At 47.0% G+C, this 143,803-nt stretch overlaps 2 protein-coding genes, 1 non-coding gene and 1 pseudogene across 3 annotated transcripts; 2 read left to right on the forward strand and 2 right to left on the reverse strand.

Moving 5' to 3' along the window:
- The first annotated feature begins 622 nt into the window (after nucleotides 1–622).
- On the forward strand, nucleotides 623–24,276 carry MED17 (mediator complex subunit 17). Its single transcript, XM_075546462.1, has 12 exons — nucleotides 623–1,006; nucleotides 5,770–5,936; nucleotides 7,597–7,807; nucleotides 9,983–10,119; nucleotides 10,226–10,310; nucleotides 10,675–10,827; nucleotides 12,759–12,889; nucleotides 15,823–16,007; nucleotides 16,382–16,519; nucleotides 20,682–20,799; nucleotides 21,025–21,184; nucleotides 22,011–24,276. Exons 1-12 carry the CDS (start codon nucleotides 757–759, stop codon nucleotides 22,220–22,222), a joined length of 1,947 nt encoding a protein of 648 aa, XP_075402577.1. The 5' UTR covers nucleotides 623–756; the 3' UTR covers nucleotides 22,223–24,276.
- Nucleotides 24,277–28,295: 4,019 nt separating this feature from the next.
- Nucleotides 28,296–47,995, reverse strand: VSTM5 (V-set and transmembrane domain containing 5). Its single transcript, XM_075546463.1, has 4 exons — nucleotides 47,435–47,995; nucleotides 30,788–31,114; nucleotides 30,555–30,695; nucleotides 28,296–30,430 (listed from the first exon to the last, which is right to left on the reverse strand). Exons 1-4 carry the CDS (start codon nucleotides 47,526–47,528, stop codon nucleotides 30,387–30,389), a joined length of 606 nt encoding a protein of 201 aa, XP_075402578.1. The 5' UTR covers nucleotides 47,529–47,995; the 3' UTR covers nucleotides 28,296–30,386.
- A 12,136-nt stretch (nucleotides 47,996–60,131) lies between these two features.
- Nucleotides 60,132–60,395, forward strand: LOC142445959 (gamma-secretase subunit PEN-2 pseudogene; annotated as a pseudogene).
- Nucleotides 60,396–98,811: 38,416 nt separating this feature from the next.
- On the reverse strand, nucleotides 98,812–98,934 carry LOC142447713 (small nucleolar RNA SNORA32). The gene has a single exon (XR_012784373.1). It is a non-coding gene; the product is annotated as a small nucleolar RNA SNORA32 (small nucleolar RNA).
- Nucleotides 98,935–143,803: the final 44,869 nt, after the last annotated feature.

Consider the following 143,803-nt stretch of genomic DNA (forward strand, 5'->3'; position numbering starts at 1 on the left):
GCTACATCCGTGGCTAATGATCAGGAAGAATTCAATGGAAGCATCATCTGTATGGGGGCTCTGCAAATGGATTTTGGGCTGTCAGTGAGCCATACCCTACTGCAAACTGGGGTGCTCGGACGGTAATCTCTGTAATGGAATGCCTCATCTTTCTTCCAGGGTGCAGCTGGTCGTTTCAGACCGCCAACCATGCGGTTAGCAGCCCCAAACTTATCCATTACGCTCCCAGGGCTCCTTCTCAAATCGTGGAGAGTTACACAAACGTGTGCAACTCCGGGGTCACAGGTATCTATTTGTCTTAAAGAAATGAAAACTTACACACGCAAACGAAAACGTGTCCAGGAGTGGTCATAGCCTCAGCCCCCCATTAACACTGCGTTGTTGTCAGATATTAAGCACCACTTAAAAAATTACAAAGTACTTAAAATCACAGAAGAACGCTGCGAGCACCCACGCCAGCTGCTGAAGACGCCCACACGTCCCACGCGGAAGTCCTCCCAGCCGAACAACAGCGCCCCCCTGCGGCGTGGGCGCGGCGCGTCCCGCGCATGCCCCGTCCGGCCGCTGAGCCGCGGGCCCCGCCCCGCAGTGCATGCTGGGAAGGCCCAGCCCGCCTCTTTGTTTCCGGCGGGAGGGTGGCGCCCGCTTCTACTCGCACGCCCGCGGCTTCCTGTTCGCGGGCTCGCGGCGGAGGCGTTTCTGCCCGCCCCTCCGTCTTCGCCCCGCGCGGGGGTCCTCGCGCCGCGCGCCGCCACCATGTCCGGGGTTCGCGCGGTGCGGATCAGCATCGAGTCGGCCTGCGAGAAGCAGGTCCAGGAGGTGGGCCTGGATGGCACCGAGACCTACCTGCAGCCGCTGTCCATGTCGCAGAACCTGGCGCGCCTCGCCCAGCGCATCGACTTCAGCCAGGGCTCGGGCTCCGAGGAGGAGGAGGCGGCGGGCGCCGAGGGCGACGCGCCGGACTGGGCGGGCGCCGGGGCGAGCGCCGACCAGGACGACGAGGAAGGTAGGACCCTGGGCGGGACGGCACTTCACCCACGGCGGCAGTACCGCGCCGGCCCGCCCGAAGCTGCTGTGGGCGGGGTGCTCGGACAGGACACCCGCGGGGAATCCGTGTGCGCCCCTCATCGGCGGCTTCGGCAGACAGTCTAGGACACTACGCGGGACTTCTTCCCTAAAAACAAAACACCAGTGTCACAAATGTGCAGTTGTTTTGGCTTCACAAAAAGCTTCTACTGCCGTAAAGTTTCACAGGCTTGAAAAGCCACAGGGGCAAGTTTTACTCTGTCCTTTAGGGTCGCTGAAAGTCAGAATTGACTCAATGACAGTGAGTTAATTTTAATTTAAAAATTTATTTTTATAATTCTAGAAGAAAAAGTACAGGAACCTATAGGTGAGGGGGAGGAATTCAGCACTCTACTGGGGTCAAGGTATTCAGTGAGATACTGATTATTGCAGTAAACATTGCAGTCAGTATACCACAGATTCATATTCTGCCAAACATTTAACAGAGAACTATAAACAGTCAAAAGCAGAACTAAGCTTTACCCTAGAGCTAATCATTGCATACCTTTGGACAGAGACCAGTGTGGAAGTTACTTAAACTCTGTAAACACCACAGATGCTAATTACTACTTGATCTTTAGTTCCAACAATCCAAAAAGCATGTTCTAAGATTAATTCTTTTCACATACATGACAACTTGTATATTTGTAAATACAGGCACCATATAAGAGGTTCAGGTTTAATGACGTCTATATTAAAAAATATTTTATTGTTTTTTTTAACTTAAAAAAATCATTTTATTGGGGGCTCATACAGCCCTTAGCACAATCCATTCTCATTTTTTAATTCCATCATATCAAGAAGAGTTGTACTGTTATCACTGCATTCTGTTCTAGAACATAGTCTTCCTTGTACTCATTGTTGTTCACGTAATTTTTTATTTGTGGCAAAAATAAAGCAAAACATTCAGTTATGTAACTTTTACATGTATAATTCAGTGCTATTAATTATAGTCCACATGTTGTACAGCCATTATTGATATCCATTTCCATATTATTCCACCACCTTAGACATAAACTCAATGCCCCCTAAACAACCACTTTTTCTCCTTCACCCATGGTAACCATTAGTCAAGCTTGGTTTTTTTTTAAAGTAGTTTTTACAATATAATATTCATATATCACACTTCCATGGTTAAATTGTTTTTAAAAAGAGTTGTATATACATCATCACAGGCAGTTCTAGTGCTCCCTTCTCCCTCCCCCATTCATTGTTGCTCCCTGAATCCCCTCCCATTCCCCCTCCCCAACCCCTCAATCCCCCCTCCACATCCCCAATAAACCATTGCATTAGTTTTTGCCTCGATGCTTTCACTCCTGTGCTTTACAAACTGGGAAACCCAACAGAAACAATAAGAAACCAAAACAACATGGCAAGAAGGAAATAATAATAATACATAGCATAATAAAGACAAGACTGCCATCAATATTTAAAAGGACAGAGAAGAATTTTCTGTCCTGGAACAGGACTGCAATCTAGAGCAAATTCAGTTTGGGCTACAGAGGGAGATCACCTGACCAAGTATCATATTGTACCATGGTTTGATCCGACATAATCAAGTTTCAATAATCTCTGCCTGTTAGCTGTTCAGTCCCTCGCCTGTGACTAGAGGTTAAATCTGACTAGATAGTCTACAGATAGATTTGGCTCCCACTCTCTTCTGTAGCCTTCTTATTGTCATCTTTGGACCACACAGGCTGCTGTGCTTCCCTCTGACTTAGTTGACACCTCTCTTAGCTGGATGCTTTGAACTCAAACTTTGAAGACCCCAGACACTATTCCAGTTGATAGCCGGGCACCATCTGCTTTCTTCACGACACTTTTAGGTAGCACTCTTACCTTCAGTGATCATGTCTTGTAGGCGAGTATTGAACAGGGCCTGTTGTAAGAACTAGTTGTTATTGGATTGGGGCCAGAGTTAAATGGGAGCCTAGAATTTTAATTGCTTGTCCATGGATTATGCATGAGTCTGGTTTACTTTGACAGTCACATTTTGACAAAAACAAAACCCCACTCAAAAACAAAAGGTAAAAAACTCCAAAGAAACAAAAAAGACAAACATTGTCAATCTTCGCCTGGGGTATAAAGTGATTGCAGTAATAACATCACTAATTTATGGCATACAATTCAAGATATTGTTGCTATGAGGATTTAAGCAAGTATAGTCCAACAGGACAGGGCAGTTTTGATCTGTTGTACATGGGGTCACTATGAGCGGGAACTGTACCTGGCAACAAAATACTGGTTCTTTTTGGTTTATTTGTTTTAAGACACTTTTTCATGCATAAAATGAGCAGAAGTTTAAAAGGTGTTGCTATCCAGCATTAAGAATGTGAATTGGCTGAGTTTTTCAGAGGCAGTCTGGCAGTTTAGTCCTATCATAAAGTTTAAAATGTCCATGTCAGTTGATCCACACATGTTACAGCTAAGAATTTAAGCTACATTTTATAAAAGTGTGCATGCACAGAGACATGTCAATATGTTTACTGTAGAATTGATGGAAGCAAGTTACACTGTCTTTGCACAGGACGGGTTAAACTTTACATGCCAGCTCCAGGATTCCATGTTATTGTTGGTTGCCTTGACCCCATTTCCTGGGCACTCTTGCAGGGCCTCCTGGCTGGGGCAGTCTGACACAGCATTACCCCAGAGTGAAGTGGACGGACCTGTACTCATGAGAATGTGTCTCTCTTCCCCTCCCAAAACCCTACTGTGCTGAGTCGTTGCTGATAGCAACCACTAGGCCCCCAGGGGTCCTGGAAGGGTCTCTGGGACATACTACTCGTGGGAGGGGGACGCATATTATGTGATTGGGGACCCTGGAGCCTTAGTGTTGGGGCTTTCACGTTCCCTGCCCTAGACCCAGGTTCATTTCTTGCTCCCTGCACCTCATGTGGAGCTGCCGCTCCATGAAGGTTTATGTCTTGAAGTTGATCAGGTTTCAGACGAGCTTCCAGACTAAGATGGACTAGAAGGTTTTCAGTCATGAAAACCTTGGGAATCACAGCCATCTGGTTCCCATGGGTGTGGCGCAGAACTGGGCAGTGTTTTGTTCTCATGTGAGGGGTCCACATGAGTTGGGGACCTCCCTCCATGGCAGCTGACACCATGTATATAAATGCAGAGGGGACTTTCTGGAAGGCTATCCCTGACTGTTCGCAGAGGTTACTTCTCAAGAGAGGAGAGGGACAATGCAAGAACACTTTGTTCTGTTAACCTGGCATTCCATGATGCTCACTTCCCTGACAAGATTGCTGAAGACAAATGAGTACATGAGCAAATGTGGTGAAGAAAGCTGACGGTGCCCGGCTATCAAAAGATATAGCGTCTGGGGTATTAAAGGCTTGAAGATAAACAAGTGGCCATCTAGCTCAGAAGCAACAAAGCCCACATGGAAGAAGCACACCAGCCTGTGTGATCATGAGGTGCCGAAGGATCAGTTATCAGGCATCAAAGAACAAAAAATCATATCATTGTGAATATGGGGGAGTGGAGAGTGGGGACCCAAAGCCCATCTGTAGGCCACTGAACATCCCCTTAAAGAAGGGTGACAAGGAAGAGATGAGCCAGTCAGGGTGCAGTGTAGTACAGATGAAACATACAACCTTTCTCTACTTCTTAAATGCTTCCAACCCCCCACCATCACCACACACACACACACACACACACACTATCATGATCCCAAGTCTACCGTACAAATCTGGCTAGCCCAGATGTACACTGGTACAGATAGGAACCGGAAACACAAGGACTCCAGGACAGATGTCCCCTTCAGGACCAGTGCTGAGAGTGGTGATACCAGGAGGGTGGAGGGAAGGTGGGGTAGAAAGGGGGAACCTATCTCAAGGATCTACATATAACTTCCTCCCTGGGGGATGGATAACAGAAAAGTGGGTGAAGGGGGAGACGTCGGACAGTGTAAGATATGACAAAATAATTTATAAATTACCAAGTGCTCATGAGTGAGGAGCTAGTGGGGAGGGAGGGAATACACTCTGTGGAAGACAAAATAGATGAGTGGGACATATTAAAAATAAAACACTTTTACAACAGCAACAAAAAAGAGGGCAAGAATGCTTGCCTTTTCTCTGTGATTGTGAATCGTTTGAACTCTCAGCGTGTTTTACTGTCTTCCATAAAAGAAACTAATGTTATGTATGAACTGTGATAAGAATTGTATGAGCCCCTAATAAATTGTTAAAATTAAAAAAAAAGATTAAAAAACAAAAAAAGAAAATGATTAGGGCAAAGAATGTACAGATGTGTTTTATACAATTGATGTATATATATGTATGGATTGTGATAAGAGTTATATGAGCCCCTAATAAAATGTTTTTAATAAAAGAAAAAAGAAAAAAAAAGAAACTAATGTTTGAAAGAATAAGGGCTGCAAGGCTGTAAAATAATCTTAATAGTGTGAATGGTGAAATTTATAGATAATTCTTTTATTTTTCTGTGTAATTTAGAAAGCAATTTCCTGTGTCTGCTTGTAATGTTGCAGTCCTAGCTTTAACCTGTGGAAATTGAATGTCGCATTTCTCTTGCTCCTGTGGGAATGCTAACTTATCCGCCAACAAGATACAAGGAAAGGGCGAAGAGAAGGGAACAAACTCGCCTGGCTTCTTACTGGGGGCATGTTAAGCGCGGAAGGAGCTTCGCGTCGTCTCGTCCATGTGGCTAACACGAGGGTGTTTGATGTTTCAGGGCTGGTGAAGTTCCAGCCTTCCCTTTGGCCTTGGGACTCCGTGAGGAACAATCTGCGAAGCGCCCTGACGGAGATGTGCGTCCTCTATGATGTGCTCAGCATCGTGAGGGACAAAAAGTTTATGACGCTTGATCCCGTTTCCCAAGATGCACTGCCTCCAAAACAGGTATGATAACATTTGTGGGCTTGTGTCTTTTAAGTCCCAAGGCCACATTTTTAGATAGCATGCTTATTGTTCATGCTTTGCTTCTTGCAAAGTTAAGCACGGATGAAGCGTTAACGGCTGGGAAAAGCAAACCTGCTGCCATCAGGTCGACTGACTCCAGCTTATCGCGAACCCTTACTGGGGCTTTGTGGAAGCAGGCAACTCCCTCTTTCTCCCGAGCGCGCCTTGCAGTGAGCAGCCCAAAGACCCAATCCACAGTGCCACCAGGGAGAATGTCAGTACAACAACAGCTACTAGTATTTAGAGTAGCCATGTGCAGACACAGGGCTAGCAGGTTGCTACGCAACGGTTACACGACCTCAGTTTTTGCTCCATATTGCCCTACTGAGCACCTGCTATGTATGTAGCAGGCCTAGTGCTCAGCATTAGGAACAGGCATGCTACTTGTCCTTTGGAGTTGACGTACAGTACTCTTAGAGGTGTTACACGGAGGAAAATTCCTTGCTCAGCATCACACAAGGGTTAGTGAGAGTCGGGCAGGATTTGAATTCCAGTCCACGTGACTCCAAGGCCCTCAACATCATCACCACCAGATGGTCATGGAGCCCTGGTGGGGTCGTGGTTACATACCGGGTGAGATCCACATGGCCAGCAGTTTAAGACCGCCAGCAGGTTTGCGGGAGAAGGACTGGGCTTTCTACTCCATATACCTTAGAGTCTCAGAAACCCACGGGGTCACGAGTCAGCATTGACTACGGTGAGGTTGGTGCTGCCACGAAAGGGTGAGCGCATCCGCTGTGGCCTAATCTAGACAGGCAAAGCAGACGGGCCACAGTCATAAGCTCTGGTTTCTAGAGGTTGACTGGTGGTTTGCCTTTTAACGTTAGTCTTTATGAAGTAGACTGCAGAATGAATTTAAGACTTTCTATTGTCAAAAATAACAACACTACACCTATTTCTCATATACCAACTATCGTGTTTTCTGACATTTCACATTCTCAACAAGTTTGAGAAAATTCTCAGGCAGCACCTCTGATGTGTGGACCTTGAGGAGGGGTGTCTGGGCCTGTGGAGTCCTTCAAGAGCCATCTCCAATGGCAGTGCTGGAGGCCTCGGGGATGTTTGGAACGCTGGAAGACTCGAGCCACCCGCCCTGGGGAGGTCCTTCCTATTTGTGCAGATGTCTCAGTTTGGCTCACACGCGTTCAAGGGGTGCCACTGTGATGGCCCAAGGTTGTGCGCGTGCGGGCGGACTGGATGAGATCTGAAAGGACAGGGAGGGGAGAGGTGGAAAGGGGGCTGCATTGGACGGGGAGCAGGCAACACAGGACTGGCATTGTCCCCAGCTGCTGTGGGGTGAAGGGGTCTGTCACAGCACGCAAATCCCAGGACAAACTGGGACCCCTGTTGGGGAAGGCCCCAACAACTTGACTCTCACTTCTCATGGATTTGGCATAACAATGTGGTCTTTGGAGCCTGCAAAGTCAATAAGCGAGGAGGAGTGGATGGATAGATACTGTTAGATGTACTCCCCCTTCCTTCCTTTTTCTATAATTTCTGATTTTCCTCATGCGTGTTTTTGTTTTTAGTGAAAAATAAAGTATAATTTAACGGTAATGCAGAGCTCTGCTTTTGGATTGTTTTTTTCTAAAATCCCCAGACATTGCAGTTGATATCTAAAAAGAAGTCACTTGCCGGAGCAGCACAAATCCTGTTGAAGGGGGCAGAAAGATTGACGAAATCTGTTACTGAAAATCAGGAAAACAAGCTACAGAGAGATTTCAACTCTGAGCTTCTGAGATTAAGGCAACACTGGAAACTCAGAAAAGTGGGAGATAAAATTCTTGGAGATCTGAGCTACAGAAGTGCAGGTATTGATAACTCAAAAACAAAACTCTGCTTTTTGTGTAAGTACACGCAAGACAGCCTGAAATGCTGCCTGTTCTGTCGTTTCTCAGACACTCCCTTTTGACACTTGGATTTCGAAACGCTAGCCTAAGGGAGCAAAACCATCTTAATACTGTTCAGTGCCCTCGTTGTCAGCGCGTGAGGCCGCGTGCGACAGGAACTGCCTGATGGGTTTCTTCTCTGTCATCTTTTGGGGCTTGGTCTGTTTCCCACGGAGCAGTCAAAGCTTCCAGTAAGCGGCATGTACCACCGGGGCTCCTGAAGGATCTAGAGTAGATCCAGTTTGTGAACCTTTTAGCGTTTTAACAAAAAAGTTCAAGATGGAGTGAAGGGCTAACACATGCTAAGCTGTAATCGCCATTTTTATCAGAAAGGAGGCAGGGCTGGGCTTGTCAGGGAGACTGGTAACACAAGCCGCATGGGAGACTGGTAACACAAGCCGCATGAAGAACATGCTCTGAAGGGACTGTGGTGCTGACCGGACAGCTCTCCTCCAGGTGGTTGAATTGTGTGATGGAGTGCTACGGACATTGTTCACACAAACAAACAACCTGAGTCCAGCAGGAGAAACGGAGTGTTTCCATTTCCCCTTATTTTTCTATTTAGCTTACTACGAAACTGTTTTCAGATCCCAGAGGAAGGTAGGAGGGGGCCTGCCTTCTACTGCCATTCAGCCAGGGCTGCAGCTCTGGCGGGCACAATAGAGGTTTTGTTGGATTACATCAACGTTTGATGTTCTCCAATTCACCTCTTTTGATAACAATCCTTTGTTGTTGAGATACAGTGTGAGGCTTCTTAAGATGCCCGATGGAATGGATGTCTTAGAAATTGCTGGAAGAACTCTTAGCTGGGATTCAGATCCCCTGAATTCATAGACCTCTGTGCCCTTTTGCTCATCTTCACTGTACACTGAGGATAGCAGTGCCTCCTCCCAGACAGGAAGGATTAAATGAGGTGGTGGACGTGGAAAGGGCTCGATTGCGATTGAGGTGCAAAAGAGCCCCTTGCCAGAACAAGCTGCCCTTTTCTTAAAGGAAGGTGGTTAGGCCACGTGATGGAAGACGCAAAATCCTATTTCAAAATTAAATTCAAATAGGATAAAATTCTATTGTTTTTTTTTGTTTGTTGTTGTTTTTGTTTTGGGAGTCTACACATTCAGTTTAGTACTTTCGGTTTTGATACTTTAGATTTTTATATTAAAATAGAAAGGAGGGTAGATGACTGTGACTGATTTAGCAATATTTCCAGAAATGCCTTGAGGTGATCAGATGATAGCATGTAGTTGCATTTACCATAGCTTTTCTCTAAGAACACTGTAGAACAATTACTAAGTACTTAGTAATCTGATTTCTTTTTAAAAATCATTTTAGTGGGGTCTCGTACAATTCTTATCACTATCCATACATCCACCCATTATGTCAAGCGCATATGTACATTTGTTGCCATCATCATTCTCAAAACATTTGCCTTCCACTTGAGCCCTTAATATCAGCTGCTCGTTTTGCCCCTCCCTCCCCAGTTCCCTCTACCTCATGAACCCTTCATAATTCATATCAATTCTGCTTTTAATTGCATATGATCTTCAAAATATTTTCTTTTGATAAAACAGCGATTATATTTAACCACTGATTGCTCCCAGAACCCAGTAGCCAGAACCACCTGCTAAGCTACACAAAACACAAATCTAGGCACTGATTTAGGAAGTGTGTGTGTATTTTCCTTTTGTGATCCTCTTGCTGAATTCAAAACGCTTTAGCTGCAGCCTCTCTGCGGAAGGTAAGCTAGCAGTCAGGGATCCTATCTCCACGTCTGAGGAGGCAGAGGCGTTTCACAGTGATCCGGGTTATTAGTCTCACGCTGGAGTGAGACGCTCGGAGGGGTTGAAGAATCGGTTTCAGGATGATGTCATTAGACCAAGGAGTGCTTTCTGTTTGTTTGATCTACAGTATTAACCTTCCCCATTTCCTTTTTTCCCTTCGCTATCACCCCACTCCATCTCTGCCAACTTCTTCACACACACACACACACACACACACACGATAGTTCAGAAATGTCATGAAATATTTGTATATACTTAAAATATGGGTTAAATAAATGTGTTCAGTGTTTTGTTTTGTTTTTCCGTTATTGGCCCATAGGATCTCTCTTCCCTCATCATGGTACATTTGAAGTTATAAAGAATACTGATATTGATATGGATAAGAAAATACCAGAAGATTACTGTCCCCTTGATGTCCAAATCCCGAGTGATTTAGAAGGGTCTGCGTATATTAAGGTATCTGTCAAAGTGGGTTTTTTTTTGTTTTTAAATAATCTCATTAACCGACCAGAAGCTAATTTACCTAAACTGTTTGTTCCTTCACGTTTGTGTTGTCACACAGGTTTCAATCCAAAAACAGGCTCCAGACATCGGTGACCTCGGCACAGTTAACCTCTTCAAGCGCGCTTTGCCCAAGTCCAAGCCAGGTGTAGTTATATCTGTCCTCTTATTTCTCCTCTTAGGGGAACCTATTTTTGGGATCAACTGAAGATAAACAGTGATAGGAAAATAGATGTTTTTTTTTAAAATAGATGTTTGAAGTAAGAGAAATGAGAAATTTACTTTTGTAGCCTTATATGTGTTCTAAAAACTATAATTTTAAATTACATTAACAAATAGCTTTGTAATCTTTTGAGGATTAAACTGAGTGAGTTTTGTGTAAAAGAGTATACATATGCTCAGTGAAGTCTTGCCTGACCGTTTGTTTCATCTGTTCTCATCACCATATGCGCTAGTGAATGAATAACAGCCTTAGGGCATGTAGCTCAGCATCGCTGTCCTGTTTTCCAGGTTCCCCACATTGGCAGACGAAACTAGAAGCGGCGCAAAACGTCCTCTTGTGCAAAGAGATTTTTGCACAGCTATCCCGGGAAGCTGTTCAAATTAAGTCCCAGATCCCTCACATTGTGGTGAAAAATCAGATCATCTCCCAGCCCTTCCCAAGTAAGGCCAACCCCGAGAGAGTTCAAAATGGGACTTTGTAGCCTAAGCAATCGGACTAAGTCGGGGAACAATAAGAGCACAGAGGTAGCCGGTAACAATGTGCAATTCAAACTGCACTGCTCGTGGAGGGAGGGTGGGGTGAGCAGGGGGAACCAGTAACAAGGATCTACATGTGACCTCCTCCCTGGGGGACGGACAGCAGAAAAGTGGGTGAAGGGGGACGTCAGACAGTGTAAGATATGACAAAATAATAATTTATAGATGATCAAGGGCTCATGAGGGAGGGGGAGCAGGGAGGGAGGGGGAAAATGAGCTGATACCAGGGCCTCAAGCAGAAAGCAAATATTTTGAGAATGATGATGGCAACAAATGGACTCACTCACTCTCTCACTCACTGACTCATTCTCTTACTGACTCACTAACTCACTCACTCACTGACTCACTCTCACTGACTCATTCTCTTACTGACACACTAACTCACTCTCTCTCACTGACTCACACTCACTCTCACTAACTCACTCTCACTAACTCTTACACTCTCACTCACTCTCACTCACTCTCACTAACTCACTCAGTAACTCACTCTCACTCACTCTAACTCAACTCTCTCACTAACTCTCACTAACTCACTCTCACTAACTCACTCACTCACTCTCACTGTCACTAACTCACTCTCTCACTAACTCACTCTCTCACTAACTCACTCTCTAACTCACTCTCTCACTAACTTACTCTCTCACTCACTCTCACACTAACTCACCCACTATCTGGTTCACTCTCTCACTAACTCACTCTCACTAACTTACCCACTATCTCACTCACTCTCCCACTCATTCTCACTCACTCATTAACTCACTCTCACTCTCTCACTAACTCACTCACACTCTCACTCACTCTCACTATCTCACTCTCACTCTCTCACTAACTCACGCTCACTGATTTACCAACTCACTCCCTCTCTCTCACTCACTAACTCACTAAAAAAAATGTACAAATGTGCATGATACAATGGATGTGTGTCTGGGTTGTGGTAAGAGTCGTACCAAGCCCCCAATAAAATGATTAAAAAGAAAAAAGAAGTATCAATGGTTAAAAAGTAAACTCGAATGGGAATTAAACAAACAACACCACCACCTGCGCTGCTCATTCTGTTCTGTGGCCCGTCGCGTGGCTCCTGGGTCTTGGAGCAGCACGTGCTAGACACTGACGTCCATGGGCTCGGGCTCTGCGCTCGCCTTGCTGTGTGGCTGCTGGTGCCTCTCGTGGGAGGTTTGCAGGGTGTTGACTTACTGTCTAAAGGAGATCTCAGAAACAAAAGGCTTCGTTGTTTAAATGCCATTCTTGGTATAAACAGCATTTTAAAATATTTTATAAAGTAGTTAGACTTATCTTGGAGCCCAGTTTGAAGTGAACATTTTTAATGTAAGTTCTGAGGGCTCTGTTTAGGTCTTCAATTGCCTGGGTTCCAGAAGTGAAAAGGTCCATCGTGAGTTTCAGGGGATTAGGAAAGGGATCTGTCAGAGTCAGTAAAACCAAGTACTGAGTCTGTGTTTTCATTTTAAAAGCTGGAAGAAACAAGGTAGTGTACAGGTTTTGTCCAGCTGCCTAGAGCCTCAGGTCAAGATAAATAGCCACATTGTAGGTCAACAGACTCTAAATGGTTAAAATATTTGGTAGTTTCTTTTCCTTGCATTTTTCATTACCTCCTTATTTTATAAAATAAGTATCATAATTCCTATTTTGGTAGTTTCTTATACTCATGAATAATCTCATTGTGGTGATATTAATCACAAGACCTCTTCAAACCAAGAATGTAACTTTTGATAATGGATTGTGTTTATACTTCATGAAGATAAATAATTTGGCCCTTTCCATAGTGCATCTTATTTTCATTTATCACCCCCTCCCTTTTTTTTTTTTTTTTTAAATAGGCTTGCAGTTGTCTATTTCTTTGTGCCATTCCTCAAATGACAAGAAATCTCAGAAATTTGCTCCTGAGAAGCAAAGTCAGGAGGACCACCTGTATGTTCTGGAACATAATCTGCATCTCCTGATGAGAGAGGTAATGCACTGAATGTGTGTCTTTGCGTGGTCGTGGTGTGCGTGTCCAGGGCAGGCTTTCTTACGCAGCACCAGTGCTCACTGACCCGCTGCAGTGAGAGGCGCTTGCTTTGTGCTGGGGCATGCAGAGGCCATCTGACTTTAGTCCCTGTGCCTAGTGCTGGACATCCGCAAGTAGTCTAAACATGTGAGAAGTACACGTTGACGGGTGCAAGCTCTGACTGGGGGAGTCAGGGAGAGTGTCTGGCCAGTGCCAGGGAACTAGACAGTGGAGCCGTGCAACTTCAGGACGCAATGTGCCTTTGGGCTATTAGAACTGTACTTCCCGAATGCTGGTGACTGCTTAAGTTCATGTCAAAAGAACTCCTGCGAAAGTTAATAGACATTTCCCAGCTTCCTTGTCCTCAGCCCAGCTTTTAGTTCAGTTGCTTGTGACGATGTTGGTATTGTTGAAAAGCTGCTCAGTTGCTCTGATTGTCAAAACAACTCATCTCTGGGGGATTATGCAGTGACTCCCTACTGAGGCAGGCATAGGCTCTGTTGATTAGACAGACTGGTGTTGATTCCGTTTTATATTTTGCAGCTCTTAAAAAGCAGAGCTTGCAAGGGACATTTCTCTACAAATTCATGGCTGAATAGATGAGCACTCATCCATTTGCCAGGACTACCCTTGGATGAGACTCAAACCCATTATCCTCGGATTTCAGAAACGTGAGCCCTATGTGGGTTGAAAAGGATGTAGTATTTCCAGAGGTGAATACTGGACATTAAAATTACTGTTCTTTCAGGCAGCTCTATCCTACCCTGTAGGACTGCTCCGAGTCGGCACTGACTTGATGGCAGTGCAAGTGATCTCTTGGGGCATGATTGACAATGGCCTCTAACATACAGTGACTGCGATGTCTCTAAGGTGCACCAGAGATAAGTGTAACTCATAGGTGTGTGAATGTATACTGGGCTTGCACTTAACGCTAGCCCTAATCTAGGAACAATTTTTTTTATGACATGGCCCTGACTGGTGCTCACCTGCATGAAGAGATTGCTGAAAATATGAGTGTTAGAGCAAAGTGTGATGAAGAAACTAGATGGTGTCTGGCTACAGGCTTATTTTCAAACAAGCAGCCTTCAAAGTGAGGTGGCAGTTAACTCCACACAGAAGTGCACCAGCCCCTGTGATCCATGGATTGTAAATAATACCATCTGAAGGAGGGAACGGCTTCAGAGCTTAAAATTTGAACACCTGGTTTTCAGAAGACTGGGTGACAGTGGAAGCCCAAAATCCATTGGCAGGGTCCACACATGGATTAAGCCTCTGTTGATTCTCCTCCAATCATGGTTGAGGGATGTAAGTGAATGGTCTTGTTTTCAGACAGAGCATTGTAAAGTAGATGATGATAGATGCAGTTAGGTCAAAGTGTAATATTTTATTGATCTTCCTTTTGGCCCATTATATAATTGTTCCAATTTAAAAAGGAAAGGGGCGATACATGTGGATGAACCCGCGTGGGCCAGGGATGTGGCTAGCTTCGCTATCGTGCAGAGTGCATGGGGGTTAGGGCGCAGCTCGGTTGCAATTTAGCACCCTGTCACGAGGCAGACAAGCAAAAGACACTCCATTTTTGTTAGCTGCTCAGTAACTTGCCCGTTCCTCCCTCCCATCTCAGAGAGTTGACTGCTAGTTGACCTGCCCGCTCTCCCTCCCCTGATGGGAAAGTCTGCTGGTGATTCATTTTAGAATGTACTCCCATGTGCCCAGGTGCTGGACACTACGATTAGTTCAGACTATTGTTCATTCTGTCATTTGTTCTGATTCAAGATTGCTCCCTTTGATGTAATCTGAATGTGTAGTTAATCTTGTCATGTTAGCCAGGATGTGACAATGTGATCTTGTTATGGTAACCAGGATGTTATCATCAATTTTGGTATTGTTTGTCTTATGATAAGGAATGTACCTTGTAATGCATGTTTACTCTTCTTTTTTTATTCTTTAATTTAATAAACTTTATTCTTGTCAGGGGAAGAAGGAAGGAGAGAAGCCACCAACTCCACTCCTCCTAATGAATTAAACAGCACATGGCCAGTTCCCGGGCTCCAGGCAAACCTTGGGCACTTGAGCCAGTCCCGCTGTTTCCGTGCAGCCCAGGCTGCTTCCCCTTCACAGAAGGGACTTTTCCGTACTGCTGCCTGCCGGGGTCATGGCCACGGGCCATGCTCAGTGGGATTAGCTGCAGGGAGAGGAGGGAGCCAGATGCTCTTCCCACAGCCCGGGGCAAACAACGGTCTGGAAAGGCTATGGCTGCCTCTCCTGCCCCAGTGCACTCTGGAGGAAAGCACCCCTCCCCCGGGAACCCGAGTGCCCAACAGAGCTCTAAACAGACCCCAAGCGTGTTTAGAGAGCTAAACAGACCCCAAGCGTGCTTGAAGCCTAAATAGGTGTTAAATGAGTTTTTCGGCCTTAAAGGTGGACTGAGAAGTTCACTCAGGGCTGCTCTGAAGGGAAACGTCTTTAGTTTCTCGGTAGCCCAGCTAGCTGAATAAAGACTCTTCTCAACTTGAAGACATTATGGTGGCTGTCATTTAGTTGAACCCGCAACATCATTTGATCTCCCTTACAATCCATGAACTTTTTAATTTCTTCTGCTTTTTCTACTTTTTAATTTCTTCTGCTTCCTTTTCAATTGAATTTTACTTTGTTTTAAATATCTTTATGAAATCAGGCTAGGTAATGTGTAGAGAAACGACAACTGAATGAACGGTTCCTTGAGGCCATGGCAGGAGAATTGGGGGCAACGGCGAGCAAAGAACAATGAGTACAAGAATGCAGAAGCTGTTCTAAAAGGGATTGAACTGTTGAATCGTATGCTATGTAAATTATCGTGATACTGTTGAAAACTAAAATTAAATTCTTAAGTGAGGGGGTATTTTTGGTTACAGTTTCATAAACAGACCCTGAGTTCCATCATGATGCCTCATCCCGCAAGTGCCCCTTTCGGCCACAAGAGAATGAGACTTTCCGGGCCTCAGGCTTTTGATAAGAATGAAATCAGCTCGTTACAGTCAAGCGAAGGGCTTCTGGAAAAGATCATTAAACAAGCAAAGCATATTTTTCTGAGGAGCAGGTATGAATGAATACAGTGACTATTTTGTCGTTGAAATTGCCTGCCTTACTATTTGACAGGCTTTATTTTCTGGATTTTCTGCCCTCTTTTTTTGTAAGACAGGAGTCTTGCAAATTTCTGAATGACCATAAACTTCATTACCCGTGTAATAAATGAGGGATTCGGAAATGACTACCTTTGGAACTAATATTAATCTCAAGAGTAACAGTTTATAGATTAGCAGAGAGCCAAACCTTTCCAACGGCTCCTTTCTCTTAGTTATAAATCTACTTACCTAACACCCTGCCTGTTCAAATGGTCGTATTTTTTTCAATCTTATGAAATTGATAAATGCTTTAAGTTATGATTTGATTTTGTTCTCGATTTCTGTAAAGAACTGCTGCAACCATTGACAGCTTAGCAAGCCGCATCGAGGACCCTCAGATACAGGCACATTGGTCGAATATCAACGACGTCTGTGAATCCAGCGTGAAAGTTCTGATCACGTCACAAGGCTATGAACAGATATGCAAGTAAGCCTCACAATAAACCGTGCGTGCTTAATGTGTAAACTCGCTTTGCTCCGTTTGGATGGTTGCTGAGTGTATGAAGCTTTTTGGCTTTAATTTACTAGGTGGCATCACATTCTAAAAAATGTGATCCACAGTAGAGCACTTGCTTCGGGAGTCTGTCTGCTCCCGCAAAGACTGGGAGTCTCAGAAAGCCAAAGGGGCATGTCTGCTCTGTCCAGTAGGGCCACTGGGAGTCAGAATCGGCTCAGGGCAGTCTTGTTGAGGCAGTTTTGAGGTGAGTAGTATTTGTAAGAATGTAAAAATCTTCTGTTGAGGTAATGTCACTTATTTGAGCTGCAGTGATGGACCCCAGGCTTGAGCAGGAAGTGTCTAACTTCAGGAGACGCGGGTGTTCCTTTGGATTTTTCTTGCCTGTGGGTGGTCTAGGGTGTTAACATAGAGCCTGACCTTTTGATGCTGTGTCAGAGCAGCTCCAAGTTTGTGCTGTTCCCTGGCCGGGGGTTGACCAAGCCACTTGCCGGGTTTGTGATTCTGCTCTAGATCTGCCTCAGACCTGTCTGTGAAGGGGGAGAGATCTCAGCTGGTAGCAACCCTGTGTACACCAGTGCCCGCTCCTGTCCCTCACTTGCAGTTGTGCTTGTTGAGCCCATTCATTCCATCTTGTCAAGAGCCTCCGTCTTTCTCGCTGCCCCCCTACTGTGTCAAACCTGATGTCCTTCTTTAGGGACTGGTCTCTCCTGACATGTCCGAAGTACATGAGCAAAGTCCAGCCATTCCTACCTCCAAGAGCTAGACTTTTGGTTGTACTTAAAAAAAATCATTTTATTGGAGGCTCGTACAACTCTTATTACAATCCATACATACATCCATTGTGTCACACACATTTGTACATTTGTCATCATCATTCTCAAAACACTTGCTTTCTACTTGACCCCTTGATATCAGCTCCTCATTTTCCCCCTCCCTCCCCGCTCTCCTCCCTCATGAACCCTTGATAATTTATAAATGATCGTTATTTTGTCATATCTTACACTGTCCGACGTCTCCCTTCACCCACTTTTCTGTTGTCCGTCCCCCAGGGAGGAGGTTATATGTAGATCCCTGTAATTGGTTCCCCCTTTCCATCCCACCCTCCCGGTATCTCCACTCTCACCACTGGTCCTGAAGGGATCATCTGCCCTGGAGTCCCCTGTGTTTCCAGTTCCTGTTTGTACCAGTGTACATCCTTTGGCATCTCATGTTCACGCAGGCTGGTGTGCTTCTCCTTCCATGTGGGCTTTGTTGCTTCTGAGCTAGATGGCCACTTGTTTACCTTCAAGTCTTTAAGACCCCAGACGCTTTATCTTTTGATAGCCGGGCACCATCAGCTTTCTTCACCACATTTGCTTATGCACACATTTGTCTTCAGCAATTGTGTTGGGAAGGTGAGCATCATGGAATGCCAGTTTAATAGAACAAAGTAATCTTGCATTGAGGGAGTACTTGAGTGGAGGCCCAAAGTCCATCAACTATTAGTTGTACTTCTTCCAAGACATTTATTTATTCCTTTGGCAGTCTGTGGTACTTTGTTTTCTTTGCCAGCGTCATAATTAAAATGTATCGATTTTTCTTTGGTCTTCATAAATTAGTATCTAGGAAGGGGTATTTATGGCCTCTGTTTGAGCCTCTTTGAAATTGAACAGCTGGTACAATGTACTTGGGTCCCATATCCAAGTCAGTGGGAGTGAGTCACAAGCCCAAGTTCACCAGGCCCGGTGAATACCTGGTGTATTTTTTTTTTTTCATATTAAACTTGTTTTATTCGGGTTTGATTTTGACAAATGCGTTGGGGAGAGGGCCCAAAGGAGAAGATGGAGCCCGTGGGAGCAGGGCCCTCCCAGATGCCTGAGGAGGGGCAGGTCCCCTCCTTTCTCCTCTTCTTCCCTCCCCCATCTAAAGGGGGCTTAGGGGAGAGATAGGCAGGGGAGGGGCTGGTCCCTAGTCTGAGGAATACCTGGTGTATTTTAAGCACCATTTGCCATCTTTATAGCAGACTCACCTAGCCAGGCACCGTCAGAGGCCTTTTCAGCAGGGTTTCGTTTGCCCCCTTTCAGGGAGGCTCGCAGAGTAAGCCGTCGTTACCACCACCCAGGTCTGCCTTAGTGTTCCATTGCGTTTGAGGGAGCATCAACAAATTGGCGGGGGAACGCCACTGTTTTCCATTGCACTTGTCCAGTAACATTGTAAAGCACCCTCATATAGCAAAACTTCCGTCAGTTTCCTTTTGGCTTGGGTACCAGGAAAGTAGTTGTGAACAGGCACAAATACAGTAGGAGTCCCAGGTCAAAGGATTAAAATAATTAAAATTGTGATAGACATGCCGAGTGCACTCTTCAAAGCCATTGCACCAGTACGCTCCGGTCCACGATGATGAATATCAGATCCCTCATACTGAATTATTGTTTAAACATTTTATTGGGGGCTCGTACAACTCTTATCACAATCCATACATGCATCCATCGTGTCCAGCACATTTGTACATTTGTTGCCATCATTCTCAAAACGCTTGCTTTCTACTTGAGCCCTTGATATCAACTCATTTTCCCCCTCCCTCCCTCATGAACCCTTGATAATTTATACATTATTATTATTTTGTCATATCTTACACTGTCTGACATCTCCCTTCACCCATTCTTTTCTTCACCCACTTTTGTCCGTCCCCAGGGGAAGAGCTTATATGTAGATTCTTGTGATCAGTTCCCCCTTTCTACTCCACTCTCCCTCCACCCTCCCAGTATTGCCATTCTCACCACTGGTCCTATTTCCAGTTCCTATCTGTACCAATGTATGTCCTCTGGGATAGCTGGATTTGTAAGGTAGAATTGGGATTATGATAGTACGGGGGAGGAAGCATTTAAGAAACAGAGGAAAGTTGTATGTTTCATTGTTGCTACACTGCACCCTGACTGGCTCATCTCCTCCCCGTGACCCTTCTGTAAGGAGGTGTCCAGTTGCCTACAGATGGGCTTTGGGTCTCCACTCCGCACTCCCGCTCATTCTCAATGATACGATTTTTTGTTCTTTGATACCTGATCCCATCACAACTCATGATCACACAAGCTGGTGTGCCTTTTCCATATGGGCTTTGTTGCTTCTGAGCAAAATGGACATACTTGATTTTTTAAAACGAATAATTTGAAAAAGTCTGGTAGACTGTTAACTATTTATGTAAATCATTTTATTGGAGGCTTGGACAATGCTTTTCACAGTCCATCCATCCAACCATCTATTATGTCAAGCATACTTAACTTATTTTAAGCCCTCAGAAATTGTGTTTTTAGGAATGAAATTTTTAATGAATCAATTTTATTTTTATGTAGACAGCTGAATGTTCTGTTACATAGTATGTTCTATAAAGCATGTTAGGATGAAATAACCATAACATGTAGAAAGACAAGGGATGGTACTTCCCACATTTTCCGGCTTATTTCATTTGGAAGATGCTTGGTTTCCTGTACAAGACCTGCGCGTGCTGCTTGTGAGGCATTCCTGAGCTATTTGATGAGTGCCTCTGCTTGGCCTAAGCCAGGTGACTGGTCAAGTACATCCTGCCTGAGAACCAGACACACCTGACGAGGCTCTCTCTGCTGCTGTGAGTGGGCAACTCCTAAAACTGACAGCCGTCTTGTGGGGTCCCTGGGAATCAGGTTATGGAGCTTTCTTAAGCAGGGCCTGGCCTGCTAGCACAGTTGGCCTCAACCTGTGGGTCACGACCCCTGTGGAGTTCGAACGACCCTTTCACTGGGGCCGCCCGATTCATAACAGTAGCAGCATTACAGTTAGGACGTAGCGACAAAAACAGTTTTATGGTTGGGGGTCACCACAACATGAGGGACAGTATGAAAGGGTCGCAGCATGAGGCAGGCTGAGAAGCCCTGCGGGAGAAGGACCCCTGGGGAAGGAGAGCAGCGCTAGTCCGCCCAGCCGCGACAAGCCTTCCTTGCAGCCTGTAGTGCAGTGTTCATGAGCATGTGTAGTTGCCTCTTAAGATGATATAGGCTCAGGGGTGTTACTAAAACAACCCTTTATGGTGTTTTTTAACCTTTGCTGTGGAAAGCTGATGTGTATGGCATTGTGCCAAGTTATTGAATGTTTCTAATGTTTTATATTTGTGTTTCTCCAGGTCTATTCAGCTGCAGTTGAATATCGGAGTGGAGCAGATCCGAGTTGTGCACCGCGATGGGAGAGTGATTACACTCTCTCATCAGGAGCAGGAGCTGCAGGATTTCCTTCTGTCTCAGGTAATAGTTGTAGACCCAGCTATTGGTTCTGAGCTCCTTCCTCTCCATAGCCATGTCGCTTCTGCAGTTCCCTAGCCCCTCCTCTCGATACTCACCTGAGGAGGCTTTCCGAACTTGGGGAGGGCTCCTGTGTAGGCCGTGACCACCTCTGTGATTGCTGTGCCAAGTGACTTCAAAGTAACTAGGCATGCTGATCATCCACCAAGTGCACCCTTTCCTTCACAGATGTCCCAGCACCAGGTGCATGCGGTGCAGCAGCTGGCCAAGGTTATGGGGTGGCAAGTACTAAGCTTCAGCAACCACGTGGGACTTGGCCCCATCGAGAGCATCGGCAACGCCTCCGCCATCACAGTAGCCTCCCCGAGCGGCGACTACGCCATCTCAGGTACTGTCTGCCTGTTCACCAGAGAGGGGACCTCGGGGGCTGGTGCTCACCTTTAGCTGACAGGGGTACATGTAGCCCGAGGAACTTCTCTGCAGTGCTCTTCACGCCAAACCTCTTCAGATCCTAGCTATGACTCAGAGCAAGAGCCTATTACTTCTCTTTGTAGTAGTTCTAAGAAGTTCTTTGCTTAGCAGCCTGCTTTCCTAGGCGATAACTGAAAACTGTCGTCAGTATTGTTCAACGGTTTGCAGTTTCAAGCCTTTCATTGATTTAATCAAATGTCTGCGCAGACATCAGAAGAACGATGGTGAAGGGACGGAGCGCAAGGAGAGAGGAGTTTGTCAGCAGCCTGGCAACCCTGGGGTGAACGTCTACTCTGTCCTGCGGACAGCAGTGGGATGAGCCACACTCTTCCTTAGACACTTGCAGATACAGTGCATATTTTAAATTTATACAAGGAGGCTTCAAACAGTTGGTGAGAACTCCATTAATTGCCAATTCCATTTTTTCCACGAACTTTTTTGAAGCCCCTAGTATTTAGAGTGCTTCTGGCTTTAGTCTTAACTTCTTTACCTGCCCTAAATACTTGAAAACTACTTAGAGAAACGTTCAGGATCCAGTGTTTGCTGGACATTTGGCATCGATAAGTCAACACGCGCTCACCTAACATAATTGGAAGCAGTTTTACTCAAGAAGGCAGATGGGGTGGGGGGGTGGTGGTCATTGACACCAGAAGGCAGGCCAGGTCTGGTATCACTAGACACATTCGGGAGTGACTTTACCGGGTTGGAAAATGATTATGTTGATGTTCTGGTTTTGCCCCCAGTTCGTAATGGCCCTGAGAGTGGCAGCAAGATCCTGGTTCAGTTTCCCCGTAACCAGTGTAAAGACCTCCCCAAAAGTGATGTTTTACAAGACAGCAAGTGGAACCACCTCCGAGGCCCGTTCAGAGAAGTCCAGTGGAATAAGATGGAAGGCCGGAACTTCGTGTACAAGATGGAGCTGCTCATGTCCGCCTTGAGCCCCTGCCTGCTGTGAGCTGTGTGGGGGACTGACTCGAGATGTGGGCAGCATCGACCAGAAGCACAAGGAAGAGAAGTCTTCCTGAGGACTTGTTTTTTAAAAGTAGCACATATTTATGTACCATTTTGAGACTTCCACTTTATAAGTGGCAAGGGCTTTGAGATGCGGGAATTTATGTACAGTTCTAGTGTATGCGGGTGTGTGTAAAATACATGTTTGTGTGGAGGAATGCAGTTAGCTTGAAAATTTTACTGACTTGTGCTTTTTAAAATACTTGCTCTTTGATATCAAAGTGGTTAAAAAAATCAAGTATTTTCTGAACTCAAACTCTTACCTACTCAAAGGAATTGTGTCTCTGACTGACTTGGCCTCATTTAGCTCCGCATGAAAAGGACCGCTAAAGAACACTTCAGCGTCCCTACAGGAACGGAAGCCCTTTCTCTGCACTGGAACCAGGTGTGTGTTCCAGGGTGTGAGTGTGGTCCTGGGTGAAGAATGAGCAGTCTCTGCCTGCGCCGGCCTTGGCTATGCATGCCCGGGACCAGCGCACACAGGTCCTCAGAGCTCCCCTCGGAAGCCAGGCTGCAGCAGTAGACAGTTGTGTCTGTTGGACTTTCTCACCCGCCTCCCTTTTTGACTTGTTATCCCACCTGAAAGACCCCGCTCTGCCCGAGTCCCTCAGGGTCTGCTCCTGTGTCGTCTCCACGCAGTGCCAGAGTGCTGCTTCCAGGAAGGTCTCGACATCCTGTCTTACTCCGAGAGCTCTCTGCTGTAGCAATGTGAACATGATGAAGCCGTTACCATTACCAAGTATTCCGCCTGCACTTGGGGAAATAGTGCCCTGAGGCATGTCCCTTACTGAGGGGGAGCTCGAGTCCCATGGCCTGTGGGCCCCACTGAACGTCTCTCTCAGATGGCTGCCTCTTTGTGCGTAAGACTGGATTTTTAAAACAGATACTCTGGCTCAATAAATTACAACTAATAATTTGGGAAATAATTTCTCTCTTTAAAAGAAAAATAGTTTATCAACAATGAAATACCTCCTACTTGTTGAACTGTGCTTGCCCCTTTTGATCAAGGTGATGCATCTTTCTTTGTGAAAGTGAGAAGAATTGGCGCGCTCTCATAATTATTTAAAAATCTTAGTGCTTCAGGAATCACGATAGCTTACGAGATCTGTCTTGGCTAGTTTACTGTGCTGCTCCATACGGTTCTATTGTCTCAGATGCGCACACAGCAGGGAAATACATCCCAGCGTTCTTGAGAAACGAGGCTGAACAGCGTATCAGCGAGGACCGGTCCTGCCCAAGGACATTCTGCGTGGACAGATGGAAGGCCTGCGAGAGGGAGGAAGCCCCTCAGCGAGATGTGGTTTCTTGTGGTCACCACAGTGATCCATCCTTTAGGAGGCCCCTGTGTGGGCCTGACTATGGCAGTGGGAGTTTGGTACGGTGTGGCGCGTCACTTTGCTCCGGCGATCTACCAGCGGGCGGTGGGCGTTTGAGGAGGAGCATCTGAAGAGGAGGGACCCAGCGTTCCCTGCCGTGTGTGCTGTCACTCAGCTGTTTGATTTTGTTGGCGAATGGGCAGGCCTCAGGTGCCTGTGACTGAGCTGTTCTCCACACGACCAGCCTGGTAACAGACTAGGAACGATCCAGGGGCCATTTCCTCCGCAGGCCCGGCAGGTTGGGGAATAGTTGAGTGGGAAGCATTCTGAGGGATGGTTGTGGGCTTGCACACAGTGCTGTAGTGGGTGTGTTGTACGAGGGGACTTACATTCGTGGGAAAGTTCCGTTGGCCTTCTTAATTCCGTATTTTCTACTTTTGGAAGATCCCTTGTATTACAGTAGTCCTATTCCGTTGTAACACTAGCCAGAATGGATTCGATGAAATGACGATTTTGTTCAGTGAAATCTCTTGCCCTGTTTCCCCCTTTTTACTGAGATGTTTTTATCATAAAAACAGAATGAATGTTGGTCCTGGTCCCTCAGTGGTTCATTTTTCATGCATTCCATGTATTAACCCTTTGGTGAGATAGGTGGGTAGCTAATGGTAACAGTCTAGTGTATCAAGGAGAAGTCTTAGTTAATAAATGCTTCTTAGTTATGTTTAGAAAATTCTAATGACAAGTGTCTACATAAAGAAAGGTTCGTACAAGTTCTTTCTTCCCCACTTTTAGCCCCTAAAGGTTAGGGAAAGTTCTTTCATTCCCACTCTTGATCCCTAATGGTTCAATTTGGCTGTATCTCCCCAAACTTGCCCTTGCATCTATGAATATATCTGTATACATACACTGTAAATATGTGAACTTGCGCTTCAGGCCCATGGGCTACTGCTGGTATTACCCTGCAGCGTGCTTGTTTTCTCTTAGTTAGCATATCTAGGGAATTATTTGTATGGCTACCTATTCCTACACTGAGTTTTCCTAAAGTGATCGCACAGTACAGTCCCATCGTACAGATATGTTATAAATCTATGTTTTATCTTGAGTGCTACAGGCACCGATAAGAAGCGTGGGCGAACTTTGTAGTAGACTAGCTTTTCCAACCAACACGGCGAACTTTGTAGTAGACTAGCTTTTCCAACCAACACGGAGGAAGACAGGCTCTCCACTTCCGTAGAGCTGCAGTCTCAGGGACCCACGGGCAGTTTTGTGCCCAGGAATGTTGCTGGGAAGTCGGATTCACTCAATGGTAGTGAGTTTGAATTGAAAGTTCAATTAAGATAGCTTGTTGTTAAGAAACTAATGTATTCAACTCTTGTGATGAGTCTCTTCCTCCTTTAAGAATTCTAATTTTGGCAGCTCAAGCTCTTCTGTAAAGCTTACCACGCAGGGACTTGAGAAAGAGAACCTGCTGATTAACAACGAATGAAGGGTTCACAGGTGTGTCTGATCTGGCCAGGTGTACAAGCTTTGGCACACAGACCAGCAGTTGTCAAGCACTTTTGGTGTTTCTAGTTTCTTAGGACCTAATGCTTTGAGAAGAATTTTCCCCATTGAACAAAATGTATTTATTAAATAATTCAGTTCCTTGTTTGCAAATCATCAACCATAGATCAGTGCCAATTTAAATTCTTGATCAATGAGACAACCAGGAGCACTGCACTGATTTGATGGTTGGGGTTCAGGCAAAGAAATCCTACGGTGAAACTTTAAAGTGGGTAAATGTATGGTTTCCATCTGGTTTGCTTGACTCCCAAACACCGATGTCGTGTTTCCTGTGGGTCTCCAGATACCAGGTGGGAAGCACTTGGCAAGCTGCCGCTGGCCTCATCTCAATGCCACAAGCACTGCATTACCAGTTGTCCGGATTGTATTTCCGTCCAGTCTGTCAGTAATGTTTCTGTAACAGCACGAGGCTCGTTCACGATCAGAAAGTAGGGAAACGCAGATCGTGTGACAAGGCCGATGAACTGGGAGTAAACAAAGGGCTTGGCCAGTTGAGCTCACTTTTTACAGAAATAAGAAGGGCCTGCACCTGGGCTCTCAAGCCCAGTGGTTCGCAACCTGTGGGTCACGACCCCTTGGGGGGGGCGGGTGTCGAAGGACCCTTTCACAGTGGTCGCCCAATTCATAGCAGTAGCAAAATTACAGTTAAGAAGTAGCAACGAAAATCATTTTATGGTTGGGGTGGGGTCACCACAGTACGAGGAACTGTATGAAAGGGTCTCAGCATTAGGAAGGTTGAGGACCACTGCTTTACCTTTCTGCTGTTGAAGGACAGCTGGCTGGTCTGAATTGTTGACAGACCACTTCAGTGAGTCTTGCACAAGAGTGTTTATGGGTCAGCGCAAGTATTTCTATAAGGTAATACTGCTAAAAGTAGACTTGCAAATAGAGGGGGAAAAAGTGAACTTGTACAATGCCCTGCCTTCTTAGTACTTACATCCTGATAAAGGTTTTTCAGTTTTGATGTCATCATTAAGGCTTGAAAAATGAGTAAGGCTGGGCAGTATTTTCCATCCTAAGGTGAGATTCAAAGGGTATAGGGTTAAGGGTATCAGGTTTCCACTAAGAAGTAGACAAGTTTGAAGAATCAGCATGGCTTCAGAATGAAATCGACAGAAGTTAAGATCAGTACTCACAAAAGCACTTGAAGGCTTCATCAGATGCAAAACATCTGCAAATCTGAAAAAACAGGACACTGCAAAATGCATCCAACTTCGTGAGAAGAAGACCACTGGGCATCACGTGAGAGCCGGAGAGCAGAGCCGCTTTTGCTCCAGGGAAAAACCCTCTCTTCTGCGCAGAGTGCGGAGTTCCAACTACTGACTGGTTAACGGTTGAGTGCCTCACCCCTGCACCACCAAACCTACTGGCAAGTCACCACATGTCAAAGGAGGTTGAGTTGCTAATGGTCATGTCAAACATAACGACAGGCATTTGTTCTTTTAGTAAAACACTGATGGGCCCGCTAGGTGGACAGAAGAAACTTAGGCTAGGTATGTGAAAGCAGATGAGACCAGCGGGGCTTCCCTTTGCTCCAGTGCCCCTTCCCGAGTTGTCAAGGGGATGGCATTTGAGCCCTGTCACATCCCTGGAGTTTTAGCCTGTCATGTTTAGCCTATCAGCATTCTGTTCTGTCACCTCGCCCTTCTACATGGTGTCCTCCTCCCGTGCTTGTCTGCATTCCTGCCCTGGCCAAGCGTCCCTGGTGACTACGTGAACTATTTCAAATCGGAGTAAGAGTGAAGTGCGGGCTCAGGTTTACCTTTCTGTCAGGGCTGCGGAGCACATGGGTACTTTGTCGTTATTGTTCGGTGTCCTGGAGTCTATTCTGACTCCTAGGACTGAACAGAGAAAACACTACTCACCCCTGTGCCAGCCTCGCTGGCATCCTCGGAATCCATGGTGGCAGCCGTTCGTGTCAGCCCATCTTACGGAGGTCTTGGGACTGAACCCCCAAATACTTTATCCAAAGGATATGGGATGAGGCCCGCCAGCCTTGCTTCTAAGGAGCATTGTGGCTGTGTGTATCTTCCAAGACAGATTTATTCATGCTCTGGTAGCCTATGGTGTATGCAGTAATCTTCACCAGCACCATAATCCAAAGGCATCGATTAATCTTCGATTATTAGTCCCTTGTCCAGGGTTCACATTCATACAAAGAGAAAACATCATTGCTCCAGGCAAGCTCACCTCAGTCTTTTTGATGATGAATGTGACACCCTGCTCTTGAATATGTCACCGAGCACAGTAGACCATAGAATTACCTGATTCCAAGCAGACGGTAACAGTCCGTTTGAGTTCATGAATACCCTGGCTTTCGATCTTCAAGTGTCCCTATTCCTCACTTCAGACCTTGCACATTTCACCCCACGATTCATCAGTACTGGGTATTCACGGCGGTTTCTTCTCATTTGGAGTCTTGCCAGACCAGCGAGTCCCGACAGCGACGTGAGTCCGTCCACTTCAGGAAGGCGGACCTGACGACGTTACAGTCTGTTTGAGTCCTTTACAAAGACCAGCGGCGCCCCAGCGCTGTTGGACGGTGTGCTGCTGCTGAGCGCAAGGCTTTCACCGGCGTTTCTGTTAAGCAGTGGGTCACCAGGCCTTTCTTCCTCGTCTGTAAACTCTGAAACCTGAACTGACTCCGCTGCTATGTGGAATACCGATGGCGGAGCTTCCAGTATCACAGCCAGCCCCCCCCCCCTCACAACAGTCCCATCAGTTACCAGGCCTTTTGGGGTCCTTGGCCCTCATTTCTGAAGGCGTTCTCATGGCCAAGGCGCGCTTTGAAGAACGTGTTCATGCACGGTTGAACTAGATGATGTTACACTCACTGGTCACACCCTCATCGCAATTCTTTCCAGACCAGGAAGGACTCACTGTAAGTACAGTTAGTAATCTAGAAGCCACGTTTCAGATTGTTCTCTTGGTCACAGGACGGGAGAGGATGGAGTTCAGGGGCGGCTGTTTTCCTGCATTGCTAAGGTATGTTTCAGGCCGGAGCCAGAGAGTCGTGCCAGCGTCATTTACGTGTGTGCCAGGTGCCGGGCTCTGCCTGGCTCTCACCGGAAGCCCCTCTCTCCCAGGAGTGGCCTCACACACACATGAAGGAACAAGGTGCCATTTTCAGATGTTCATTTTGGCCTTTATTATCTTTTTCACAGCTTGAGACATAACTTACAACTTAAACATTCACACTGGCAAAGCTGCAGCTTGGGGAAAAGAAAAAAGACCCAGAAATCAGAAACTTGTTCAGGACAGAAGGAGCCTTGGAAGTGGAAACGAAACTCCTGTCCCTCCAGAGAACTGGAAAGCCGAAGGAATCAGCTAGGATGGGGTTTTACTGAGCACAAGTCCATCACACAGCTGAGTTTGCCGCTGAAGTGGCTGGTGGCCCCACTGGGGTCTCGTTTCTCTTCCTATGCAGAGGCTCACCACCCTAACTTCTGACAGGCTAAAGGGCAGAGGTCGGAAAAGGAAAACAAGCACTCACGTATTCCTGCAGCTACCCTGCTCCAAACAAGCTTCCTGCCAGCGGCCTTCCTGTGTGCAAGAGGGCAGAGTAATAACCAGGCTGTCCTCGATCCCCTGGTGTCCGGAGCGCACTCTCCTGCTCCTTCATGGAGCTGGACACTCACGGGGCGTTTGCCTGTGTGAGAGGGTGGGTGTTCGAGGGGTCTCAGGGCCCGTGGGGAGTGTCCACTAGCCTGTGCTACGGCTACAAATCAGCTGTGAGGCCCGCTGCTGGCGCCTAGGCCTTCCCTGATCTCTGACAGTGCACGTCTCCACAAGTGCTTCTCAGGCCTCTGCTCCTTCAGGGGAAGGACCCATCCTTTTCTGCCGCATGAGATTGAGAGAAGATGGGGGCATGTGAGACCTGAAGCCAGGGACATCAGACGGGCAAGTCTCAGGCCCATGTGTGCTTGGGGGAGTCTGCTGCTGATGGCAGGGACAGCGAATCACCCGTGCCTCCATCACAGTCGGAGGGCTACCTGCCATCTCTACTTAGGATTGTTAGCCTCAGGAACGGGGATTGGAAGTAAGTTTAAGCCTGCATTAGAGCTTGCCAAACGAACGATGGGGGAAAGAAGCGTCCAGAGTAAGCACGGTAGGCAGCAATCTGAGTATAGGGGCCCAGGCCCTGCAGTCCACGCCTCCATCTCACATGGCCCACCAATCCCAGGGTATGACAACGAAAATTCTCCAGTCCTCCAATAACAAGTTCTTACTGCTTTCTGGGCCGTTGAGGACTTCTTATGCTTTCTTGAAGTTGCTCAGTGTGCTCTCTACCTGCCGTGTGTTTCATCTGATACCCTGGCTGCGAGGTAGGCGAGGCCAAGTACTCCTTAGCCCCGGGAGGAGAGGGAGACCTGATGTGAGATTCGGAGCGACAATCACTGAAGGGGACAGAGGGAGCCCGAGCCTACTGACCCCAGGTGCACTCCCGCACAAGGCCACACAGGTGGCATCACCAGCTCATCAAGAGGCTGTCTGGGGCCAGGTGGGGCCAGTGGGGGTGAGCTGCTGTTTCACTAACACAACCCACGTTGGGGTCCAGTGAAGGGGGAAAGCCAACCCAGGGCAGAATGAGGGGACAAAAGAAAGGAGCTTCTCTCCTCCCTGTCGTCATAGCTGGTTCCTCAGGAAGTACCTTGAGTTTCCTTCCCAGAGCTCTTGCCCACAGGACCTTGCCTGCTCCGAGCAGCTCCCGCAGGCCAGTAGTGCCCCTTACCATCTGTGTCCTTGGCAGCAGGCCGTCTGAAAGCCTCAGTTTGCTCACGACAGTGCCCACACCAGCGCTTGTGGGTTTTGGTAGTTGCAAGCTGTTCGCAGAGCAGGCAGGAGCACAAGGCATGGGGAGCATGTGCAAACTGCACAGTCACAAGCCTGGACAGTCTCAGGCCAGCCTCCGGTCACAGCAACGTGTCCGGAGCAAGCTGCCCATGGCTGCACGACTCCACTGGTTAGGGCCAATGTGGTCCAGAAACCGTAGCCCAGCAAAGCTCCTGGCTCCCAGCCTGGGTTCTCCTTGAACTCAGTGCCAGGACTACAACGGACTTTGGTCAGTCCATAGCCTTCCACTGCACGCAGGCCATCTGCTACCTTCCTGCCGTCCCAGCAGAGCGGGGCCAGTGGGAGGACAACAGGATGGACTGTCTGTGGGGGCTGCTTTTGCGGGAGGAGCGTGTTTTCCTCTTGAGGTAGGAATGAGGCGGGGCCCAGCGTGGGCTAACACTCGACATCTTGCAGCTCAATTTCCTCACTCTTGCTTTCTGCAAAGGCAACAGACACGCAGGTGAGCTGAGAGCGAGCCCCGCCGCGGTTCGGTGGCGAGAACTAGTGTGTGCACCCGTCAGTCCTCAGGAGCATGAATTAGCGGGAGGCCCAGAGAGTTACCTTTGAGTTTGTGTCTTCTCTTCCTCTGGAACTTATACGCACACTTATTACAAACCCACATGAGGCTGATTAGCACCGCGGCCACAGTAGCGAGAAAAGCCAGGAAGACAGCGACAAAGTGGAGGTCTTCATAGAGGATCTCTATGGGGGCGGGAAGGCAGGGAGGGGGGACAATGCTTAATTATCGAGAACTCAGCCGCCCACTCAGGAGCCCGCCCCCTGGGCAGCCTTACCAGAGACATGCAGAATGATGGTGCCAAACTGGCTGCTCCCCAGGCGCTCCGTCACCTTGATGCTGTAGTAGCCGGAGTCGCTCAGGCCCACACTGAAGAGCTGGATGGAGCCGTTGTCAAAGGTGCACACTCGGTCCCTGTGGCTCTGGGAGACGTTGGCCTGAGTCCCCGGCTTCCACTCCACGATCTTCTGCTCACCCCAGTTGGTGGTATATTTCCACTCAATGGTGGGCACCCCGACACAGGAGTATTCGACCGAGAGCAGAATGTCCTCCCTCACTGTGGCGTTGATGGAGGGCTGGGGGATGTACAGGGACACACCTTGACCTGCAGGACAGAGGGCCAGTCGGTGGGCATGTCAACAGGAACTGAACTTAGAGTCAGTCATGAGGCACCCCGTGGCATAGTGGTTACGTGTTGGGCTGTGGGCAGCAGTTCAAAACCACCAGCAGTTTGAATCACCAGCCGGGCTGCGGGAGAACGATGGGGCTTTCTACTCCCGGAGAGTGACAGTCTCGGAAACGCACAGGGGCAGTTCTACCCTGTCCTGTAAGGCGTCAACTTGATGGCCGTGTTTGTGTTTCGTTGGGTTTGTTTGAGGGGAGGGGGGCGGAGCATCATCCATGAACAGATACTCAGTGAGATCCGGAGTCCTGGTGACAAAAGGGTGAAGCACTTGGTTGTGACTGGAAAAGCTAGCGGTTGGAAGCCGCCCGGCAGGAGACAGATGTGGTGATCTGCTAATGCAAAGGTTCCAAAGACAACATGCACATGGCCCTGCTGATAACCCAAAGGTTTGGAGGTTTGTGTCTGCCCAGAGGTGCCTCAGAAGAAAGGCCTGGGAATCTCCCGCTGAGAATCGGTCCCTGGAGCCCTGGGGAGCAGGTCGACCCTGACATGCAAGCGATCGCCATGAGTTGGAGTTAACCTGAAGGCTCCCTCTTTATTTTGAGCACACCTGTGCTCCCTGAGTAGCAAGAAGACAGGCTGTGCCCTCCTGGTATTTGGGAGGATGGGGCTCATGGCCCCGATCCCCGTCCTTCAGGTGCGACATGGCGCCTGTTGGGCAGTTAGGCTTTACCACAGAAGGAAGCACGAGGAGGAGAAAACAGAGGTCAAGTTCCAGGCCAGCCCTGGGACGGTGGCCACCACATGTTTTCTTCAAGCTTGGGCCCAGCCCGCAGTGGCCGGTCTGTAAATGTTTGCCAAAGGAATGCCTACGGCTTTTATCTTTTTGCAGCTTTCCAACGTGAATTGAGTGGCGGTTTACAGAGCAGATCATCGGCTCTCCGTTATAAAATCCACGCACATTTTGCTCAGGCTCATTGATGGCAATCCCCACCCCAGGACGGCACCCACCGTACTTCAGGTGCTTCCTGTCTCTTTCCCCGCCTCTTCCTAACCCTGAGAAATGTGTTCTCTTCCTAACCCTGAGAAATGTGTTCTCGGGTGATGCTACCTTTTTGGTTTTGTTGTTTCTCACGTGGTGAATTATCCTAACTCGTGCAGGATGATGAGGGGCCACAGTCTGGAGGGCTGCGGCCATCTCCATCTGACCAGTAAGCCTGGTGTTTTTCAGGATTTTGAGTTTGCTCCCACCATTTTCTCCCACTCTGTCCTTCAGAGAAATGGGTAGTGGTGGTCTCAGGGTGACGGAGGGCGATGTTCGTGTGGCCCATTAGCTACCGGGGCTCCTTTCTGGGAGAATACCACTCTGTTTGTTTGTTTTCGACTCCCACTCGTTTTAGCAGCTTTATAAACCAGAGAACAAACCCATGACCATCAATCTGCTTCCGGCTCGTGGTGACCCACGTGCTGGCGTAGAACTGTCACCGGGCTTATGGAGGCAGCTGCGCGGTCTTCCTTCCATAGCCCCAACCTTTAGATAATAGTAAAGCACAAACCTCGGGTCACCCATGGGACTCATCACCTTAGGGACCTTTCATTTTGAGCCTCTGTTACTTTGGCTCCAGAAACAGCAAACTAAAAACAAATACCAATCCCATGCTGCCGGATCCAGCGTGAAACCAGCCGATTGGTTCTCAGTGGCTTTTGCATTTTGTCTTGACCAGAAAAACCGTTTAATCAGACAAACTAGCCAGGCATATAATTAGTTCTTAGGAACAAAGAGTGCATCCCCTATCAATCGACATAACTGCACGCCAGAGCAGAAACAAACAGCAAACTGCTTGTCACCTGCTCAAATGGATCACGACATCATCCAAAACAAGGGCAGGGTGCTCTGTGGCTTAGACCTGACTCAAAAGTGCTACTCCAGGAGGTGGATTCAGTAAATCAGATTTTAAAAATCAAATAGGGAACAGGTAGCCATTAACACGAATCACCTTTGTATGGACATTGGAAGATGCCCATGATGTGTTCACTAAGTTAAAAAACACATTAATTACAAACAGCATAATATGCTTTCATTTACAGTTTTATAAATATGTGCCTACTACACATACACACACATATTTTTTGTTAGTAATATGTGCCAATTTCCTAATGGAGAAAACCCCTTAGAGATTGTGTGGCAAGAGGTTTTATTTTCCAAGTTATTCATTTTTATAACTTCTACATTTTTTCCCATTTCTTTTGTTGCTGCTGCTGGGAACACACAGGTGTCAACCAATTCAATCGCTTCCACCTGTACAAGTCAGCAACTCTGATTCCATTCATCAACCATGCAACCATTTGCACTCACCTGTCCTGAATCAGTCCTCGCTGGTTAACAAAACCTCACTGCCCCACAGTAAGGCCCCTAACTCATCTTTTGAGTTGCTATTGTAAACTTGATCCCATATACGTAAAAGAGTATAGTGCTCCAAGCAGACGTTATTTTTTACTAGTGAAATGATTGTTCGCTGTTAAGAAAACTTCAGAGGATAAGTTTGGTTTAAAGTTAAAGATGATCTCAGGGCAGTAGTTTCAGGGGCTGATCCAGCGGGAAGTCCATGAGTGTTCGAATTCTGTTCTGCATTTTCTCCCTTTCAATCAAGAGTCTTCTAAAGACTCTTTGGCCCAAATGTTCAGCAATGATCGTTGAGTACCATCCAGTTCTTCTGGTCTTATAGCAATATTCTATATAAGTTTGTGGATTGTAAAATGCAGTTATTTATGAATTGATCATACAAAATAATGCTTATTTTTAAAAGTGTTTTTGATCTCTTTCGATTCGACTAAGCAATCTTATGGGAAAAGTTGAAAGAAGTGTTGGAAGCTAAAAAGTTCACCTTGCTTTCAGCTTCACTTGTGAGGATGCCGAGAGGAACTAAGTATCTGCTTGCTTCCCAAGCAGATGGGCACCGCCTCCTTTACGGGGCAAATCCCAGGACGGAGAGATTAGAGAGCGATGCCACGGGCACCTCCAACAAGGAACTCCTGACCAGCTGATTCCTCCGAGGTGGTGAGGGAATGCGTCACGGGGCTTTCCAGACAAAGTATTAGGCAGGTGAAAGTCTCTGGAGCCATGGGCTGAACTACTCAGAAGAGTTGCTTTTTCTTTGCAGTTTCTAACCATTGATTGGGGGTGGGGGCGTGAGCAAAAGGGCTTCAGTAAGCTCATGGAAAAATCCTATTGTCTTTTTTTATTTTAATATAAACAGCTTTTGAGAGGAGGGAAAAATCCTATTGGCAATATGAATTTAAACGGTACCCTTTAAATATAAGAAGCATATATAGTTAAACAGCAAAAGTTTTCTTCTTTTTTTAATTTTAGTTTTGTTGGCATATAATTCACTTATGCAATTCGATGGCTCAATCATATTAATCCCATTACCTTTTAATTCCATTTTCCCATGAAAATTTTGAAGCCCCCTTGTATTTCCTAAAGGCACAATAAAAGCCGGCACTATTTGGATGACAGTTATGATAGACAAGAATATTAACTAATGGTGAGACAGGCAGCTATACTGCTGACATGGCCTCTTGATTTAAGGAGCCACAGTGAATACACAGGAGTTAGGACAACTCCTTGCCCTCTCAGGTGTCTGGCAGGCAGATCACTTGCTCAGCAGGTGAGATCCCCAGATCCAGCTGAGAGCAGAGTAAGCCCCATTGTCACCACCACCACATGGAGGCAGTAGCAGTGCAGTGAATGATTCCATTGGGCCCTTCTGGCTATGGTCTTTGTTCTCCCACCAAATGGTTTTTTTCCTGAAAGGTAAGAAGGTGGGTCAAGATACTGAGAGGAGTATCTGATACAGCTGTGAGTGGTTACTCCAGGTTAATTGTGAGTGAGGCCCTGCTGGGTAGAAAAACCAGCCATCTCAGAAGCAAGAAAGGAGATCTCACTACCAGCAAGAGAGAGGAATCAGGAGTAGAAATTGTCCTTGATGCCACCGGAGTGGCAGAGGGGCAGCAGGAGCCAGAACTTTAGACAAAGGGATAGACCTCCCAGCCCACAGAGCAAGTGAACCTGAATGCCTCTGGGCAGGACGCTGTCTCATGGAGTAGAGCACATTCAGACACTTAATTGAGGGCACTGGGTTGCTGACCCATGGGAGTTGGAGCTGACTGTCTTTAGAATTATGCTCCTGGCAGAGTGGCACGCCGTTGGGCATTTATTGGCAGTCCTTAAAAAAACTTTGTAACGGCCTGAGCAGGGCCTTGGCCAGGCCAAGAGGCTGACGGCCAGAGACATGTTAGGGAAGACACTGTCCTGAAAAAGTGTATCCTGGGTATTTCTCACCTGAATTGCAACCTATGAACTTCCCCAACCAACCCCACAATTGCTGAGCATGGTCTGTGAGTCCTCGGTAGCCAATGCAATGCATTATTGGAAAGTAAAGCCAACTGCTGTTGCATGGATCCCAACTCATGGCGATTCCAGGAGTAGAACGATTACAAGGGGTGGTCAATGGTTGGTTTTCTATGAAAGAGATTCCAAACCAAACTCACTGCCATTGAGTCCATGCTGACTCATAGTGACCCCTGCGGGTTTCCGAGACTAACTGTTCATGGAGTAAAAAGCCCTTCTGCAGGGCTGCCGGTGATTTCTTACTGCCCAACATGTGACCGCTAGGCCATTCCATTGACCTTCCAACCTTTTGGTTAGCAGCTAAGTGTGTTAACCAACGGCACCATTCAGGTATTCCCAAATCAGGACGATCTTGGACAAGTTGGGACCACTGGTCATCCCTGCCCTGAAACTCAACAAAGGAATGCCGAAGAGCCAAAAGAAAACCTCAGGACATATGACAACTGAGTGCTAAGGGAAGGGGGCTCAGAAGGGCCTCCTCCCCGGAGATGCGAAGACAGCAGGCAGCCAGCTCCAGGCTCAAACTGAGGAAGGAGGAAACCATTAGCCTTTTGCCTCCCTGACACAAATCAAGGGCTGACCTTCCAAGGGTCAGCAACCCCACTACGCCCCCACCTTGATGGAGACCTCCCAGGATTCCCTGAGCCCAACACTCAGCCTCCTGAGCAGCACAGCACTGGCTCATTGAGAGCTGGCAGGGTGAAGAAAATGTGAAGTAGATATTACCTCTAGCTTCTCAAACAACTCCTGGCCACCAAGGCAATACCGACTCCTAATGACCCCTACTGGGTTTCCAAGGCTGTAACCACTTACGGGAGTAGAAAGCCCCACCTTTCTCCCAAGGAGCTGCTGGTGGTTTTGAACTGCCAATCCACTACACCACTAAGGCTGCTCTTATCTCTAGTTGACAGCGGAGCAAAGCAAAGCTCGTGGAGGTTAGCTAATCCGCCCAAAGTGCCAGTGAGCTGCCAGCAGAGATTCAAACCCCAGGCACTTTTCTCTCTCTGGGCAAGGGAGCCCCAGGTTGGCAGGAGCCTGGAAGGGGCATGGAGAACGGTGAGTGGCCCCAAGAGCTGTACCTGCCTGCAGTGAAACATCTGGGACAAACATTGGGGTGGTGGGAGTGAAGGCCAGGATGGCGTTCAAACAGAAGGAGGCCAAGCATTAAACGAGGCTCCTGGGAGGCTTCCTGGTGGTGGACTTCGTGATCACCACAGGTGCCGTCCTATGTGTCCTCCACAAAACCCAGGGCTGGAGCCCCGGCAGCCTGAGGGGCTGGAGATGGCCTTGCTCTGCAGCACCCCTCCCTGCAGCCCAGCAGCCTCCACAGGCGCGGTGGAGGGGGCAACAGGAAGGTCACATCTGCACCAGAGAACTCCTGCCCTCCTGTCTCCAAAGCCTCGGCGTCCCACCACAAACACTTCTATGGGTGCTTTGCCTGTCAAACTGCCGCCAATGCGAAGAGATCGGAAACGATGGTGTGGGGTCCGTGGAGAAACAACACAGTCTTACAATGTGGCTAATATGTCCACGTCCACGTCCGTGCCCCACATCAGCCTGCCTGTAAGCAAGTGAGCCAGAGATTTCAGAAACGCCACTTGTACCGGCCAGTACTGGCCGCAACCCCAAATTATGGCTTTCAGGCTTAACTGCCCAGAATAGTGGTGAGTCTGCACATCATTTTCAGGGTCTTCTTCCCACCTGAGCCCCGAGTACTCAGAGATCAAAGTGTAGCCTCATCTCCTGCCACGAGCCTGCTCTGTTAAGGAACATGGGAAGTCATCCAGATGATGGCCAAACCCAAGCAGCAGGTGTGACGGACACGGGTCCCTTTTCTAGGGTCTGACCTCAACCAGGAAAATCACTAAACCAGCAACAGTCATTGCCCTGGGTCTCACCTATTAGGTACCAGATGTCACCAGCACAGTCCATAGCACCAAGGCTGGGAAAGTCCTGTGATCTGGCCATTATCAGACTGATAAAGATAACAAGTCTGATAATCAGTGAGGTTGTCAAGAGTGTGAGGAAGTTGTTCCACCAGAACAGTGGAGACTGTAAATGGGCGTAACGCCTTTGGAGGGCAATAAGGTGAAATCTATGAAAGGATGTATAATGCACATACTCTTTGACCTAACATTCTTCTTTTATGAATTTTTCCAACAGGTAATAACACTAAACAAATGCTAACGTGTGTGTGTGTGTGTGTGTGTGTGTGTGTAAGTGTAGTCCTCAGGCCTGGTATGATCAATTGTAGTACTAAGAGTGAAGACAATTTACGCACTCACTGGTAGACCTGCTAATACATTATCGATATTTGTACTCTGGAATACAACAAAGTTAGATCTATACAACTGATATTAGGTGTTATCAAAAGCACTGTTAAGTGATCGGTCTCTATGAAGGAATCAAAAAACTCAAAGAAGAAACTAGTCCACATGAGTAATAATCTACACAAAGCATAGCCTCATCTATTCTGTGACCAGAAGAACTAGATGGTGCCCATCTGCCATGACTGACTGTTCGGATCAGGGGACTGTGCGTACCATAGGATGCTGCTAGAACGGAAGCAAAATGCAGAGCAGAATGCAAACTCTTAAAAAACCCAGGCTTACTGCACTTACTTACACTAGCTCCCCAAAAGTGTCTTAGTGAGATTTTCTGCAAACCTTGGACCAAAACTATTCTATGAGGTCATCTTTTAGGCAAATTATTTAACTTCAATGAGCTTTGATTTACTTCTGTATAAAAGAGAGGTAATATGTTTACACACACTTCACCAAGCCGGTTCTCAATGAACTAGTACCTTGCTGTTCAGGAAGGGGGGGGGGGGGGTTGGGCCGACTCCTGGCCATCTCCATGAAAGTCGGGTGTGTGGTGGGGGGTGACTTGCGAGGCCAGGCCATGCCTTGTGTTAGGCTCAGTTTGAGCCTGGAGCTGGCTGCCTACTGCCTAGATATCTCCCAAGGATGAGGGAGGCTCTTCTGAGCCCCCTCCCTCAGCAATCAGTAGTCTTGTATCTTGGAGTTTTCTTTCTGCTCTTCAACGTTGCTTTGCTGAGTCTTGGATAGGGGTGACCAGCAGTCCCAGCTTGTCCAAGGCGGCCTCATTTGAGGATTCCTCTGTGGTACACATGGCTCACACACTCAAGGAGCTGCAGGGTGAAATCCACTTAGAGGTGTTTTGGGGACAAGGCCTGGTGATCTACTGGTAGAAAACTCACCCTTGAAAAAGCCCTTGGGTCATAAAATAAAAAATATCATCCGAGAGTACCATGCGCCCTTAAAAAATCATCTGTATGAGACCCAACAGTCAATATTTACTCAAAAGCAAAGGTGAGAAGGTGCCTGGAGATTATGAAGTAATGAGAAAGTTGACATGTGTCATAAAAATGTAACCAATGTCACTGAACAGACTGTGTGGAACTGTTCATTGGGGACTTAATGTGCTATGGAAAACTTTCACCCAAAACAGTAAAGTATTTTCATTAACTGTGTGTGTTTAATCATAGAACACCTCTGGGAAGACACTTTTTAAAAACCAGGAAGCACGGTTGTCATTTTTGGAGGCATCTGAGGTAGAATTTCACTCTGTACCAGTGGTTCTCAACCTTCCTTATGCTGCAACCCTTTCATACAGTTCATGTTGTGGTGACCCCCCCAACCATACATTGATTTTCATTGCTCCTTCATCACTGTAATTTTGCTACTGTTATGAATCAGGCGACCCTGTGAAAGAAAGGGTCGTTCGACCTCCCAAAGGGGTCGCGACCCACAGATTGAGAACCGCTGCGCTATACTCTTTCAAACTGTTGGAATGTTCAGTCAGTTTGTGAATGACTTAAAAATTGAAAACCAAAAGCACTGTGATCCTACAAGTAACGTGTGCCAAGCTTGGTTCTGAACCCACGCTGCTCCCCACGTGAGACTAACTAACCCACATAGCCACACCACACCTGAGAAAGCGCTTTGCAGGCACCACCGCAGCCCGAGGCTGAGCACTACACCTCCGGCGCGCTGCACCTGCCTGGGAGCCAGGTAAGCACCTGCTTATTTGATGGCCGATGAGGACCCTGGAGCTGAGAGATGGGAGTCCTCGAGATCTGGCTAAGTAAAAACTCAGGGCTGAGCTGGGCAGCCAAGTCCCTTCCCTTCCTACGAATTGCCTGCAACAAGATAAAGCTGTGTGGAGAGCTGCAGGTCTACTTTCCCTCTCTGTTTCCCAAAGGAGCACATTTCCCAGTGCTGAAGGCCAGTGAGACGGCTGTGGCAGGTGACCAGAGTCTAGGTCCAGGTGCCTCATCGGGAGCGGCTGGCCGTAATCAGCTGTCGGACACGTGCCGCCAGCACATCTGCACTGCGATGTGCGGAAGGATTGGCTCTGGCTTTTGGAGACTTAGTAGGGTATAGGAATGTAAACGTTTCATTAGTCATTTTTAAATGCTGACATGCTGAAGCAGTAATGCCTTGGCGATACTGCACTGAATAAAATATATCCTTTCATTCTCACACGTGTCCAACAGGGAATCCTGCATTACATCTGTGCTTCGCGTTTGTGCCTCACACCACTGCTCTGTTGGGCGGTGCTGCTTGAGGAGGTCTCAGACTCTCTGAGGCTCCGAGCAGTTCTGCCCTGCCCTGCTCTGCCCTGCCCAGTCAGTATGAATCTGAATCGGCTGGATCCCTGGCAGTGGGTGGGAGTGCTTACTGAAGGGCCTGTCTTCCTGCAGACTCTAAGTTCCTGGAGGGCAGGACCTGCCTGGCTGGCTCCCTATTTTGCAGTTCCAGAACCCTGCAGGATGCCTGAGGACGCACAGCCTGGCATTCTGGTTCACTGGCTCCTCCTACAGGCAACGCAATGGGTCTGGGTGTACCTGTGTGTGAGGTGGGGGGCTCCCCTAAGTATGCCAAGCTGAGCACAGAATCAGCTGGGGCCCCCACAGCCAGTTCTTGGGACTCAGTTGGTCTCCCTGCCTGAACTATATCTGGGGTCCTCCTGTCTAAACTGCCCACCCCTCAGTTTCTAAGTTTGTGGTAGATGGGACCATACTGTATGTAGAAAGAATCCTAAGGAACCTTCCTACCAGGGAAGCAGGGACCCTAGGAGGTGGGGGGGCTGGACCAGCAGTTCTGATGCACTGGTAGGGAAGCAGGGACTCCAGAGGAGAGGGGACAAACAGGTCTGATCCACTGCTTACTAACATCATGACTTCAGCCAAATTGCCTTAAAGTCCTGTGTGACAACAGATGGCTCTAGAGCTGCTCAGTCAGAAGAAGAATCCGGAGTGAGCGCATGTCCAACACCTAGCACGATGTCCCTCCCCACCCCAAATTGCAAGGAAACAATGCACGGTCACCTCGGCTGTACACTGGAGCCCTGGTGGCTCCGTATAGGGTCACTATGAGCCAGCATCGACTCGAAGGCAGCACGGGTTCTTTTGTTCGTTTGGTCTCGTGACTCCATGGGTTAGCTATGGGGCTGCTAACCCAAAGCCTGACAGTTTGAGCCCACCAGCTGCTCTGACGCTCTCTGCCCTCACCAAGATGCACGGCAGGTGAGAATCACCTGTGAGTGATTGGGAACAGGACTCCCTGCAATGCCATCTTGTCTCAGCGGGAGGGAGCTCATTACCAGCAAGAAGCAGGAGTGGAGCTCATTCTCTGAACATGAGATCCGCTCAGTGAAACTCCGGATCCAGAAGACAGTTACAACATCAGCGGCACAACCATCGGGCCAGGAGCCAGAGCATGGAACTGAGGGACACTTTTGTGCAGTAGGCTGGCCTTCAGAGTAGGGTGTCCCTAGGGAAAGCTGGGCTTGTCCATCCACTGATGTGGAGCTGAGTGCTTTCCGGCTGAGGCTTCCTGGACTGGGGTGCGTCTGGGCACTTAATTCAGGGAGCTGGCCTCCCCAACCCTTGGAGCTTGAGCTGAATGCCTCTGGGTTGAAGGCTTACAGTGGAGTGGTCTGCCCCTTTGGGCATATATCAGCAGACCTGAAAGAACTTTGTAGCATGTCCTGAAAAACAACTACATTCCGACCCTTTCTCAGTGGTATTACAACTTGTTGACTTCCTCAGTTAAACCCTTTATTCTTAAAAAAAAAAAAAAAGATATACAGCCTCAGAAATCCTACCTGGGGTCACCATGAGTCCATTTTGACTGGACAGCAGTGGGGCTGGGTCTTGTTCTGGGGCCACCTCTCACTATGCAGAAGACAATTTATGCTGCAGATTGTGCTGGAGATGGCGGAAAACTGGCCCAGAAAAACAACTTTTTAAAACAAAGAAGGCAAGCAGACCGTTGAATGGAAACTCAGCGGCTGTGTAAGTTATTGGATCCACCCTCCTCCCCCAGTGCCACTAGGACCGCCCTTCTGGACTTGGGTGACTCCAGCTAGGGCACAGACGAGGGCAAGATGGTGCTCAGAGGTACCCTGGGCAGTCCCTCACTGTGCAGATGCGCGGCTGCCCCGTGGTGTGGCTGCCCCATGGTGTGGCTAGCCCCTAGGAAAGCCCCTTCCCTTCTGTAATGCGCTCAGCACACAGAGTAGGGGCCACATGGGGGCTCACTCACTGAGGGGCGGATGGAGCTGAACTCACAGGCCTACTTGACGCACAAGAATAAGTCGTGCATCGAGTCTCTGAGACTACAGCTCAGAGTATGTAGAAGCCTTGGTCAACGAGAAAAGAGAGATCCGGTGTCCTGCTTCAAGACCCTGGTTTCCAAAAGGCGTCTGTGTTGGACAGGGTTCTCTAGAGAGACAAACCAGATTGCTAATAATTATATGTAAATATATTTATAAAGATAGATATATAATTCAAGAAATTATATACAGATAGATAATACAAGAAATTAAGTTAAATTATAAAGCAGTGAGACACTAGCAGTCCTTTAAGGCTTGAGAGCCGCCAGTTGCCAGTCCCCTTCTGTAGCGAGAGCTGGGCTATATACATCCAGGCAGCAAACAGCAAGACAGTTCACCAACTGTCACCAACTGTCGGTCCCCAGCTCCAGAGACGAACATTCCAATCCTGTTGAGGGACCTCAACTTACAGCGACACAGTCCACAGGCTAGGCATCCCACAGGTAGTGTACCCCTTTAAACTGAGGCACAGAACGAGCAAGGCGAGGCTCACCGAGCCATTTATCCCTCTGCCCTTCAGTTAATCCTACTTGTGTTTATCGACCAGGCTGGCACAATAAACTATCGCAGCGTCTGATCCAAGCCCACGCTAAGTCTGCAAGCACGGACATGACAAGGGAGTTTTGTTCATGGAAAAATGCCCAAAGTCATGGCATTTCCCCCTGAAAGTTTTGAAGCTACCTTTGTACCATTCTGCTTTACCGAAGGGCCATCCAAGGGCCCTCAACCGTAGGTCCCCTGGCCAGCGCCTTTGACCCGCACGGTCCTCCTGATTCCCTGCTTCAGAGTCTATTTGGGGTGTTAGTGCAACACCTTCCGCCCAGGATCCAAGACCTTCCCAAGCTCCGTTCCCTGAGCTGTCCATTATGAGGAAATTGGCAAGTGCTGAAAAGCCTGGTTTAACAAAACAACTGTCACCCTCTTTGTTTGGAGAGAGAGAGAGAGAGAGAGAGAGAGAGAGAGAGAGAGAGAGAGAGACAACTGTCACCCTCTTTGTTTGGAGAGAGAGAGAGAGAGAGAGAGAGAGAGAGAGAGAGAGAGAGAGAGAGAGAGATCATGATTGCCTGCCACTCAGAACTCCTCGCTCTCTGCTCACCTGAGGAGCTCTTGCTTCTCCTTCAATGGTTTTTCCTCAAGAAGCCGCTTCCCAATAGACAGCAGAAACATGGGCGCAGGGTGACAGCGGACGGTGTAAGATATGAAAATATGAGTTCATGAGGGTGGAATGGTGGGGGACGGAGGGGAAAAAAGAGGAGCTGATACCAAGGGCTCAAGTAGAAAAAAAAGTATTTTGGAAATGATGATGGCAACATGTGTACAAATGTGCTTGACAAAACTGATGTATGAATGTTGTCAGAGCCCCCCAATAAAATGATTTCTTTAAATTTTAAAAAGAAGAACAAGAAGAAGAAGCAGCCTCCTCCCAACTCCCAGTGGAAGTCATCTTTTTTGGGATCTGATCCGGGGCACCCTGTTGGCAGCAAAGTGCCAGGCACAGATTACTTATTGAGCCAAATCAAACTGCAAAACAACACAGCCGGGTCTCTTGATCCAAGCCCGATGAGAAGGTACCATCTTTATGTCGGCAAAAAGCCACGGACAAGGCAGAAGGGAGACATACGATAGGGTGGGGGCTCGGGGAGCAGAGGTTGGACAAAATGCATGTACTTCCTGACAAGCTATTTCCACAGGGTGAGGGTGACGGAGCACGTTTGCAAAGGGCTTGGTCCAGCGTCCTCAGCCCGGCCACCCACTAGAATCGCCCAAGGAGCTGCGCTGCGAAACACACGAAGGCAAAGCCTGCGTCCTGCCCTCAGCGAGTCTCCTTTAACTGGCCTGGCAGAGGGCGTGGGGAAGGAACCTTTGAAAGTTCCCCGGGGAAGGCCTAATGCACTAGGCCGGCGGTTCTCAACCTGTGGGTCGTGACCCCTTTGGGGATTGAATGACCCTTTCACAGGGGTCACCCGATTCATGACAGTATCAAAATGACAGTGATGAAGTAGCAATGAAAATAATGTTATGGTTGGGGGTCCCCACCACATGAGGAACTGTATGAAAGGGTCGCGGCATGAGGAAGGTTGAGGACCACTGTTCTAGACTATGAGTCCTGGGTGCAGGCAAGGGGTTCAGTGCTCTCTGAAAGGTGGGACCAGTCTTCTCAGAGGTGCCCGCGTTGAAAACTCAGGGAGCTGTGCTAGTCTACAGCAAGGGATTCCCTGCCACTCCAAACTCCTCCCTCTCAGCTCGCCCACGACCTCAACAACAGCAAAGTCACTAGGCTGACCCTGCATTGCTCAGAGGAGGAGGCTGCTCTCCCGCACAAGGATGCCCTGGCCCATGGCGAGGTCCCCAAGGGGTCAGCATGGCACAGCACCAGGAAAGACTGATGTGCGTTCTGGGACCAGCAAGACAGTTGAACCAGAGCGTCCTGTGCGCTCTGTCGCCTTAGCCCGCAGCACAGACTGGTGCCTTCTCAGCCCAGAGATAACCCTTTCTAACCGGGAATTTGTGGATCCCTTCTACGTCTGCAGGGAAGTGACATCTGTCCTATACCCAGTCTGCCTTCCAGAGAACCACAGGGCCTGGTCAGCAGGGGCTTCTGTGCGAGATACTGGCTACACTCCCAGGTCTATGCTAGGGCAACACCCACTTCCTCTCTGGTGCTCAGTTAGCACACCTGGTGCTTCCAGGCCCCAAGAGGAATGCTTTAGCAAGGCGCCATCAAATCAGCTTTCTGCCCATGTGACACAGTAGCTCTTCCTGTTGGGTTTCGTAGGCCGTAATCTTCGTTCTGGAAGATCGCCGGCTATTTGTCTCACAGAGCCTCGGAGTGGGTTCGAGTCAACCTGTCGGTTAGCGGGTGAGTACTCACTCATCTCTTTTTGAGTATCTTAGGGCTTGGAATTCCCTTCTCCACCCTGTCCTGCTGTGTCGCCTTTCTTGGCTCCCTGGGGGATGCCTCAATTTCTGCAACTACCCAGTGGCTGGGCTAGGCCACACACACCCTCTTTGGAGGAGGATCTCACGTTGCATCCTGGCCAACAGAGAAGGCACGGAAGCTTTGGGTATGTATTGTGCCTAATGTGTATCCTGGTTTTAGACGCATTACATTGCCAAAAAAGTCTTGTCATGCAAGAAGTCTGTAGCTATTGTCATCAGGTCTTGTCCATAGTACAGAGACAAGGCTCTCTGCACTCGGTCTCCCACTCCCTGCTAGGCCAGCAATGGAGATTCTTAGAAAGGCCCTTCTCACTGTTTTCAAGTCATTTCTGACTCACAGGGACCCTGTAGGACGGACAAGAACTACCTCTTGGGTTCCAAGATTTTAAATCAGATGGGAGCAGACAGCCTCATCGTTTACCCTCAGAGTGGCTGGTGGGTTCGAACCATTGACCTTATGGTTAGCAGCTCAATGTACAGTCCACCATGCCACTGGGCTCCTTAGAAATATCCTTAGAGATTACAAATGAAGAAATTAGGTGATCTATTTTACTACATACTTCCCTTTCATAGATGACCTATAATGGCCTTATAGGACAGGTTAGAACTGCCCCTGTGGGCAGTTTTGTGGAAGTAAAAAGCCATGTCTTTCTCTGTTTGTGGAAGTAAGAAGCCATGTCTTTCTCCCGAGGGGTGGCTGGTGGTCTCCAGCTGCGGATCTTGCTGTTTTCAGCCCAATGCATATCTTTAGTGAGCCTAACAGACTGCATTCTAGCCAGAGAGGTGGGAAGGTTAAGAGTGCTAGGTTTACAACTGATGGATGGATTGGTATAAGAACCCCCAATAAAATGATCTTATAAAACAAACAACCAAAAACTCCGTAATAAATAAATAAAAGGAGACAAAGAGCGCAAGGATCAGAGTGTATGAATTTTGGCTGAAACCACTGACTAGCTGGCAACTCTTCACAAGCCACGTAACTGCTCAGGGCCTCTGTTTCCTTGTCCACGAACCTGAGCTAAGAGGAGCACTGATTTCATTGGATTGTTCTGAGTAGGAAATGACAGGACCCTGGTCAGGATACGAGCACGCCACAGCGAGTGCCTACATGCGTCGTACGCTGGTCCTGCTCTGGCCATTCTCTACTCCTCCGTCCACCAGTCTGCAAACTGGGAATGGTAATAAGGAGATGAAAACTGATTCAAGGAGAAAGGAAAAGTGTATTAAACTCAGAACAAGCAAACATGCCCCCTTCCCCCACCCCCTGCAGTATAATCAAATTAAGCATGGGATGACTTCGATTTACTTGCTAATCCATAGTTAACAGTTTCACTTTTTTCCCCCATGGCATCAAAAATCTATTTCTAGGTCTGGTCAATACCTCTTTCTCAACACACCCACCCCCCTCGCAGACACACACCCCACACCCCGGCCCCCAGCACCTTCCTAGAGTCAAAGCCGTTTTTCAAATTACTGGAGACTCCTGACAAGGGGTGGAGTACTTACTTAGTAAACGCGGGGTTGCTTACTAATCTGTACTGCCGAGTATCCCCAATTATTCACAACATCAAAACTGGGACACTGTTCCCTACAGATTAGTATGTTTCCCTTGTTTATGGGGTAATTCGCCCTGGTTGTAAGCTGTTGTTTGTATAGAAGGGAGTTAGTTGGGTGGGGGTGTGTGTGACCCCATCCAAGAGATCCCAGGTGCTGCTGGGCCACCCACCCAGAGCGAGGGGCAGGGTCGGCCAGGACGCCCTCTGGCCTGAAGAGTTCAGTCCTCAATGCCCATCCACCCCCCAGAACTCTCTCTAGCAACTGCGCCCCTCCAGGCAGAGCGCCCTGGTGCCCCGGGTCAGCCCTGGGCCGCTGGAAGAGGTCCTGAAGCCGGCCGGGGCCTGTGGGACCCTGCGCCCCTAGACTCGCGTGCAAGCCCTGATAAATCCAGGGGGAAAGAAAGGGGCCGCGGGGACGGGGGCGGAATCTTGCACCCGAGGCGCGGCCGGGCCGGAAGCCGGTTATCTTGGGGCCGACTTCCGGCGCCGAAAACGCCTGCCCCTTTCGCCCAGCGGGACGCGCTTCCCCCAAGCGGGGCGCACTGGGCCGAGACCCCGAAGTAGCCCCGCCGCGGGGACCCGGGAGCCCCGCCTCTCCGCCGCGGGGTGCGCTGGGGCCAGAGGCCGCGGCCGACGCCCGCAGGCAGGGGCGCCCTTCGTGCCGGGGGGCGGGCGACGCGCCCCGGCGAGTCCCGGGGACCCACCGCGACCCTGGGCCCCCCCGCCGCCGCCCGTGGTTCCCACGCTTACTCTGCAGACAGCGGGCCGAGGCCAGGCCGAGGACGACGAGCGCCAGCGGGACCCCGCGGCTCCTCCTGCGGCCTCTGGGCGGCCGGGGCCTCATGGGCGAGCCCGGGGCGCCGCCGGCCGGCCGGGCGGGGCGCGGGTGCCGGTGCGCGGGTGCCGGTGCGGGGCTCTGCCGCGCGCCCGCCTCCTCTCCGCCGCGCGCGCTCCGGGGGCTCCCTGCGGCCGGAGGCCGGCGGGCCGCCGGGGCTCCCCGGGAGCCAGTCCGCGGGGAGCGGACGAACCCCGAGACCGGAGCGAGAAATCCGCCGTGCGCACACGCGGAGGCAAATCATAAGGCAATAATGGCAAATAGCGAGCCGTTTCCTTCCGTTCACACCCAGTTCATTGGTGTTGATTCAAGATTCAGTCGCATGCTGGGTGATGGGAGAAAACCGAAGAACCAACCAGGGACTCATAGCGACCAGAGAGGACCGAGTAGAATTGGTTGCTCCTTAGGGTTTCCAAGGCGGTAAGCCTTTACTGGAAGCCCGACTGCCTCCTCTTTCTCCCGCAGAACAGCCAGTGCGCTCCACCTGCTCCCGGAAGAAAAGGCGCAGCCGAGAGCTTTGACCACTGCGTCACCAGGGAGGGAGGCAGGGAAAGTACTAGTCATTGCCTGAGCACCTACAGGGGCCATCTGATGGATTTATGGGTTTCGGAAAGGTTTTAGGAAGATGGGAGGGGCGTCTCTGGGTGGGGCCCTTGGACAGTCACTGGTGCCATTTATGCACCCAAACACCCATCGAGAATGGTTGGCTCCTTCCTTGTAGCAGGCTTGGCACGTGAAGAGAACATTGGTAAGAACAGATCTGAACACTGTGCTGCAAGTCCCCAGTATACAACGATGAACAAGGGAGACGCATTCAGAGATCCTAGCCAGGGGCGGGGGTGGGGGGGTGGGGGGGAGGGGAGAACAGAAAGGGGAAGGATTCCCTCACAGTTTATAGTACTGTGATAACGCATCCCCAGGATGCTCCCGGCCTTCAAAGCCAGAGTAATTAGCCCTGTGGAGGAAGTGAGGGAGGAGCTCAAAAGCACTCGCTGGTACAAGGGAGTCATGAAATTCCACAAGATGCTGAAGACAGTAAGATGGAAGTTAGAAGAGGGATTCCAGAAGATAAAGAACTGATGAAAAAGACTCACTACCATGAAGCCGACGCTGACTCATAGTGACCATATTGAACAGGGTAGAATGACCCCTGTGGCCTTTCCAGATTCTTCTTTTGTTTTAATAGTTTTATTAGCACTTTATCCACGTGTCATGCAATTCAATAATTCAGTCATCAAGATTTGTACAATTGTCATCGTATTCAACTCTAGAACATCTTCTTCCTTGTAGTCATTGTTATTTATGCATCCCCCCCACCCAAACATTTGCCATTTCCACAAGACTGTAACTCATTAAGGGAGTAGAAAGCTGGGTCTCTCTCCCTTAGGCAGGTGGTTTTGAACTGCCGACCTTGCAGTCAGTAGCCAAATGCCTAGCCACTCCTCCACAAGGGCTCCACAGAAAGAGCTGAAAAGGTGAGAATAATTCAAGGATCCAGGGCACTGGGATCTTGTCTCTGGCCTTGGAGAAGTGACCTCACTTCTCTGGAGCAACTGGGTCAGAAATTGTCACCCTGGCTGCACATTAGAACAAAACCCGTGGCCTGGGCTCCACTTCCGTTGAACTGAATCAGGCTTTCTGGGGTGGGTTCTCGTGTTGGTAATTTCTGAAAGCTCCCGGAATGATTTCTCAAATGCAACCTGAGTGGAGAACCACTGCTTTAGATTAAAGGCTTCTTGCGGTCACATTCACTGGTGCTGAGGTTGGAGTTTATCAGATTCTAAGGTGTACCAGAGGAAGGAGGAACACAGCAGCTGTCATTTGAAATCATGATTATATTTTTCATTCACTCATCGAATGCACCTCAAGTGCCTGCAAGATGGCAGGCAAGGCGTTAGTCTGGCTGACGGGTAGGGAAAGGAATGGGGAGTAGAGACTGGAAAGTAGATTGAGACTAAGTTTTGAAGGGTCATTAATAATGAGTATTGAGGTTTGTTTTTGCGGAAAAGATATAATTTAAGATTCTCTCTTGGTGTGAAATATTGGTTCTTCCTTTGCAAACACTCTTGGGAATGCACAATAACCCACAGGTGTTTGGTAGCTTCTTGTCAGCAAACCCCTCTAGAAAACAGCAAGGCCCACTGGTGTTTATTTTCCCCACACCATAGGATCCATTCTTGATATCCCACCTAAGGGAGCAGTGTGTGTTTATAGAAGAATTAACTTTAGACAGTGGTCCATGCCCATGACAGTCTTGATCTTGAAAATGCCATGTCTTTCTTGACAAGACTCATGTTTTGTAATACAGGATGTGGGTTATTACTGTTAAAGAAATAGGTGGAGACTGTGTTGAATGCTACCGAGTGGAAAGACCACTGCAAATGTTGTTGGAACACTTACTTTTTTTGAGCTGGCTTTGATGGTGCCACATAGTGTCCCGAGACTCCAAGATTGACTGGTGTGTATTTTCCATGTCATCCTGGGACCACACAGAGATCCCTCCTACTAAGAGGAAGAAGATCCTTGGTGGAAAGCATCTGGCTTCTTTGGACTTAAGTTGTCCAACCTATACCAGGCAGCTTGCCCCCAGAGCCAGAAGCGGTGCTTATTGAGGTCTGCAAGTCATACATTTTGCATTGGAATATAGTCACCAGAAGGGTAAGTGCCATTGCTTGTTTACCCTGTTTCCCTTCCACAGGGTAATGGAAAGGGTAGGGACCTTACAGAACAAGAGTTGCTTTGGAGTTAAACAGACCCAGGAGAAGTCCAGCCCTTCCATTTGCAGCTGGGCAACCTTTAGACAAGTTAGTTAACACATCTTGAGAGCTAGTTTTCTCGTTGTTAGAAATGATTTTGCTGACTAGTGGTACTGTGGTGGGGGTCCGATACTGATAGGAGGTTCTTGACTGGGCTGGTTGGATGGTCAACCCTTGAGCATATCAGTTAATTTCACAGTGCCTTCAGACACTCAGTAAAAAGCAAAACAAAACAAATACACTGTCACTGAGTCGATTTGACTCATAGCAACGCTATAGGACAGGGCAGAACTATCCCTGTGGGTTTTGGACACCAACTCTTTATGAGAGTAGAAAGCGTCAGAGGCCACTGATTAAATGTCCCGAGTGTAGTCATCCTTTTGAAAGTCTTGGTCACGAAGACCGCACATTTCTCAATGGCAGAGATAATTTCTTCCAGGTCCTCTAGGGGCGCTCATACACAGAAGGTGTTTACTTAATATGAAGTGAAGACAGCATGGTGGAGTGTAAACGAAGGGTTTGATATTTGTGGGTTTCACTTTCTTCACTGATACAAATTGCAAGTTTAGGCACTAGATGCTTGTGTGCTTGGCCTTAGAATATGGTCTGCAGGAGCATTTGAGTTAAGCATAACAAAGCAAACATAAAATTATAAACGAACAGACACACCAGTTTTCCAAAATTAGCTGACATTTGCAAGCTGGCTAGGAGCACGTGTAGTGTAGAGGTGGAATGCTCAGCTGTTAACTGAAAGAACAATGGCTCAAATATCCCAGGTGTTCTATGGAGAAAGATGTGGTGGTCTGCTTCCGTCAAGATTTTAGCCCTAGTCCAGGGCGTGGTGCCCCAACAGATTGGACTGGAAAACACTCCAAAAGGCCAGCAGTCCTTGAACTAACTACAAGCTTTTCTTTCTTGTTGTGTAGGGGTTTTTTTGATCATTGGTTTGTTGTTCTTTTATTGTATATTGTTGCATGGTTTTGATGTGTTTTGTTTTTGTGCATGTTATCTCCACAAGTCTGTCTAAAAAAGATGGGCTGGATGACCAATCTGAGGAGAAAACAGCGGGATCCACAGTTCCACGGGGACAGGGGAGAGCGGGAGGTGGGGGGAAAGGAAGTGGTGCTAACAAACCCAGGGACAAGGGAACAACAAGTGATCCAAATTGGTGGTGAGGAGGATGTAGGAAGCGTGGTAGGGCGTGATCAAGGGTAATGTAACCAAGAGGAATTACTGAAACCCAAATGAAGACTGAACATGATAGTGGGACAAGAGGAAAGTCAAAGGAAATAGAGGAAAGAGCTAGGAGGCAAAGGGCATTTATAGAGGTCTAAATAAAGGCATGTACATATGCAAATATATATATGAGGATGGGGAAATAGATCTATGTGCATATATTTATAGGTTTAGTATTAAGGTAGCAGAAGGACATTAGACCTCCATTCAAGTATTCCTTCAATGTAAGAATACTTTCTTCTATTAAATAGGTATTTTATGATGCTCACCTTCCTGACACAATTGCTGAAGACAAAGCAGATGAATAAGCAAGTGTGGTGAAAAAGCTGATGATGCCTGGCTATCAAAAGATATAGCATCTGGGGTCTTAAAGGCTTGAAGGTAAACAAGTGGCCATCTAGCTCAGAAGCAACAAAGCTCATATGGAAGAAGCACACCAGCCTCTGTGATCACGAGATGTCGAAGGCATCAGGTATCAGGCATCATCAGAACAAAAAAATCATATCATAGTGAGTGAGGGGGGGGAGTGCGGAGTGGAGACCCAAAGCCCATCTGTAGGCAACTGGACATCCCCTTATGGAAGGGTCTTGGGGAGGAGACAATCAGTTAGGGTGCAATGTAGCAAGGATGAAACATACAACTTTCCTTTTGTTCCTAAATGCTTCCTCCCCCTCCAACTATCATGATACCAATTTTACCTTACAAATCTGGCTAGACCAGAGGATGTACACTGGTACAGATAGGAACTGGAAACACAGGGAATCCAGGGCGGATGATCACTTAAGCACTAGAGGTGTGAGTGGCGATACTGGGAGGGTGGGTTGGAAAAGGAGAACTGATGACAAGGATCTACATATAACCTCCTCTCTGGGGGATGGACAACAGAAAAGTAGATGAAGGGAGAAGTCAGATAGTGCAAGATATGACAAAACAATAATTTTTAAATTATCCAGGGCTCATGAGGAAGGGGGTAGCGGGGAGGGAGGGGGAAAATGAAGAGCTGATGCCAGGGACTTGGGTGGAGAGCAAATGTTTTGAGAATGATGAGGGCAATGAATGTACAAATGTGCTTTGCATAATTGATGTATGTATAGATTGTGATAAGAGTTGTATGAGCCCCTAACAAAATGATTAAAAAAATATTTTAGCCCTGGAAACCTATGGGACAATTCTACTCTTTCCTATAAGGTTGCTATGAGTTGCAATTGACTTAGCAGCAGTAGGTTAGATGGGTTTCATAAGCCAGTTAGCAACGCATGCTCTGCTGGTACCATTAGGTGTGGGAGGAAGTCAAGTACAATAAACTCTTTCTCCCTGAGGCCTGTGACCAAGCGTTCACACCCTACCAATAATGGTCTCTATCAGTTTAGCCAGGGAACAGGTCAAACTGGCTCTGTGACATCCAAAGTTAAGTTGCCATCCTAAATCTAGGATCCGCCCATCTTGCCACATGTATACCCCCAATCCCTCCTCTTCTCATTACGTGGATACCCCTAGATCACCCCCCCCATTACTGTATTACCTACAGCACAATCTCTTCCTGTGACGTATGTCTTCACCTGTAATCAGGGGGCTTGCATGTTCCCAGAGAATATAAAAGCCTGGGCTAGCATTAAAGATTTTCTATCTCCCTCCGCATGGACCACCAAGTGGGGCTGACGTGAGCATGCTACCGTGAATTGTGTCTGACTCCATTCATTTCAATATTTCTCTTCTATCTCTCATCCTCTCTATAACTTTACTATAATCTTTATTTATTATTGCTGTACAATTGCACCTACCGGACCCGTAATGATGTGTTAGGGGATGGCTTCCCCTGACAATTAGGTAGCTGGGTGGGCTGGCTATCTATCATATGAGGGTTACTAAAAAGAACAAAAAACAATTTTTTCAAAGCTATGTATTTAAATTTTTTACAAAAGAACCTTATCACCTTCAAAGTACTCTCTATTGCACTTAATACATTTGTTAAATCTGTGACTCCATTCTTACAAACATTTTTCAAATTCATCTGGATAGCTGACAGCACCTTCCTTGTTTTTTTCTTAACCTCTTCTATGTCACCAAATCCCTGTCCTTTCATGTCCCTCTGCATTTGAGAAAACAAAAAGAAGTCATACGGAGCAAGATCAGGTGAGTCAGGTGCATGGGGCAAGAGAGGCATGCTGTTTTTTGCCAAAAATTGGTGCACTGAGATGGCGTTATGAGCAGGTGCATTGTCATGGTGGCAAAATCAGTCCCCTGTCTGCCACAAATAAGGCCTTTTTTGTTGCACCCTGTTATGCAATCTTTTCAGAACCTCTAAATAGAAAGCTTGATTAACAGTCTGACCCGGTGGAACGAACTCCAAATGCACTGCACTAAAAGTTGACATTTTTGTCTGTTCAGGAAGTTGATGGATATCCAGAACGATATCCTCGTAAGGAACATTCTGTCTGTACTTTTCCCAAGACAGAGCACATTGTTCTTTTGGCAGTCCATGATACTTTCAGTATTCTTTGCCAACACCATAATTCAATTGCGTTGATTCTTCTTTCCTTGCCCAGTTATCACATGCGTAGAGGTCACTGAAAACATGGCTTGCATAAGAGTCACCTTAGTCTTCCAGTGGTATCCTTACTCCTCAACACTTTAAAAAGGCCTCGTATAGCAGATTTGCCCAAGATCGGCAAGATGAGAATTGATCAAGAGGAACTGAGTATGTACAAGACGAGAATTGAGCTGCTTTAGTCTTATTCCAATAAAACGCAACAAAAATTTATGAAGCTACATGTGGTAGTTACATAATTTTATGTCTACTAGAAGATCTATAAAAATGTAGAGGTGCTATTCAACCTACCAATCAGGTCACAGCCTGGTGGTGCCTCGTTGGGGGTGCGGTCTCTAATGAGGATGGCGCAGGGAACCTCCTCCTCTCTGCTCGCTGGTCATAATGAGAGCTACCTGAGCCCTGCCGTGTTTCCACCGACCTTCAATCCACCTGATTTTGCACGCACGGGCCTGTGAGCTTCCTGCACTCTGCATCATTGCATGTGACTATGTGAGTCTGAGGAGGGACTTGTGGACTAATCTCAGACTTACAGGCCTGAGTGGGACTGGGCTGGGACGTTTTCTTGATATATAATTGCTTCTGGATACAAAGCTCTTTCTGACACATAGATGAGTGTTTCTGCATTTGCTTCTCTAGTCAACCCGGCCTAACATGCTATGGCACGATGAAACTAGAGTACCAAGGAAAAATGGTCATGATGTAAACCCATGTCATATCGCCAAGAAATCCCCATCTACTTACCATTGTCCTCAATAAAAATAGACATAATCACATGTCACAGACTTTTCTGATTCTGTGACCCCCTTAGTGAAAATACTGGTGTAGGAGCTATCTGCCCCTAAGGAGTGTTTTACCACTGCCATTGTGTAGAACTGTGGGCTCACCAAGACAATGAAATCGTTCCCATCCTGAGTAACCTTGCTGTCATGCAAAGTGCAGTGGAAAGTGGTTGTAGTTAGGTTAACATCTAACACGTTATCGGTTGACCTCCCTTTGAACCCATTACAAAGCTGTTCTAGTTTTTAATGTTTTCTGCTTTCTTTTCGATTGAGGTTTTTCTCTTTTATTTTGTTATTGTCAGCTTTTTTGTTTCTTTGTTTTTGTGTATTTTTGTTGTTGTTGTTTATCCACTGGATTAATGGTTTCTTGGGGGCATGGCAGGGGAAGTTTGGAAATAACAATAAGTACAAGAAAGAAGAATATATTTTCACATGGATTGTGGCAATGATTGTACAACTCTTTTTGATATGATTAAACTATAACATGTGGAAGGAATTGTACGATATGTGGATTATGTGCCAATAAAGCTGTTAAAAAATAAAATTAGTCCATAGAACGATCAGATACACACACACACACACACACACACACAAACAAAACAGGAAACCTTTCACATCTGATATTATTCTTGTCCCCCACACCCAAAGTTTTATTGGCACATAATTTACATATCATATAATTCAATAGTTCAATCCTATCAAGAAGAATGGTACTATCAGTACCACATCAATTTTAGAGCACCTTCCCTCCCCCACAGTTAAATCGCATTTAAAATTAGTTGTGCAATCCCAATCAGTTCTAGGGTCCCCCCCCTTCATGTTTTAAATTCTCCACAGAAACTCACTGTTACTGCCTGAGTCAGAGGCCACAGTCTCCCTGTCGCTGGTGTGTCACGGTGAACTATTTGGCGGTCCTTGGACGGTTGTTGTTGTTGTCCTGTTGTGTGGGTTCTGGCTCAGCGACCGTGTACGCGTCTGAAGGAAACACAGCCCGACCTCACCATGGTGCCCATGTTTGAGCTCACCGGGGCGGCCACTGTGCCAATCGCTTGGTGTAGATTGGGACAAAGATGAAGCTTTTTGCCCTTATCAAGATTACAGTCTGAGAAACCCGACAGAGCAGTTCTAGTCTGTCCTGCAGGGCCTGCCTGCGTTGGAATCAACTTGATGGCAGTGGGTTTGGTGGGGGTTTATTGGAGTTGATATCTTTGCTTTCTTACAAGTTTAGGATCTTTCTCATCATTCAGTTCTCAACACGAACTTTATTACTTGGGAGAAGCTGGCCCTGTCTATCCAATCTGCCTCACTCGATGCCACCCCACCATTATCCTATCACGTGTTTTAAATCAACCTGATTGGGGTTTAATGAATGAGCATCCTGCTCCAGGGGAACCTGTTGGTAAGTGGTCGATGACTTGGGTGGCTAACCACAAGTTGTTTCTGAGAGGAGGCGGTAGGACAGATCAATCGGAATCTCTGAACTGAAGGGTTGATATTGCCAGCACACCTGGAAGCACCTCGGGAGAAAAGCCTGGCAGTCTACTTCGAAAGATGGTTGGAAAACCTTATGGAACAGGTCTGCTCTGTACACATGGGGTTGCCAGGAGTTGGACGGGACTGGACTGAAACTGGTTCAGCTTACTTATTTTTAGAAGCTCTATGCACAAGCTAAGTGTGGTTACTTGCAGTTGATTCTGACCCGTGATGACCCTACTTGATACAGAGTAGACCTGTACACAGGTGTCTTCGCTGTAAGCTTAGTAGAAGCAGATCCCAGCCCTTTTCTGTGGCACCACCAGCTGCGTTTGAACCGCCAAACTCTAGGTTAGCAGTCAAAGGCAAACTGCGCCATCCACGGGCCCCTTTCCACAATCTGATTCCTGTTGCTATATGTTGACCCCCCTGGAGCCAGCACAGTCTGGTAGAGAATGTTTCCAGCACCACAGTGTTCGCTCTGGGCTCTGTGCAGTCACCTTTGCTCTCTGCCCTCAAATTCAAGCAGCCATTTTTTTTAAATTTATGCTTTTGGAATTGTATGTAAATAGAACCAGGCATTATATTATCTTTGTGTCTGATTTGCATCACCTGGTATATGACTTTGAGATTCACAAAGGCTGTGAACCCACTGCATGGCCCGTTCTAGAAGTTCATGCCCCCATCTATCACCTACTTATAAATATGTGCTTAATCCCAGTGTCTGCCCATTGGCATCCAGTCTTCATTGTGTGAAAATCATGCCACGTGGTTTTGTTTGTCTCCTGTTTGTTTCTTTTAGTCTTCTCTGTACCCCCAGGTAGAAGAAGTAGGACCTCATCCTCTTCTTCACTTGATCAGCATTTTCTGATGCAGGATATGATCTCATGCATGAAATTAGTTGCAGGAATTTAGAACTTGGGCTGCACTTGGAGCTTTCCTGGGTGCAAATACCAACAATGGCCCTTAGCCCAGTGATCTTGAGCAAAGGTCGCTGCTTCGTGTCTCTGAACTTGGGTACTCCATCTGTCAGTAGAGCATTATTGTACTGCCTCACAAGACAGTTGTGAAGATACGGTCTATCCTTCCCTGGAAAGTCAGTGCTGCCTGCAGTGGTAGTTGAGGAAATTGTTATTATTATTATTATCCTATCTATTGTACGAGGAGGCACCCCGGTGCTTTTATGGGTTATGCGTTGGGCTGCTAAACACAAGGTCAGCAGTTCAATACCACCAGCTGCTCTTTAGGAGAAAGATGAGGCTTTCTACTTCCATACAGAGTTACATCCTCGGAAACCCACAGAGGAAGTTCTACCCCATCCTATAGGGTCAGTCTGAGCTGGAATCGACTCGGTGGCAGTGAATTCAGAAGGTTTTGATGGACAAGGACCCCTGGTGGGACTGCCAGGTAAGTGCTGGACTGCTAACCCAAAGGTGAAAACCTACCAATTTCTCTGCGAAAGAAAGAAGCAGCTACCTGCCCTGTAAAGATCTACAAACTCAAACCCTATATGGAGTAGCTATGCATCGGCATTGGGCCACTGGCCATTGAGTTTAGCTTTGGGTTTGATGCACAGACAAGAAAACCGAGGCAGAGTGGGTGAGTGGCAGAGCTGCTTGAGTGCAGCTGCCCGGCTAAGGTGACCATTCTCCCTGTCATTCTGCCCTTTCAGGCTGTCAAGTAATGCGGAGTGCCCAACACACACTAGGGTCACACCAATGCTCAGTGTCATCTGCCTGGATGCGCAGGCTTGAAACAGGGAGACTCGTGGAGTTTTGTAGGTCACGGGAGACTGGGTTATTTTCATCCTCTTGACATTTCAAGTGGCTCGGGTTTGAGACAGGATTGTAGGTCCTGGGAAAACCATTTGTCAAGTCAATCTGAGTGATCCTGAAGGGCTGGGTTAGCATTTGTAAACAACTCAAAGAAAAGCCACAGGGTCCATTAAATGCCAGGCAATCAGGGTGGGGCAGGGCCCACTCTCAGATGTGGGTGGGACAGCTATTTTCTGACTTTCAAGCATGCTGCTGAAAATGGCAGCTAAGACTTGGATCCCAGATAAGACCTCTCTCCGATTTAGGAACAGCCTGAGAGCTAGGGGCTATGGGAACTATTGATAACCTTTTAGATAAATGGTCAGACCTAGGGAGGGGCTGGAGTGAGGCATGCACTAGCTGGTGTTAGCTCTGACCTTACAGCCCAGGACGGGAACCCCAGGGGCCGCCACACTTCTACACAAGCTGTTCCCAGTCCTGTCCAAGACCTGATTGCTTTTGTTATTGGGTGCCATGCAGTCAGTTCGACCCTGTGCACAACAGGGAGAATGCAGGGCTGCCCAGTGTGTGGTGCCCTGCCTGTGATTGCTATGTTTGAGCACATTAGTGTAGCCACTGTGTCCGTCCTTTAGGAGCACTCTGGTTGTACTTTCAAGACAGGCTGTGTGTTTGTGTGTCCTCCAGCAACTTCCAGCCTCACTGTGGAGACACAGGAGCTCACAGGACCAGAGTGTGTTACTGGATAGTGTGTGGGAGCGTCCCAGGCACCCCCACGGGCAGAGAAGGAAGGAGGGGCATGATGGGTGCTAAAGTCACTTCTTGAGGTAAGTGCTGATTCATCTTCTCCAAGGCTGGCTTCATGGCTGTGAGCCCGGCGAGTGGCATAGGACCGGAGCTCAGCGGGCCTCCTGCTTGGTTTAATGTACTCCTGACTCCATTTTTAAAAGTCGTAGCGATTTTCGAACAAGGGACCCCACATTTTCATTTTTGCACCAGTCTGAAAATCATGCCCCAAGCATCCCTAACGAGTTAGGGTTACTTTTATCATTGATTATTTTCCTCCCAGATAAGAGTCCTCTTATTTCATTCCCATTGCAGCCAAAGTGCAACCTTCTTCCTTATTGTCTGCACTTGAAACTGTCGTTTTTGCTTTGGAGGAGATTTTGAAAATACCAGTGCTTTTAGGCCCCATCCTTTGAGAATCTGACTGGACGAGGGCTTTGTCTGGTTTATTCGGGTGACGCTGTTCACTCCGGATCAGTAAATAAGAACCAGGACTCATGGGCCTTGATTGCTGTTCAGTCCCTTCTAGGGTCAGAGTCCTCCTGACCTCTTCCAGCTTCTGGTAGCCACTTGGCCTGTGTACCTCTGCTGTCACATGGCACTTCCTCTTTGCTTCATTCAGTCCTATTGGATTAAAGCCGATCCTTTACTACAGTTTGGTCTCATAGTAAATTAACCACATCTGTTAGACCCCACTTTCAAACAAGCTTTCATTCAAGACTAAGACTTCCACATAACTTTTGGGGCAATTCAATCTATAATAGGCAGCAACTTACTACAAGTGTGCTCCACTGTCCCCCTTCCCCCCATGATTCTAATGTAGCTGGAGTTGAGAACCATCCTTCTAGAACAAGGATGGTGAAGAACTCCATCCCTTACTTCAACTCAAGTTAAATAGTAACAGAAACCTGAGTGATGTGTTGGGAGGAGTTGGGAGGCTCTATCTGGTCTTCATGAAAGGAGAGTGGTGATTGGATAGCATCGCAGGATGCAGTGAATGCTGGGTAAGCCACCTCTACACTATGCTAGGCAGCCTGAAGGCGAGTAGTAGGCTGCACATTGGGCTGCGAACTGCAAAGTCAGCAGTTTGAAACCTCTAGGCACTCTGAGGGAGAAGGAGGAGGTTTTCTACTCTTGTACAGAGTTAGTCTTGAAACTAGCCAAAGCATCTATTCAGAAAAAGTAGGGTTTCACGCCTTGGGGATCAAGGCATGGATCTTATCCCACAGGGCTTGGGACACCTCGGCACGTGAGTAACTATGAACTTGGAGCGAGTGTCCAATGAGGAGAGGTTGAACCTGTGCCAGAAGTACTACCTGGGAGGAAACTGGGATTCGTGAGTCCTTGTCAGTAGAGATTACTGTGTGAATGTCTGGTGCTCAGCTGTGGGCTTCCTCTTGTGGGTAATTGAACTCACCATCTGGATCAACATCTTCCAGATCTACCGGCCCCGTTGGGGTGCCCTTGGGGACTACCTCTCCTTCACCATGCCTCTGGGTGGCTTCCTTCATAAGGCTGGGTAGGGAGAGGTCTGCTTATTCTCCCAGGATGGATTCTTCCACTCAAGGCTCACCCTTGAACCCACTAAGACTTATTCTTCTCTCCCATGACCTTGGCTGATCTCCCCCAATAAACAACCCTGATTCTCAAAAAAAAAAAAAAAAAAGAGTTAATCTTGGTAACCTACAGAGGTAGCTCTACCCTGTCCTAGAGGGTCGTTCTGAGTCAGAATTGACCCGATGGCCGTGAGTGAGACTATGCTGACCATGTAAAGACGTTTGGAGCGGTCTCATAACTATCCAATCTCCCTCAGTCTTCCAACAACTGTTCTAAGTGCAGTTTTATGTCCTCCTGAGGGCTTACTAAGCCCAGGCCCGGTGCTAAGTGGTCTATGGGTCTTATCCCATTTCACGATGTAAGTTTCCAGGAAGGAAAGGGAACAGTGAGAGAGAGTTGCAGCGATTTGACAGGTCACACAGCTGGCTCATCAGTGGCTGAGCTGAGACTCTGTTAGGCAGATAGGCAGGGATGGGATGTCCATTGACGCATGCCCAAGAGAGCCAAGCACGAGAACAAAGGGCGGCGCACTGCACATGCTCAGAGGCCAAGGTCCCCCCCCCCCCACGCGGTGGGCATGGGTGGGCCTTAAACCTGGATCGGCCCACCTGGGCCAGGTGATTGCTATCCAGCCAATGGGGTCGTCCACCACGCCTCCCCCTGGAATCCTTGAAAAGGCAGGAGCCAGAGGGAGAGAAGAGGAACTGGGGAGAGAACTTGAGAAAGAACTTGAGACAGGTCTTTTGGAGGAGAACTTGGGAGAGAGATCTTTGTGTGACGCCGAGCAGTCTCTGCCAGGCTGCATGGTCAGGAGGAATCCCATGGTGCTGCGTAAAACCTGAAACTTCTAACTCTCATGAAATTCACTTGGATCACGAGCCAGGCTTCGGTGTGAATTCTTTCTCGTGCGGAGCCAAGGACCGAGGTGTAACTCAAACCCGGAGAGAGATCTTACAACTCCACACAACTTCACTGCCTCGAGGGCTCACACTGTTAAGCACGCCCCTAATGCCAACGATTTTCAATGATGACGCATTATCTCGTACGGGAAAATTGGAAATGACCCAAATGTGGAACAATAGAGAAATGGCTAAATAAGTTACGACACAGCTACATAATGAGCCGTCTTCCCCCGTGAAAAGGATGTTCTTCAAAGAATTTTAATGACGTGGGAAAGTCCACTAAGTGCTGTTAAGAGAAAAACAGGAGTCTGTTGTCTTTCATGCTGTTGCTGTCTGGTCATTGTGCTCCACGTGCAATGGAACGCGGAAACACTGCCCGGTCGTGCACTACCCTCACCAGCATCGCTAGGTTGGAACATGTAATTAAATAGGAATCTGAGTAGAAAATAGAAAGGGCAGTTATATCTTCCTTTGTGTGTGTATGTGTTCTTTTAAAAATCATTATTAAATACTTTTATTGGGGGGTCTTACAGCTCTTATAACAATTCATACATTCATCCATTGTGTCAAGCACATTTGTACATTCGTTGCCCTCATCATTCTCAAAACATTGTCTTTCTACTTGAGCCCTTGATATCAGCTCCTTATATTTTTCTCTCCCTTACCCATCCTCCTTCTCTCATGAACCCTTGATAAATACAAAATATTTTCATATCTTATGTTGTTCTCTGTCTCCCTTTATCTACTTTCCTGTTGTCCATCCTCCTGGGAGGGGTTATATGTTGATCCCTGTGATCAATTGCCCCTTTCTCCCTCCACAGTCCCCTTATCTTCCTGGTATCTCTATTCTCATTACTGGTCCTGAGAGGTTTATCTGTCCTGGATTCTTATCTTAGCTCTTATCTGTATCATTGTACATGCTCTGGTCTAGTCAGATATGTAAGTAGAATTGGGGTCATGATAGTGGGGGGCGGGGGTGAAAACGAAGCATTAAAGAACTAGAGGACAGTTGTATGTGTCATCAGTGCTATACTGCACCCTGACTGGCTCGTCTCTTCCTGTGATCCTCTGTAAGGGGATGTCTAATTGTCTACAGATGGGCTTTGGGTCTCCACTCTGCTCACCCACCAACCAATTCATATTGGTATGATTTTTTTCTGGGTCGTAGATGCCTAACACCTGATCCCATCAATACCTCATGATCACACAGGCTGGTGTGTTTTTTCCAGGTGGGCTTTGTAGTTTTCCAGCTAGATGGCCGTTTGTTTATCCCCAAGCCTTTAAGACCCCAGATGCTATATTTTTGATAGCTGGGCACCATCAGCTTTCTTCACCACATTTGCTTATGCACACATTTGTCTTCAGCAATCGTGTCAGGGAGGTGAGCATCATGGAATGCTGGATCATTAACAAAGTGTTCTTGTGTTGAGGAAGTACTTGAGTAGAGGCCCAATGTCCATTTGCTACCTTAATACTTAACATATAAATATAAGTACATAGATCTATTTCCCTATTGTTATATATAAATATATTTACATATGTACATGCCTGTATTTAGACCTCTATAAATGCCCATTTGCCTCCTAGTTCTTGCCTCTATTTCCTTTTGCTTTCTTCTTGTCCCATTATCATGTTCGGCCTTCATTTGGTTTCAGTAATTCCTCACTATTATATTGCTCTCAATTAAGCCCCACTAAGCCTCTTATGCCCTTCTCTTCATTGATTTTAATTCACTTGTTGTTCCCCCTCCCTTTCTCTCACCTCCCCTTCTCCCATGTCCCCCCAGATCCATTGGTCCTGTTGTTTTCTTCTCTGAATTGTTTATCCCACCTATCTTATCTAGAGAGACATGCAGAGACATTAATAAATGCAAAAACCAGGCAAAGCTAAGCAGAACAACAAAGGGAGACAAAATCAACTAAAGCAAAATAACAACAAAAAGAAAGTCAATGACAAAAAAGGAAAAGCCTATAAATAGTTAGTTCCAGGTCTGTTTTTTTGACCTTTAGGATTGTTTTCCACTCGAGTCTGATGGGGTGCCACACCTGTCCCCAAAGTCTATTTTTGCTATTCCCCAGGGACTTCATCACTTTTCTCCCCTTACTGCTCTGTAGCATGCCCTTGGTGTTTTGTCCCAGTGTGATGGGGTCAGATCGGACACAATTCCCTCCCTGTGTCTCCAGTGTTGTCCCTGAGGCACGATGGTTCAGTGAGGGATGCTGTGCCTTGTGGTGGGGCCAGTTTTATGGTCCTCACTCTGCATTGTCTGCTTTGAGCAGGAATATCATCCTCAGGGCTTGGTGGGCCAGGATGGGTTCCCCTCCCTCTCCATCCCTCTTCATTTCTCCCGTGTGCTCTAATCAGATGTGCCCCTCTCCCCAAGCTGTAGCTTCAGTGCTGTCTTCTGTAGTGTATTATTCCTTGTCAACTTTTGGTCAACTAAGATTTTTAGTCCTTGTAACGTGTTAGCTTAATGTGCTTTATTTTCAGTGGGAGCGGTGAGAAGGGGGCTCCTGAGTCTGGTTTCAAGAATGGAAAATTCCAAACTACTTTCCTGGATGAATCCTCTGAATGTTCACTGTAAGGATCCCTCATAGTGTAATGGGTTAAACGTTGGTCTGTTAACCTCAAGGCTGGCAGTTCAAACCACCAACCACTCCTTGGGAGAACGATGAGGTGGTCTGCTCCCGTGAAGGTTTTCAGTCTTGGAAACCCCAAGGAGCAGTTTTTCTCAGTCCTATAGGGTCTGTATATGTCTCCTTTGCTCCATTCGAATGGGACCTTTCTTGTGCCTGGACCCACTAGGTGCTCTCCTGTCTCTGCCATGGCTGAGAGATTGGGGTGGGAGTTGGGAGCAGAAAAGGAGATTAGAAAGGGGAAGACCGACAGGAGGAGAGAGAGACAGACACCTATGCACATGTATGTCTGCAGGGAGAGGGGAAGCAGCAGGGAGAGGGAATTAAAGGCAAACAGTGCAACACAGAGGCAGAGAGGGCAGACGAATGGAAGTGGCACAAGGTAAAAGGGGCAGAGAGAACATAAGGAAAGCAGGCAGAGGTGAAGCAAGACAGCAAGAAGAGAACAAAGACAGTGAGGCAGGAGAGGGAATGGGAGGGAGGGACAGGACGGCCCGGAGAGGCAAATGAGGGAATGAGAGCCAGGGAGAGGAGCCAAATCTTTCCCCGGCCATCCATCCATTAGGCAGCCCTGTAATGGCTCAGGATGGTGGGAAATGCATTGGCCTTGGGCTCCATCTGTGCTCCTGGGTGGGCTTGCACCCAGGATGCTGAACTGACTGATGCTGAGAGCATCTCTCATCCCTAGCAGAGGGCCCACCCAATGCTAATGGCCCCTGAGCCTCAGGGGCTGCAAAGAGACTGGAGAGCTAACTCACTGGCTGGAGAAATGCCACGTTGTGATGATAGAGATCGCATCTACTGGGGCCACCCTGGGCTCTGATGTCAGGCCAGGGCTTGGAGCCTGGATGTCTCACTGCTGCTGAGCAATCTGGAGCAGGAGAGTAGTGTGTTGGCTGTGATTAGAGCATGTGAGGCCAGCTCCCTCTCTCCAGTCGGACCAATGTGGTTCGAGAGAAAACGGCTGGTGGCCGCTGTAATATTTATAGAGCGCTCAGTCAGCAGACACCAGTTTCACATGTCCTCAAACAGCCCACAAGCTCTCTAGTCCGTGGGAGGTGACAGGGAAGTCAACCGCTTGCTGGGAGGTGCTGTCCAGTTGGTTCCTGCACAGAGCGACCCCATACAGAACATAACAAGCACTGCCCGTCTGTCTGCACAACGGTTGCGGTGTTTGAGTTCCCTGCTGTAGCCATGTGCCAGTCCATCTCGCTGAGGGGCCTCCTCTTTTCTGATGAACCCTCTACTTTGCCAAAGTTGGTTCTTCCTGATAACATGCCCCAAATACATGAGACAAAGACGTGCTATCCCTGCTTTTAAGAAATGATCTGGATTTGTGCATTCTTCCGGAAGTCTGTGGTGTTTTCAGTATTCTTTGCCAACATGGAAATTCAAATGCATCAGTTCTACTTCTTCCTTATTCAATGTCCGGCATGCACCTGCCTGCACAGCAGGTGACACGACCATGGCTTGGGTCGGGCACACTTTAAGTCTTTGAAGTGTCATCTTTGCTTTCCAACATTTAAAGAGATCGTTTGTAGCAGATTTTCCCAAATGCAGTACATTGTGGGACGTCCTCATTCCTGCTTCCATGGACACTGATTGTGGATCCAAGCAAAGGGAACGCCTTGACAACGTCAATAGTTTCTCTTTTCGTCACGAGGTTGCCTGTTGGCCCACTTGTGAAGACTTTTGCATTCTTTACACTGGGTTGGATTCCATAAGGGAGACAGCAGCTTTTGATCTTCATCAGTAAGTGCTTCGAGTCCTCGTCACTTTCAGCAAACAAGGTTGTTGAAGGCCTTCCCCCCATTCTGATGCCAAGGTCTTCCACAGAGTCTAGCTTCTCAGATTGTCTGCTCAGCATGCAATTCAATACAATGACTTCGATATCACTAACCTACTGAACAAACTACTAAAAGGTTGAACCGTGCCCTCTAAGAGCTAGATAGTATAGCTGCTTTTCCATAAAAAATATTTATTTATTATCATTTTATTGGGGACTCGTACAACACTTATCACAACCCATCCATCCACCCAATATGTAAAGCACATCTGTACATCCGTCACCCTCATCTTTTTCCAAACATTGCTCTCCATGTAAGCCCCTGGCATCGCTCCTCCTTTCCCCTCCCTCCCCGCTCCCCCTTCTCTCATGAACCCTTGATAATTTATAAATTATTCTTATCAAATGAATGGATAAGCGAATGAATACAGTTTGATTGCTGAGCACAGAGGAAGAGGAAGGATTGTTTATGAAGTAATTTCTCGCATGGGCTGGACATTCACTTGAGGGCCAATATTAGGTGAAGTAGCAATGAGTTTTCCACTCAACAATTGGTTTACACTTGGCTTCTGGTCATTGAGTGCAGTCCCCACGATGTAATGTCGTGGATCCCAGCTCCTCCTTGTGTTTCCTATTTCCTTTCTTCTTTCTTTCCTCGCCCTGTCTTCTATCTTCTAAACGTTGCCTTTGGGTAAATGCTGCCCTTCTGGCCACACGTGGTTGACTGCTCTAAGGTGTGGGTACCGCTCTAGTGAGTAACTCTCGACTCTTGTTCACCGTGTAGACCGTCTATTGTAGCGGACACCTGAGGCACAGGGGTGAGCTCATTTCCACACCTGAAGGGTGACGACAGGGTTGTCCCATACAGTTTTGCTAAAGGATCAGTAAACCTCCACGCGCCTCTCTTTGACAGCAAATGCTCTCCAGGGACGCAGCACTGCAGCCTGTACTTTGCTGTTGTGGGCAGCCCCTGACTTATGGCAACGTCATGCACAGTGGAAGGAAATCTGTGCTGTGCCACCAGCACTGAGAGGGGAGACCACTGAGACCCACAGGACTTTCATTTTCAGAAGTGGATCGACAGGCCTTTGTTCCTAGTCTCTACTAGTTCCCAAGCTCCATGGGAGCATGTTTTGCCTTGGGGTGACACGCCAGCCTCCACAGGCAGATGTGTGATGGCGGCTGGGCATGCTAAGGGAGAGGGCAATGCTGTGTACAGTGGAGCCGCCGATGCCCCAGGCTGGACTTTATCACGACCTTACTTGGGTCTTCATTTTTGTTCACAGTTACAAGTCCCACTAGCTTCTTTAACACTCTTGCCTGTTCCATGGGGGTGAGCAGGACTGAAAGCATCATCCGTATTTTCCAGGTGATGAGACTAAGACTCAGAGAGTCTGGGGATTGTGCCCACTTGAAGTAATAGAGCCACAGCCTCACTGATCCACAGTGCTGCAGGGGACAGCACCAGAGACACAGCGTGGAAATTGTGCCCCATCTGACCCCCCACACTGGAGTGAAACACGAAGGGAGTGCTCACAACAGAGCAGTGATACCAGGAGGGTAGCGGCGAAGGTGGGAGGAGAAGGGGGAGAAAGGGAGAACTGATCACAACGATCAACATATAAACCCACTCCCAAACAACAGAAACATGGTGAAGGGAGACAGTGGTTGGAGCGCATGGAGACCCAAGTCCATCTGTAGGCAACTGGACATCCCCTTACAGAAGGGTCACGAGGCAGAGACGAGCCAGTCAGGGTGCGGTATAGCACTGATGAAACACACAACTTTCCTCTAGTTATTTAATGCTTTATGACCTTACTATCATGACCCAAATTCTACCTTACAAATCTGGCTAGACCAGAGTATGTACACTGGTATAAATAAGAGTTGGAAACACAGGGAAACCAGGACTGATAAACCCCTCAGAATCAATAATGAGAACAGTGATACCAGGAGGGTAAGGGGAAGGTGGGAGGAGAAAGGGGGAACGGATCACTATAATCTACATATAACCCCCTCCCATGGGGATGGACAATAGGAAAGTAGGTGAAGGGAAACATTGGTCAGTGTAAGACAAGAAAAAATAATAATTTATAAATTATCAAGGGAGGGAAAAAATGAGAAGCTGATACCAAGGACTCAAGTAGAAAGCAAATGTTTTGAGAATGATGGTGGCAACAAATGTACAAATGTGCTTGACACAATGGGCGGATGTATGGGTTGTGATAAGAGCTGTACGAGCCCCCAATGAAATGATTAAAAAAATTAAACAATAATTTATCATTTATCAAGGGTTCACAAGGGTGGGAGCGTGGAGAGGGAGGCCAAAAAGAGGCTCTGATAACAAGGAGAAAGAAAATGATGATGGTAACATGTACGAATCTGCTTGATACAATTGATGTATGGATTGTTATAAGAGCTGTAAGAGCCCCCAATAAAATGATTTTTTTTTTTAAAGACAGAAAGAAGAGGCTCGTGTGACAGCACAGCAGTGCCCAGAGGGTTTTCTAGGCTCGGATCTTGACAGATGAGAGCAGATTGCTGGGTCTGTCTCTGGGGGAACCGATGGGTGTGTTTGACCATCCAGCCTTTCGGTTAGCAGTAGAGCTCTTCCCCATTGCTCCCCCAGGGCTTCTCTATATCCACTGAAAACCAAACCAACCCCAAGCCAAGCTCACTGCCCTCATGTCGATGCCAACTCCTAGCAACCCTGCGGGACAGGGTAGCACTGCCTCTGAGTTTCTGAGACTGTGCTCTTTACAGGAGTGGAGAGCCCTGTCCTTCTACCTTGGAGCGACACATGGTTTCTAACTGCTGACCTGGAGGATTGCAGCCCAACTCATAACCACTTTGCCACCAAGGCTCCCATCTTCAATGTAGACGTAAGGAAATCTAAATCCCATTCACTCCAGCTGCAGCTGAGTCCGCCTCAATGTATAAATACCAGATATGTGCAGAATAGAACAGACCGGGGGATGGGGGGGTTCAATGTCTGAGTTTTTGAAAGTAGATCACCAGACTCTTTTTCTCAAGCACTTCTAGGTGGGCTTGAATCTCCAAGCTTTGGGTTCACAACCAAGCATGTTAACTGTTTGCACTCCCCACTCCTCACCCCCGCCCCGGAATAAGGAAATGCAGTCTCAGAAAAGTTGAACCGCTTGGCCAGGATTCAGATCTCACCCTCTTTCCATTGTGTCTGGGCGGTTTGAGGAGAGGAGGGAAAAAGGATAATGTGGTTATTTCTGAAATGTTTCTAACAAGTCACAGTGGCTCTAAGTGGGGGAGAGGAAGAAAGGGATTGTGCATCAGCAGGGCTTAAGGTCTCTCTGATTTCTTCGCTGAGGAGTGAACATACTGAATTTTATGTGTGTGTGTGTGTGTGTATGTGTGTGTGTGTGTTTTAAGAGAGAGGTTCAATGAAACATCTTCATTTGTTGGGCTATTTGGGCTTCCAGGCACATGCAGGGACAAACCAGCCAGTCAGGTAAAGGAGAGGTTCTGAGGGGAGAAAAGAGTGTTTTTCTTGGAAGTCCACCTGAAGTGTACCTCACACTTGGATTATTTCAGCATCTACAGGGTGGCCCACACACCCTCTGCTTTAGCCCCCACCAGTATGGCCCACCCAAGGTCTTGTGCCCATGAGCAGTCTTACCCCTAAAATCTCAACTCCTACCTTTTTCAGTGTTCTCGGAGCTTCCTTCCTGACACCATCTGAATCTTACAGAAGCCTCCAGAGCTTGCAGTCCAGGTCTCAGTCCCTCCATCATCTTCCATGCCGTTTGTCAGTTGGTGTTATTAGTCAGACTTTCTTCCCTCTCAAGTGAAAGAGTCCAAACCAGACTCAGAGCAGCTGCTTCCCGGGGTTCCTGAGGCTGCCAATCTGTACAGAAACGACAGCCTCCTTTCTCTCCCTCTGGGTCTGAGCTGCTGACTGATTCACAGTTGGCAGCCAATGCCTAACCTCCTGTCCCACCTGGGCTCCCAGAGCCTTCCCTACAACTGCTGAGTTCATACTTCTAACCAATAAACTTCACCTTGTCTCTCTAGAGAGCCCTGTCCAACACACTACCCAGGAATAAGACATGCCTGTGGTATTTCTCTCACAGGAGCCAGAGAGGAATAAAACACAGGCAAGTCAATTCGTCTTTTTTTTCTGGCAAAATCTACACACTCTCTTAGAACAACTGTGAGTTGTTGGGAAAAGTCAGAATCCACCCCAACATTTAAAGTTAACATGTAACGGGATAAACTCACTGCTCTCGAGTTGATTTTTTAAAATTAAATACTTTTATTGGGGGCTCTTACATCTCTCATCACAATCCATATCAATCCATTGTGTCAAGCACATTTGTACATTTGTTGCCATCATCATTTTCAGAGCATTTCCTTTCTATTTGAGCCCTTAATATCAGCTCCCCATTTCCTCCCTCCCTCCCTCATGAACCTTGATAACGTATAGATTATTATTTTCATACCTTAAATCATTGCCTGTCACCATTCACCCACTTTTCTGTTGTTTGTCCCCCTGGGAGGGGGTTATATGTTGATCCTTGTGATCAATTCTCCCTTTGTCCCCGCACCTTCCCCCTATCCTCCTGGTATTTCTATACTCATTGTTGGCCCAGAGGGGTTTATCTATCTTGGATTCCCTGTGTTTCGGGCTCTTATCTGTAGCAGTGTGCATGCTCTGGTCTAATCTGATTTGTAAGGTAGAACTGAGGTCAATATATTGGGGGGGAGGAAGCATTAAGGAACTAGGGGAAAGTTGTGTGTTTCATTGGTGCTCTACTGCACCCTGACTGGCTCATCTCTTCCTTGTGACCCTTCTGTGAGAGGATGTCCAATTGTCTACAGATGGGCTTTGGGTCTCCACTCCATGCGCCCCCACCCCATTCACATTGGGTATGATTTTGTTCTGGGTCTTAGATGCCTGAAACCTGTCTCCAGTTGATTTTGATCCACGGAGACCCTCTAGGACCCAGTAGGCCTGTCCCTGTGGGTTTCTGAAGCTGTAAATCTGAATGGAAACTCTAAGAGGACCTCTTATCTCCTCCCGTGGTGGTTCTGAGCTGCCGACTTTCTATTATGAGCTCAGTTTGTAACTCAGGACACCACCAGGGATCCTATGTGTTCCCCAAGAAACCTGATCTCTGTGAACATGGCCTATGAATTCCGTATGGCCACTGTTACAAGTGCTCAAGCCTCGGGGAAAAGTAGAGAATGTTGTACGTGACAGAACACATCACCTTTTAAGCCCATGTACACATTTTAAACTTGCTTAAGGACCCAAAGAGATGTGTTGGCTTTTTAACTGGGGAGGACATGGGAGGATTAGCTGGGATCGATGGGATGTTAGCGTCCCTGCATACAGGTGTTCAGGCTGTGCACTGCACAGGGGCACCGCCTCAAAGGGAGGGGCATCCCAGTATCTTATAGATGAACTATGATGCATATGCTAACGTACTTCCGATCAGATGAGGAGGCTTCAGCAGTAAGAAAGAGCCCCATGTCGGCACACGAAGCCATGGACACGCACAGACGACTATGCACACCCACACATAATCAAAATAAATATACACACCACTCTCTGGACACCCCCCACGATGGCTTCTCTCACCACCAGCCCTCAGAGGCACGGAGCCTGTTCTGTGTCCACCTCGTGGACACCTCGTGATTGGAGGATTGGGCAGGAGAGCCACTGGGGTTAGAGAGCTAATCTCGGGCCAACCTGGCAGAGCGTATAGTCACCTCTGTTCTGGCTTTCAGAGCTGTGCCGTAGGGCTGCTTGGATTGTACAGTGATGTCATGACACATTTTTTAAAAAACATTTTATTAGGGGCTCATACAGCTCTTATCACAATCCATACATATACATACATCAATTGTATAAAGCACATCTGTACATTCTTTGCCCTAATCCTTTTCAAAGCATTTGCTCTCCACCTAAGCCCTTTGCACCAGGTCCTCTTTTTTTCCGCCTCCCTCCCCGCTCCCCCCTCCCTCATGAGCCCTTGATAATTTGTATATTGTCATTTTGTTATATCTTGCCCTATCCGGAGTCTCTCTTTACCCCCTTCTCTGCTATCCGGTCATGACACTTTTTAACTTTGCCGTTCCTAGCCTGAACAAGGGAACCCTGGTGGTTCAGTGGTTACCAGTTGGGCTGCAATCTGCATTTTTGTCAGTTCGAAACCATCAGCAGGTCTTTGGGAGAAATACTAGGCTTTCTACTCCTGGAAATGGTCACAGTCTTGGAAACCCACAGGGGTCGCTCCGAGTCAGCAGTGAGTGGATGGCTGTGAGTTGCCTTGTTTTCAGTCGACACGATGGTGCTCTATGCGCTGTGTGGCCCTTGTACCCTGAGTTCCTCTCTCAGCACTTCTGTGGCCCCTCACTCTTGTGTAGGGGCTGCTCCCTGGGGCGTGGTACCCAGTTTCCTTCCTCCGAAAAGGAGACTCCAAAGGACGAAAGCCCACGTCCCACCTAGCTCCAGCTCAACACTGCTGGGCAGAACACTCATTGGCCTGTCTTGGGTCACATGACTAACTGTATCAGCATGATGGAGGGGGGAGTGGTGGGGGGATGGGGGAGGGAAGGGAAGAACCTGATGGGTCACACCTGGGTCATCTAAGCGCTTTGTGGTCAAGAAGAATCTGGGTGTCTTATCAGAAGGGAGACATTTTCTGGGCAATCCAAATCAATAGCTATCATAACCCTTTTGCTTCTCATCAGTCCACAAGTATTGACGAACATCCACTCTGTGTCAGACATTGTACCACACACTCTTTCCCCACCCGCCTGCACCCTGTGGGGAGGCACCCATGGCTCTCTCACTACCACCCATCACTGACGGGTCTGGTATGGCCCCACCCCGCCTCCTTTGTTATACAGCTTTCCTGCTCCTGTACCTGGGCTTTTCCCAAGGGGTTCCGGCAGGGTCTCTGGCTGGAGGGAGCCCACGGGGCCCACCCCCACATTGGGCTGTCTGAGAGAGGGAGAGAGAAGACACCATTCTATGGACCTTGAAGCTGCAGAGTGGTTGGTCTTTTCTTAGGCCCAGAGGTGGGGGAGGCCATTACGCACATAGGAGTTTGCATTATTTAGCATCAAATATCCTTGATATAGGTTTGTTGCACTGACTAGGGAAAAAAAAAGAAGTGAATTTCCAAGCACAAATCAATACTCTCATTAGGAAAGTAAGAACAGGAGGCACTGCGAGGCAGCGTTTGACAGGCTTGGACTTAGCTGTCACAAAACTTGGGAGAGAGGCTTGGAAGGAGGAAAGGGGGAGGCAGAGGGAGAGGGGCTTGGAAGGAGGAGAGCGCAGGGGCGTTAGGAGTCAGGAGACCTGAGATCCAGCCCCAGCCCTGATATTAATGACTGAGAAGGCTCAGACCAGGTCATTTAATATGTCCTTGCCTCTGCTTTCTCCTTGTAAAATGCAAACACTGCTTTGGGGCCCCATGTTTCGTACACAAGCGGCGTTTCCAAGCTTGATCTCTTACTGTATGTTAGGCTGGGATCTGTCCGTACTGTGTTCAGGGTCAACCAAAGAATGTTCCAACCCCATCTCCACCATCTGCTAATGTTTGATCCTGGTGCGCTTGCGTAATCTTGATTGTCTTATTTTTGATCTTTAAAGTAGATATTTGAAAAATATCTTAGAAAAATATTTTCTTGCCTCCTTTTTGTAAACAGCTCCCCTGCTTGCGTCCCTTGAGCCTGTGATGGAGTCTGAGAGAGTAGGGACCAGAGAGGGCACGGATTGGTTTTCATTTCCCACTTCAGACCTGCCCCATACTGTTAAGGATTGAATGGTGCCCACTCCCCAACAATATGTGATGGTCTCCATATCTGTGGTATAATCCTGCTTGGAAATGGGGTTTTCTTTGATAGGTTAATGGGGTGATGTAAGGACAGAGTGAATGCTAAACCTAGTTACCTCTAAGTTCGAAAAATACTGATAGACGAAAAAGCAGACCCAGAAGGAGGAAGCCAGCGGTCACGTGAAGTTCACCTAAGAACCCAGGACCACTGTAATGGTAGAAGCTCAAAAAGGCAAGAATCTTCTCCCCTAGCTCACCGAGACAGCACCTTCCTGGAGCCAGGGCCTGGACCTTGAATTTCTAACCTCTTGGCTTGAGAGAGAAGTTTCTATTCTTTCAAGCTAACAGCATGTGATCTTTCTGTTACCCAAACCCAAGCCCAAGCCCCACTCACTGTCACTGAGTTGATTCTAACTCTGCGAGCCTGTGGGACTGAGCAGACGTGCCCCTGTGGGTTTCCAAGGCTATAAGTCTTTACAGGAGCAGAATGCCTCATCTATCTCCTGTGGAGAGGCTGGTGGGTTTGAACTGCTGACCTTGCAGTTCTGCAGTGCTGCCCAATGCAGAACCCCTTACTTCACCAGGGCACTGGTTTCTGCTATAGCAGCATTTCAATCATGCATACAAGACTTTTCCTCCCTATTCGAGGTTGGCAAATCCAGCTGGTGGTCTGACTTTGTATAGCTCATGAGCTACGAGTGCTTTTCTGTTTAAAAACACATTTCTAAAAGATTACAAAGTGTTTTTGTAAGAGTCCCCAATAAAATGAAGAAGAAGAAAAAAGGTTTTATGACCCTTGCTCTGTGTGAATATAAGGGTAAATAAAATAAAATATTGTTATCAAATCATAGAAATCTACTAAACAAAAATACCAGAATGTGAAAGTATTGTTTCTTAACATACCCCCAACTGGGTCTACACACTTGTGACGGCAGTATGTTTACATTTCTCTAGTCCTTCCCCCAAGAATTCTCCACTCTTTAATTTAGCCCTGGTCAAAATGACAATTTTGACCTCCTCCTTCTTTTCAATGTTCTTGGATTTTGGGGAACAAAAAAGCTCACATGGAAGAAGCACACCGGCCAGTGCGATCACGAGGTGCCAAGGTACCAGGTATAAGGCATCATGCAAAAAAAAAAAGATATAAGTGTGTGTATGTATGTGTATATGTGTGTATATGTATATATGTATATGTATATATGTATGTATATACCATATTAAATGAAGGGGGAAGTGCAGAGTGGAGACCCAAGGCCCAAGTGTCGGCCAATGGAGATCCCCTCATAGAGGGGTTTAGGAGAGGAGATGGGTTAATTAGGGTGCGAGGTAGTACCGATGAAGAACACAGCTTTCCCCCAGATCCTGGATGCTTCCTCCCCCCAAGTACCATGATCCGAATTCTACCTTGCAGGGCTGGATAGGACAGAGGCTGTACACTGGTACATATGAGGGCTGGAGGTACAGGGAATCCAGGGTGGATGATACCTTCAGGACCAAGGGTGTGAGGGACGATGCTGGGAGAGTGGAGGGTGAGTGGGTTGGAAAGGGGGAACTGATTACAAGGATCCACATGTGACCTCTTCCCTGGGAGATGGACGGCAGAGAAGGGGGGGAAGGGAGACTCCGGATAGGGCAAGATATGACAAAATAATAATGTATAAATTACCAAGGGCACATGAGGGAGGGGGGAAAGGGGAAAAAAAAAGAGGACCTGATGCAAGGGGCTTAAGTGGAGAGCAAATGCCTTGAGAATGATTGGGGCAGGGAATGTATGGATGTGCTTTATACAATTGATGTATGTATATGTATGGATTGTGATAAGAGTTGTATGAGTCCCTAATAAAATGTAAAAAAAGAAAAGAGGAGAAAAAAATGATTAGGGCAAAGACTGTACAGATGTGCTTTATACAATTGATGTATGTATATGTATGAACTGTGAAAAGAATTGTATGAGCCCCAATAAATTGTTTAAAAAAAACAAAAAAAAATCTGGCTGGACCGGAGGATGTACACTGGTACAGATAGGAACTGGAAACACAGGGAATCCAGGGTGGATGACCCCTTCAGGACCAGTGGTGAGAGTGGCAATGCCAGAGGGTGGAGGGAGGGTGGGATGGAAAGGGGGAACCAATTACAGGGATCTACATATAACCTCCTCCCTGAGGGACGGACAACAGAAAAGTGGGTAAAGGGAGACGTCAGACAGTATAAGATATGACAAAATAGTAATAATTTATAAATTATCAAGGGTTCATGAGGGAGGGGGGGGAGAGGGAGGGGGAAAATGAGGAGCTGAAACCAAGAGCTCAAGCAGAAAGCAAATGTTTTGAGAATGATGATGGCAAGAAATGTATACATGTGCTTGACACAATGGATGGATGTATAGATTGTGATGAGTTGTACAAGCCCCCAATAAAGTGGTTTAAAAAAACAAATCCTCAGAGCACCGTCCTTGATCCCCTGGAAGAAGGGGTGCTGTCATCTTGATGAGAGAAAAAAAAAATCCTTTGGTTCGATGTGCCTAGCTGTTTCCTTACTGACGTTGTTTTCAATTTTCTTAACACTTCTTTCTAAGATGTTCACATGATGACCTGTGCTCGTTGAAACAGCATCTATCTAGCTGACCCTTGGGGACCTCTGAAACACTCGCTGTGACCGTCTAAGTGACCTCTCCGCCTTGAATGGAATGGGCCACACAGATCCTCTCAGGAGCCACTGCTTTGACGGGAAGGCAGCCGAGTGAGACTAAGGGGACGTTACTGAGAGTTCTGTCAGCAGCCATCCACCAAGCCCGGGTGTTTGGTTTGGAGTAACCCTGTGGCCGTGGGAGCTGGACCCCCAGTCGCCACGGTCTTTGCTTCACGATCCCACACTAGGATTGACTTACGTGCATATTCTTGGTGGGCATTTGAGTGTTTGGAGATTTTGGCTGCTATGAACATTCTTTTAAAAAATATATTGTAAATTAGGTAGGGGTTTACATTTGGGTCATCAACGTTATATTCAGAAGTTCCACCTGCTAATCCCCTCCTCCTCCCTTCATTTACCCTTCACCCTCCCTTGATGTCTCTTCTCCCTCTATTGGCTACTAGCATCCGTTACACCCAAGGGAAACTCGGTGTAGCCCACTGCTTTATCTCCCCTGCCTTGCCCTCCCATCCTTGGCAGTCCTCAAAGTCTATTTGCTTTGGTATGTAAGTCTTTATCTTTTTGTTATTGCTGTGTTTTCCTTCTTATAACCATGGTCTCACATAGTTGTTCTTTTGTAATCGACAGTCAACAGTGGTTACAGCGGTACATCGACAGGGAACTTCCAAAGTTCAGGCTGGATTCAGAAGAGGATGTGGAACAAGGGATATTGCTGCTGTCAGATGGATCGTGGCTCAAAGCAGAGAATACCGGAAAGATGCTTATTTGTGTTTCATTGGCCGTGAAAAGGCCTTCTACTATATGGACCGTAATGAATTGTGGATGACCTTGAGAAGCATGGGGATACCAGAGCACTTCGTTGTGCTTCTGAGGAACTTGTCCCTGGATCAAGAGGGAGTTGTGTGAACAGAACAAGGGAGTACTGCATGGCTTAAAATCAGGAAAGGTGTGCGTCAGGGTTGTATCCTCTCACCATATTCGTTCAATCCATCTATTGGGCGAATCATCAGAGAAGCTGGATTATGTGAAGAAGAGTGTGGCATCAAGATTGGAGGAAGGCTTATTGAAAAGTTGCAGTATGCAGATCACACAGCCTTACTGAAAGTGAGGAGGACTCGAAGCACTTGCTGACGAAGATCAAGGATTGTAGCCTTCAGTGTGGATTACAACTCAGTTAAGGAAGACACAAATCCTCACAACTGGACCAATAGGTAACATCATGATAAATGGAGAAAAAGTTGAAGTCGCCGAGGATTTTGTCCTACTGGGAACCACTATCAATCCTCATGGAAGCAGCAGCGGTGAGCTCAAAAGACGCGTTGCATTAGGTAAATCTGCCGAGAGAGGTATCTTTCGAGTACTGAAGAGCAAGGATATTACTTTGAGGACTCAGGTGTGCCTGGCACAAGCCACTGTATCCTGCATTGCATGATATGCAGGCGAAAGTTGGGCATTGAATAAAGAAGACCCTAGAAGAATCGATGCACTTGCATTGTGGGGCTGGAGAAGAATATTGCAAGGCCCATGGGCTGTTACAGGGACAGACTGATCTGCATCGGAAGAAGCAAGGCCAGAATGCTCCTCAGAGGCAGGATGGCCAGACTTTGGACATATTGTCAGGAGTGACCAGACCCTGGCGAAGGACGTCGTGTTTGGTAAAGAGGAGGGGCAGTGGAAACGAGGAAGGGCCGCAAGGTCTGCATTGACACAGTGGCTGCGTCCATGGGCTGGCTCAGGCAGAGGAACGAGTTTGCGGGTGGCACCGGGCTGTGCAGGGTTTTATTCTGCTGTACATAAAGTCGCCATGGGCCAGACTCAACTCGAGACAGCACTGGACAACAACAACCACAACCACAATCACACAACAACAACCGACTAATTTCACTCAGCGGGATGTCCTCCAGGTCCGTCAGTTGTCATGAGGCACTTCATGGCCTCCTCATTTTCCCTTCCTTTCTCGTGAAGCATAGCATTCCATCGAGTTTCTTCTTTTTTTTTTTTAACATTTTATTAGGGGCTCATACAACTCTTATCACAATCCATGCATACATCAATTGTGTAAAGCACATCTGTACATTCATTGCCCTCATCATTTTCAAAGCATTTGCTCTCCACTTAAGCCCTTGGCATCAGGTCCTCTTTTTTCCCCCCTCCCTCCCCGCCCTCCTCTCCCTCATGAGCCCTTGATAATTTATAAATTATTATTTTGTCACATCCTGCTGTCTGACATCTCCCTTTACCCCCTTTTCTGTTGTCCGTCTCCCACGGAGGAGGTCACATGTAGATCCTTGTAATCGGTTCCCTCTTTCCAATCCACTCTCCCTCTACCCTCCCAGTATCACCCCTCACACCCCTGGTCCTGAAGGGATCATCCGCCCTGGATTCCCTGTGCCTCCAGCTCCCATCTGCACCACCATTGAGTTTCTTTATCCATTTCATTCTCTTTTTTTTAAATTTAAAATCTTTTTATTGGGGCTAATAAGGCTCTTATCACAATCTGTACATACATCAATCGAGCAAAGCACCCTTATACATTCGTTGCACTCATCATTCTCATAATTCACCTTCCACTTGGGTTCCTGGAATCAGCTCGGTTTCCCTTTTTTCCCCCTATCCCCCTCCCTCCCTGATCCCACCCCTGGTCCCTTGATAGTTTATAAATAATTATTATATCTTATCTTACACTCCCCGGCGCCTCCCCTCACCCGCCTCCCCATTGCCCATCTCCCAGAGAGGAGGTTACACATAGATCTCCGAGATTGTATTCATTTCATTCTTTACCCGTGTTTCATTCTGTTGTGCAGAGGCTCACGATGGGTTAGAGGCAATTTGATGGCACTAACAACGACATTAATTTATATATGTATATGCACACATTTTTTTCCTGTGCATGTGTTTCTCTAGGATTTATACCAGGAGTGAATATCCTAGATCACTTAATATACATGCATCCAATTTTAGTAGATAATCCTAGAAAGTTTTTACAAAAGCTTTAACCAATTATAATCGCAATAGCAGTGTATGAAAGTTCAATATCAATGTAAACCGTTTTTGTCAACAAGGAATGCAAGGGTTAAAAGCCACAGAGGTAAATACTGTTCTATACACACTCCTGCAATAATCCCCTGCGATAGGGGCATAGGTGACAAGCAAGTTGAATGGGTGTTAGAGAGAGTGGGAGGGTACCCATGACTACATGTCTGTTTACCTTTGCTGCATAGAGATCTATACATGTCGTGAAGCAAAGCCAACATTGTAAAAATTTTTTAGACATAACTAAACACCCTGGAGGAATGAGTCACTGGCCCTGGGAGCTCAGAACCTTGGTTTCAGGGACACCAAGGTCAATTGGCTTAACAGTCTACAAAGACAATGTTTTCCATCTTGCTTTGCAGTGACTGGCGTCTTAAAAGCTTGAGATCAGCCATCTAAAGTGCGACTACTGATCTCTCTTCCTCAAGAGAAAACAGAGTGAAGATAATTGAAGATACATGGAAACAGTCTGATGGACTAATGGGTCATGTGAAATGCCCCTGAGACCAGAAAAACGAGATAGCATCCAACTACCACCTCTAACTGCTTTGAAAGGGATCACATTAGAAGGTCTTAATAAGAGTGGAAGACAAGTGAGAAAAAAATTCAAAATCATAAAACAGATTGTGCTACTGGTCAGACAGAGATGGGAGAAAGCCCTGAAACTATGGCCCTTAGTCTCTCTTCAGGTCTGGAAATGAAATCACTCCTCACAGCTCAATTTTCAGACAAAATAATAGACAGGACAACAATAATAATACCACCATTGCAGTAAAATAGCAGTATTTGCCCACGGATAAGGCTCAGAAGGAGAGTCAGGACAGAAGGACAGATGGCAACAAGAAACAAAGAGAGAAAGTGATCTTACATTAGGGGATTGAAATTAATGAGAGGCAGCAAAATGTGTTTGAATTGCTGAAAGGAAACCTGATCTATTAAAATAAAAAGCTAATTTTGGGGGGGGGTCTATTTGGTAGGCATGTGGTGATATCTCATTGCTGTTTTATTTTTTGTAAACCTCTGATAGTTAATGAAGTTGATTGGACATTTATCTCTCTTCTTGCGAAGGACCAGTGTCTTTTCTCTTGTATTATTGCTATTTTATGGATATGAAAGAATTATGTATATATTTTGAAAAGGATTACTCTGTCAGTTATACATGTTCCAATATGTGACTTTCTTTTTCTTAAAAATTATTTTACCAGGGGCTCATACGACTCTTATCACAATCCATACATATATCAATTGTATAAAGCACATTTGCACATTCATTGCCCTCATCATTCTCAAAACATTTACTCTCCACTTAAGCCCCTGGCATCAGGTCCTCATTTTCCCCCTCCCTCCCCACTCTCTCCTCCCTCATGAACCCTTCATAATTTATAAATTATTATTTTGTCATATCTTGCCCTGTCCGACGTCTCCCGTCACCCCCTTTCCTTTTGTCCATCCCCCAGGGAGGAGGTCACATGTAGATCCTTGTAACCGGTTCCGCCTTTCCAACCCACCCTCCCTCCACCCTCCCTGAATCGCCACTCACATAACTGGTCCTGAAGGTATCGTCCGCCCTGGATCCCCTGTGTTTCCAGTCCCTATCTGTACCAGTGTACATCCTCTGGTCTAACCAGACTTGCGAGGTAGAATTGGGACCATGATAGTGGTGGTGGGGTGGGGGAAAAAACATTTAGGAACTAGAGGAAGGTTGTATTTTTCTTTCTTTTTTTCCCAATGGCTTATTTATTTTATGCTTTTCTTTTTTTAAAAAACATTTTATTAGGGGCTCATACAACTCTTATCACAATCCATACATATACATACATCAATTGTATAAAGCACATCTGTACATTGTTTGCCCTAATCATTTTGAAAGCATTTGCTCTCCACTTAAGCCCTTGGCATCAGGTCCTCTTTTTTTCCTCTCTCCCTCCCCCTTCCCCCCTCCCTCGTGTATTTTTCATTGTTGCTACATCGCACCCTAATTGGCTCATCTCCTCCCCAAGACCCTTCTGTAAGGGGATGTCCGGTGGCCTACAAATGAGCTTTGGGTCTCCACTCCGCACTTTCCCCCTCATTCATTATGGTAAGATTTTTTGTTCTGATGATGCCTGATGTGACTTGCTGTTTCTTCATCTTAATGGTGTCCTTGGGTGAATGGAAGATTTTAATTATAATGCCCAAACCAATATTTTAACATTTTGTAATTGTTTAAGAAAACTTTGATGAGATGTACAATATTCAAAATATTGTAGACACAATACTTGAGGTAGAATAGAATTGAACTTGCTATTCAATAAATATTTGCTGAATGAATGCTTTTTCTCCTATTAACAATCTAGAGCTTCTCTCTCTGGAAGCTACATAACTGGATGTCTTGGAAAGCCACCAGATGGCAGCCATGGACTGTCTACTGTTGGTCACACATGTAGAAGAATCGTAGGTAGTCTTTCTCCATAAAAGCTCAGCCATCGAGTCATTTCTGACTCATAACGACTCCTGGTGGGTCTCTGAGACTATAACTGTTTACAGGAGTAGAAAGCCCCTTCTTCCTCCTGCAGAGCTGCTGGTGGTTTCAAACTGCACAGGCCAATGCATAACCACTACACCACCAGGGATCGTAATAGGTAGTATTCCTGAGAGCTGAAATCTCTAATGATTTCTTTTTTAAATTAACTAATTAATTTTTTTCCTAATGATTTCCTTTCCTGCTGATAGAGGATAAGAAAGGGGCCATGGGAGAAGGAGGAGGAGAGAGGAGGTAAGGGGAAATATGGAAGGAGAGGGGGAGGAAAAAACTTTGGTCTTAGTATTGTTTGATGCCACAGTTGAGCTTTCTGTAGATCTCCTTAGGACTTCCTCATGTTCGGTGAATTTTCTGTCTCCTCCAGGGCACAGCCTCTCTCGCCTTTCTCAGGACTGAATTCGAGACCCAGCACAGAGAAGGGCTGAGTTGAGCTGACTTTCTTTTTTTTTTTTTTCTTTCTTAACCTTCTTTTATTCCATCAGGGGTCCTTGTGGCGCACAGGGTTAGGTGCTGGGCGACTCCTGGAAGGGCAGCCATGTGCCGCCAGCAGCGGCTCCGCAGCGCCCTGTCACCTGCCAGTCTCGCCTGTAGGGTTGCCATGAGTTGGAATTGACTCCACCGCAATGGGTTTGGCTCTTAAAATCAGATCAGAACTGGTTGAACAACACAAAGGTCAGGGAGCACGGCTGCATGATGCTCTGTGCTGTGTGTCGGTGTGCTGACGGGAGCCGGGGAGTTTGAGCGGGGCTTCCTGACAGCCTCCCAGGACAGGAGACAAGTGACTCCCTGGAGGCAGAGTTCAAGCGGAGGTACCAGGAAGCTGGACTAGACATGGCCAGTCAGTGCATGGGCGCTCCCGGAGGCCAGGCTGCCCCCGCCTCTTCCCCACCAGGCCGCTTGCCTTGTGGGCCCAGGGCCCAGCACTACCCAGGTAGCACCCCCGCGCCCTAGTCCGGCTCCCTGGAAGTCAACAGACCGGGCACCTGGCCAAAGGAGGGGCAATCATGGGGGTGGGGGAGCAAATTCTGGAAGTAAAGGGGTGGTAAGGTGCCGCCCTCGTCCCAGAAATTCTTTACATGGGGCAGTGCACCCAGCTCTGGGCACTCACACAGGGCAGCAGACCAGAGGGGCGCAGGTTTGGGCACCAGAGATTGTCAACCCCTTTCCTCCTAAAGGATGCAGGACCCTACGAGTGGGTGTCAGGCTGGCCCCTGCAGGACCCATGTGGCTCCTCAGGAACCCAGATGCTGGTGATCTGCTCAAGGGAAGGGACCCAGAAAGCCCGGAAGTGAAACAATGAACAAAGGGCTGGCAATCCCCTTAGGGACAACCTCACTGTTTAAATCTTGGAGCAAATGGCCAGACCAGTGCCTGCTGGAGGCCAAGGCTGTAGGTCTGTGGCTGTCCCCTGACTCGTGGACCTGCTGTGGGCACCATCTACTCGTGCTTTCTGAGGGCAGGCAAGCTCTGATGGTCTGGGGCACCTGGCGTGGGTGATATGGCCACCCACCAGGGCAGTCCTGCAACCAAGAGCTTGGAGCCGGGTCCACCAGGGCGTCCTGCACTGGGCGTGGCCAGCAGACCCCAGGGCAGGATGTGCTGACAAAGAGGTGGCTTTTCTTCTCCCCAAGGGAGTCTCCGAGTCAGCCCACCTCCCAGCAAGCCAACACACCCAAAGAGGTCGTGGCGGGCTCCTGGAGGAGGAGATGGCACCTCTTCGCAGGTCCACAGCTCAGCATTGCCCCCAGAGCTGGTAGGTGGCTCCAGGACGCTTGGAGCTCGAAGCAGGGCCAGACTGAGCTTCCCGTTGAGCTGACTTTCTTATTAAAAGGCTGAACCTAATAAACCAGTGGTTCTCAACCTGTGGGTCGCGACTCCTTTGGGGGATTGAAAGACCCTTTCACAGGGGTTGCATGATTCATAATGTAGCAAAATTACAGTGTTGAGGTGGCAACGAAAATTATGTTATGGTTGGGGGGGGGTCACAACATGAGGAACTCTATTAAACATGAGGAACTAGGAAGGTTGAGAACCACTGCTATAAACCCTTCCCTGCTTAAAGCATCATTTCCCTTTGTTCCCTTTTTGATAGCTGGCACCTGTCTGTCTGCATCTTAAAGTCTCAGAGCTACTCTGCTGCCCAGTACGGGTACAGATCTGTGGTTGCCATTTCCCGCCCATCCCCCACAGGGACTGCTTCAAGCCTCCACTCCTTTCCTCCGTCGCACTGCCTTCATTCCCAGATTCACAGATGAAACAAGACATGTGCAAAAAATCCCTCAACATCCCGACCTTTGAACTCGCTCCCCTTCCCTCCTCTCCCCAAGTGATCCCTGAAGAAAAGATTTCATTTTCCTCAAGGTGAAGCTATCTGCCCACCTTTTTTCCTCCTTTCATTTGTTAATTTACTTATCCCTTCTTCAGAAATATGTTGTTTCAATGTGTTCTTACTGTCCTCAAGTTCATTCTGACCCGTATGGACCCTGTAGGACAGAGTACACATGCCTTTGTGGTTTCCAAGACTGTTAACTCCTTTGGGGAGTAGAAAGCCTCCTCTTTTGTGACTGGTGGTTTTGAACTGCTGACCTTGTGGTTAGCAGTCCGATGTGTAACCCACTTTACCACCAGACCTCCTTTCTATGGGGAAGTTTCTTGGAATAGAGCAGATAAATTGAGTGTAAATATAAGAGGGGCTTGAAAAGGTTGATGGGAAAATTCCACTATCTTTTAATTTTTCTATGAACTCTGAAGTCCCCCTGTGTAAGTCCGACAGCGAAGTCTCTGAGTAAAATGGACAAGGCCCTTCCCTGTGTTGCTTTCAGTCCGTGGGAGCAGCCGGTGTTAACGGAATCTCCAGGCAGCTGGATGAAGGCGGTTCAGAGTGTGTATAACACACTCAGATGTGCGAAGGCAATACAGCTTCGTTCTGATAACATGTGTCTTCCTCATGTCTTTCCGACAGAGGCATTTGCTTGAGTCTAAATGAAAGGGGAGCTGGTCATGGAGACAGGAAGACCAACCAAGAGGAGGGTGATTGACTTTCATGTGACGTTGTCCTTCTGTCAGGGGTCAGATCTCCTCCTGAGTGTGTGTGAGAAGCAGAGGGGAGACGTCATGGGAGGTAGGCAGGTGGGCATGTGGTGCCTACCTTCTGAAGCAGGGAGGATACTGGGAACAAGGGGAGGCATGGCCTTATGGGATTTCAGGTCCATACCTGGGATTCCAAACACCCAAAAGAAACCGGGGTGTGAAAAAGACAGTGAATCATCTGGATGCCAAGTGAGTGCAGACGGGGGGCGGGGGGCGGGCGGGGGGAAGTGGCGGGGTGAACGCAGGTTGGGAGCAGACGTCGGGGAGGTAGGCTGTGGTGGGGAGTTTGAGTGGAAGCCTCTGACTCGGTCTCACTATATACCAAATATACCAATCAAATCAGTATACCAAAGATACCAATTCAATCAAATCAAATCAAATCATCACCATAATCACTTTTAGAACATTTTCTTCCTTGTACTAATTGTTACTCACATAATTATTTTTTAATTATGGCAATCTACAAGTTTGTTTATGCCTGAGAAATAGAAGGCTCCTATGCTTAAAGATTAATAAAAAGAGTAAAGATACGAGAAAGAGTAAACATTCGGGAATTGGAAAGGAATAGGACTGAATTCTGGGCCAGCAGAAGAGGAATTCTGAAGAAAAGCCAAGAAGTCATGTACGCAACAGAATTCTCCACACACTCAGAAATTGGTAGCACCACGTCCTTTGGGAAAGAGGGCTGAAAGGGTGTGGTTAAACACAGGACAGAAGGCTTCATGTTGTAAACAAAGGAAGCCCTCCATGTGATGCCCCAACATAGTGACTACAAGAATGGACTCAAACGTATTGTGATAGGTAGGTTTATTGTGCCAACCTGGCCAATCAGCACATGTGGGATTAATAAGGTCACAGTTTAATTGAAGGACAAAGAGATAACTGGCTCAGAGAACCTCGCCTTTCTCTCTGGCTCTCTGATGAGTGGACCAGTGTGTGGCTGCCTTAGCTAGTTCTCTGCTTCAACTTGCAAGCTACACTACCCGTGGGACAACCAACCTGTGGACCGTGTCACTATAATTTGAGGTTCCTTCAAGACTTGCTTTGCCACACTGCTGGAGTATACATCGTTTGAGCTGGGGACTGTCGGACCCTGTCATCTGGCTGACTGTTGGTGACCTGCCCTTGCTGTTTGTTGCCTGTGGCCTGACTGCCTGTATTGCTCTCCGGAAGACTCAGCTGTCTGCTTCCTTGACTTGCACCCAGCAGCCCTCATGAGTTGAAGGACTGCCAGTATATTAACTGTCTCACAAAAGTGAGTTGAACTGAGCCCCCAATTGGCTGCTTGTTTCTTCGTGTTGTATCTATCTATCCATCATCTATCTATCTACCTATCTATCTATATCTATCTAAATTCATAAGTGTCCTGGTTTTGTTTCTCTAGAGAACCCTGTCTAGCACGGCACACCACCGGGCGTAAATTCGCCATGAGTCAGACCAACTCTTGTGGAGACAACAGCAAATGCAGGCCGGCTGGCTGTGAGTCTGTTTAGAGAGGAGTTACCTCCTCCCCTCACCGAGTGAGGCAACTTCCCTCCCTCATCAGTAGACGGAAGGTTTATTTTCCGGAAAGGTCAAAGAACACCATCTCCTGTAGAGAGGGCATTTCCTGTCCCCAATGTCTGCCTCTCCCATTTCCCCATAAGCTGTACCATCTGATTTCTGCCTTCCAAATCTCACAAGGTATACCTAGGTCACATGTATAGCCCCGACTGCAAGTAAGTATGGGGTTATTAAGAGGGTTATTACCAATTCACTGAGAATCTGCGTGCATTTGAAAAGGCACACAATGGTGAGAAGTCCTGACAGATTTATTCCCCGAGGATTACAGGTAATGGAGAGTGTGTAATATCCAACAGAACATCTTAGACCCAGAAAGTCAAAAGAGCCAGGACCGAAACTTAGAAACTTAGAACATATCCTATAGTCTCTTCCTGTCTTGAGAAAAACCTATAACTAATAGCCAGTTGCCATTGAGTCGCTTTGACACCTTGTTGACCCTCTGTGGGTCCGAGCAGAACAGAGCCCGTAGGTTTTTAGTAGAGAGGTTTTTAAAACAGCTGCCAGGCCTTTCTTGTGAAGCACCTCTGGGTGCACTCAAACCACTAACCTTCAGGCCCGAGTGTTAACCACTCACCCCAGCCATGGATTCCTTAAATCTCTACCTCTAGCCAAAGTTACTTCTCTCACGACTGGATCCCATCATCCAAAACCCACTGGGATTTTTAACTGGATGCCCTGCAGGTGCCTCAAAGTTAACGTGATCCAAATAAATCCATCATCTCTCGGTCTCACAGTAGTGCCTCCTCTCTGTCGTCCTAAAGCAAAACAAAAATAAACTTGATTGTGTTTCCCACAGCTGGACAGCCTCTCAGGACACCTCTGTGTACAGAAGGAAGCCTCCATAACCGATGTTGCCTTCAGCTTCCCCTTCACACCACAGACATCACATGGTGCTCCCGGCAGGTCTCCGGACTCATGCTGTCTCGTGCCTCTGGACCCCTTTGTGCTCGGCAACTTTGGATGAAACGATTTGCTTCCCCAAGCTGCTCCCTTACTCACGCTCTCTCTGCTTCTGGGCCTTGTCTCAGCCTGAGGGTGGTAGGGACCAAGGAAGGCAAGAGGGAAGCTAAGGGAAGCAGGAGGAGTTGCTATGCAGAACATCCCACTCACTCTTCAGAGGTCACGCTGGGATTCAGTTCCATGACTCTCCAAATGAGGACCTGGCCCAAAGATGCATGGTCCCTAAGGCAGGGGCTACAAGGGGTTCTGGACACCTCTCAGGGACAGTGACTATTTATGCTTTCCATAAATAGGTTAATTTCTTTTTCTGAGGATCTAGGGGCTCCCTCAAAACACTCACTGCCTTGAAGTCGATGTTGACTCCCAGCGACCCTATGGGTCAGGGTAGAACTGCTCCTGTGGGTTTCCCAGACTGCCACTCTCTGTGAAACCACTCCTGCCTGGGGCTGGGAGTGTTCAGTTCCTTGCTTCTTAGGGGTGGCCTTGTAAGAACACCTTTGATTGATTTTCCCCCAGAGCCCAGTCCTTCAAGGGGAAGCTCAAGCAAGATCAGGGACGCCTTGGGGCTGAACTGGAGCGTGGACCTTGCTTGCCCCTCCGCTGGCTTCCACGTAGCCCGTGAAATCACTCCTGCCTACCCACCCCCCCATGGTTGCTTTGTTCGCCTGTCAAACGGGCACAATTCTTTTTACCTACCTCAGAGTTGTGTTGGGAGGTATAATTAATGGTAGTTAAAGAACTTTGAGAGGCACAGATGAAAGGACCTATATAAGCAACATTGCTATGATTAATGGTATTGTCTTCTTTAGACATACTGGGAGGCAGCCTTCTTGACAGATCCTGTAACAGCATCCCAGCTCCATTCAGGCAAGACACCATTACAGCCTCTAGGCCACTGGCTCTCAACTTTCCTAATGCCTCGACCCTTTCATACAGTTCCTCATGTAGTGGTGACCCCCCAACCATAACATTATTTTTTTTTTGTTTCATAAAATTATTTTCACTGCTACTTCATCACTGTAATTTTGCTACTGTTATGAATCAGGTGACCCCTGTGAAAGGGTTGTTCGACCCCCCAAAGGGGTCGAGACCCACAAGTTGAGAACTGCTTTTCTAGGCTGGCCACACAAGAAGGCTTTAATCCCTCAGAAATCTACAGCCATCCTAAAAGGGATGTTAACCTGTCTCCTATCCATCCTCTTTTGACACTTCACCCCCCCCTACCCCCAAGGGATCAGACCTGAAAAGTATTATATATATATAAACATCATTTGTTTAGTCCAAAACACACTGTCCAGTGTGCAAAGGAGAGGAGAAAATCCCTTAGCACCAGGAATGGATGTGCTTAGAGTTATCTTCAGCCCCAGGCCACAGAGAAAACTGGGCATCAGGGATGGACCGATTTCCCAAGCTAGTGTCAGGGACACTGTCAATGCCAAGACTGTTGACTCTTGGGCTCCTAGGAGTTATGACCCTGCGCTTGAGTCGGGTCTCACATCCAGCCCTGTTTCTGCAGAGCACACGTTCGGCTGGGATGCATATGTAAGAAACGTGGGGATTTTGGTAAAATGTAGATTCTGATCCAGTCTTTCTGGGGTGGGAATGCAAATTATCGGTGGGGAGGTCAAACTAGAATGAACAGATTCAAAGCCCAGGTATTTTATTGATCAGAAGGTAATTTGAATTGGTTTTACTCAGCTTGAGTCCAAGAATGGGAGCTAGTGCCGAGGGGGGGTATACCCTTGGGGATAAAAGGACAGACACCTGCTTGGTGTTTTCTTTTCTTCCCCCTTTGGTGTTTTTTCTTCTTTTTCATTTGTGCGATACTTACTCAGTCCTTTCAGCTTCAAAGGGACCTGCATGAAGTAGTTAATGCATCCCTACCTTGAGTCTTAGGAGGTGGTGGGTGTTATTCCCATTTTATGTCTGGTGAGCCTGAGGGAATAAGGTCGCGGCACATCTGAAGATATACATGCAGAATAAAGTGAGACTGCCAGACACCTAGGTGTGTGTCCTCTTCTTCTTTTTTAAGGTGTGTGTCTTCTACTAGGTCTTGCATCTTTCCTTTTAAATGATGAATAAGGTGGCGACTTGCAGAGCCTCAGCATTGCATTAAACAATCCATACACAGTTTGATTCAACTCATCCATTGTATCCCCCTCAGTGTGCCATCACGTATCCTGCTTCCTCTCGGTGTTCCCATCCCTCCTTCTTTCCTAACCCCGTGGACTTTGTCCTTGGGAAAATGCTGTCATTTTGATCATCAATGGCTGATTATTCTAACACGGGGGTGAGTTCAGTGCCAAACTTGAAGGGTGATTAAAAGTTCCACCAGTTTGTATCAATCCAGTCAGCCTGGTCTCATGATTGTGAATTCTGTTCCATATTTTCCTCCCACTCTCACCAGGACCTTCTAATGTGGTCCTTTTCGGAGAAGTTGGTAGTCGTAGCCAGGCACCATCTATTTCTGGTCTCAGGGTTGTGGAGGCTGATGTTTGCACGGCCCATTTGTTTATGGGACTAATTGTTTCCACCTGTCTTTTGATTTCTCATCATTCTTTTTTTCTTCTGAATGGGAAGAGAGCAATTGCTACACCTCAGATGGCTGCTCATGGCCTTTTGCAGGTCTTACATCTGATACCCAGATGTTGTGTGGCTAGATGCCATCCAGTCAGCCCCAATGCATGGTGACTCCATGAAAAAGGGTCTGACGCTTGCCATCTTCAGGACTGGTGACAGGCCAGATCATTGTGAGCTATCGGGTTTTCGCTGTAGATCCCCAGGTCTTTTTTCCTAATCTTAGTGTGGAAGCTCCACTGGAGTCTGTTCAGCATCCTAGCAACACCCATGTCTTCCCTGACAGATGGCTGTGCATGAAGTATATTGGCCAGGAATCAAACTTAGGATGACGGGATCCCCATAGACATGCATAGAGATCTGAGGGAGGAGCAAGGTCTGGTATACAGGTTCTCCTTTTATCTTGCAACTTTCATAAACTAATTTATTAGTTTTAATAATATGTGTGTGTATGTGTGAGTTTCTTAGGGTCTTCTAGACACAGGATAATGCCAGTTGTGACTGGAGATACTTTTGCTCCTTTTCCAATCTGTGTGTCACATTTATTTTTCTTGCTCGATTCTTTTGGCTAGGATCTCTAGTTCAATATTGAAGCCAAGTGACACGGTTTAAGTAAGCCATCCATTCCTTTGATATATTCCACTAGTCATGGGGTAGAACTGTTTGTGGATTTTGCTTGGTTGAGCCCGTGTGTGATCACCTGCTACTACTGTATCTCTCAGTCTTTTTTTGAGTTTGTCACAGATTGAAGTGGCAGCCTGGCTGGGGCAAGATTCTCAACAGTTTGGCAGTTACATCATGAGGCTGTTCCGTGTTGATCTCCTAAGATGTGACCTGATGAGATAAGCCAATAATAGGATTAGGGATGAGCTGCAACTCCCTTAATCCCAACACAACCCTGAGTGCTGTAAGGGGAGTTTCCCTGGACCGTGGTCTGCACCACCTTTGATCTGGCAAAAGATAAAGAAGAAGGAAGCAAGCAGAGGTTAGATGTGCATACATCCCTGAGAAGGACGATCCAGGCATGGAATTCATCCTTGAACCAGAGGTCCCTGCTGTGAGAAACGACCAGACGCAGGTGAAGACTGATTCCGAGACACACGGAGATAGATCTCGAAAGAAGGCTGGACCTCCAGGTGCTGGGGGAGCCTTCTCCTAGACCTAGAGCTAGCCTTCTGAATTTGGTGTCCTACTTCCTACACAGTGAGAGAACACATTTCCGCTCGTAAAGGCATCCACTGTGGTGTTTCTGTTGTAGAACGAAGACAGCACTTCAAAGTCACTTCTCTCGGTGGGGCTAGATCACATCTGGGATCTGAAATTCTGCTGGATGGCAGATGCTGACCTATGTTCTAAACGCTGTTCAGCCGAGTTCCCCAGGAACCCGCAGAGCCCACCCAGAAACGGGTTGCCGGAAACCTTGGAGAGTCATGCTAGTGCACCGAATCCGCGTTTAAGGAGCTGATAGACATCCTACTTGCCATCTTTTTTGGTCATCGTCAGACTACACATCAGACTGATTTTTGCCCAAACAATATGGCTTCTATGTTTTTGTTGTGAGAGTCAAGCCACCCACGCAGGTGCCTACCACAGGGGCCGCTGTCCACGCTGCAGGAAGATCTGGCTCAAGTAGATGCCCCCACTCCCCTCTCAGTTTTCCAACTTGCTCCCGCTTTTGTTTGCTTGCTTTTCATTTATTTCTGTATTTATCGTAGTTGGGTGGAGAGTTCTGAGAGCAAATTCCTCCTCCTTTCAGCAGTTTCCCTACCTGCTGTTCTGGGACACTGGTCAAAGCGCGCTCAACATAACATCCCTCTTGTTTGCTTTTTAAATATGAAAACTAATTCCAGACTCAGAAACCCAAGGGATGGACATTTATAATCGCTACCACCAGGCTGCATGCTACTCACCCCCATGATAGTACACAGCTCCAAATGTACCTGCAGCTAAGGAAAACTAGTCAGCCGGTCATCTGGGAGCAAGTTAGTTGATGTCATCATGGGAGGAAAAAATAAATGTAGGCTTAGTACTAAGTCAAGCAAAGCACTTTGACTCTAGGGCTTTCTGCACTAAACATTATGATTATGTGCTATTGGAAGTTGCTAGGAAGATAACATCCTGAGTCCTCCATGGAATTTATGAGTCTTTGAATGGCCACCCTGGCGTCTCCCCTCTTGGAATATTCAAGAGCCTGGGTTTGGAGGGAGATTTTATCTGTTGTTCTGAAGCTTTGAACAGCGCATCACAATTCATTGACATTGGTTCTATTCTTCGAGTGGTGCACCCAGTCTCACCCTTGTGTCCCTTGTTCCTCAGCTATTAACCTGAACTCTCTTCTCCCCAACTCTCCTCTAGCTTTTTGAGTTGCCAGTGTCAACCTGATCCCATACAGATACTTCTTTAAAAGGGCACAATGCTTGCACTCAACTCGCCCCAATTTCTAAAGAAAAATTCTAAAAGACCCTAGCAAAAAACCTAGTTTAAAAAAAAGATTAAGAAAAAGATAATTTCCAAATAGCTACCAGATGTTCACATATTGCCACACCCAGGCTTGAACAAGAGGAGCATTATTGAGATACAGGAGGGGTTGGCAAAGCCGGAGTTTTGGCAATAGACCCCAAAGCTCTTTGCTTCTTGCTTGCTGGTGACTGGGGGGTGGGGTGGGGGATTACTTCCACCTCGGTGAGATGGTGTCCTCGGACTTCCCTCCCAGGGTTGTGGTGATGATTAAATGACTGTACACAGATCTTTAGCAAGGAGCAGGACACACAAGAAGTCCCCGCTAATTGTTGGTTCACCTCCTTTTCTTCCTTCCGCGGGGCACGAACATGCTCTGCAGCTGTTGACCCCGAAAAGAGTTAAAAGCATGCTTGCTTTGGGGTCACTTACTGCCACTGAGTCAATTCTAACTTCTAGCAAATGACTTTATCTCTAAATCTTGTTCCCCCCATTTGTAAGAAGGGGGCTAGAGATGTCTAATACCTCATTGTGGGATCGCTGTGGACTTCCATGCTGGTTAATATTGAATGCTTATCCTGGGGATTGTGTGCTTTCTGGGAATTGCCTCATCAATCCCCTTCTCACCATTCCCATTTTACAGATTTGGAAAACACACTCCGAGGGCAATCACATGATGATGCAGTGGTGGTCCATCACTGGATCACACCCACATCTTTCTGACTCTGTAACCAACCTTGTAGCCATGTGTAAAGCTCCGAGAACGTAGGAGCCACTAGGAGTTCACTCTCGACTCTGAGGAATACAAAAAGTGGAGGTCGATACTTGGTTAGCTTCTGGGTATGATCCCATGCCTGCAAGATGGAAGCCAGAGACCCTGCCTCAAGATCCCCCCTCCTGCTTCACCTGCCCTCCTAGTGAAGGCCCTACCCTCCTCAGGAAGATGCCAAGGGAGAAGGCCAGCCTGCAGTGACACAGCTGCTTCCTTATAAAGAGGTGTCACCAGTAGCCACAAAAAGCCTTCAGGTGCCTCTAATGCTCTAGACAGAATACACCCTCATTTCCCCTGGGGCCCCATAACACTTCCATCATTCAGGTGGTGGATCTGAGGGAGTGTTACCAAGTTCACAAAGGAACGAAATAAAAAGATCATGGAATTTTCTTGCAACCTTTTTGAGGTCCCGTCACACCAGGGCCACCTTGGCCTTTCCTGCTCCCAGAGTGGGTGCTCCCAGAGGGGTACGTGATGGCCCCTCATTACCCCCAACAATACGTGCGGAGGCGGAGTAGAAGAAGCCAAGGAATAAAAGGAAACGGGTCTCTGGAGAGAGGCGCTTGTGGGACGTTGGGCAGGAGGAGACCGAGGTCGAATCCATTGATGGCTAATGTTGGATTTTCCACCCACAGCCAGTGGAGTGGGGTGGGGCCTAATGAATGTTTGCCATGGAGCTTTGAAAGTTCTGAGATGAAAGGCCGTGCCCCACTTCCCAGGGAACTTTGCTATTGTCCATTGATCTATTTGTCTGCTATTGGAGACGGAGGGCAATTAAACAATTTCTGAGCATCAAAGTGCTTTACACTCCTTTGTACCCCAGCCACCTAGCCCAGTGCTCTTTGCTTGGAGTGGGAACTCTATAAACGTCTGATTTTGTTCATTGAAGTGGGGGGTTTCTTAATGCAATGGCAAGACTCTCTTACTGGCTCAGGTTTTTCTTCAGTCAGATGTCTCCCCTCTTCTGTGTGTTAATAGGCAGTTAAAGGAGTGAGGCTTGTTCAGATGGGGAGTGGTGGTGTGGCGGGGATGGTGGAAGAGGAGGGACGGGAGAATCTTTCTCTTTCCCTTTCTGCAGGACAATCGTCGGTACACCGAGGCCAAAACACGAAATTCTGTGTGTGTGTGTGTGTGTGTGTGTGTGTGTGTGTTTGCGCGCGCGTCATGAGGACCAGGTACACAGCCACCACAACAAAGCCGCCAATCTAAGAGCAACCAGATTGCGTGGTCATAAGAAAAAGCCCCCGTGGGCTTGCGGAAACTCTATTCGATTCTTAGCACAGCTGTATCAAAATGACCACAAGCGGGTGGCTTCGATGAACAGAAATCGATTTTCTTGCAGTTCAGGAGGCCGCAAGTCTGAATCCAGGGCACTGGCTTTAGGGAACAGCTCTCTCCGGCCTCTCAGGGACGGTCCTTGTCTGAGCGTCTCTAGCGTTCTGTTTGACGTTCCCTGGCATGCCAACAGGGCAGCTATCTTCCCCCTGTTTGTCCTTATTTCTGTTGCTGAATCTGCTCTTTTCACAACACGAAGGTGCTGAGTAGGTTTAGACATCCTTACTGATGTGACTTAATTAACAGAGTAAATAAAATCCTATTCCCAAACGGGATTGCCGTAGCAGGTATGGGGGTTAGGATTCCAACGTGTTTTGAGGGGGCACGATCACTAACAGAAACTAAGTTAGTCATTTTGAAAGGTAGCTCGATTTAGGGACAAAGGGGCTGTCTCCCCAGTGTCTGCAAAGGCCACATAGAGGGGTTGGAGAGAAATCAGGCACTAATTGGACATCCTTCGGAAGATCCACACTGAGCACGCGCAAACTGGGACCCTCTAGCACAGGTGAAATGTAAAACCTAGCCTCCACCTAGGACCATGACATCACTCAGGTGCGTTTAAATGCAGCCAATAAGATCAGCCAATACTTTCAAACATGCCTCCCCAGCCACGTGTTAAATAACACAGCTGTGGGAAGGCCAGGTCTCTCTTGGACTCTGCTTCTGTTCTGCTGCAGGCAGAGGGCCTCCAGCGCGCACCTGCGTGCCCACTCCGGGACTGCTCCAGGCCTAATGGGGGCCCACATGCTCTTGGCTGTTTAGTCCCAGGGAATTTTCAACCTGGTTGTTAGTGCCCAGTTGGGAACCCCAGCGCGGCTTCTGTGTGGCTTGGCACACTTGCTGTTAATCAATATTGACTCACTTGATAGCAGTGAGTTGGGTTTTTTGTTTGTTTGGAATTTCACCTATATGGAACCTGCACATAGACCAAGAGGCAGTTTGAACACACGAGTATCAACACTGAGTAGTTTAAAATCAGGAGAGGTGTATGAGCCCCCAATAAAATGATATTTTAATTAAAACAAATAAATTAAAAAATAAAGCTCCCCCCCCAAAAAAAATCAGGAGAGGTGTGCATCAGGCTTATATCTTTTCACCCTGCCTTTTCAATTTGTAAACTGATCAGATAGGCTGAGAAGCTGGATTGTAAGCAGAAGAGGTATCAGGATTAAAGACAGACACAGTAGCAACCTGTGATGTGAAGGTCGCACAACCATGCTTACCGAAAGTGGAGAAGACGTGAAGCACGCACACATGAAGATCAAAGACTACAGCCTTCAGTATGGATCGCACTGCAAGACAAAAACATTCTCGCCACTGCACCACCACACAGTAATCAAACGATAGCAGAACCAATTACAGGAGTCTCACTCAGTCGCTGCCGGTGAGTCAATTCCGACGCATTAGCTACTCCACAGGACAGAATAAAATACCGTGGATGCTCAATTGTGTTTCTGAGGCTACAGATCTTTACAGGAGCAAAAGCCTCATCTTTTGCCGATGGCGCAGCTGGTAGGTTTGACCTGGAGGTCAGCAGCCCCATGTGTAGCTTGGATCCATACCCAACACTCATGCAACATTCAAGAAATTAAGCAATGTACTGTTTTGGCAAATCTGCTGCAGAAGATCTCTTTGAAGTGTTAAAAAGAAGCAAAAAGGTCATCTGTGGAGTTAAGTTCTGAGCCACGCTGTAGTATTTTCAATTGCCTCATTTGCTTGCAAACACTGGACAACGAATAAAGAAGATCCAAGGAGCAGATGCCTTTGATTTACAGTGTGACAAAGACTACTGACTACACCACAGACTGCCACAAAAAGGAGCTCTGTGTAGTGGTTATGAGGTAAGCAGCTAGCGACAAGGTTTTCCGTTTGAAACCACCAGATTCTCCGTGGGCGACAGATGAGGCCTTCAGCTCCCATAGTGAATGATAGTCTTAGAAACACACACGGGCCGTTCTACCCTGAGGTATAGAGTCACTACGAGTCAGAATTGACTTGCTGACAGTGAGTTTGGTTTTCGTCTAGAAAAACACAAATCTGTTTGAAGAAGTACAGCTCGAATGCTTTTTGGAAGCGAGGATGTCCAGACTTCAGCTAGAGTACTTTGGACATATAGTCAGGAGCGATCAGTCCCTGGGGAAGGTCATGATACTTGGTAGAGCATCAGCAAAAGAGAACGACCTTCCACAAGGTGAGCTGACACCGTGGCTGCAGCAATGAATGCAAACATGCAAGAGCACTGAGGATGGTGCAGGACAGGGCGGTGTTCATTCTAGATGAGTCCAAAGCAACCCGAAGGCACCAAATAACATAAGCACAAGGGCATTATATATTACAGGCCAAGTATTGTTTCTAGAAATTTCAAAGTAACGGAGTGTGTCAATTCTTAAATCATTGTCTTCCAGTTTCAAGTCTCTTCTACAGGCTTCGTCTTATTAGTGTGGACATGTTGTCAGGAGAGTCAGGTCCCTGGAAAAGGACATCATGCTTAGTAAAGCAGAAGGTCAGCAAAGAGGTAGACCCTCAACAAGATGGGTTTGCCCAGTGGCTGCAATAATGGATCAAAATGACAAAACTGTGAAGATGTTCCAGGACCAGGCAGTGTTTCCTTCTCTGGTTGCCCATAGGGCCTCTATGAGTGTTCTCAAAATAAACTCACTGCCAGCGGTCCATGCTGATTCATCGTGACCACCTGCAGGTTTCTGAGACTAGCTTGATGGGAGTAGAAAGCCCAGAGAGTAGAAAGCTCTCCTTCAACAGTGCTGCTGGTGGCTTCGAACTGCCAACTATGCAGATCGCAACCCATCAGGTAACCCTTACACCACCAGGGCTCCTCCTCAAACAGCTGATTCCCAGCCCACTGGGCCCCTTCTCTGAGCCCAGAGACTGTAGCAGCCACCATATGGTGATCTGTCCTTAGAGTTCTGGATCCCAGCCCCACCAAACCCCTCTCTCAAACTTCCAGGTTTTAATAGTTCCAATCTCTTCTCTTTTTTCTCTCAGCTGTAGGGGTGAAAACTGACTCCTGCAGGTGTTACCTCGGTGACATCTAACATTCTCCTTTGGCCTTTTCTTCCAAACCTAGTCATTCTCTATGTTCCTTTTTCAATGAAAATAACTTTGGTGGTAACTGGCATGTTGTCTTATTGACTGTACTCTTACTGTGACCTCTGATGATAAATTGCTGTGGCGGTTACATAATCTCCTGTCAATTTGCGAAGGGGTGGAGTCTAGTCTGTTAATCAGGTTGCCGCTTAATCACCTCATTTAGAGGTGTGAAGGAGATAAATAGTTCACTGGAGGTCAGATACACTCTCTTTGCTTTTTCTTCCTGCTAACAAGACCGATGGAGCTACGCTGATGGAACCAGAGCCCTGGGAGCAGGAGGAGCCACCTGGAGACCCTTACCAGTGCTGAGATGCTTCCATTGCCACTGGATCTACAAGACTTCCCACCCACTGGCCTGTGATTTTCCTGCATTCAGCATCACTGCATGTGTTGTGTGAGTCTGAAAAGGAATTTATAGACTGGTATCGTCAGACATATGGTTAATATCAGACTTATGGACTTGATCTAGATTGGGCTGGGATGTTTTCTTAACATACAATTATTCTTTATATAAAGCTCTTCTTCGTATATGTATAAGTATCTATGAATTTGTTTCTCTAGTCTACCCAGACTAGCGCACAGTTGCCTCCCTTTTAGAGGCTAACCCAAAACCCAGCAGTTCAAGACCACCATAGGAAGTCTGCTCATCGGAGGCAGATGCGGCTGTCTGTTTTCATATAGTTGGAAGTTTTGGAAAATATGGGGCAGTTCTACTCTGTCCTATGGAGTCCTTATGAGTTAAAAGAGACTAAATGAGAGTGTTTGTTTTCCTCCTACATTTTATTTATCGTACTATTGTTGAGTATACACACAGTAAAACACACACCAGATCAACTGTTTTTTTCTACATTGTAAAAGTTTTTATTTTGCAAATCTTATTTAATGTCAACCAATTTTATTTAAGGAATTTTTACATGTCTTTCATTTGCCACCCAACAGTTCCTATTTAATTCCTCTATATCTTGTAGACATTTTTCTTCAAGATTGCCCCTTTTAAAGGAATTCACGCTAAAATCCACCGCCGTTGTCAAGATACTACCCAGTAGGCATTAATCTCAGGGCTTGAAAAAGTAGCCCAGAAACAAACTTTTCTTGAATATAATGATAAGATAAAACTTGTAGGAAATGTGTAGCTTCAATAGTTCTGTTAGTGTCGATCTCAGCAATAGATGTTCCCAATTGGTGTTGTGCTAGGAAGGCAGCAGAAAGACAAAAGCCTCCTGGGAAATTGTCTGTGGTCATGTCCACAGCAAATCAGAAACCGTGTTCCAAAAGCCTTGGTAGTGACCACTCAACTGTGTCTAAACGCACGCTTTCGTGGCATCGAAGGCATGTTTCAAGTTGTGCAGCCGCACGTACCCTCCTTCTGTGAGTGTCCCCTCCTTCACTAGCGGAAACCCTCTGCCCCCTAAGGTGTCTGTGTAATCTTTCAGGGTTGCTGTTACCATTTTGATCCTGCATAGATGGTTCCCAAAGCACAAGGCTCCAGGCCGTCATTTAATTTTACGAGCTAAGCTGATTTTGAGAAGACTTCAGGGGATATTTTAAATTTAAAGTTGGTTCTTTTTCTAATTTAAGTTTTTAAGAGGTTATCTTATGGCAATAGTTTAAGGGGTTCATCCAGCCCCATTGGCTTTAGAAAGTCTGGGTTCCATGAGAAGTTCAAAGTCTGCTCTGCATTCTCTTCTTTTCAATCAGGATTCATCTGTAGACTTCGGTCAACATGTTCAATAGTGGCAGTGAGACACTCCCCAGTTCTCCTGGTGCTGTGGTAAGGAGGCAGTTATTGATGGAGACAATGAATGACATTCCATGTCCTCCTCCAACTCTTGATTCTCCTGCTTCCTCTGTTTCTACAGGTGAATCAAGACTAATTGTTGTGCTTTGGATGGTCATTGGGTGGCAGTTGGTTTGGGTGGGTGGACTTCTGATAGCCGCTGTTCTGGAATGAAGGATCAGGATGGCGGGGCAGTTAGACATATAAAGAAACACTGCTTGTTTTAGAACATTTGGGATGCCTCCTTTCGTAGAGGTCTTTTAGTAGGGTATAGAATTATACAGATATCTTACCTGACCTTTAGAATTCTTTCACAGTGATTAAAATAGTGAATACATTTAATTGTAATAAAATATTATATATTTTTACAGTTGCTTAATGAAACACTTTTTACATTTACAATTTAGTGGCACTGATTATATCCACCATGCTGTGCAAACATCATCCCTTAGTGCTTCTCAATGACTCTGCCATCATTCAAAGAATGAAACTCTGTACCCCCTAAGAATGACCACCTTCCTTCCAATCCCTGGAAACCACTAATAATCTTTCGGCTCTATATAATTGCCTCGTCGAGATATTTTACCTAGTCAGGTTCATACAGTGTTTATCCTTTTATGTGAATTATTTTATTCAACATAATATTTTCAAGGTTCATCCATATTGTCACATTTGTAAAGACTTCATTTTCTTTTGATGACCAAACACCAGTCCATTGTACACCATATTTTGCTAAGTATTTATCTGTAGGGAGCCTTGGTGGGGTAGTAGGTTCAAGTTTGGCAGTGGTCCTCAACGTCTGAAGTTCGAAACCACCAGCCACTCCTCAGGAGAAAGATGAGGCTTTCTACTGCCATTAACACTTACAGTCTCAGAATGTCATAGGGGCAGTTCTACACTGTCCTGTAGGGTCACTATGAGTTGGCATTGACTTGATGGTGCTAATTTTGTGTCTTTTAAAAATATATTTATCTGTAGATGGATAGTTAGGTTATTTTCACCTCTTGGCTTTTATGAATAGTGTGACATAGATTGTTGGTGTAAAAGTTTCACTGTGTGGTCCTGCTGTGAATTCCAACATCGGGGTAGGGTTACTAGATAAAGGATAGTTCTAAGTTTAACTTTTTGAGCAATTGTTTTCCATAGTAGTTGTACTAGTTTATATTTAAGCCTTTAAGACCCCAGACACTATATCTTTTGATAGCCGGGCACCATCAGCTTTCTTTGCAACATTTGCTTTTGCACCCATTTGTCTTCAATGATCGTATCAGGGAGGTGAGCACACAATGATATGATTTTTTGTTCTTTGATGCCTGATAACTGATCCCTTCGGTACCTCGTGATCACACAGCGTGGTGTGTTTCTTTCATGTGGGCTTTGTTGCTTCTGAGCAAGATGGCCACTTGTTTACCTTTAAGCCTTCAAGACCCCAGATGCTTTATCTTTGATAACTGGGTACCATCAGCTTTCTTCACCACTTTTTTAATTCACCAGCTTTGTCTTCAGTGGTTGTGTTGGGAAGGTGAGTGCCAATTTAATAGAAGAAAGTATTTTTGCATTGAAGGAGTACATGAGTGGAGGCCCAATGTCCTTCTGCTACTTTAATACTACACCTATAAATATATGCACCTAGATCTATTTCCCCATCCTCATATATAAATATATTTGCATATGTACATGCCTTTATTTAGACCTCTATAAATGCCCTTTGCCTCCTAGTTCTTTCCTCTATTTCCTTTGACTTTCCTCTTGTCCCACTATTATGTTCAACCTTCATTTGGGTTTCAGTAATTCCTCTCAGTTACATTACCCTTGATCACACCCTACCAGGCCTCCTACACCCTCTTCACCACTGATTTGGATTACTTTTTGTTCCCTTGTTCCTGGGTTTGTTAACACCACTACTTTCCCCCCCATGTCCCCCTCTCCCATGTTCCTCCGGAACTGTCAGTCCCATTGTTTTCTCCTCTAGATTGTTCATCCAGCCTATCTTATTTAGACAGACCTGCAGAGATTAATAACATTCACAAAAACAAGACAGATCAAAACCAAGCAACAATATAGAACAAAACAACAACAACAACAGCAACAAACCAATGACAAAAAACCAAACACAACAAGAAAGAAGAGCTTGTAATTAGTTCGATTCTTTGTTGGCCTTTAGGAGTGTTTTCTAGTCTGGCCCCAAAGTCCACCATCAGCATTTCCTGGGGACCTCACCACTCCATTCCCTTGTTGTTCTGTTGCACCCCCTTAGTGTTTTGCCTCGGAATGGCGGGTTCAGATCAGTTTCAATTCCCACGCTGTGTCTCTGGTGTTGTCCCCTGTAGGGCTATGAGTCCGTGAGGGGCATCATGTCTTAGTGGGACTGCCATGTGGTCCTTTCTGTGGATTGACTGCTCTAGTTGGAACCATTGTCCTCATTGCATGGTGGGTCAGGATATGCTCCACTGTCTCCTACTCCCCCTTCATCTGCTCTGTGTGCTCCCATCAGATATGTCCCTTTCCTGGAGCTGCAGATTCAATGCCATCCTTTGAAATAAATTCTTCAGGGGGGTGGGGCAGGTGTCCACTTATTAGTTGGGATTGGGGCCAGCCCCCCCAGACCTCTCCACTGGTTCCCTACTCCACACTGGCATGTTGCATTCACATCTTGGAGCACTGGTCCCTCTTTCCCTGTGGAGATATAAACAATACCCTCCCCTTAGGTGGGTTAGTGCCCTGTGCCCCCACTACCCATTTATTTATTTATTTCCCTTTCCCCATCTCCTTTTTTAGTTGTCTACTTTGTGTATCCCTGTATTTGGTCTGGGCCCTGCCATATTACCTGGTCCTCACCCCAGGAATGTTTGTATAAAGTAGCTTTTTCCCTATACCCCTTTTGCATTTTTAAAAACTTACCTCAGTGGACTCTTGTACTTTTCTTTCTGTGCTTGACTTACTTTGCTTAGCATGATTTCCTCCAGTTCTTCCCATGCACTGATGTCCTTCTTACAGTTCATCACTGCTTTTTAGCAATGCTTTAGTACTCCATTGTATGTATATACCACAGCTTTTTAATCCAATTGTCTTTGTTACCCTCTGGGTGAAGTTGTTCTATATAGCGGTCTCTTATTTATGCTTGGTGAGTGTTGTTCTTCTGCCCATACTGGGTTGGCAAGGATCTTATGTAGGGCTGGGTTTCTTCTAACGTATTCTTTGAGTTTTTCCCTGTCTGGGAAGACTCTTACTTTTCCATCAATCTTGATTGATAATTTGGCTGGGTAGAGTATTCTTGGGTTTGCATTGTTTTCCTTCACTTTTTGGAATATGTTACTCCACTCTCACCTCTTCTTCATCGTTTCTGCTGATAGGCCTGAGCATATTCTTTTTTAGGAGCCTTTATATATGATTGCTTGTTTTTCCCTAGCTGCTCTCATGATATTCTCCTTTTCCTCAAAGTTGAATAGTTTAACTATTATGTGCCTTGGTGACTTCTTCTTGGGATTCAGTCTAGCTGGTGTTCTTTCAATCTCCTGAATGGTTGGTTGCCTGGTTTACATTCATTAAGCTGGGGAAGTTTTCCTCCAAGAATTCTCTCACTATTGTTGCAGATGATTTCTTTGATGTGTCTTTTTCTGGTAAGCCAATAATTCTAATGTTGTTCCACTTCATAGCATCAGACACACCTCTTAGGTTTTCTTCAGCTTCTCTGATGATCTTAATGGTTTTTTGTTGATGTTTGTTAAAATCTGCTTGGCTGTCCTACAAGTCACAGATGTGATTCTCTGCTTCCTCCAGTTGATTCTCGAGGTCGATGTTTCTGCTACTGGTGTTTGTTATCTCCTCTCTAAGCTCCTGTATTTCCCTTTAGTGTATGGCCTTTATCTCCTCTATCATATCAGCCTTTTCCTGTATTGTTTCCCTCATATCCTGTATGACTCCAAGCAGCATTCTGAAAATTTCTTTCTCTTGCAACTTAAGGTCTGCTTCTTCTATACATGTTGTTATGTTCCGGACATCTTTTGCCATTGACTTTTGTTTCTCCTTTTTTTCGTTGAGGTTGTTGGGGCTGATGGCTGTTTGCATTGCGATTTAGAGGAGCCATGTGCCATTTTCTAGGGAGTTGAAGAGCACTTGCTCTCTCTGGGAGACTTGTAGGAATGCTTCTTTGAACTGCCTATAGCTAATTTCACTATGGAATTAATTTATCACTTTATCCTCCTGTGGCTTCCCTCTCAGGGAAGTGCCCCAGAAGGCTGGTGGGTTGCCTGCTTTGGTGTTGTGGAGGTTGGGCAGAGGTTCCTGCAGCAGCTTGGAACGCTGAGGAGTGTTGGCCGAGCTGCCTTAGGCCCCCAGGGACACAGGCAGGAATTCCATGGTAAGAAGTTGGGCAGAGCATCCCATGGTGGAGGTCAGCAGAGCTTTTCTGAGCCTCAGGCTAACTGCACAGGGTGGAGCTCACCTAGCTGGGTGTGGCACAGGCATAAATGCCCTAGGCTAAGGGGAGTGGTCTGGAGGTTGGCAGTGGAGTGTGAGAGCACAGGAAAGAGACAAAGAGGAGGGGGAAAAAAGTAAGCTCGCTGAGACTGAGGGACATAGAGAAGAGAGGAAAACAAAAGCAACAATGTAGCTGAGTCCCTATCCCTGCCAGTGGAGCTTCAAGTGTTTAGTCCTTTGCCTGAGGAGGCAGCAAGCTGTGGCTGTGTTGAGAAAAAGCCCCTGCACAGCCCTCCAAGACTTAGGGAGGATAGAGAGCAGAGATAGAAACAAAAGTAACAATGTAGCTGAACCCCATCCCTGCCCATAGAGCTGCAAGAGTCCTGTCCCTGCCCCAAGGCAGGTGGCGGCAAATTGTGGCTGTGTTGAGACCAAGCCACCCTACGGGCTCCAAATGGTCCCAGCTCCAGCAGAGACAGTGGTGGGGCCAAGGTCAAGCCCCAGCCAGCCTCCACTGAGGTAAGCCCAAAACTCCTACCCCCTTAAAGCCCTGTGGGTCTGTGCCTACTTATCTTTATAACACTCCTCCTGCATTCCAGCAGCATTGAATTTTCCTCTAAGTACCTCTCCTGGGCTGAATTCTTCAGAGTCCCTCTGGTATGTGTCACTCTGTCACCTTCTTCATGAAAGTCAACTCATGAACTTTTAAGACCCCAGTCACTACACTCCAAAGTAGGATTTAGAACTTTGTTTTTGTGAAATGTTGACTAAAGTTATAGCAATTGACTTTACTGTCCCTCAGAGATTATAGACCCCCCAGACCAAGTGAGTCACTCCCCTGTGTGCTCTACTAAATTCCTAAATATGTTTGAAGCATATATAGATAGATATATAGTAGAAATGCCTTTGTCAAACATATATACTTTTGTGGGTATAATCTCATCCTCCTTCCCACACTTGTTCAATTTGTGTGTGTGTGTGTGTGTGTGTGTGTGTGTGTGTGGATCCACTTGTCAATTATTATTACTGATATTTTAGGATTGTATATATAATAAATTTGCCTCTGTTGCTTTTGACTTCTGAAATCCTTCCAATGCCTCCCTTTGTCTTGATACTCTTTTTTATTGATCTCTCTCTTATTGTGTATTGCCTTTTCCTTCACCCAAATTAATATGTGTCTCCCCTTTACTTTGTGAAGTGATATCACCCTTCCCCCTGTACCCCCAATCCAGGTCACCATTAAGGTATGGTTTTATATGAACATATTTTCTTGAGTTTGCAATAGTGGTCCCATTATATAAACACACACACACACGCTATATTATCATTATGAATGGAAAAAGGATTGAAGTTGCCAAGGACTTCAATTTGTTTGAATCAATGCTCATAGAAGCAACAGTTGAGAAGTCAAACAACATATTGCATTAGGCAAACCTGCTGCACAATATGTCTTTATAGTGTTGAAGATCAAGAACTTCAGTTTCAGGACTAAGCTGCCCATGACCCAAGCCAGGGTACTTTCATCTGTCTCATATGCATATTAAAGTTGGACACTGAATAAAGAAAACTGAAGAAGAATTGCTAGATTTGAATGTTGGTGTTGGCGAGGAATATTGAAAGTACCATGGACTGCCAGAAGAACAAATAGATCTGTCTTGGAAGAAGTACAACCAGAATGCTCCCTAGAATTGAGATTTCCTTTCACATACTTTTGGACATGTTATCAGGAAAGACCAATCCCTGGAAAAGGACATCATGCTTGGTAAAGTATGAAATTGTGATAAGAACTTATTTTAGAATAATTAATACCAGGCTAGTCCCAAGGAGGTGGAAGTTAAAGTTGTCCCAAATGTCAAACATTTCCAAGATATTTTGCCGCTACATTTTCCCTGTTGTTAACCACCTTAGCATATTGCCTCATGTCACTGGGTTATGGAACTCATTGCAAAGTTTCAAGGAACTCCTAACTTTCTGAGGCAACAACTTACATGGTTGTGAATGCTGTTAACTTCCAAATGTGAAGTTCAGTCATGTTGTCTGTAGGATCCTCTTCATCCACAAAGTTGAGGAAGCTGATGAAAGGACAAATGAGAGACTGTGACTCAAGTGACAAGAACAGAGATCAGGCAGAGGCAAGCCAAATGCAGGGTCCAGAGTCAGAACCCCAAATGGCTGAAAGTCGCTCTCACCATTCATTGTTGCTTGTGGTTGTTTTGGAAATTGGCTAGTAATGCTAGGGTGTGATGATGTCTCATCTCCCTAATGGCTAATGGTCACGATCATTTCTTCATGTGTTTGTTGGCTGCTTAAATCTCTTTGGTGAAGCGATCATTTGAATTCTTGACTGCTGCTTCCTTGGGTATTGATGGTAGATCCAAATAAAACAAAGTCCTTTGACTACATCAACAGTTTCTCCATTTGTCGTGAGGTTGCTTACAGGTCTAGTCATGAGGACTTTTGCTTCCTTTATATTGAGATGTAATCCGTACTGGAGGCGACTTTAGTCTTTGATCTTCATTCGTAAGGGCTTCGGCTTCTTTCCACTTTCAGCAAGCAAGGTTGTTTCATTTGCATATCACAGGTCATTAATGAGTTTTCCTCCAATCCTGTTTCTGTGCTTCTCCCCCACCTCCATATAGTCCAGCTGCTTAGATAATTTGCTCAGCATACAGATGAAATAGTGTGGTAAAAGGAAACAACCCTTACATACACCTTCTCTGATCTTAAACTAAGCAGTATCCTTTTGCTCTGTTTGGACAACTGCCCCTTGGTCTGTGTATGTATTCTACATGAACACAGTTAAATGTTTGGGATATAGGTTGTTTATTCACTTTATTGAATAAGCTCTTTGATGCACATATTTTTAAAAATGTGAACTCCAGGACTTCCATTTTGTCTTTTGTTTCTTGTGATTTGGTATTAGATTGAAGAATCCCTTGTTCAAAGCTAGGTTCTGCAGCATCAGTCCAGCGGTGTTCCCCTGCCAGAGGTTTCTTATTTACTTGCTGTCTAAATTGCCTAATAAAATATAAGAGACTTCTTTTTCCACTTTGATATCCCACAGGGCCCAATATCTAATACAACCTCAGTGAATCCTTTCTGAATGAGTTGAATCAATCTGTTTAAATATTTGCATTCCCTTTGTGTATGACTAAACATAGCTACCTACATTGTCAGTCAATGCTACCAAGATTATGAATGAAGACCCTTTACCATCGAGTTGATTCTGATTCCTAGTGACAATCGAAGACAGAGTAGAATGGTTTCACTGGATTTTCAAGACTGCACATCTTTACAGGAGCAGACAGCTTCATCTTTCACCGTTGGAGCAGCGGGTGGGTTTGAATCATGGATGCTGCTGTTAGCAGCCCACTGTTTAACACACCCGTCACGGGGACCCTTGGGCTTACGTACAAGGGAGGGGATTTAAATTTTCAGGGAACACTTGGATGAAAATGGAGTGGAATTTCCCCCATGAACTTTTAAAACCGCTTGATATGTGCCAGGCTTTGCCTGGGCTCACCCAGTGAGAATGTGAAGCAGAAATAGACACCATGTACCAACCAAGAGCTCATGCCCCTATCAGCAGACAGTGGGGCATCTAGGTTTTTAGGTCTAACTAGTTCAGGAATAAGAACGACACCCTTGTTTGTTTGCTCACAACGGTCCAAGCTCTTAGTCCTGGGGCTGGCTTGTGTGGGGGTTACCAGAGGCCAAATCAATCCCCCCCTGCACAGAAGGCATGAGTCAGGTCTTGTGTGCTGGCAGCAGGGCCGATTGATGTCCCCCAGGGCTCTGCTTGCTTTGCGTCATCTCAGTGCGGTAGAATATGAATGAGAGACTTACTGTGCTGTCGGTGCCAGCATGGTTTGCAGTAGAGAAGCCCTCCACAGTGGAAGGAAATTTCCCCTAAGTTTATAGAAGCATCACTCATCAGAAAGTTCAGAAAAGTCTCACCATTCAAAGATTTCTCAGCATCCTCTGTAAGGCAAAGCAGAGGCCTGTCTTATGACTAAATGAAAGAAGCAAGTGAATTCCTTCCCTTACCTGCTTACCAACTGCTGAGGCATGTGGGAGATTTTGAAGGCCCAAGTGACAAAAAGCAGTTTCAGTTTGTCCTTCCAAGGTAATTTCTACCCAATAGCAGTGTGACTTGATGTTCCAAATGCAGCACAACACTCTCTAGCGAGTGCCTCCTACTGTGGGTCCAGAATCATTCCATCTGCGCTCCCTGACAGAGCAGGGAAGAACACAAAGCCCTTGCTTTTGTGGAGCTTTTATTTCAGGAGGGAGAAATACATAACCCGCGATGTATTTATCTAGTGTTTGTAGGAGTTATGGAGAAAAATAGATGAGGGCAAGTGGGTTAGGAAGCACTGGTGTGGACAGAGTGAAAGAAAGTTGTATTTAGGTTTAGACCTAAGAAAAAAACTTAAGTAAGGTAAGATTTGACCAGAGACCAAAAAAAAAAAAAAAATCAGGAAGTGAGTTCTTTGTGAGCTTTACATTTACATAGTCGGTAAGCTTTGTGTGTTGTGCTGCCTTGGGCAGCGTGGCCTGTGGAAGTCCCAGCTGATGGGTGGAGGCCAGCTTCAGTGCACATTTTAACTACACTTGTAAAATGAAGTCCTGCTCCGGATTGGCTTTGTTCCCTTTCAAGAACTTCCACATTTGGGCTGGGATGATCCTGGAGAGGAAGAGAAAGAGAAGGAAGCTCTTTTTAAAGAGCTTCATATTTAGCTTGTACCAATGGCTTTGTGTAATTGCATTTCCTGATCCCCTTTGCAAGCTCAGAACACCCATTTCATTCATTCTTTAGTCATTTACTAAACATTTATGGTGACCCTGTCATGCCTTGGGCACTGAGGATGGAGATGAATGAGACTCATCTCTGGGCCACTGTCAGGTTGAGGGTGTGGGGCTGTGGACCTCCACTCTTGCGTGGGGCAATAGTGATGCGGACAGGCAGCAGGAGGGGCACTGAGTTTGATCCTTGCACTAGCAGTTCTTCTGAGAGCACTGTTCTTCTCATTTGCATAGAGTCTGAGAGGCTCCTATTGGCACGTGCCAGCACAGGCAGGGCAAGATAAGCTTCCCTGTAGAGTAGTTCACTAGACTACCTCAGAGCTGGATTGCTGGTGTATTTGGACACCATGGGAATGGTGCCTTTTCCATGATGTAAAGAAATGCCTTTAGACCCACTCAGCTCACTTCTTTGAGGGGAGTGGGGTGGTGGTTTCTTTACCCTATTTCTCGACTGCGTTTAGCTGTCCATGGATAAGGTCCCTGTTCTGGCAGTGATTCCGTGTCACAGGAAGAGCTATTGTGTCTGTCCAGTTTTTGATGAATTTTCTAGTTCCTGCTTTGCTATATTGGTTAGCTCAAAGCCTCCTAGCAAGGAAATGCCTCCCTGTTTATCTTTTATTTTTTAAAGTAAGTTTTTAATTTTTCTTTGAAACATATGTATTATGATTTGGGTGAAACTTAACAGAGCAAATTGGTTTTTCCGTCCAACAATTTATACACATCTCATTTCTGGGCAGTTCCTGGGTTTATCGTCCCCATCCACCCTTTTCCTTCTGGCCTCCCGTGCTGTCCTCCTGGGCAAGAACCATTCTTTGGCTCTCGCATGGTTGGTTGATGTAAGTAGTGCGCATTTCCCCGGGGTTATTGCTCATCTTATAGGCCTATAATTTGGCTGAGCGTTGAGCCATGGGGGTGTGTTCAGCTCCAAGCTCCAGGGGGCTCGGAGGGTCATAGTGTCTGAGATTTCACCATTGATTGAGAGAAAATTTACAAAGCAATCCAGAGGGTTTCCAGATGTCCCCCACCAGTTTCCTCTATTGTGAGGCTCTTGCTTTTTCAGGGGACATTGGAGAAGCTAACATTGCGACATTACTGAGAACTAAGTTCTGGATTTTGTTTCAGTTCCATTAGTTTTTTGTTTTGTTTATAGCAACATGAATTCATCCAATGTTTCAATTTGACAAGTGTTTTTAAAAAATCATTTTATTAGGGGCTCATACAAATCTTATCACAATCCGTACATACATCAATTGTGTAAAGCACATTTGTACAATCATTGCTCTCATTATTCTTAAAACATTTGCTCTCCACTTAAGCCCCTGGCACCAGCTCCTCATTTTTGTCCCTCCCTCCACCTCTCTCATGAACCCTTGATAATTTAGAAATTATTATTTTGTCATATCTTGCACTGGCCAACATCTCCCTTCACCCATTTTTCTGTTGTCCGTTCCTCAGGGAGGAGATTATATGTAGATCCTTGTCATCGGTTCCCCCTTTCCATCCACTCTCCCTCCACCCTCCTGGTATTGCCACTCTCACCCCTGGTCCTGAAGGAATCATCCGCTCTGGATTCCCTGTGTTTCCAGTTTCTATCTGTACCAGTGTACATCCTCTGGTCTAGCCAGATTTGTAAGGTAGAATTGGGATCATGATAGCGGGTGGGGGTGGGGGGAAAGGAAGCATTTAGGAACTAGTGGAAAGTTGTATGCTTCATCGTTGCTACACTGCACCCTGACTGGCTTGTCTCCTCCCCGCAACCCTTCTGTAAGGGGATGTCCAATTGCCTACAAATGGGTTTTGGATTTCCAACCCACACTTCCCCTCATTCAAAATAATATGATGTTTTGTTCTGATGAGGCCTGATACCTGATCCCTTCGACACCTCGTGATTGCACAGGCTTGTGTGCTTCTTCCATGTGGGCTTTTTGCTTCTGAGCTAGATGACCGCTTGTTTACCTTCAAGCCTTTAAGACCCCAGATGCTATATCTTTTGATAGCTAGGCACCATCAGCTTTCTTCGTCTCATTTGCTTATGCACCCATTTGTCTTCAGCGATCGTATCAGGGAGGTGAGCATACAATAATATGACTTTTTGTTCTTTGATGCCGGATAACGGATATCTTCATCACCTCGTGATTGCACAGCCTGGTGTGCTCCTTCCATGTGGGCTTTGTTGCTTCTCAGCTTGATGGCCGCTTGTTTACCTTCAAGCCTTTAAGACCCCAGACGCTATATGTTTTGATAGCCAGGCACCATCAGCTTTCTTCACCACATTTGCTTATTCACCCACTTTGTCTTCAGCGATTTTGTCAGGAAGGTGAGCATCATGCAATGCCAGTTTAACAGTACAAAGTATTCTTGCATTGAGGGACTACTTGAGTGGAGGCCCAATGTCCATCTGCTACCTTAATACTAAATTTATACATATATACACATAGATGTATTTCCACATCCTCATATATAAATATATTTGCATATGTACATGCCTTTATTTAGACCTGTATAAATGTCCTTTACCTCCTAATTCTTTGCTCTAGTTCCTTTGACTTTCCTCTTGTCCCATTATCATGTTCAGCCTTCATTAGAGTTTCAGTAATTCCTCTTGGTTACATTACCCTTGGTCACACCCTATCAGGCCTTCTACACCATCTTTACCATCAATTTGGATCACTTGTTGTTCCTTTGCTTTCTTTCTGTTCCGGGACCTATCCAGGGTCCTACATTGTATATAGTCATCCCGTCTCCCTCAGCTTCTCTTGCTATGATGCTTTCTCAATTTCCCTCATTTCTGATGACCTGGGCAGTTTGGATCAACGAGCTCTGGTGGCGCAGCAGTCAAGTGCTTGGCTACTAATCAAAGGCAGGAGGTTAGGACACACTGGCTGCTCTGCAGGAGAAAAGACCGGACCATCTGCTCTCATACAGAATAAACTCACTGTGACTGAGTAGGTGAGGACTCATAGCAACGTTAAAGGACAGGGTAGAACTTCCCCTGTGGATTTCCAAAACTGTAATTCTTCTTTTTATAAAAAAAAATCATTTTATAAAAATAATGTGCTGTCATCTTCATTTTCAAAACATTTTCTTTATACCAGAGCCCTGATACCAAGGGCTCATTTTCCCTCTCCCTCCCCCATGCTCTCTCCCTCATGAACCCTTGATAATGTATACATTATTATTATTTTGTCATGTCTTACATTGACCGATGTCTCCCTTCACCCACTTTTCTGTTGTTCATCCCCATGGAAGGGTGTTATATGTCAATCATTGTGATCAGTTCTCCCTTTATCCCCCCACCTTCCCCTTAACTTCCTGGTATTACTACTCTCAATATTGGCCTGAGGGCTTTATCTTTCCTGGATTCCTGTGTTTCCAGCTCTGATCTGTACCCATGTACATGCTCTGGTCTAGCCAGATTTGTAAGGTAGAATTGGGGTCATGATAGTTGGGAGTGTGTGTGTGAAAAAAGCATTGAAGAACTAGAGGAAAGTTGTATGTTTCATCGGTGCTATACTGCACCTGACTGGCTCGTCTCTTCCTTGTGACCCTTCTGTTAGGGGATGTCCAATGAGACTGTAATTCTTTATGGGAGTAAAAAGTGTTATCTTTCTCCGTGGAGCATACTGGAGGTTGCAAACTGCTGATCTTGTGGTTAACCGTCCAACCTGTAACCGTTATACAACCAGAACCCCCTTCATAAAGATTATTGCCTAGGAGACCCTGTGAAGACAGTTCTATCATTAGTCTGAAAGGATAGCTGTGAGTCAGCACCAATTTCTTGGCCCACAACTGCAGTTGAACAGTTTTGAGGATTGCTGGTCAATATTTCACAGACTATTCCTCATTTTGGGTTTGCTTGACCTTTTCTCTCTCTCTCATAGTTGGAATTAAGATTTGAAAAGAAAACAACAGAACCAAAGTGCCTCTCTCAGATCATGTTGGGGTTTATGCTTGGCAGAGTGAGGTACCACTGGGGATGGTCATCCTCATTTCTGGGTTCAGGTAATATTTTCTAGGTCTCATCACTGCATTTACACCTGCTTTACTTTCACACTTGATTCTTTTCATTGGTTTATTTATTTGGAATAAGGGAATCTGGGTAACATAGAAAAGTGTGAGTAGTAAAATAAAAAGAACTTCTAAACTCATGATGGAGAACGATTTTCTTTGCATTTTTAGCAAAGTTTGCATCATGCTGTTTGCATCTACATGGAGAGACCTGGTCACCCAGCGGTTATGAGTCTGCCTGCTGACCACAAGGCTATCGGTTGAACCCCATAGAGCTTCAGTTCTCAACCTGTGGGTTGTGACCCTTTTGGGGGTTGAATGACCACTTTACAGGAGTCGCCCAATTCATAACAGTAGCCAAATTACATTGATGAAGTAGCAACAAAAAATAATTTTATGGCTGGGGGGGGGGAGGAATCACCACAACATGAGGAACTGTATTAAAGGGTTGCGGCTTTAGGAAGGCTGAGCACCACTGTTCTAGTGGATGCATGGGGGAAAGACCTCAGTATGAACTCTTTTAAAGATTCTGGCTTCAAAAGCACGCTGGGGAGGTTCTACTCTGTTCTATCTAGTCATGATGAGTCAGAATCACCTCAAAGGTCCAACCGCACTGATACCCTTCTCATTTTCACCCTCTATTATTTCTTGGATGTAAGTCCTTAAACACAGCTCACACTGTAGGGATTAAAGTCCAACTCTTAGCAAAGTTCAAAAATAAAAATAAAAATAGCAAATGCCAGCGAGAGCTCAGAGAGACCGGAACCTTAATACATTGCTGCGAACTATAAAACTGTGCACTATAAACTATAAGAACCCCCGTGAAAAGCAGTAGGGTGATTCTTAAAAACTTGGGGATAGAAATATTACATGACCCAGCAATCCCTCTACTTGCAATATATCCTAGAGAAATAAGAGCCATGACACAAATGGATATAAGAGCAGGTACCCCCACCCCCCAAACTGGAATTTTTTCCCAAAGCTCTGTATTAATTTTTTTTAACAAAACAACCTTATAGCCTTCAAAGTACTCTCCATTACACTTAACACATTTGTCAAATCTGTGATTCTGTTCTTGGAAACATTTTTCAAACTCATCTGTTTGGATGGCTGACAGTACCTCCCTCGTTTTTTTGTTCACCTCTTCTACGTCGTCAAATCTCCGTCCTTTTCTGGCCCTCTGCATTAGCATAAACAAAAGATGTCCCATGGATCAAGGTCAGGTGAGTAAGGTGTGTGGGGCAAGAGAGGCATGCTGTTTTTTGCCAAAACAGGTGCACTGAGATGGCTGCATGAGCAGGTGCATCGTTGTGGTGGCAAAACCAGTCCCCTGTGTGCCACAAATCAGGTATTTTTTGTTGCATACTGTTACACAAAATTTTCAGAACCTCTAAATAGAAAGCTTGAGTAACAGTCTGACCTGGTGGAACAAACTCCAAAGGCGATACAAGTCATTTCCATCCATTTAGGAAGTTGATAGACGTCCAGAACGCGGTTTGTCATCAATCAACATTTCAGTTTTTTGAAACATGAAAACCACTTGTGCACTTGAGTTTTTCCCACAGCGCTGTGCTTATAAGCGGTGTTCAACATCACAACAGTTTCTGTGGCATTTTTCCTTGAGCAGGAAACAAAATTTCACAGCCGCATGCAGTTCTCTTAAATCAGCCATCAAAAACAACAAGGTTCGAGCAAAACTGCTTTTATGAAAAAAATTCATGGTGACCAGAGAGAAGCTTCCCAGACAAAGCCACTGGGAGCACTAAGTCAGAGCAAGTTGCTGGTGCTCACCTAGCGGGAAAAATTCGTACTGTGAAAGCTTTGCCCAGCGGAGGTTTTTTCTGCTTTTTTGGGGGGAGGGGTGGGTACCCCTCATGCAGTGCCTCTCTCTCTGCAGCCTTTCCATCTTCTTTGGATGCTTTCTTCATTATTCAATATTTTCACCAGAGAATATTTCAATATTGAAAATTGAGGCTTGAATTTTTTTTGTTGTTCTTTCAATTTAAGATATCATGCCCTTCATTTTTGGCTTTCTGACTCTAGGTCTTTACAGATTCCATTGTAGTGTTTTACATTGTCTTCTCAAGCTGCCCTTGGAATTTTTTGTGTAGCTTCTTTTACTTTATCGTTTCTCCCATTGACCTTTGATTAAGAACAAGGTTCAGTGTTTCTTCTGACATCCATGCTGATCTTTTCTTTCTTTCCTGTCTTTTTTTTTCAATCATTTTATTGGAGGCTTGTACAATGCTTATCACAATCCATACATACATCTGTGTGTCAAGCACATTTGTTGCCATCATCGTTCTTAAAGCATTTGCTTTCTGCTTGAGCCCTTGGTATCAGCTCCTCATTTTCCCTTCTCTCCCCGCTCCCCCTCCCTCATGAATCTTTGATAATTTATAAATTATTATTATTTTGTCATATCTTACACGTTCCTGTCTTTTTAATGACATTTTGCTGTCTTCATGAATGATGGTCCTGATGTCTTAATCAGCTCTTCTGTCATTAGTATTCAATGCAGCAAACCTGTTCTTGAGATTATCTTGAAATTCAGGTGGGATACCCTAAGGCAGTGGTTATCAACCTTCCTAATGCTGCAACCCTTTAATTCATTTCCTCATGTGGTGACCCCACAACCATAAAATCTTTTTGATTGTTACTTCATAACTGTAATTTTGCTGCTGTTATGAATTGGATGACCCCTGTGAGAAGGTCGTTCAACCCCCAAAGGGGTCGTGACCCACAGGTTGAGAACCATGGCCCTTAGGTATTTTGGCTCTCCCAGACTTGTTTTAATATTTTTCAGCTTCAACTTGAACTTACTTATGAATTATTGACGGTCTGTTCCACAGTCAGCCCCTAGCCTGGTTTTAACTGCTGATATTGAATTTCTCCATTCACACAGATGTAATCAATCTGATTTCTGTGTATTCCAGCTGGAGAAATCACTGTGTTGTTGAAAAAAAGGTATTTGCTATGAACAAGTCATTGGTCTGGCAAAACCCTATCATAGATCATCATTATTTTCCACCTACTGTTCCTTTTTCTTAGTTTGCAGCTTGTGATTTCCCATCTCCCATAATTATCAATGCATCTTGATTGCATGTTTACTCAATTTCAGACTGAAGATGGTAGAACTCTTTAATTTCTTCATCACTAGCTTCAGTGGGGAGCCCTGGTGGCGTAGTGGCTATGTGTTGGGCTGCAATCCTCAAGGTCAGCAGTTTGAAACCACCTGCCACCCCTGGGGAGAAAGAAGGGGCTTCCAACGCCTGTGAAGAGTTACGGTCTTGGAAACTCACAGTTCAATCCTGTCTTAAAGGGTCACTAAGGGTTGACATCAACTATATAGCAGTGACTGAGCTTTAGTGGTTGGTGCATATATTTGAATAATAGTTGTATTTATCGATATGAATCCTTTGTATGTGGGTAGATATTACCCTATCACACACAGTATTGTGCTTTAAGATAGATCTTTCCCCTTTTGACTATGTCCTTTTTGCATTATCCCTTTTGACTACGAACATGACTCTGCCTCTTGATTGTGTCACTCCTGGCAGAGTAAACCGTATGATTTTCTGATTCAAAATGGCCACTATCAGTCCATTTCTACTCACTAATGCCTAGGATATCCATATTTATGTGTCCCATTTTATTTTTAATGAGCTCCATTTTTCTAGAGTCATACTTTGTATATTTGAAGTTTCAATTATTAATTGATGTTTGCAATTGTTCCTTCCCATTTTGAATCATAGCCCATCAGCAAATGAAAGTCCTCAAGGCCTTATTTCCACTCACATCATTATGGTTGACTATTTGAGAAGGCAGTTTTTCTCAGGCCTATTTTAGGGGCCTTCTGATCTTAGAGCCTCAACTTCTGGCACTATCCCTGACAATGTTTGGCTTCTGTTCATGAGCTTTGCAGTATCTGACAGGATTTCAATGCAATCCACAAGGTTTTCAGGGGCTAATTCCTCAGAATTGGACAGCTTATTCCTTCTTTCTAGTCTGTTCTTTGTCTGAAAGCTCTGCTGAAACCGGTTCACGGTGGGTGACCCTGCTGGCATTTGAATCGTCAGTGGCATAGCTTTCTGCATCACAGTAAGACATGAGCAACCACAGCATGACAAACTGACGACAAGTGGTGGTGAATGAAATCAGTTATACACAAAGGGACAAATACTGTATGAGACCACTATTACAAAATGTCAAGAATCGTGCTTTGCACTTAAACATTTTTTTTTATGGTTACCAGGAGTGGAGAGAGAGGGAGGGTAATTTGTGGCCTCGAGAGTAAACCACTGACAAGTTGGGTGAAGTGAAAGACAATACACATTTAGAAGAATGTTGGGAAAATATGATGGAGGCAAGGGGAAAAATGGGAAAGTTTGCCAGAGTTAAAGGTTAATATCGTTATATATACAATCCTACAACGGGGGAGATGTAAGCTTGGGTAGATACTCAGGCAGAACAGCGGGGAGAGGAGAATGAGCGTATGTCCATGAATCTATATAGGTTTGACTACACAAGGGACAGAGTTACAAAAGCTTCCTAGGCATAAGCAAACACGTTGAGGGAACAGGTTGCTGGGCCGGGGGATTAGGATCATGGTCTCAGGGGACATGAAGGCCAAGTGGCATAACGAAGACATGTTCTACATCCTAATTTGGTGAGCAGCAACTGGAGTCTTAGAAGCTGGTGAGCAGTCATATACGTTGCAACTACTCCTTTTTCCTCATCCAGAGGAAGGCCGAAGGCCGAAAATCAAAGGCTACATGGAAACAATTCGTCCAGTGGACTGATGCACCTCACAGACATCAGTGCACACAACCCTGAGTTCAGAAGAACGAGAGCATGCCCAGATACCAGTGCACATGGAAATCCTGTGCACAGAGAAAAGTGTGAGACAGAAGTCAAAATCATAAAGGAGACCAGATGTCCTGGTCAGATAGAAACTATTAGGATGCCCAACTACGGGTGGAAGTCAGCTCTCCATTAGAATAATCAAACATTTAGCACCAAAAGGGTAGTAGAAATTGTATAACACTGCTTAATGTGATTGGACTATGTAATGGTATGATATCGGTAAGTGCTCCCAATAAACAGTTTTGGTAACACACACACACACACACACACACACACACAGCAGCATTTACCTCAGGACAAAGTTGAGCAGGTAAAGAAAGAGGAGGTATGGAAACAGGAAACATAGGGAGTAAGTGGGTAGGCAGCACATAGTGGGGAATTTAATGGGTGAGTTGAATCAGAATGTGTATGAATTGTTTTTTTTGAATCTCTTAATATTTTATTATTAAAAATCATTTTATTGGGGACTCATACAACACTTATCATAATCCATACATCAATTGCGTAAAACACATTTGTATATTTGTTACCCTCATCATTCTCAAAACATTTGCTCTCCAAATAAGACCCTGGCTTCAGCTCCTGATTTGTTCTCCCTCCCTTCCAGTTCTCCTCTCCCTCATGAACCCTTGATAATTTATAAATTAATATTTTTTCATATCTTAAACTGTCCAATGTCTCCCTTCACCCACTTTTCTGGTGTCCGTCCCCAGGGAGGAGGTGATATGTAGATCCTTGTAATTGGTTCCCCCTTTCCACCCCACCCTTCCTTTACCCTCCCAGTATCGCCACTCATACCAAGGGTCCTGAAGGGATCAACCGCCCTGGATTCCCTGTATTTCCAGTTTCTATCTGTGCCAGTGTACATCCTCTGGCCTCGCCAGATTTTAAGGTAGAATTGGGATCATGATAGTGGGTGGGGAGGAAGCATTTAGAAGCTAGAGGAAAGTTGTTTGTTTCATCATTGCTACAAATTGCATCCTGACTGGCTGGTCTCTTCCCCGTGACCCTTCCATAAGGGGATGTCCAGGTGCCTACAGATGGGCTTTGGGTCCCCACTCCGCACTCCCCCTCATTCAAAATGATATCATTTTTTGTTCTGATGATGCCTGATACCTGATCCCTTTGACACTTGGTGATCACACAAGATGGTGTACTTCTTCCATATGAGCTTTGTTGCTACTGAGCTAGATGGCCGCTTGTTTACCTTCAAGCCTTTAAGACCCCAGACGCTATATCTTTTGATAGCTGGGCACCATCAGCTTTCTTCACCACATTTGCTTATGCACCCATTTGTCTTCAGCGATCGTATCTGGGAGGTGAGCACACAATAATATGAATTTTTGTTCTTTGATGCCTGATACCTGATCCCTTTGACACTTGGTGATCACACAGACTGGCATGCTTCTTCCATGTGGGCTGTTGCTTCTGAGCTAGATGGCCGTTTGTTTAACTTCAAGCCTTTAAGACCCCAGATGATATATCTTTTGACAGCCAGAAATTATCAGCTTTCTTCACCACATTTGCTTATTCACCCGCTTTGTCTTCAGTGATTGTGTCGGGAAGGTGAGCATCATAGAATGCCAGTTTAATAGAACAAAGTATTCTCTCATTGAGGGAGTACTTGAATGGAAGCTCAGTGTCCATCTGCTACCTTAATACTAAACCTATAAATATATGTACAAAAATCTATTTCCCCACCCTCATATATAAACATATTTACATATGTACATGCCTTTATTTAGACCTCTATAAATGCCCCTTGCCTCCCAGCTCTTTCTTCTATGTCCTTTGACTTTCCTCTTGCCCCACTATCATGCTCAGTCTTCATTTGGGTTTCAGTAATTCCTCTTGGTTACATTACCCTTGATCACGCCCTACCAGGCCTCCTACACCCTCCTCACCACCAATCTGGATCACTTGTTGTTCCCTAGTCTGTGGGTTTGTTAGCACCATACTTTTCCCCTTCCTCCCCCTTTCCCATGTCCCCCAGGAGCTGTTGGTCCCGTTTTCTTTCTCCTCCAGATTGTTCATCCAGCCTATCTTATGTAGACTGACCTGCGGAGATAATAACATGCACAAAAACAAGACAGAGCAAAACCAAGCAACAATATACAACAAAACAACAACAGCAAACCAATGACAAACAAAACAAAACAAAACAAAACAAAACACAACAAGAAAGAAAAGCTTGTAGTTAGTTCAAGGACTGTTTCTTGGCCTTTAGGAGTGTTTTCCAGCAGAGCTTGCTGAGGTGCCAAGCTCTGGCCCAAAAGTCTATTTTTGGTATTCCCTGGGGACTTCATTGCTCTGTTTCCTTGCTGTTCTGTTGCACCCCCTTAGTGTTTTGCCTCGGTGTGGTGGGATCAGATTGGGAGGAATTCCCACACGGTGTCTCCAGTGTTGTCCCCTGTAGGTTCTATGGGTCTGTGAGGAGTGTTGTGTGTCATTGTGGGGCCAGCCATGTGGTCTTCTCTGTGGATTGGCTGCTTTGAGCAGGAATATCATCCTCAAAGCTTGGTGGGCCAGGATGTGCTCCACTCTCTCTTCCTCCCACTTCATTCCATGTGCTCTGATCAGACATGTCTCTCTCACTGAGCAGCAGATTCAGTGCTGTCCTCTGCAACAAATTCTTCGGGGGGGGGGGGGTAGAGGGTGTTTCTCATGGTGGATTCCCTCCTCTTTGTGTGACAGCACTCTTATTGCTTCTTGATCTTGCTTTTCACTTTTAGGGGATGACACAGCTTCACAACCCAAATGCCAGTGAGCACTGGGAATACACAGATGAATCAGACATGACTGGAGTTTCACTGTATCTAGACTCCCTTAGCAGACTGAGCTAGGAAATAGACACGTGCAATTCCTTTTATCCTTTGCCTTAGAATTTCTGGTCAATTGACATTTTTCAGAGTTACTTGCTGTCTTTGTTGAGTGGATCCCCCTCTTCTAAAATGATTTTCTGTGTCTGACACAGGAGAATACTGGTTGTTGGTTTGCCAATTATCCTTTGAATCTTGAAGCTGCCTTCAAGTCAGTATCAAATCAACACAGCATTTCACCAGGAATAGCAGACAGATGGTGTTTTGAGATGGTTTGCTTAAAATAATAAAATTTAAAAGTTCATATATTGTAAAGTAGTATCATGTATTCTGGAAAGTGTGAACATTTGGTAACAGAGGCAAGTTAAAGAATAAAATAATTTCTAAACTCACTGTGAAAAGCTATTTTTAAAAATATTGCCAAAACCATTTGTGTCATATTACTTGCTGCTACACAATGGTTAGAGTTTGTTAGCTGAAAGGTCACCCCTACAAATCCATCAGAGGCTCTTGGCTATCTGTTCCTGTAAAGATTTTCAGTCTTAGAAATACTGTCTAGGTTGTTAAGAGACACAATAAACTCAATGGCAGCGGGTATAAGCCAGAGGAGAGAAGAATCAGTACACTTGATTTACGGGGCTGGTGAAGATATTGAAAGTACCCTGGACTGGTAGAAGAACCAACAGATCTGTCTTGGACGAAGGCCTGCCAGAGGGCTCCTCAGAAGCAGGCTGCTGAGGCCTGGTCTCACGTCCTTGGTGTTGGTTCCGACTCAGAGCATGCCCTTAGTTCGGCCTCATGTCCATAGGACAGGTTAGTACGAGAGACTCCAAAGCCAGAACCAACTTGCTGCCCTCGCATTGACGCCGACTCCCCAGGCAATGCCTTCCTAGGATGGGGTAGACCTGCCCTGTGCGGCTTTCACTGTTTAGGGGCACAGAAAGCCCCGTCTTTCTCCTTCGGAGCGCCTGGTGGTTTTGAATTGCCAACCTTGTGGATGGCAGCCAACACAAAATCACTCATCCTGTTGAGAAACTAGTCATTGGCAAAGGACATCCCACTTGAGAGTGGGTCTTGGAAAAGCAGAAGGCCCTCAATGCGATGGATGGACACAGTGCTTGCAACAATGTGCTCCAACGTAAGACTCGTGAGAGTGGCTGGGCGTCAGAATTGCCTCGATGACCCCCGACAGCAACAGGAACAAGGGTTAGGATCCACTCAATGACATCCCGTAACAGCACAAGCGCACAGTCTTAGCACAATGGAAAAACAATTTTAAATGTTCAGACTGTGAGTTCGCGAAAGTAAGTCTATCTCACTCTGGTGTGAATAAATGTTGTTATTGTTGTTGAGGGAGAGAGAGTTTTAAATGATAAATTCTCCTCCAACACACTTAAATTGAAGCCAAAAGAATCACTGTCCCCTCCTGCCCCCAGTTCCTGCCGTCCACAGAAACCTTTCCCTCAGGGCCTGGGGGCCCTTCCTCTGGCCTTTCCCAGGCTGTCTCTGTGCACGTCATTGTGGTCACTCGGGGCAAACCAGCAGCTGGGGAGCAGACTCCCGTCGGCCTTGAACACGAAGTTTGTACTTTATTTTAGAGAATTCCTGTTTTCTCCTGGCAGGAAACACTTGTTAGAGGATGAAGAATGAGGCATTTCATGGTTGGACCCACTAGGAGAGTGCTGGTGGTACTCCCCTGCCCTCTGAGCCCCTGCTGGGATGAGGTAGCCTGAGTTTATGAGCTGGGGCCATGCCCCAGGCCATCCCTTTGGCCCCCTAGATGGGTCCCAAGCTGTTTGGGCTTTGGCATCTTTACCAGCGAGTTTGTTTCACCCTCTAAAGGGAGACTAGCCACAGGGCCTTTGGCCAAAAGCAGAAAGCCTTTATCCCCCTTGCTTCAAGTCCCGCACTGTACAAGGAGGGAGCGTCAATGAAGGATAGCTTGCCAAAGTCGATCCTTCGGACTGTATTTCCCCTCCCAGGACAACAGTATTCTGGTCACATAAGACGCCCTGGTGGCACAAAGGCACTCAGCTGCAAGCGTAACAGTTCAAACCCACCCAGGGGCTCTGCAGGGAAAGGCCCGGCGATCTGCTTCAGGAAAGACTATGCCTTGGGGACATGTCACATGGGCCATTATGAGTGAAAGACCTACTCGAGGCATGGAACCAGAGCCGAGCTGTTCTAGCCAACAGGCTGGACTGACCGTCTCAAGACTCCCCTTTCCTCAGCCCAGTTTCCCCAGCAGTGATACGGCATGACAGGGACGGGGGTTCCGTTCTTGGGATGGTTCCGTGGCTCCCAGTCCATGGCAGGGAGAAAGGAAAACAGAAGCGGTGGGCTGGGTTAGCAGGGCAATGGAGCGTTCATGACTTGCTGCTCTGTGGAATGGGTTGTTTATGTGAAAAGAGGCCTGACCAGGACTTGCACCCAGGGGAGGGCGGGCTACGATCCAGCCTGCACTTCGACAGTCGGTGCCCTGGTGTGGGGCTGCACCAACCTGGGGGAGAAGGTCTTGGCCAGTGGCCAGTGTGCCCGTCGGACTGGGTTTTGTTTAGTTTGGTCCATATTTGCCTCAAGGCACCATCTGGGCTAACAGGCATCGTGGCTACCAACTATGGAAGTAGTCTGCAGTGCAGGGTCAGGCATAAGGACGGAAGCCCGGCACCCCGGACTCACGTAGCTTGCTGAGTTATCCCACATTGTGCAGGATCTATTCGCTTGGAGCTTCCTGCAGGAGAGGCCCCTCTGAGCTCCTCTGTGACCTACTACAGCCTCTGTTACAGATTGAGGTCTCAAACGCGTTGTTGCAATGTTGCCATGCCTAACAAGGTGGCTTAGACAGGGTTCTTTAGAGAAATAAAACCAGAATGCTACCAATTTTATATATATTTATACAGATATAGATAGGTGTATAACATAAGAAATAAACAATTAATTAAATTGTAAAGCAGTACAAATGGCTCAGTGCAACTCACTCTCATGAGACAGTTGTGAGACACTGGCAGTCCTTCAAGTCTTGAGGGCCGCCGGGTAGTCCACTGTAGAGCAGTGCAGGCTATCTGGGCACAGGCTGCAAACAGCAAGGCAGGTCACCAACAGTCCCCAGCTCAAGAGATGTCAAGTCCAATGGTGTGGCGAAGCAGGTCTTGAAGGAACCTCAATTTACAGCGACACAGTCCACGGGTTAGGTGTCCCACAGGTAGTGTAGCTTGCAAATGGAGGCACAGAACAAGCAAGGCAGCCGCACACTGTTCTGATGATCAAAGAGCAAGAGACAAAAAAGGCGAGCCTCGCCGAGCCATTTATCTCTCCGCCCTTCAATTAATCCCACATGTGTTTATCGGCCAGGTTGGCACAATAAACTACCTACCTCACAATGAAATCAGACAGGCGCTGCTGGTTCCAGTGATTACATCAAAACTTATTTTTTAAACAACGGGATAAAACCAGACACAACACTGCTTTTTCCTGAGGCTTTCTTCTTTGCTGGTGGTTTGGATTCTCATGGAGTCGTTGTGGCAAATTCTATCTCTGTGACTGTGAGTCTCTAAGATTTTTCCATGGTACATGAATCCAAGGAGAAGGGCGTTTCACAGATACATGTGGCCAGGGCACTGGGCTTTTTCTGTTCTCCTCCTGCAGTCACACTTGCTTTGTAAAGGTTCAGACGTGGCCTGCGGCGGCGAAGTCCGTGAAACTTGCTCCAATTCAATGCAGTTCAAATGAATTTGCTCACAGATCCTCCAACACCACTCCCCCCCCACCCCTTATAACAATAGATATAAGTATATGAGCAATCCGCTGTGAGGAACATTGGAAGAGTGACCACAGGTATAAATATCAGAACCAAGTCAGAGTTCTGAACCTCCATTCACTGCATTTGGATCACCGAGCCTTTCTGAACCTGAGTGTTCTCACCTGTAGAAGGAGATGATGGTTCTTTCTGCTTTATAAGATTAACTGAAGTGCTTAGCCGTGTCAGGAATAGAGCAAGAACCCGGTAAATGCCAGCTGCTGCTACTGCTACTGTTATCATTATCGCGGCTACTACCCAGCCCTATGGCTTCTTGTGGCATTTTTAGAACTCATTTGGGAAGCTATCTTCTTGATGTTAACCAAGATGAAGTTTTCATAACTGTGATCCTTCTTAAAAGTCTACTCTGGTCAGCAAGTTTACCAACCTCCCACCCCCACCCCACAGCCCCCCACCAAATTCTATGAATTCTGGAGGTTGACAGCGACCAAATCCCATTCTTCTGCCCCTGGGAACCTCTCCATCTGTCATTCAGTTGGGATTTCTCCAGGACGGTCATAAATCAGTTATGTTCACCTGAAAGAAGATAAAGCCAAAAGTGATCAATTAATTTCTGTTTACCAAAAGTGATAAAAGGCATTTCTGAGGTTTTGGTTTATAGGAGACCTCTTTGATAGTGAGGGGAATGTAGGGAGTTGGCAGGGGGGACCTTTTTAAAGGAAATGTTGGGATTCTAGAAACACGGACCTGTCCCTTATGGACACACAAGCCACAGACAATGCCACAGTGTCCAGTGGCAGCTTGGCTGATGCAAAGCACAGCTTCCACAGCACCAGTGCCCAGGAGGATGGAGAACAGGACCACGTTCCACACGACGATATTCTCAGGCTCTCGGCAGGTCGCCCACGTGGGCTGGTTGAATAAGTAGTTGTCCCTGCCAGTACGGAGGAGAAAATGAGATCCACTTTTAGCCAACGAGAGAGGGAGGAAACGGCTACTTACCAGCACCTGAAACACACTCGCCCAGTGCAGGAGGTTGCAAATCTTCGTCTTTCTTGATCTCCTTTTAATAAAGAGAGCAGACTTCTTTTGTGCCTGTAGGTGGGCGATGGAGGCTGGGTGTGTGTGTGTGTGCAAATGGCTAAGCACTCCATCACTCACTGAAAGATGGGCAGCACAAGCACCCACCCAGAGGCATCTTGGGAGCAACTCCTGGTGATGTGCTACTTCTGCTTCTGAAATGTCACCGCCTCCGCCCCCTGGGCAGCGGCTCTACTTTGCGCACACAGGCTGCCATGAGTTGGGATGAACTCCAGGGCAGCTGGCCGGGTTGGCCTGTCAGCGTTGGGCAGACCAGCTTGGCCCTCTGATGGCATAAGATCTAAGCCAGGTATTGCTACAGACACAAAACAGCATGTAACAAAATGGTCAGTCAAGCTACATAGGATTGAATGGCAAAACAAAGGTCTGCGAAGGAATCCTGGTGGTAGGGTGCGGCTACTAACTGAAAGGGTACTGTGGGGCGATGGCTGTGGAATTAGAATGCATAAAGGAGGAACAGCATAGAAAGCGCAGCATGTTGCTCAGCCTTCTAGAGCGGGCCTGAGAACTGCAAACCATTTCTCTGTACAATGGCTCCGGCAAGCTGCTGAGACACCATGGCCCCGAGAACTAGTGCGCTCTGTAAGCTCCCGCACTCCTCTGCATGTGCTACCCTGGCCAACACCTGCTGCCTCTTCCCCTTTAGTGCAATTTCATAACCATTTAAGGATACATTTTAGAACAAGGAAGTAAGCGCGGTAACATTTGATTGGCTTATGCGGCCTATGTATACTGTGGAAGACAACAATAAAATAGATCTGCACATCAGCACCTGGTCTCCGGAGTCTGTGGGCACGTGTAGGTAGGTGACTCCGTCTCCCTCACTCCTCTGCATGCCGGGCCTGTTCCCACAGTTAGCAGTTCAAACCCACCTGCCACTCCCTGGAAGAAGAGTGAGGCAGACTGTTCATTAAAAATTACAGTCTTGGTCATCCTATGGGACACTTCCATTCTGTCTTATCAGGATGCTATGAATCAGAATAGACTTTATAGCAGGGGGTAAGGATCTTAGAGGGAGCAGAGGATAAAGAGATTGCGTTCCTAAGTCCCACAGACCCAGCTCCCAATTCCAGCCTTATTTAGGCATTCTATGCAGGTGTGACTTTTCTGCATCTTTCTGTATTTCAGATTCTTTATGGGGGTAAGACCGAGCTGAAAACAGCCTCAACCCACCGAGGGGTTGTGAAGATTAGACAATAGTGCAGTGGCTGTCACATAGTAGGCAGTATATTTTCATTATGTCATAATTGTTACGATAGAAAAGGGTTCTGAGAAGGCTCTGTGGGGAAGGTTGGACTCGCCAGGCTTTGAAGGAGGGCAGCCTGATGGAGAAGAAGGCAGTGAATTGTAAGACAAATTAGCTTGTAAGCAAACGCCTTGAGGGAGACTTGGGGTCAGAGCGTACCAATTGGGCAAAGAGATACGGGGTGGGTTTTAATACCCTCTCCAATCATCTACTATTGTGGAGTCAATTCTGGCCTGTACCAGCCACACAGAACAGAGTCAAGGTGCTCACAGACTCCACAGGAACCCTTCAAGACTGCCCCATCCATCCCCTCTGGAGTGGTTGGTGAATTCTAACTGCTGACCTTTTGGTTGTCAGTCCAGTGCTTTAACCATTGGGTCACCAGGGCTTCTGTCTTATGTCACAGGGCTCTGTGACTTGACCTCTCTGTGTCTAGTTCCACTCCCTGTATCTGTTGAGTTCTCAGTGAGGTTGTAAATTCCTTAACTGCCCACACTTCTTGGCCTCACCAGAACTTTAGCTCTCAGAGGAACGGAGAGGAGGGCAGACGTAGCACTGGGCGGTGGTTGTCGCAGTTGGACAGAGGGTAATGGAGATCGGATGGGGATAACAAATCAGGCAGAGAGCAGAAGTCACATTCAAGATGCAGTCAGCTCCTTATAACTTATGCATTCTTCATTCACACATCTGCCTACTCACTTTTGCAGCCTCAACATCAACACTTGCACTTTCTCGGGCATTTCCAGAAACACACAGAAGAGGGAACCATTTGAGTCACTTCTGCGGACATTCTCGGCTGAGTTCAAGCCAGGCACTGCCTTGGCTTCTTGGTTATAGCTCCAACCCCGGACTCACGTGTCCTTTTTATGCTCTTTTGGTGGTAAGTTCGTTTGTTTCTTTCTCACGATGGTTTACAATTCTGTTGATTTCACGGGTTTAAATGTCTCCCAAGTGTGGTGTTGAGATGCTTTCTAGGGTGGGTAAATGAAAGAAGGCCACAGGGTGCCTTCTGGAGGAACTGCATGTGTTAGATAAGCTCTGCTTTGAATGATATGTGAGATGCCAACAAAACTGTTGGGGTAAAAAAAGAACTATATCTGGAGGAAGTCTTTAAGCAGAAACACACAGAAAAGAAGGTGATGTATTGGAGTTGAGAAAAGTGTTGTGTGCAGAGAGGTCCATAGAGAAACCTAATCCTATCCCTCCAATAAGGACAACGGCTCAGTGCCTTCCAAGTCAGCATTTGTGATGACTTCCCAGAACGTAATGAGTACAGCTCATGAGAACCAGCTGAATCTAACTGGGGAAGAATCGACAGGTCTTGGTGATTGACTAGATGTGGGCAACTAGGAAGAGAGAAGATTCAGCGAAGAGTCACCGAGTTTAGGTGTCATCTGATGAGATGGGAATGACCGAAAGAAGAGCTTCGTGGAGGAAATCAAGCATTTTGGGTTTAATATGAAATGTTTATGGGATGTTCAAGAAGAAATTCCCAGGAAGCCATTAGATTCACAGGTCAGGAATTCAGTACAAAGTCTAGGTTGGAGATAGCTCTTTTCTGAAAGTCTCAGGGCTGGATGAGACCTGCCGGGGAGAGAGCGTGAGAAGAGAAGACAAAGTAAGGAAGGAAGGTCTCCCTTCACAGGTGCTGGGTTTCCCTGCATATTTCTTTAGGAAAATAAATGTGTATCATGGGGCCCAGGCATTTCGGGATACCCTTGAAACCCCAAAATTGGATTCTTTGTAATCGTGAGCTTATTGAAGATAGACAAATGTCTTCTCTTTCTTTTGTACCCTATTTTTCTATAGTATCTGCCCCAGTATTAACTAGACTGTCAGCCCATACTCAGTTGGGTGTTGAATTGGGGCTAATGAGGTTGTGGTATTGGTGTCACTGATTAAATTCAAGAAGGGCGCTTTCTTTGGCCAATTATCTCTCAGAGATTGTTGATGTAAGGGCAATGAGGTGAAAGGAATGGAGGAGAGCACCAGCCCGCTACTGGCCAGTCAACACTGAGACCACATGCTCTTTGTGGTCGTCAGTGATACCACCTTCAGATGGGAGATGTCAAACCGAGACAGAATACTACTCACTCCAGGCTGTTGTTCCTGAAAGGATAGGTGTAGTTTCCACTGCCGGTGTCACAGAGTGGGCCGTTGAGCAAACCCAATGACGAGATGACCACACAGTACAGGGCTCCCATGGTGCCTAGTAAGGCTAGAAGTGTAGGGAACAGTGTCTGCAATGGAACAGAGCCAGACAGTCAGTGCAGTGGAGCTGAGGGGAAGCAAGCAATGGAAACTAGGTATCTCATGTCCCCTCCTCCAAGTTTCCCTGGTCAATGTGTCTGAATCTTCTCTTGTCAGTGCCAGCATGAGTCGGTATCCTGGACTTTTTATCCGAGTACACAAAAAAATGGGGCAGCAGATCTGAGAAATCCCCTGTTCACTCAACTGCAACTCTACAGAATGAAAGAATCTACCAACTTTTGAGCAGGAAAATATGACTTATTCAGGGTTGAACTTTGAGGTAATTTATTGTGCCAACCTGGCCGATAAACACATGTGGGGTTAATTGAAGAGCAGAGCTGTAAATGGCTTGGTGAGGCTCACCTTTCTAGTTCTCGGGTCTCTTGTTTTGTGATGGTCGGACTAGGGTGCAGCTGCCTTAGCCAGTTCCCTGCTTCAGCTGGCAAGGCTCACTTCCTGCAATATATTCCTGAGGAGAAGCCACATGAACCTACCCCAATGCAGCCCTGGGTGCTGGAGCCTGTGTGGAGACCCCTGCCAGCACTGAGATGCTTACATGTTCACTGACTCAGCTTTCCTCCTGCAGTCAGTGTCATAGTGCGTGTTTTGTGAGGTGGAGGAGGACTTCGTGGATTGGTGTTGGACATATGGGTTAATGTTGGACTTGAGGACTTGGGCAGCACTGGGTTGGGATGTTTTCTTGATGCATTTACCTTTATATAAAACTCTCTTCTACATGAGTTTCTGTGGATTGGTTTCTTTTAAGTACCCGCACTAACACAAACTTCCTACCCAATCCGAGGCACAGAGAAGATGCTGAGCTATCAGCTCCTTCATCAGCACTCATGGTGAAAAACAACCCCCAAGCAACTTCTCCATTGCGGTTGCACGGACTCCAGTGTCTGGGAACCGGTGAGCATCAGGGCGGAAAAGAGCCCTACGGAGTTCCTAGTGGCTGACTTTGTCAGAAGATCTGAGGGCCTTTCTTCTCCGGTGCCTTTGGGAGAACTCAAGCGTCCAGCATTGGGGTCACAGCCAAGTGCATGCTAACCTCACCGACTGCCCACTCACGGCTTGCACTGGCGGCACCCATCAGCAGGGATTCGTATGAGCCCTCTTCCACCAAGCCTGTGCTAGCCCGCCGTCCTTCTCATCCACCCATCAGTTGAAGCTGGCACTCTATGGGACCTGCTTACCATCCTGCATCTGTAAATGTTTGCTGCCTGATTGGCTGTGAACATGAATAACCACTTTTCCTGTGTCCGAGCCAGTGACCAGTGCAGGGACTTGCACGGTGTCCAGACTCCGTCCTTCTCTGTGCATGGGAGCGACCGAGAGGCTCGTGCCGACCGAAAGCCCGTGGCTCTCCTGACATGACAGAATCACTACATTGAGGCCATGCCAAGGTGCTTCTTTGCTTCAACGCCTGCATGAGCTTTTATTCCGGATGGATCCATGTGTGTCTTTCTTACCACAGGCAGTGAGGGCAGGGCTGTTGGAGCTGAATGAACAAGTCATGCAGCAACTCAGGCGCATCCTCAGGAAACTCAGGGTCTCGGATCTCATTGTGAAACTTTGATTTGTAAATCAGAGGGGGCTGCCAGGGTTGAGGCAGTGGGAGACTTTGGGGACAAGTGGTTTTTGGCTATTTGGATGTTTCCAGTCTTTCAAATTATTAAAATGATTTCATTGATTTCTAGCTGAATGATTCTCTTATTGAACAAATGGCGATGTAGACAAGAAATGAACAGATACTACAGTCACATATTTTGGGTTTTCATTTGTAACTTTTTTCTGGTTGGTGAAGTATTTCCCAGTGTTGAAAGGGAGAAAGGAACAGTAGGATGGCATAGGGGCAGAACATGTACAAAAGCAGTGGGCTGTTAGGGAGATGGGTTAGCAGTTTGCTATGTGGGAAACAGCATGTTCCTAGGTGTCAGAGGACCGAGGCCCAGCTCTGCAGTCCTGCCACCATTTGGAGGGTTCTGCGTGCAGACCTTGTGCTTGGTACCATAGAGAGCCCTGTGGATTAAATGGGGTCTTTGCCTTTAAAGAATGGGGCTTCCAGTCTACCTGGGCTGGGGTAAAAAATCTTAAACTTCCTCTCCACTTCTAGTGCAGGTGAGCTGCTCAGTCTCCCAAGGCCTCTTCCTTCTGGTTTTTCTAACGGGAAGACCATTGTGAAACCAGTGGAGACGTGTTCGCAGCTCTCTTCTAGCAGCGGGACGTAGGAGAGCGAACACTGGTAGGAGAGGGCTACAGGTGGGGAACCAGAAATCATCGCATAATGGATGGATGGAGAGAACGTGTGAGCCTTTTGTATTTTGCAAGGTCATTGTGAGAGATCATCCGTGAAGGTTTTTGAAGGTGGCGAAACCTCCCAGGCCTTTTCTTGCCCGAAAACTAAGCAGCTCTTTGACGAGCTACTCCATCAGTTATGGGGGAAACCAGAAAGCTAAAGGGTAAGTGGGTTCGAAGCACACAGACAAATGACACAAGCTCAGCAGGCAGGTCTGGTGCTGAAAAGCTGTGTCTTCCTCAAGCCTTCTCTCCAGACTCATCTCTCCAGGCATGCCCGGCAGCAGCCTCTGTCTGTGATGTTTAGGGCTCTGGATAACACCCCTGTGCTTTCAGAGGGGCAGCGGAGGTGGGGCGCATTAGAGATGCTGGACACTGGGCAAGGTCTGTTAAAAGAGAGAAAACAGCCTAGGAAATGAGCTCTTTGGGCTTCGGGCGGGGAGCGTCCAAAGCTGTAGACCTTGCAGTACTTACCGTACATCTGTGCGCAGAGCAGCCCTCTCCACCTCGTCTCCACAACAGCAGCGCCGGCACCATAACCTGCAGGTAGGAAAATGCTCTTGTCATGAAAGGCATGTTACCTTTGGGAAACAAAGTTTTGGTTGTGTCATTTCCTGTTTCTAAAGAGCTCACCGTGCTTCATTAACTGTCAGTCTACACCGCCCTTCACGCCCCAGCCCTAACCTTCTATTAGAGCAGTAGTTCTCAACCTGCGCGTCCTGACCCCTTGGGGATTGAATGACTCTTTCACAGGGGTTGCTTGATTCATGACAGTATCAAAATTACAGTGATGAAGTAGCAATGAAAATAATGTTATGGTTGGGGGTCACCACACATGAGGAACTGTATGAAAGGGTCACGGCGTTAGGAAGGTTGAGAACCACTGCACTAGAGCCCCCATTCTCCTCCTCCATCTCCCCTCCTTCATCCTGCCATCTTGCTTATGGGCTTCCGTAATGGACCCGACACCCTCCTGCCTCTGGGCCTTTGGACATGCCTATTCTCCTTGCCCCCGACCTTTCACCCTTAGCAAACTCCCATTCACCCTCAAGGGCCAATCGAAAGGTCATTTGTTGGTAGGTGAAAACAATGGCCCCAAGGTGATTTCACTTTTGGATTCCCCACTAGTTGCAGATGTGAGTTCAGAGTAGAACTGAGTCTCATAGGGTTCAATGGGCCTTTATTTCCGGGGCCTCCAGGTAATTGTAAACCTTCAACCTTTTGTTTGCAGTCAAGTGCCTTGGACACACAAAACCTGTGGCTATGGCCTTATATGGCAAAAGGTCTGATTAAGTTAATGATCTTCACACTTGAGTTTAGCCAAAAGACTGAGAAGCGATTAAGTTAATGACCTTGAGAGGAGATATTTCTTCCAGATTATCTGGGTGGTGTCTATTATGGATTGAATTATGACCCCCACTTCCCTCTCCCCCAATATATGTTGTAAAGCCTAACCTCCATACCCTTAATTCCACTTGGGTTTTCTTTGTAATGTTAATGAGACACTCAGTGTAGGTTGTGTCCATCTCTCTTGAGATATAAAAGAAAGGAAACAAGCAAGTGAGCAAACACAGGAGGGAGTAGAGAAACTGAGCCAGATGACAGTAGCTCAGGAGCAGAAACTCAAAAGAGACCAGGACCTTCCTGTTGCACCTAAAGGGAGAGCCAGCCTTCCTCTACACCTGGCACCTTCGGTTCAGACTGTTGGCCGCCTACGCTGTGACAACACACCGTTTTGTTTGTTACAGCCGCTCATTTAGGGCATTTCTGTTATCGCAGCACTAGGTAACTAAGGCACTCCCAAATGCAGTCACACAAATCCTTATAAGCGAGAGGCAGCCGAGTTTTGAGATACACACAGAATTGCGAGTGATGTGCAGATGGAGGTAGAGATTGGAGGGATGTAGCCACAAGCCAAGGGGTGTCGGCAGCCTCCAGCAGTGGGAAGAGATGAGGGACAGAGTCCCCCTGAAAGCCTCTGACAGGAGTCCAGCTCTGCTAACACCTTGATTTTGAACTCCTGGCCTGAGGGATCCGTGAGAGAATACACGTGGTGATTTGTCAGAGCAGCCACAGGCCAGCAACGCACTTTCTCTTTGTAGCTTTGAGTGACTCAGTTCTTCCTTCATGCCAGTCTCTCCCATTGCATCCAGGGCACCGTGCCCACCTCCCTTAGGGGTTCTGAGTTCTGTGAGTCAGCAGCTCTTACCACAGTGCCTAACACAGAATCAGATGTCACGGTGACATCTCCACAGGCGTCTTCTAGCAGCTTGGGGTAGGAGAAAGAGCGTGCACATGACACTGGCCCCTTTGTGGCCCAGATCGAGCTGCCTGCTTGCTGCTGACTCGGTATCTTTTAAGCTTCCACTGATGAGAGTCCAGAGACCTTCATTTGTCATGAACTCGATTTACGACCTGCCTCTGGTTTATGCCACCTTAGGTCTCTATTTCTAATCTCTAAAACAAGGAGGTGAACATATCTGGCATCTTAGACTCTTTCCAGAGCCCCTGGGTGGGACAAATGGTTAACATGCTCAGTTGATCTCGGAAAGGTTAGAAGCTTGAGCCTACTCCCTAGAGGCACCTTGGAAGAAAGGACTGGTGACCTTCTGTAAAGCCAGTCAGTGAGTCGGTACAGAGCCCAATTCTACTCTGATACTCAGGGGGTCACCTAGAGACGGAATCAGCTTGGTGACAACCAAGGTGGTAAAAGGAGTCCAATCCAAGGTCTCTGTTTCAAAATCCCTCAACCAAGTTCACTACCCCCAGTCAAATCGGACTCACAGCGACCCTCTGAGGCAGGTAGAACTGCCCGTGTAGGCTCCTGGGCTGTAACTGCTGGCGGGAGTAGAAAGCCTTGTCTTTCTCCTGCAGTGTTTGTTTTAGGAGCCTTAAACAGTGCAGGTGTTTGCCTTTCGGCTGGGTACGATTGTTGCAAAGCAGCCTTTTTATGGTCTGGGGGCTGAGGAGGTGAGAGAGGAGAGGGAGAGGGGATCGAGGGCCTGGCGGTTGACTTTCCCCCTTTGTCTTTGTCTTCTGCCTGAGGTTCTTTCTTCAAAACATGACTGCAAATCAGCTCAGTGCAGCTCAGCTTTCCATCCCAGGGGAGAGGATGTGTCAAAGAGCAAACTGGGCTGGTGCTTCCTGGGGGGTGCGGATTACCAGATGATGGCGAGCCCTGCAGGGTTTTATTGCACCAAGAAGGCCTATGAAAACTTCCTAGAGAAGCCAGACTAGGAGAAGAGTGCATTCTTTCCCTGGGCTGCGGCAGCCAAGCACCTCCGGCCAGGCGACTCACACAACAGAACGTCCTCTCTCCCGGGCCCCGGAAAGGGGAGGTGTCTTTTCAGGAACATGCTGCCCTTGACGGCTCTGGGGGACCGGGTGTCCTTACTCCTTTCAGCTTCTAGGGACTGCTAGTGATTTTTGATGTTCCTTGGCTCGCCGTTCTCACTGCGTGCCTGCGCCCCATATGTTGTAGTCTTTGATGAATTCAATAATAACTGGGGATTCCCCTCCCAGAAGTCTGACCGAGACTGCAAATCGTACTGATGGAAAATGACCACTCATTACATGGGTAAAGGGAGGATCTTCTGTTTCTATTCCCGGACACTTCATGTTACGTTGTGCTGGTCCCAGACACACAGTGAACCGCAGTTGAGCGTATCTCTGACACACAGGTATCCCCGGGTGCTGCTGGGAGATCCGGGTTGGCCTGTGGACCCAGGGCAATAGAGTGTCTATTTTGGGCAACCCTGAGCCCAGACAACCACCTTGCTGCCTTCTGAAAATACTGGGGGCTGCTGAAGGCACTCCCCAGCCCAGAGAGACGTGCTACTGGGCCAGTGACGGCTGCAGGGGCTCACCGCCCTCTTCCTGCATCAGACGGTGGGCCTGGCTGGCAGGGCTAGGTGACTCACGTGGCCCTATTCTCTCTGTCTCATCAGAGGAACAGCACTTTAACACCCCGGGCTCTTTCTCTGTTTCACCAGGATGTGGGCATGGGGCAGGGGATTGGCTCACAGGGACTTTGTGTCCGTAGGTCATGCTCATGTGTGCACATGTGTCCGATGGTGGGGCGTAGCAGTTCGTTCCATAACCAAGTACCACAGATTGGGTGTCTGAAAACAGCCGACGTTATTCTCTCACAGAGCACATTTCACCAGGGAGAGGTCTGAAGACCGGGTGCGGGCAGGCTGCGCTCCTCTCAGGTGCTGAAAGGAAGACCCTTACCTGTCCTCTCCTGGCAGGTGGTCCCTGGGGGTCCCTGGGGTGGGGTGAGGAAGATGGGGGTGAGGTGACCCCAGAGTGGTCACACAGTGACACCAGTCGTAGTGATGTCACTGCTTGGCTTGTGGGTGCACCACTCCAGGCTCGCCTCTGTCCTCACGTGCCATCTTCACTGGGTCTCTCTCTGAGCCTCTTCGTTTAATAAGGACATCTGCCATACTGAGGTCACCGTACTGCTGTATGACCTCTGTTAGTTTATGACATGAAACACCCGATTTTCAAACAAGCTCAGATTCACAGGTACTGGGGGTTAGGATTTTAGCATACCTTTTGGTGTGTGTGTGTGTGTGTGTGTGTGTGAAACATCCATAACATGGAGAAATGGAGGCTGTGGAGTGAGATGGACATTCAAGCCCAAGTTGTGTCCTGCACCACCTGTGCGGCCTTGCTCAGATTATTTAATCTTCCTGCGCTCCATTCCGCCTCCATAAAATGGAGACAATGACACCTACCACACAAAGTTGCTGTGGGAAGCAAATAAAATCGTGTGTGTGTAAGCATCTAGCTCTCTCCAGGCATTTGTGCAGATGCTGTTCTAATTATCATGAAAGGGGAGGAACTGTGAACTCTGCTCTTACCCCCATGGATACTTAGGCAGAGTTTTTTTTTTCCATGAAGCTGATGCTAAATAAATGGGTGTGCTTGTAATTGTCTTCAGAGTGTTTTCTTGTGCCTTTTGAAATCTTGTTCTGGCCTTGTGCACATCAGCGAAGGTCGGTAAGCCCCTCGCAGAGTGGCACCTTGGGGCAAGTGTCCACACGCTGCCTCCAGTTCTCACTCCCCTAGCTCCCAGTCCTTTGCAGCCCAGAGGGCACTGGGCCCCTCCCCCAGGACCGAGGCTGTCAAGACTCACTGGGCCCCTTGCTGTCCCTCAGACGCCTTTCAGTCCCACCGTTGTCCCCCTGCATGCATTGACACTCGTTCTGGGCATTCCCACCTTCCGCAGTTTTTCCTGACGTGTCTTGCTTCTGCTTTCTCTGTGAGTTTGTAGCTCTTCTTTCTCAGTCTTTTCCACAGGCGTCTCTTTGGTTTCCTAGAATTTGGGGATTCTTTCTCCTCTCGCTTTATTGACCAGCCCTGGAAAAACCCTCTGTGGCCGGGGCTTCCACATTACTTCTATGCAGTGGTTCTCAGCCTTCTCTCTCTCTCTCTCTCTCTCTCTCTCTCTCCTCCTGATCTCTAGTCCCAGCCAAACCATCTCTGACCCCTCTGCTCCTCAGATGTCCCTTGGCATGTCTCTCTTGAGGAACCCACCACAGCTCCCCAGGTGCCCAGTTCAGAATGCGGGGCCCAGCCTGGGCTGCCACCCACCCATCTGTCTTCAGACCCCGACAACTGTGTGTGTTAACCACCCAAACTCACCCCCTTCTCTTCAACCCTAGCCACCGTCTGTGCTTGCCTTAGCTTTGAGCAGGCATAAGGGGACACTCATGACTGATTGGGCATAGAAAGGAAGGAAGGTGGGAAGAAAACAGCACACAGAAGGATGAAGGGAAAGACATTAGAAAGGAACAGAAGACAAAGGCAATGGGAAGAAAGATGAGAGAGTGGGGACTGGCTTAGCTCATGGGCTTTGCCTTGTCCAACGCCAAGGCCTGGTTTGACCTCATTCCATTTAGCCTGGGCTTCACTGTGAGCACACGCTTGTCACCATCTGCCTACCATGGCCAGGGGAGGTGTCACTGGAAAGCTGGGCTGAGACCTGGACAAGCCAGCTGGTTGAAGGGATGTTATGGAGATTGGGGGTGTGACCCAAGACTGAGTCAGGCCACAGTCTTTTCCTCACTTCCTTGGGGTATTTTCTCTCTGGACAACTCTCTGTTAGTCAACATTTTGGGGTTCTCCTGTTTAGGAAACCTCGTTTTTTCTCTAGCTGTTTGACTCTTTTTCCTCATTGCTGGATGCGTTCATTTATACATTGGAAGAAGTTCGGTGGCTATATAGCCTGCGGACCATATCTGTCAGGTTGTTTATTTTTTCAAATAAAGTTTTATTGGGACTCAGATACGCCCCTTAGATTATATATTGTTTATGATCACTTTTGCTCTATGATACAGACTTGGGTAATTATGACCAGAGACTGTGGCGGCAAAGCTAGAAATATTTGCTGTCTACGTAAGAAGGGGCTTCAAAAACATCACGGGTAAAATGGAATTCAAAGGTTATGGAATGCTCCCCCTGACCTTTTTGAAGCCCATTTTACAGGGAACTTTTGCCATCCCCTGGTCTACCAGGGGAACCAAGCCCCTAGATGGGAGCCACACAATTAATTTTTTCAGGATGGTTGTCAGTGAAGCTAAAGTGCATTTTTAATAAAGTATATCTTTCAGGATGCCATTAGCAAACATGTATGAAGCTATTACTTAAACCTGGCACCCTGCTAGGTAGGCATTTAGAAGGCAGAGGTGAGTGAGGTGTGGTCTTGTTCTTGGGGAGCTCACAGCCTAACGGCGGAGGCAGACCTGCAAATGGCTACTTTGGACCAAGTGCTCGGGCCAGTGTGGGGAGTTTATGTGCCAGGTTGTGTGGGCCAGGGAGTCAGCCATGCTCTGAGAGACCAGGAAGGGGCTTCCCAGATGACACCCTTCCCCTGGGGGAGAGTAGGTAGCTAAATCTCATTCTTACCAAGAAGCCAGCTCCCAGAAAGCCGTGAAAAAACCAGACCCAGTCTGTGATTTTGTCCGGCTCCAGCACTTGTCCATTAGGAAAATAGAGCAGGAGATTGGCAATGACGGCCCCCGTGGCCAAGGTCAACAGCAGGATGTGTGTGCACCGGGAGCTCTTCTCTGAGCACATGGTGACTGACTCCTCTCTGCAAGGGAGAGAGGAAACAGCTGAGCCAGGAAGCCGCCTGCTCCAGCCATTGCACAGCAACCAGAAAGCACTCCGTTCCCAGACCCCCAGAAGAAGGAGGGCAGGCTTGGCTCTGTTGTCGGTTGGCAGAATGACCTGGGGGGAAGATTCAACCTCTTTGAGCCTCAATTTCCTCCGTGTAAAGCCGAGGAGATGCTGGCTTCAGAAATGGCAGCGTGTGCATTTGGTACCATGACCGCGAAAGCATTTGGCCTTTGGACCAGCGACAACAGTTCAGATGCTGTCCAGGGGATCCCGAGTCCTGGTGGCCCCAAGTGTTGCAGGGGAGGCCTGCACTCCACAGAGTCCCCATGGCAGTGCCATTCAGAAACATCACCACGCCTTTCTTACAGGCACCTCTGGTGGTGGAGGGTTTGAACCCCCAACCGTAGGGTCATAGCTGAGCACTTAACCATCTCTGTACCACTCCCACAGCCCCACAGCCCAGAGACTCATTTGACTGATAAGTAAACCAACCCAACCCTTTACCTTTGAGCTGATTCCAACTCAGGTGGCCCCCGTCTCAGGGAAACCGTACCGCTGGGTTTTCTTGCCTGTCATCATTTCCCAAGCACACGGCCAGGCTTTTCTTCCTTAGCATCGCTGGGTGATTTTGGACCACCAACCTTTCCTTCGTTTAGTAGCTGAGAGCAAACTGTTTGCACTACCAGGGACCTCATCTGGCTCACCCTTAAGCCAAACCCATAGCTGTCTAGTCGGTTCTGATGCTCAGTGACCTTATGTAGAATTTCTGAGGCCATAAATCTTTATGGGAGCAGAAAGCCTCATCTTTCTCCCACAGAGCAGCGGGTGGGTTCAAACGTCTAACCTTGTGATTAGCAGCCCAGTTTGTAACCTCACCATGCCACCAGGGCTGCTAACCAGGCTTCCTTTACAGGACGGGAGGAGCTGCTTGGTCCTCTCTGGGCTCTTTCATCCAGTTTCCGTAACAGCCCCTTAGTGACCTGAACTAAGGCCCTGGGCTGCACAGTCCCGAGTCCAAACTCTGACCGTCACTTAGCAGCAGTGTGATCTTGGGAAAGTGATTTACCCACGCTGGCCTCACACTTCCTCATCCGCAAATGGAGCTGACAGAGTACGCGTGCAGTGGGAGACGGGGGGGGGGGGGGAGGATGAAATGAAGACAGTACCTTGAAGCTGTTCCCGTCTCAGGCTCTGCATGTGGTAGCTGCAGAAGTAAGGAGCCAAGGGGTCAGCAGTCCCTTGGCCTCTCATTCTATTTTGGTGGGAAATTTTCTTTCCCGTTTTTGTTTTCCATGGAGTCTATTGAACCTGAAGTTCTCAGAGAAGCCAGGAATGGAGGGACAGGCACATAATGGTGTCTTCTCTGCACTCTCCCGGAACGTAAATGAGGTTGAGATAAATTCAGTATTTGATCGGCTGGGTGAAGGCTTCTGGGTAAGTGTGGGGATCCCAGTGTTCCGTCCCCCACCCTTCAGGCCCAGGGGTTTCTGACCTTGTCTCTGAGACCCCGAGGAGTCTCCGGAGGAGTGTAGTGCTAGTACCCCTTTGTGTCCATTCTCTACTCAAATTCACACGAGATTGTTACCCCACTCTTGAGTAGTTCATTCACTCTGAGCATCCCCAGACAAGGAGGCCTGGTGCCATCGCTCTTCCTTCCCATAGGGAAACCAGTAGTCATTTGAAGAACCACAGATCCCCCACCTCGGGGGCCGGAATTGCTGATCCCATAGGAGCTGATGGCTGTACGTATATGAACAATGGCTTACACAGGATGATCAGGCTCATGGGTCATATTTCCATCTGGTAGCCAAATTTGGGGGTGCAGAAAGTTGACACCTGAATGGGGTGCTGCTCCTTTGTTAGGACGTAAGAGGACGAAACTGCCAACCTCACTCTCCACTATGGTCCCTAACAATAGTGATAATGAAAACCTAATGCCTAACCGGAAGTGGCACTTTTTGACAAATGCCACAACACACGCAATGCTTGCTGTTTCCCCAAGCCTGTGATTCCCCAAACGCACTGCCATCATTTGATGTTGAGTCATAGCGATCCTGTAACAGGACAGGGTAGAACTGTCTCTGTGGGTTTCTGAGACCGTAACTCTTTCTGGGAGTAGAAAGCCTTGTTCTCCTCCTCTGGAGGGGGCTGGTGATCTTGAACTGCTGACCTTGCAGACTGCAGCCCAGCTCGTAAACTCTGTGCCACCAGGGCTCCTCAAGCCCATGACAGGCATTATTTTATTTAATCCTGGGGAAAACCCTGAGGAGATAGCTCTCTTACCGACAAGAAAATGGATAACTGTATACGAATGCTCATAGCAGCCCTATTCACAACAGCCAAAGGATGGGAACAACCTATGTGTCATGGATGAGTAGCTGATACAATGTGGCAAAAGCATGCAATGCACTGCTATTCAGCTTTGAAAAATAGTGAAGTCTCGATGCGTGCGATGACATAAAAGAACCTTGGAAACATTAAGCTGAATGAAGTCATTCACAAACAGTACGGAGATCATGTGATCCCACTTGTCGGAAGTACTCAGACTTGGCAAATACCTATAGACAAAAGCATATTAGTGATCACCTGCACCTGGAGTGAAGGGAAAATGGGGAGTTATTAGGTACTGGATTTCTGTTTAAAAACAAACTGACCAACCAACACACCAACCAGCTTAATGCCATTGAGTCGAGGTGGGTTCATAGTGACCTTATAGGACAGGGTAGAATTGCCCCTGTGAGTTTCTGAGACTGTGACTCTTTATGAGAGTAGAAAGCCCTGCCTTTTCCCTGAGGGGCAGCTGGTGGTTCTGAACTGCTGACCTTGAAGATCACAGCAGGAAGCTCAACCACGACATACCAGGGTTCCTGGAGGCGTGTGGAAAGCATTTGGGATGGTAAGTGGTGATGATGGGCCAGCATGGTGAATACACTTCAGGTCCCTGGCTGTGTACTTACGGACCGTTAAAATGGCAAATGTCTTCTTATACGTATTTTGGCCACATTTTCAAAAGTTGGGGAATCCCGTCTTTTATTAAGAGAAGCAGTTTATTGTGGTAAATTATATATATCAAGAGATCTGATGTTTTGACGATGTCCCTTGTACATTTCAGTGGCATCCTGTATTTCCATTATGTCATTCAACCATCACCATTATCTAGACCCCAGTCTCCCGTCCCCCGTAGCAGAGGAAGTTCAGTAACTCCTGAGCATTGAGTCCTCTTTCCCCTGGGAAGATCCCTTCTTCTTCTTTTTAAAAAATCATTTTATAGGGGGCTCTTACAGCTCCTACAACATTCCGTGCTTTGATTGTATCAAGCACATTTGTACATATGTTGCCATCATCATTTTCAAAGCATGTTCTTTCTACTTGAGCCCTTGGTATCAGCTCCTCCTTTTCTCTCCCTCCCCCACTCTCCCACCCTGGTGAACCCTGATAAATTATAAATGATTGTTATTTTCATATCTTACACTGTCTGCTGTCTCCCTTCACCCCCCCTTTTTTTGTCCCTCTTAGGGAAGGAAGGGGAGGTTATACATTGGTCATTGTGATCGGTTCCCCGTTCCCTTTCTTCCCTTAACTCCCCCTACCCTCATGGTAGCACTACTCCCATTACGGTTCCTGAGGGGTTTATCCCTTCTTACAAAGATCCCATGCCCCCCCCACCCCCAGGGCTGAGGCAGGATTAATCTTCAAATATAGTTCTGTGGATTTCCACCTCTTATTTCCCCAATTATGTCAGATGAACGGGGATTGGAAGCACTGGGAATCAGGGTTATTGAGTGTCCTGGAAAGAACAAGTTGACATTCATTGGATTCCAACTCATGACACATGGTAAAGTTTACCAAGTCTCCTTTTTTAGCAGCCGGTCACCAGGCCTTTCTTTCTAGGCACCTTTTGGTGGACTCAAACCACCAACCTTTCGTTGAGCAGCTAAAGGCTGCACAGTACCCCAGGGGATCTGGAGTCCCCTCCCATTCTCAACACTGTACCCAAAGGGCACGCTACCTGGAGGAGGCCTGGTGGTGTAGTGGTTATAGGTTGGGCTGCCAGCTGCATGGTCAGCATTTCGAAACCACCAGTAGCTCCGAGGGAGGAAGACTGGGCTTTCTACTCCTACAAATGTTACAGCCTCAGAAACCCACAGGGGGTCACTCTGCGTCAGCATGGACTCGAGGGCAGCGAGGTTTTTTTTTAAACTTTTTTTTTTTCGGTTTTGACACCTAGAAGTCAGTTATTGTTGTCATGAACATAGTTGTCCTTCCTGCCTGGGAAAATCGCAGACAGGAATAAAAGGAAGGGCAGAGGAGCTGGAAACCGGGGCCACCTTTGGGCACCCAAGGGTGCCATTTAATAAAGCTTTGGGAAGCTAGCCATCCTCTTGGGTCATGGCGGAGACTGGTAGAGCGCTAGCGATCATGGACACCCAGTCCCTTCATTTCCTAGGAAACAGAGGCCCAGAGAGATGAAATTATTTGTTCAACATTCCATGGACAGGTTGCAAACAAAAGCAAAACATTAATAGCAGTCATGTACAAAGGCGTTGCTCCGTGTGATTCTTGACAATCTAGTGACAGAGATAGCATGATGCCTGCGTTATGGATTTGCAGCTGAGCACTCTGTCTCAGAGAGGCTAAGGAAGTAGCCGGGGGTCCCACAGCTTGTGAATGGGGCAGCCCATCTTCACAGTCCAGCCCATACCACTTGGCCTCCAGACCCTCAGCAGGTGGAAATCACAAATGCTCTGACCACTTGAACAGCTGCTCCCATTGGCTGCTCGGCTTGGGGTTTGGACCGTGTGGTTGCTGCACGGAGAGTTGGAGGGGAGCTGAGCAGCATCCAGCTGTAGGGATTTGCTTTCAACACCAACCCTGCCTTTCCTTAACCAGAAACACACAGAATTCCCGTCCACCCCAGTACCTGATCAATGTGGGTCTCGGGCGCACCTTGAGCAGCCTCTCCTGGGCAGAGCACCTCGGTGCCCCAACCCTGGAGCAGAGAGGGGGCCCTGCAGGACGTATTGCAGCTCCAGACAATCCTCTAACTCAGCTCCCAGAGTTTCTGCTCGGCTCTGGTTTCTTCCACTTTTCAGACGCCACGAGATGGTCACTGACCATACGTTCAGTGACAATGAGTCCAAGTCTCTCCACACACAAGGCCAGTTCTGCCGCTAACCATAGCGATGTTCTCCTCCCCTTCGTGAGGAAGTGCCTTGTCTCTTTGGAGGCAGCTGGAACCTCAGGCCTTCCCAGTGTGCAAACCCTCGGTGCAGCGGCCCCTGGATTTGTGGTACAGGCGTTCCCTTCTTCCTGTCTGGCCCTGACTTCTCTCCTGCTTCCCACCAGATTTGGAAAATGGCTCAAATTCCCTCACAAAGAGCCGGCACTGCTCCGTGCTTACTGCACTGGGCTCTGCTCTCAGGGTCACTCCCGATAACCCCTGAAAAGTTTCCCTGACGGGTGTGTTCCCACGGAGCTCACCGAGAGAGTGCGCAGGAATGTGGAGTGCCCTGGATGTTGGCAGGCAGGGCTGGCTCCAGCTCTGTGGGAACTTGTGAGTGAAAGGCCCAGGCTGTTGAATAGGGAGGGTAGGCCGTCATCTGGTCATCTCTTGTGACGTCTCCTCTCAGGGCCCAGGTCTGTCTATTAATCACACCTCACGTTCCTGGTCACAGGCACCCAGG

Source organism: Tenrec ecaudatus, chromosome 4 (assembly GCF_050624435.1).
Source record: "Tenrec ecaudatus isolate mTenEca1 chromosome 4, mTenEca1.hap1, whole genome shotgun sequence".
Classification (NCBI taxonomy): Eukaryota; Metazoa; Chordata; class Mammalia; order Afrosoricida; family Tenrecidae; genus Tenrec; species Tenrec ecaudatus.

Excerpts from the sequence above, each read along its gene's own strand:
- VSTM5 (XM_075546463.1), bottom strand. The coding sequence starts at position 47,528 with ATGAGGCCCCGGCCGCCCAGAGGCCGCAGGAGGAGCCGCGGGGTCCCG. Across the intron at positions 31,115-47,434 it reads CTCGGCCCGCTGTCTGCAGA|GTCAAGGTGTGTCCCTGTAC; the intron begins GTAAGCGTGGGA and ends TCTGTCCTGCAG. Across the intron at positions 30,696-30,787 it reads CATCATTCTGCATGTCTCTG|AGATCCTCTATGAAGACCTC; the intron begins GTAAGGCTGCCC and ends CCGCCCCCATAG.
- MED17 (XM_075546462.1), top strand. The coding sequence starts at position 757 with ATGTCCGGGGTTCGCGCGGTGCGGATCAGCATCGAGTCGGCCTGCGAG. Across the intron at positions 5,937-7,596 it reads ATGCACTGCCTCCAAAACAG|ACATTGCAGTTGATATCTAA; the intron begins GTATGATAACAT and ends TAAAATCCCCAG. Across the intron at positions 10,828-12,758 it reads CATCTCCCAGCCCTTCCCAA|GCTTGCAGTTGTCTATTTCT; the intron begins GTAAGGCCAACC and ends TTTTTTAAATAG.